The 133,774-nt window shown below is 46.3% G+C and overlaps 1 protein-coding gene across 1 annotated transcript; it reads right to left on the reverse strand.

Annotated features, from left to right (window-relative positions):
• Positions 1–37,630: 37,630 nt before the first annotated feature.
• Positions 37,631–120,081, reverse strand: LOC144951023 (polycystin-1-like protein 2). Its single transcript, XM_078881258.1, has 25 exons — positions 120,055–120,081; positions 113,720–114,300; positions 111,249–111,806; positions 110,280–110,437; positions 109,985–110,155; positions 107,900–108,177; positions 103,102–103,272; positions 101,757–101,888; positions 86,765–86,855; positions 85,020–85,120; positions 81,011–81,253; positions 79,538–80,006; positions 78,393–78,487; positions 76,752–77,012; positions 75,918–76,088; positions 74,933–75,096; positions 72,066–72,218; positions 70,065–70,536; positions 62,461–62,584; positions 61,382–61,632; positions 58,081–58,249; positions 51,432–51,629; positions 50,384–50,587; positions 47,830–48,114; positions 37,631–38,199 (listed from the first exon to the last, which is right to left on the reverse strand). Exons 1-25 carry the CDS (start codon positions 120,079–120,081, stop codon positions 37,631–37,633), a joined length of 6,096 nt encoding a protein of 2,031 aa, XP_078737384.1.
• Between the last annotated feature and the right edge of the window lie 13,693 nt (positions 120,082–133,774).

The raw sequence follows: 133,774 nt of genomic DNA on the forward strand, positions 1-133,774 counted from the left end.
TGCGGAGGGGTTACGCTCTGGGCTCTTATACTGTGACGTTCAGCCAAAGCCATGAATGAGTTCTATTTGAATATATGTAAAATAATTTTTTTTTGCCTAAAAAGTGTACAATTTTGGGAATTTTTTTTCGCGAACATTAATTGTCTAGCACAACGAGTCGGTGTGGAAAATGTCAGCTCGATTGGATCACGGGAAGTGGGTTAAAAAACGACCGAAAGATTTGCACGGTCGTAAGCAAGCAAGCAAGCAAGCACGCAAGCAAGCAAGCAAGCACGCACGCAAGCAAGCAAGCGAACTTAATATAAAGGATTTAAAAAGAGAATAAATGTGCAGCCACTGCAATTGCTTGTTCACGCCACTGCTGGTAAAAGGGCCTCCACTAGGACAGTGCTCTCGAGGATATTTTGGCCTATTCTTCTATGCTAGCCAAGGACATCTGCAGAAAGAGAAAGGTGATTAGAGCAAAATGCTCTGGATGACAAATTAAAAAGAGAGGAATGATACAATGCTGCACCTGAAGTATGGCGACATTTTCCTGCGAGACGTGGGCAATACGAAAGGAAGACAAATAAACTGGAAGGTTTTGAAATGTGGAGTTGAAAGCGAGTTATGAAGATAAGCTGGGTAGAAGAAAAGTTAATGGAGAGATTCTATGTCAGGTGTGAAAAGAAAGTGGACTCCTTGTATCAGGAAGAGAAAAACAACGTGGATTGGGCAGGTGGTGGTGAGAAGGAATGAGCAGGAGGAGGTGGTTGAGGGAAGACACTTATGGGAAATGACCAAGAGGAAGAAAGGAACGATAACATGAGGTGATGTTCAACAAGGACATATGGGCAGATGAAGAGCAGTTAGAGACAGAACAAAATGCAGGAAAGAATCTTGCCTTAGACCTGTCTATGGATGGAACACTTAATGAATCCACACTGGCCAAATGCCTTTTATAAGGAGGGAGTATCAATACTTTACCCCACCACACAACCTGATAATCAACTGTGGTGCACAAAGTATCAGTCAGTCAGCACCCTTTGTTTAAACAAGCAATAAGATAACAGTCGATCGGCAGGTCGTGTGTAGTGCAGTCATTTTGAATACTCCCACCTCTTTAGGGAAGAGTCGTTCAAAAATATTCACGAGAGGGCTCTTTAGAGGTCCTTCTTGTGGAGGCTCTTATGCTACCAGTGGCGGTGACCGAGCAATTGCAGGGCTGTACCCTTAATCTTAACAATTACAATGGCACCACACAAGAATACCGGCCGATGCGTAACCATTCGCACCCCCTCTTACGAATAATCCCAGGGTTGGAGAGGTATCACGCTTATTTTTAGCAAGGAAAGCCCCACTGAGTATGATTACTCTTGCTGAAGAATCCTGCCAATCTTTCGCTTTAGGGGGATACTAAAATTGCGATAATCCCAACTGAGTAAATATTTGCGGTATCATTATTAATTTTTTTTGTCTCATTTGGGATATGACGCAGGCACACAATGGCCTATTCTTGTAAAAGACGGATGGTCTTAACCTCCACTCTAAGTGAAGCAGACTGTCCGTCCTACTTTAGGACAATACATTATATCAAAGCATGTGTTTGCATGTTTTACCACAAGCAAATGTGGTGAATGCAAACTCGATGCCTCGCGATCGGTGCCTATTTGGGGCTTGAACATCTTATCCCTTCCTGTATTCTTGCTGTAAAGAGCAACACCTATTCATTTTTTACATCATCTGGTACGGGCATTTGAGTCCACGCATTTTTTTCTGAGGTCAACAAGGCAACTCAAATGCTGCCGACAGAGCCTTCAAAGTTTTAAACGCCACAGCCAGGCTCAGTGGTGCCGACTCGGTAGTAGCCAGGAGCAGAGGGAGCTTCAGTCATCATCGTCGAACTGTCGCGGGGTTGGAACACCTTATCCGCGATGGAGCAGCGGGCGCAACCACGTGGAACGCGACTGGAATCCGAGCGAGAATCACCACCCGGTAGCCTCCAATCGCAGGCCCCACCCCGACTTTTATGGTGTGTAACTTGGCATTTAATTTGTAAATTACGTGACAGTGATTTTATTTACCTGCTACACCAAACTCACGTTTATAAAGTTAAGGATTAAAAGTAATGTTAACACAGTACGTACATTCGATACTGATGAATTCAGCAACGTCAAGCCAGGGCGATAATGTTTTTGTGAATTGTGCGTTTTCATCTGGGGAAAAAAAACATATTGAATAATAAACACAACGCGTGTACAAAATCACATTTCACACAGCGGCAATCTAATAATTAATTTGCCTTCAGTGCCCCTGGACTCATTTACCCTCCTCTGAGTACTGTACTCAGGGCCGGATTAAGATTTTGTAGGTCCGTGGGCTACAGGTACTGTGAGGCCCCCAGTAATATTTTCAAAAGAAAAACAAAGTTAAAGAAACGTTTTATTTATTTATAAAAGACCAACAATAAATAAAATGCAGGATTCACAATTGAAATAACTTTTCACTTAATCTCTGGAGGCCCTCGAGCTGGCAAAGGCCACAGGGCTGCAGCCTCTGAAGCCCATGCCTTAATCCAGCCCTGACTTTACTGGCCAACTGTCATACACGATATATCTCTACTTTAGCACCTCCGATAAGAACAGTTGGCTACGTACGTTGCAAAACCAGGACCCTGCGGGGTGGGCTGGTAGGAACGAATAATCAAAGAATATAAACATAATGTATTATTACACTTGTTTAGCCAGGAAAGCCCCACTGAGTCTAAAGGTTTTTCTAGGGTCCTGCCAAGTGTTTGCAGTAGGGGGCGATGTTGCTACACCTAATCGGACGATAGGAAGGGAGAGTGTGAGGCCTAGTTCTAGGCTTTAGGCCTAGCTGTAGGCTTTAGGCCGCTGTGAGTTAATTTGTAATTTAAATGTTTAATTATTTATGTAAAAGCTTTAAATGTAAATGTTTCTATTTAAAAACATCAGAGAATGTAACATTGTTAAACATTAACTCCCTTTCACACACGCGGGGGGTACGATACAAAGGGAGAGTTTGAGGCCTAGTTCTAGGCTTTAGGCCTAGCTGTAGGCTTTAGGCCGCCGTGAGTTAATTTTTAATTTAAATGTTTTTATTATTTATGTAAAAGCTTTACATTTTAATGTTTCTATTTAAAAGCATCAGAGAATGTAACATTGTTAAACATTAACTCCCTTGCACACACGCGGGGGTACGATACGAAGGGAGAGTTTGATGCCTAGTTCTAGGCTTTAGGCCTAGCTGTAGGCTTTAGGACGCTGTGAGTTAAATTTTAATTTAAAAGTTATAATTAAAAGCTATCTCAGGGAATTATAAGGGAATGTTACACTTGTTTAGCCAGGAAAGCCTCATTAATTTAAATATTTTAATTAAAAGCTATCTGAGGGAATTATAAGAGAATGTTATACTTGTTTAGCCAGGAAAGCCTCACTGAGTCTAAAGGTTTTTGTAGGGTCATGCCAAGTATTTGCAGTAAGGGGCGATGTTGCTACGCAGACGGACGCACGGACGGACAAACGGACGGACGATATAATCTATTGTAGGCTGGTCCACGTCGTTCCTACCAGTATAAGTTTAACATACATACTGTTGAGCACCGTGGGGGCTCTGTCGCAAGGCTCACTGATGGTTTATGGGGTCTCCTTTTGTTGTTTTGTTGACTCATCTCTGTCCTGACCTTCTCACCCCACTGTTGTACACACCTCACTCTTTTCTGTCTCTGTTTATTTTGTCCCTCGCTCTTCTCTCTCTCTTTCACCTCGACCCTCTGATGTCCCCAACGTAACCATGTTGCTGTATGGATCACCGTGCACCATGATTGTGTGCTTTCCTTGTCTAGAATATTTTAATAAAATAATACAATGTAAATATTATATGGTTCTTTCGGTAAAGTCACGTACGTAGAAAAAATAATAACAATAAAATAATAAAGTGAATAAAAATATCACGACGTTTTAATCGCAACACAGCGGTCGTCATCAGGATCAGGCAGGTTCGCCTCTGAGGGCAACCTGCTTAGAAAGGTTTAGAGATGGGCGGGGCAGCTAATGTTAATGTGGGGGAGGGCTCCGACACCGGCAGTAGGTCTACACCAATCAGAGAGCTGCTTATAAATGTTTAGAGATGGGCGGGGCAGCTAATGTTAATGTAGGAGAGGGCCACGACACCGGCAGTAGGTCTACATCAATCAGAGAGCTGCTTATAAATGTTTAGAGATGGGCGGTGCAGCTAATGTTAATGTAGGAGAGGGCCACGACACCGGCAGTAGGTCTAGACCAGGGGTCCTCAAACTACAGCCCGCGGGCCACATGCGGCCCACTGAGGGCATTTATCCGGCCCATGGTCACTAATTGGGCTGCGCTTGTGAGCACTCATTTGGCTGCGCTGGTGAGCACTAATTGGGCTGCGCTGGTGAGCACTCATTGGGCTGCGGTGGTGGGCACTGATTGGGCTGCGGTGGCGAGCACTGATTTGGCTGCGCTGGTGAGCACTGATTGAGCTGCGGCGGTGGGCAATGATTGAGCTGCGGCGGTGGGCACTCATTGGGCTTCGCTGGTGAATGGTTCAATGGGCCAATTGACTGGACTTGCCCCCCAGGCCTAAGGCTGCCAGCCCTCCCCTGGCTGTGCTTGACTGGCTCTCCCTCCCTCAGCTTTCTCACTTGCCCCTCGGCTCCACTCCCAGTGATATTCCTGTGTGCTGAGTAAATGATAGAGGGGTAATAACAGAGTGATATCTGATCTCTGGAGGGGCTGCCTGCTGTTTTCCCGTGCTGGTCAGTGACAGACAGCCGAGGAGTAGGAAAACCAATTTAAATGACAGTAAGTGCATTTATATTCTGATTGCTATTCAATTATATGAGGTTATATGTTGTATGTTGTGTAAGCCCCGGTTCATACTGTTGCGATCTCTGAGCAGTGCGAGTTCAGCCATATGCTTGTATGGCTGAACTTGCATTAGATTCGGAAGAAAAAAGGCACATGTGCCTTCTTTTTTCCTGCAGTAGATCGCATGGGTCTTCTCCCCCATGCGATCAGATTCCTATGCGAGTTCGCAGATCGCACTGCGATCTGTGAACAAAACTGCAGGTGTAATTAACTTTTTAATGGCACCCGCACCAGTGTGAGCCTGGGGTAAAAGCGGAGTTCCCCCAATCAGACTGCATTGATGGGCAGTGCAGTCTGTATGTCTCTGTGTGGGCAAAGTCATTGCTGGTATATTGTTTTTGTAGCGCTGTATATATATATTGGTATTTTACTAATAGCAATTTTGACTCCCTAGGAAACAATGATGTCAAGAAAGAGAAAAATTGACTCGGAGTGTAGGATATTCAAAAAACAGTGGACTTATGATTACTTTTTCATGCAGTACAAGGAAAGAGCTGTGTGTCTGATATGCCAGAATATAGTGTCTGTGTTCAAAGAATACAATTTATGTCGACACTATGAAACTCAGCATAAAGATAAATATGATTGTTTGGTCGGAGAAGTGAGAAAAGATAAAATATTAAAACTGAAAAATACATTAACAACTCAGCAACATACTTTTGTGAAGCAGAAGCAGCTAAATATTTCATCACTGCGAGCAAGTTTTCAAGTTGCCAAGCTAATAGTGTGCACTGGCAGACCATTCGTTGAGGGAGAATTTGTTAAAGAATGCCTTCTTTCTGTTGCCAAAGAGATGTGTCCAGAGAAGGCCGATTTATTTATTACAGTGAGTCTTTCAGGACCAACAATTACACGGAGGATTGAAGAAATGGGAGACAATTTCCATCAGCATTTGCAAAACTCCACAAAAAAACTTTCCTATTTTTCCTTGGCACTCGACGAAAGCAATGATGTTCGTGATTCTGCACAACTTCTAATTTTTATTCGTGGGACGAATGACTATTTCGAAGTCACAGAAGAGCTTGCTGCACTGCAAAGCATCAAAGGAACAACTACAGGAGAGGATATCTATTAAAAGGTTTGCCAAACTGTGAATGGTTTGGAGCTGAACTGGGCTAAACTAGCCAGTGTGACAACTGATGGTGCTCCTAGCATGGTGGGGTCTAAGAAAGGAGTAATTGCTCGCATTAACCAAGAGATGGACAAACATAACCATTCTCATCCAATAGCCATACACTGCCTCATCCACCAACAAGCGCTGTGTAGTAAATCACTGAAGTGGGACTGTTAACTTCATTAGAGCTCATGCACTAAACCATAGACAATTTCAGGAATTTCTGTCTGAGCTAAATGTTGACTATGAAGATGTTCTGTACCACACAGAAGTCCGTTGGCTGAGTCGAGGGAGAGTTTTGAAACGTTTCTTTGACTTACTTCCACAGATTACAGCTTTTCTGTTTTCAAAAAACAAAGAAGTACCAGAGCTCAATGATGCAGAATGGAAATGGCACCTTGCCTTTCTGACAGATGTAACAGAGCTACTCAACAGTTTCAATGTGCAACTTCAAGGAAAGGGGAAGCTCATCTGTGATATGCAATCACACGTCAAAGCATTTGAAGTAAAATTAGGCCTCCTCATCAAACAAGTGAAGGAGGAAAACTTCTGCCATCTCCCCACAACTCAAAATCTGTTAGCGGAAAAACCATTGGTTGCATTCCCAAACAAAACATGTGTGGATTCACTGGAAAAATTGCAAAAGGAGTTCCAATTTAGATTTAAAGAGCTTCTTCTCCTTGAACAGGACATACAGCTTTTCCGTAACCCATTTTCTATTGACATTGAAAATGTGGATACAATTTACCAAATGGAACTGGCTGAACTGCAGAATTGTGACTCTCTGAAAGACGCATTCAAGTCAAGCAGCCTTCATAATTTCTATGCATTTCTCCCCTCTGAGACATATCCTCATCTCAGGAACCATGCACTTAAAATGGCAACCATCTTTGGCAGTGCTTATGTCTGTGAACAAACTTTTTCCAGAATGAAACATTTGAAATCTCCAACCAGATCTAGACTAACGGATGCACACTTGCTTCACTTGTTACGACTAGCAGTGACAAATATGGAACTGGACATTGACCATCTCATTAGCCCAAAGCAGGCCCATAGTTCCCATTGAAATACTGGCAAGTTTGTTGATTTAACTTTACTTGTTCTTCATTTTAATTATTATATTTGTTCCCGTTTTGTTTCTTCACTTCAAAATAAGATATATGCAGTGTGCATAGGAATTTGTTAATAGTTTTTTTTAACTATAGTCCGGCCCTCCAACGGTCTGAGGGACAGTGAACTGGCCCCCTGTTTAAAAAGTTTGAGGACCCCTGGTCTAGACTAATCAGAGAGCTGCTTATAAATGTTTAGAGATGGGTGGGGCAGCTAATGTTAATGTAGGAGAGGGCCCCGACACCGGCAGTAGGTCTACACCAATAAAAGCATTGCCCCTCGCTCCACACACCCACAATGCTGACGGTGGAGGTTGACAAGCAAACACAAATCAAGTCATGACCCAAAGTGTTTGATGACATCTTTCCAATGATTGCTCAGTCTATAACCTTCCTCTCGGTCGAAATTGTCTCTGTCTGTATATATGGATGGCTTCATGAACGAATCCTTGTAAAAATCCAGTAGGCTTGCAAAGTACCATCGACTTAAAGAAATCAATTTCGTGTGAGCCAGCTGCAGTAAAATTATGATCAGCCACAGCAGAAGTATTGGTCCTACCATGTTTCAGAATCTTCCTTTTGTTCACGGACACAGTCCGAGACATGTTGCTAAGTTTCCCCAATGTAACTGCTGCCACATATACAGCTTAGTTTGTAGATGCCAGGATATTGCATGTCAGGAATATTTTCTTTCATAGATGGCATCAGATCACGAATTGTATGTACTGTGTTAAATCTAACCTGGATCTTGTGTTTGTTCATGATTTTGGAAATCGTTTTGGTTACCCCTGCAATGTATGGTAAGGTGATGGATTTGATTGGATCCTCAGATGGCTCCTTCCTCACGGTTGGGGTGATGGCTTTGCGGATTGTGTAGTCAGAATATCCATTCGCCTTGAGAGCTTGGTGTAAGTGTTTGAGATCACTGGTTAGGTGTTCATGGTCGGAGATACATTGAGCTCTATGGTGTAGCGTTTTGATGAGGGAATTATTCTGGGATGTATGGTGGTGGGAATCAGGTTTAAGGTAGGCGTCAGTATGGGTTACTTTCCTGTAGACAGAATGGCTCATTGAGCCATCTAGTCTCTTTTTTATTAGGACATCCAAGAAGGTAGAATGCCATGCTTTTCTACCTCCATGGTGAATTTGATGGCTGGGTGTATTGAATTGATGTGGTTGAGGAATTGGTTCAGAGCCGGTCGGCCATGTGTCCAGATGACAAACGTGTCATCTACGTACCTCTTTCACGGGGACGGGCGTAGAGTGGATGCCTGAAAGGCGTCTATCTCAAAATTTTCCATGAAATTATTGGCTATAACCGGAGATAAGGGAGAACCCATTGGGGTGCCTTCAGTTTGTAGAATGTTCCATTCCAGGTGAAGTATGTGTTGGTGAGGCAGTGTCTCACCAGGGCCGGTACATCAGTATTCAATCCTCTTCCTCATTCTTTGTTCCAGCAGGATCTTTGTGTGCTTAGCGTCATCTCATTCCCTTATTTTTTTCACTCGTCAAATCTCTCACACATCCTTCATATTTAAATGAATTACAATTCAGGATGAGAGCCTCCCCACGGAGGTTACTTGACCATACTTCACCGCTGCCGGGCAGTGTGGGTTGCTGAAGGTAGGGAGCATAGGAGTGCTGGATATAACAAAAATGGATTTTGCTTCACTGCTTCACTGTTTCACTGCTGCCCACCATGTAGCCCCATAACCGCGTATGACAACCTGGGATGCACGGTGGACACCCATTCATTCAAGCACTATCCAGGCTCAAAGCTGCTTGGCTTATGGGATATGACGAGATCGGGTGCGTTAATGTGATTATGTCATGGGTTAAATCCCCCCCCCCCGAGGGGCGTGCATTGTAAGGATACTTACAGAATATTCCGATGCCCAAGGAAATATCCGAGGACTTAGCTGCATCCAGGGTATCCGCAAATACATTGCACGTTCGGCTGTCTGGGATTCAAATGAGAAACATATGTATAGTTATAACACATAAATATATGTTATACACGTCATATACAGTGCATTCATTGTATACGTGGTTACAATAGCATTACCTGACCAACACAACCACTACCCTAACTCTTTTGTTGTATTAACCGTTTCATTTTTCATTGGGAAAGCGTCTCAAGGGATACTGCCACAGTGGTCAGTGCTTTGCACGCTGGACTTGGAATGCAGAAGTCGCCGGTTCAATCTCCCGACACGGCAGCTGAAAGAATGGGTCAAGTTTCTGAAATCTCCCCCACCTGGCCACCCAGTTGTGTAAATGTGTAGGCCAGGTTGTACAATGGGCAGGTCGCGTGTGGAAGAGTAGGTCAGAGATGCTCCCTCGAGTACCCAGTAAACATGGAACGTTGGGCCAATGTTGGTCCAACGGTCGGCCCAAGGTTGGCATGTTTACTGGGTGGAGGTCCATCTGCCAGCAGTCGCGTGAGCAAGCAGTTGCAGAGCTGCGCTTTGACCGTTCAAGGCACACACAAGATGTAAACACGACCTTCGCATCATTCATCTGGAAATATGACAAATTTGGGGAATGTACGGTAAAACGCCGTATATCGGACCATCACAAATGCACCCTGATCAATTGACTGCCCACACCCAGTGCGAAATTTGTGCACGGCGATGTGACTGTCATTTGCTATCGTGTCCACACATCCAACTTGTCACACGCGGTCACGTACCCTGCATCTTGCATACAGTCTCTGTAGATATTTCACATATCCGACCTTTTCATGTGTCCTCTTTTCACTGACTCCCCAGTGAGTCGGATATGCGACGTTGTACTGGACTCAAATTATTTTCAGGTATCTCTTTGGTTAACGTGAGCGGGGAGTGATGCCTCAGCCGGTCCTGCACAACTCCATTCACCAACACGCATTGACTAGCGTGGTGAAGTATGGCCAATAAAACCCCACAACCTTGATGGCATGTTGATTGCCTCCATTAAGCTATTTATTGTCAAAAAACAGTAAACGGCTGTAAATAATTATTGCATAACGGACAAAAACTTGTTTTGCAGCACCATGAGAAGGGAAGTAGAGCCAGGGATGTAATGAACGGAGAAATAAAAAGGAACGAGAAGCGATACCGGGACGGAAGTCCCTAAGATGGGCAAAGAGGCCACAGCTCAATATGAGGAGCAGGATAAGAGAAGGAGCACCAGGCAGGAAGGGGAGGAGGCGGAGAATACATAACTGGACCAAGATGTCACGGATGATGAGAGGGTGATGATTAGAGTGAGGGAACAGAGGGAGTAGAGAGAAGCAGAATTGAGCTGCAATGAGCAGCGACTGTTTTCACAATGGGTGGTTGGGAGATTCACAGGTGGTGTGGACACACAGAAGTCACCTAGTTTACGGGGAGGCTTGAGCTGATTAAATAGAGAAATAGAAATGTATGTGAAGTACCGTTGATGACTCTTGGACACCGTTGGTGAGGCACACGTATTTATTCCGTACAAGTAGTCACAACTGTGGACATACAATACTAGAGGGGGTATCGGCCCCCTCACCCGGCTAGCTGGGAATACACTGCTAGCTATCTCTGACCTACCTCCTAGTCCTCCACTAACGGGCTAGGGGAGGCTGTCTGGCCCGACACTGGTAAGTCGGGCTACGGTACCCGGAGTCCCAGAGCACTAGCTCTGGTTCTCGGGACCACGCCGCTGGCTCGGTCCTGCGCGGCCCTGACAAGGGCGGCGTCCCAGGGGAGTCCAGGGCTCTAGCTAGACGATCTTCGGTCTTCACTGGTTTAGCTTTAACATTCTGCCCCGAGCCCTCTGACACATCCCCCTTTATACTCCACCCCCGCTGAGGGGTGGGGCCCCGGGCTGCCTGGTGCGGACGTCGTTGAGAGCACCCCCCCCCGTGCACTCACGTAGCCCCGCCCACTGTATTTGTTTCCCATAAGCTGCCATGCATAACTGCTCTCTCTCTAACACCCCTACATATGGATGAGAGGGGAAGGAATCGGACTTGGGGTGCGACGGTAGGATTGGGCTGGTTTAGATCTATGTAGACAAATCATTTTTATCATAAGAGTTCAGTACGAAAATTTTGTATAATGCACACTGTGAATGAATGACGAAGGGCTCTCACCGCACAGCAGGGTGTGGGACGTGGGCACAAAATAGGTGAAGCCTTTAACGACGTACATGGCACAGGCGTATACACACGTCTCGGCCGTCGACAGAAGGTAATACGCGTTGTATTTCCAATATCCATCTGCAAACGGGTTACAAAATAAAACAACAAATATAATTATGAGGAAGGCGGAAAACTCAAGAGTTTAGGGCGCCAATCCAGTAAATATGAAACGTTCGCCCAACATTTGTATGGTTACTGTGAAGCCAACACCGCTGGGAATCTGAGTTAGAATCGGTGTTTCAAACGTCCATGACTAATCCTAATTGTCAGGAGCCGTGAGTTGATGTTCTCCGCCACAGAATGTAGCACATCATGACAAGCGTGATGTAATAATTACTCAATTGGGATTGCACAGAGAAATCCTCGACCTCCTACTGGCAGACTCATGCCCATTTGCAGGCCAGGTTGAGATGAGATGTGAAGCGCTGTGAGACACCGCGGCGAATAGGAGGGCAGACTTGCTCAAACTGTAAATTCATGTCTTTAGAACTGCTATTTGTATTTAGTTTGTTGCCCTTCCCCTGCACCTCTGATAATCACGGTTGGCTATATATGGGGCCGTCCATAAATGACGTCACGCGATTTTGGACAATTTTTGAACCCCCCCCCCCTCGTCACACGGCGTCATAAAAAGTGAGACCCCTTGAGGGGGGTCTCACTTGTTATGTCACAAAGTTTTGCCCACCCCAAAACCATATTTCCGTTTTGAAAATAAAACATGGTTCAAATCTCTTTAAACTATTGTCATTGTAGTGCATATTTACTGTCGTGCTGCGCTCTGATGTTGCAGGAGAAAGCGTTTATTAAAAAGTCGAATTAAGTAAAACGTGTTGTCTATATTTATTTAAAGTTGCGCATTTTGATGTGACGTCACATTTCTCAAACCCCCCCCCCCCCCTCGTCACACATCGTCACAAATGTCTGACCCCCCCCCCCAGGTGCGTGACGTCATTTATGGATGGCCCCTATGGGGCGAAAGGAGTTAAACGTACATACAACACAAATCACTCTCACTGTACAGGACGTGCATGGAAAATATCACGTGCATTTCCACAGCGTGTATCACGGATATAGGCACGGTGAGTCCTGCGAGGCAGCTGCGTGAGGTGCATTCACTCTGCAGAACAAGGTGGCAAGCCGGGAGGCCGTTACAGCAGCAAGTCGATAGCCTCAACCCGGTCACCAATCACTGCACATTCAATTTGTTTCTACCAAGGCCGTAGCCATGGAGTCAAAATTGGGGGGGACCAAATCTTCCAGGGGGTCTGCGGGTCCTCCCCCCCCCCCAAAAAAAAAATATCTAAATTTTAAAACTAATTTACTGCCATTTCCTGCCTAAAATATACAAAATTCACTAACACATAGGATTGACTTTTTATTTATTTTTAACAATAATGTCTAATAGTGTATTGTATTACATTGCTCTGTTTTTTTCTTGTTTACCTTTTCTTGTTTCATTGTATGTAATGGCAGAGATTAGGGATTTATAAAGTACAACCATAACCACAATCATATAAACAGAAATCTATTTTATAGCAATATATTGGGGGGGGGGACATTTTGAGCATACTTGAATATTGGGGGGAGTGTGTCCCCCCCAATATATATTATAATTACGGCCTTGGTTTCTACACTCAATCTAAATTCTAGCTATGGAAAGTCAAGCTCAATTCTAGCTATGGAAAGTCAAATGTTGATTTGAAAATGATGCAGCCAACGCTAATGTGATGGCAGGGCGTGTTGTTGGGAAGTGTGCTCCCCGCCTTATAAATGTAAATTATTATTGAGTAAAGCGGAGACAGCCCGTTGTAGGGGTTTCCGAGCGGAGTTCTCTCGACGCTAGTGCCTCGTTGGTGCCGTCCTCAGGTCCAAGCGGTCTCGACGCTCTGTGAGCTCTCCGAACGGCGCCTCCTGTCTCAGAACGCGATGCCGATAGCGCGCCAGCAATCACAACGGAAAATACAGACATGACAATTTACGAATCCTTATTAACTTGGTATCATCCTTCATATAGGAGATGTAAAGGTGTGGCCGTGGAAGGACCCTACCAAGTGACATCTTAGACCGCTCAAAATTTGTGAAGGGTCGCTCATACTTGTGAAAATATTAAAAAAAACGGTGCTCTCATTTCGCCGAAGTGGACTTTTGGTCTGTGCTGATCAAATGAATTTTGATAAAATGGTATGCAAACCTATTATGACAAACGATGCAATCATTGGTGAGACAATAAAACCCATTAGCAAGGTGGCGGTGGCTATGCTGCACGTGGTTGCCTGTAATCCAGCAAAGTCTTATAAAACTCCTTTACCGTTTATCATCGTGCTGCGGGGTGCAGCAGAGGTCGGGCGCCATGGTGGCGAGATGTTAACTACCTCGCCTGGTATACACGAGGCTGTAGGTTCGATACAAATCCCGACCCTGGAACCTGCATATTTGGAGTTTGTATATTCTCCCCAGGGTCGTGTGGATTTTTATCCAGGCCCTCCGGTTTTTCCCTCCACATTTATAAACATGTGTTTTGATTATTTGGCTGCTATAAATTTGCACGTGATAAGACAATTCGTTGAGCTATATTTTATGACCAAATCGTGTCTGATAAAGAGCTACATAGCTCAGTGGGCCTTACCTGGTAAAAGCAAAAATAGTTTTATGGAATGGAGAGAAAAATAAATTATCAAGTCCCAGAGCAGGTTCAAGAAGAAAGAAGCCCTATTAGAACCATCCAGGAAAGGCAACATATGTGAAGTGTGCACACTCTCGGTGGTGAGTGCTCGGTGAAGGAAGCTCTGAGTGGCAAAAATATAAAAATGCTGCTTCATGACTTGAATTAAGAAAAGTGAATAAGACATCTCAAGATCGGACGAAATGGAGGGAGCTGAACCAATCAACTGCTACGGTGCTTTTTATGAATATGGTGCTTTTTCTGGAAGACTTTGCTGTTTTTACTGGATTTTTCTGTTTGCGCGTAGTCACTTTAAGATGTTTCTGGTTCATGTTTTTTGTTATTGTTGCGGTTACACCCGATTCAAGAGCCGAATGGCTCACAGGGCTATACCAGATAAATGAAACTGAAAAAGAAACTGAAACTGGTGGGCAAGACGCATCCCGTGGGCGCCATTTGAATGAATATGTGACAGAAGGGGCTCGTTCGGGATTCTCAAGCACCTGGAGCGGGTGTCCCGTAGCCCTTGTAGTCGGTGTCGGGGCTGCAACTGTCGAAGTTGCTGTTGATATTGAAGTAGAAAGTGACTGCACTGATGTCCTTTGGAACTGCAAACGTAAATCACATCGAACACAAGGCATAGCAATAGCAAACACAAGTCCCAGCAAACATGTCACAGCAAACAGAAGTCATAGCGATAGTAAACACATGTCATAGCGAACCCAAGTCATAGCAAACATGTCATAGCGAACACAAGTCATAGCGAACACAAGTCATAGCAAACACTTGTCATAGCAAATCCATGTCCATGCGAACACATGTTATAGCGAATACAAGTCATAGCAAACACAAATCACAGCAAACACATGCATGTTTGCAATGGGGTGGAGCGCTGGCGCAGTAGTTAATGAAGTGTGCGTTGTTAAACCGGCGCCTGAGATTAATTCCTGATCCAGGGTTTATATCTGTGGCGAGTGAAGTCAACCGCGCAATGACCTAGAAACTCTGAACTATGGTCAAAGAAACCTCCATGACCAACATTGCGAGGAGGGGCCTTCATACAGCGGCGAATATACAGAGGGATGCACAGTATTATTAATCTTCTTGGTTCTTTCGGTAAAGTCACGTAAAAGGGAAATAATAAAATAATAAAATAAAACATAATAAAATAATTCTCACGACGTTTTGGCCACAACGCAAGCAGCCGTCCTCAGGTGAAGACCAGGTCTGTCGGGGAGACAGCGTCTGAATGAAACACCACCACGCTTGGAGTATATATTTAAGCTGGGTTTGAAGGGGAAGAGCGCTTTGACAAAATAATTTGCATATCAAGATGAAATCCCATAAATATGCTAAATTCCTCTTGATATGCAAATTATTTTGTCAAGGCGCTCTTCCCCTTCCAACCCAGCTTAAAAGATATGCAAATTATTTTATCAAGGCGCTCTTCCCCATCCAACCCAGCTTAAATATACGCTCCAAGCGTGGTGGTGTTTCATTCAGACGCTGTCTCCCCGACAGACCTGGTCTTCAACTGAGGACGTCTGCTTGCGTTGTGGCCGAAACGTCGTGAGAATTATTTTATTATGTTTTATTTGTATTATTTTATTATTTCCCTTCTATGTGACTTTACCGAAAGAACAAAGAAGATGAATCCCTGGAGTCACGAAAGCTTTAAATCGAGTATTATTACTGTTTGTGTTGTAATTCCGTGGTTCTCTAAGTTGTTGGTGAAGTGGCCCCACCAATTAAAGAACCACTGGTCCCCATAAACCCCGCCACCAACCCAGCGGTGGATCCCAGGAGCGCCCATCGCCCCCCCTTAAGACCCCGAGAACCGGTATTTTACCGATATTCACCAGAGATAATCAATGGAATTATTATTAATCTAGCACTCTCCGTATTCCCCCTTGCGAAGGTGTTAGTTCTGCCTTTAACTATGCCGTCCCCATTTTAGGCACTTTTAAATCTATCTTGACTGGCAGGAATCCCTCAGGCATATCGACTGAACTGTGGTGAACATCCCTCGGGCGCGTTCTCTCCTCTGGCTTCCACTCCATCGCTCGTCCCAACCACCGGTTACCCTGCTAGCCATGACGTGGTGTCCTGCCACAGACCACACACTCTTATCGCTGATCTCGGCCCCCGCAGAGCTTACATTTACATTTACAAGAAAATATCCGGGCCCTGGCCGAGCTCGGCCCTCGCCGAGTTTACATTTACAAGCAAATTTCTTTCTCCAACTCGCACTCTCCTGCTCGCTCCTACATTAACATTAGCTGCCCCGCCCATCTATTAACCTTGATAAACAGCGTACCTCGGTAGATTCCCCCTCTTTTTCACCTGCTTGTGTTACGATCGAAACATTGTGATCTATAATTTTTTCTACCTACGTGACTTTACCGAAATAACCAAAGAGTATTTTTCTCATCGTTAAATCCTAAATATCCCTTAATGTCCACGATCATACACTTACAATTAAACACCAAACCATTCTTAGAAAGGACTTTCGGAAAGGATGCACCTCTCTTTGTGCCAGTTCTTCTCTGGAGTCAGTTTTGGCCAAAAGTCTAACTCTATCGTAGGTTGTAGCCTACAACGGTGGCATGTGCTCCTGAAAGTCTAATGATGTCACACACACACACAACACAGACGCTGGCTGCACACAGAGCCACACGTGTCGGGATGTTCGTTTGATGATCACAATACATGGCTCAACCTCGCTAGAGTGTAGGATGTAGTGACAAACCTTTAGCTTAACAAGAAATTACCGAATTCATTTGTAATTTCTCTTTCACGGTATCCATTCCATAGCCTGCTCTCCCATGAAAGGCCGGGCACAAGTTTGGGATGTGCCTTTCCAGAGTGTCTATTGGTCAGGAGAACACAGTACTCGAGTCGTGATCATAATTGGGGTGGTACTTCATTGATTACACTTCTACGTTTGGTCTTCCAAGCACGGAGTCGGATGCTCAGATTTCCCTTCTGCATGAGCTTCTACTCCGTGCCACTTCTCCAGCCACATCCACGGCCCTCACGTCTCGTTTTGCCGCACCCTCTCATTGCCCCCTCGGTCTCTCACTCCTCTTACTGCATTGCGTCGGTGGCATTTCCACAGCCCTCCTCGTCACAACCTTCTCGGCCTCATTGAACACGCGCCCAGACCATCAACGCCATTGGTTCCTCTTCATTCCGCCTCATTTCCTGAGAGATATTCCCTACATGCTCCTCACTATTCTCATCTGTGCCCATTCAAGTCTCTCTCGTCTATCTCTTTAAGTGCCCACATCTCTACAGTGCATCACTCTTATATCTACGTTCCCTTCGAGTTGTCTTGGCAATTTTTTTTGGTTGATCACTTTCAAAATGATAATTGGTTCTTTACCCTTCTATCTGGCAGTTTTGTTGCCAGATAGAAGGGTAAAGAACCAATTATCATATTTTTACTGGCAAATGAGGTTCCCATAGTGTATACACTTTCAAAATCTGAAGCCTCTCTTCATTGAAGGCATCCTGGCTCAACACTTTACCTTGTAACTCGCACCCTCTTTCCTCAGGTAAGGTTGGACCTAAGGTGTTCAAATGACTGGCCTGCTTGACGTCCACCTTTATCCTATCCACAGATTAAATTGTGCTCCCTCATTTTCTACTGACCAATGCATCTGTCTTCTAGGCATTGCCTTTTAATCAACTTGTTTCCAGGCTTTCCTGCCATTCGCCATCGGCAATAAACGCTCCCATAACAATACCATATTCTGGTTTCCTCAGTCAACACACACTCCACTGTTTTATAAACCGCAGTGGGCTTCACGCCAATTCGTCCCTGATCGTGCACACACGTCTAAGTAAATGTTTATCAATGTAGGCAAATCGGCATTCAAACATTGACCGATAAACACATCCTCTGATGAAACGGAAAAAAACAATCAGACGTCACGGCATATTTTAAAACATATTTCAAAATCCGAAACGTATTTTTAACTTGGATTAATCGCTTACCCTCGGACGTGTACGCGAACGTTATCCCACCGGCAGCGCTGTCGGTGAACTTAACAACATTCACGCACTCGCTGATGCCAAGCAACGCACACGACGTGGCGATGAGGAGGGTAAGTGCCATGGCTCCGAGAGCGGTCATATTCTTGGCTTTCGGAACATGCGACCTTTTTGTAAGAAGAACGTCACCTAAATAGCTCTTCGAGATAAATGTGTTTCACCAAAAGGTGCTGGAAAAACAAATGGGCTGCGTAAAATAATGCCTTGAAATACAACCTCTTTAAACTGCCTTGCAGGCAACATAGCCAATTTTGTTAAAATCAACAGTTGTTAAATACGTATTGTAAGCCAGCTGTGTAACCTGAGATACAATCAACAACAAAAACCTCAATTATTTTGTAGACATCCTGAATTTATTGAGGTTGTTTTACGTCAGTAGGCTTTGATGTCAGGAGACATGTCAAACGAGTCAACAGTGTATCTTAATTAACAAAGGGAGCCACGTGTTTGCAAAAGATATGGACAATGACAACTGGAGCAATCTTCATTGTGTGAAAGTGCAATCACCGTAAACACCAGAGTTAAACAATTGAGTTCGTGATGCTGCTGCTCAGCTGGCAGGAGTAAACAATAACATTTTACCAAAACACCCCAACACGTTCCGTCTCAAAAAAAACATGTGGCCTCAAAATAAACGTATATATAATAGGTGACATTTCGAGCAATGGCCCTTTTTCACAACACACACAGAGAGAGGCCAGAAAGAAAGAGTGAACAAGAGTTAAGGACTCCACACCGCTGGGCTTGATGATAATACATTTTTTTCATATCTCCCGATTAAAAGTGTTACATTTGCATATGAATAGTTACATATTAGTAGATATTGAGTAAAAGACAAACCCTTCAATAATCAACAATCTATTACTATGCTGCCACGTGGTATCGTATTGAAGAGATGCCCATTATCTACTCAATACAAAAAATAAACAGCGCAAGAGTGTTTGGCTTTGTTAACTGCGGCAATAGCCAGTAAAACACGCTTGCTTATTTTTTTCAAGTTAACACTTAAAACTAACTCATATTCTATTTAACGTTTAATATTGGGGCGGAGAGAAGTTAAAAGGATGGTTAAGCAAAATTGCATTAATTGACACTCATGTTTGTTTCATCAGCTCATTCGCTGCAGGCGCTGGGTGTATTTGGACATCGTAGATTCGTGAGCGATGGCGATGGCTCGGGAGGAGTCATTTGTCCAGCAGTGAATAGAACATGGGTTCATAATGATTATATTATTTGCAAAATCACAGTTAGAAAAAGCTAAAGGAGGAATTGTCTGTGCCGATGTATGTTGCGGATGAAGGTCCATTTTGATTGCAGAATATGGATTTTAAGTGTGTGGGGGGGGGTAGCACTGGTTCATGCACTGCGCTACAAACCCAACAAACTGAGTTTGATTACTGGCCATGGCTAACAACAGCGGTGAGTGATCTCTGAACTGTCCCTGGGGTCCCCACTTCCACTGACTTCAGTAACCAACGTGGGAAAGTATGGTCAAACAATCCCACTTGAATGACACGTACGTGTACGCATTCATCCAGCAGTGGAATTACAAAGTGCTAAAATTAGTTATATTCCTGGACGAGATATTTTGTGCACGTTGTTTTTTAGTTTTTATTCCAAATGTATTCATTAGACATTTTAGTGATACCCGTGATGCAAGCTGGTTTGATAGCCATCACCCTGTAAACAGCAGGGAAATGGGCACGGACGTGTTCTGGCCAAATGCTATTCCATCAATATGCTGATGAAACACAATTGTACACAACAGTGAAGTCAAAGTTAGATAATTAGAGCCTTGGTAACTTCGAAGATTGTACGCGAGTGGTGCTCATGTGGTTTCCACGAAACGAAATGCTGCTTAATCTAAGAAAATCAGAGGTTCTGTAACTGTCGTTAAACCTGCTACCTCCCGAAACAGCGAATTAGTAAGGTTTTTTCACGTAAACAAAACATGCAAATTCGTTATGAGTATAAACCCACAACATTTACAATTCGAGTACGACGTTTCGCCAGTTATTACAATTTGCATCATCAGGCGACAGCCATAGTTGTGGAGAAATCCTGTTTCGGGGGAGTAATGTGTTCATATAAATTACAATGGACCAATTACCAGTTGGGTTATTAATGTGCATGCGCAATGCAGATACATTATGCATGCACACCATGCATGCGCATCCTGAGGTTGATGTTGCTGGTTTAAAACCGAATGACTTGTGGCAATCACCCCCCCCCCACCTCTACCCTCTATGGCAAACGATCTCATCACCAGCACAACGCTGCTGTTGATTCGTGTGATCCAAGCTTTTCATAACTTTCCAAGACCAGAAAAAGCACATGGAAGCCGCTGGGCAAACCTCTGTTTATTCAAAGCGAGTGATAATAATGAACCGTTTAACTTTTGCCTGTACACAACTCTCTCCCTGTATGATGTATTGTTTTCCTTGACCTGCAATTTTTCTCCAATTAAAACATTACCTTGCTGACATTTCGAAGCCCTTGCCTTGCTGTGTGTGTGGGTGTCAAGTTGTTATTCATTGGTTTAATGTATATAGACATACGTGTTAGAGTGTTATTTGTAATGCGAGCATAAATGGGGTTTGCTGCTCGGCTCTGGCCCAATCACACGGCCCGGGGTATTGGGGGGCGGAGCCCAGTATGGGGGGCGTGTGGGAGGGGCCGCCGTTCACCTCGGCTCCAATTGGAAGCGAGGTGAATGGGGGTGGAGCCAGCAGGGCAGTATGGGAAGGCCGGATCTGACGATCCGGAAGGGGAGGAGTCAGGGTCACGAGGGAGAGAGGATATAGGTGGGAGCCCGGAAGGGATCGGGGTAATTTGCGGGAGTAAAGAGGCTGAGCCAGGTTGGGTGGTGAGAGGGGATCCGCGCCATCGGCCACGTGGCTGAAGGACCTTCAGCACGCCGTCGGCCAGCGGTGTGCAGAGTGCGGGAGTGGAGGAGCTAACGGAGAAGCATGCGTGGGCGCGCGCAAGGAGACGCTGGTCCACTGTCAGGACCAGCGGGGTGTGAGGAAGAGCGGAGGAGCTGACGAGGGAGCACGTGCGGGACGCGCGCGAGACGACGCTGGTCCGCGGACAGGACCAGTGGGGTGCGGAGAAAGAAACTAAATAAAAGACCAACAGAGACCAGCAGTGCCTGACGAAGTCTTTTATTACACTGGGGTCAGAAGTGCTTCGAAATGTCAAAACATCTCAATAAAAATAATCTACCTACGCCATCTTCAGAAGACGAAGAGGACCTTCCTCCGGCGGACAATTTACTGACAGACCAGTCTTTGATGAAGTCACAAGTTTAGATGATACAGTATTAGACTACTCTCTGAAGTCTACAGCCGAATCTGAGGACAACCGACTGGTCTTGGAGCCTTTGGACTATAAACTGTCAGGTATGACCTTTGTGTATTTGCCATCGATGGGAAAATGTCTTTGAATTCCCCAGTCTCTATCCACCCAGCAGTATATGGGTATACCACAGGTGCATGTGGTGGTGTGAAGTGTGGGTATTCCCATATTTTCTAAGACATCTAGACAGTGTGGACGAGTAGGCCAGAATTTCCCTCTAAAGTGGCTCTAGAGCTCCCTCTACTGGATGCCCTTCCTCCAGCAGTGGTATATGTGGAGTGGATTAACACGCGCCAAAAGGGGGAATTGGAAACACGCGCATGTTACGGACAGTGGGGTCACGTCAGGGCAAACAGGTGTTGCTGGGAGGATAACAGTTGGGGGGAGACGGTTCGTTAAGTGGTAATAAGATGCAGGGCAGTGATTGGCCGGTTGTTGTTGTCAGGGGCAAGGTGGCGCCAGCAGGTCTGGAGATGGGACCGATAACGGCGGAAGCCACGGACACGAGGCGTCTGGGGACGCCGTTTAATTAATTGGTAATTAATGAGGAGGGGGATATATACGGGAGCGTGAGAGAGGGACTGAGAGTTGTTGCTGGGAGCTGGACGGAGACAGTCAGGGAGAAGCAGTGGAGCAGGAACAGAAGAAGATATGAGAAATAGAATAGGCTAACAGTGGAACAGGAACAAGAGATGACGAGAGAGACAGAGTGATGGAAGAAACAGTCGGAGTGAGACGGAGACGCCGAGAGAGAGACAGTCGGAGTGAGATGGAGATGCCGAGAGAGAGACAGTCGAAGCAGAGACAGTTGAAGCAGAGAGGAGAGTCGGGGAGAGAGAGACGGAGAAAGAGACGCAGGGAGCGGAGCGAGTGAGGCAAGCGGAGCGCGGCGAGTGAGCGGAGAACGCACTGAAGTCACGGCTGTGGAATGTAAAGAGTTTTGTAATAAAAAGTAGCGACGGAAAAAGAAGAAGTGTTTGCATAAAGTTCAGCACTACATTTGGTGTCAGAAGTGATTGCTGAACCGCGCTGACATGTTGAAAAAATTGGCTAAAAGAAGAAACGTGCCGGTGGACTCGTCGGACGACAGCAGTGATGGGGACGTGGTGCCCGCATCGGGGCAAGAGTTTGCCGCTCCTCTGCTGGACCTTGATGACTTGGTGCCTCCGGGGTAAGAGGGCGAACCAGGCGGCGCAGAGGCCCCGAGCCCGGCTAAAGAATGGAGGGCCATCATGGCCCAGTGGGAGGCCAGGCTGGCGACGCTCACGGCGGCGTTCGACCACTTCACAGTGACGGAACGGGCATCGCCATCGCCGACAGTGTCGGGCCAGCCCCCGCCTGCTCCTGCACCACCGGTGGAGCCTAACGACGCGGCCGCGACTCCCACCATGCCGCGAATGGAGCCGGACGCTGCTGGGGCGCCGGGGTCGCCACCCCCGGGTTCACGGCGCCGGCTACATGTGGAGTGCTTCGAGGCCAGGCTCGGCGACTAGACGGCATTCACACGGCGCTTCCGAGCGGCGTATCAATCGCTCGACTGGGCGGAGAGCGACGCGCTATGGACCCTGCCGACGGCCTTGGATGACGACGCGCTGGCAGCGTTCTACAGCATCCCTGCTAATGACCGCTCATCGCTGGCAGGGGCATTTGCGGAAATGCAAGACATATACGAGCCACGGTCAGTTGCCAAGTGAAAATTTCAGTTAAGGAAGTGGGAGGACATGGAATCTCCCCTCGCTTACCGCAGCGCACTGTTGGCCCTCGGCCAGGCGGCTTACCCGGCGATGGACCAAGGCACTCTTGACTCTCTGGCCCAGGAGAAGCTGTTGCTGATGGCAAAGGAGCTGCGGGTCGTCCTTTAGCTTCCCAGCAACAGCGACGACAACATGTCGTCTTTGCAGATAGCCAGGAACATTCAAACTAACCTGGATCTCTGCGATGAACCGATGGCGGTGGTGGCACAGGCTCTGGCCGTGTGCACCGGCGCGGCTAGGTGCCCAGTGGAGCTGGAGGAGCTGCGGCCGGTTGCAGCAGTGGCTGGAATGCCGCTTGCGAGCCTGCACTGTCGCCCCGAGATGTATGGAGGTGGCGCGCAGCGTGCGAGCTACGAGTGCGGGTGGAGAGGACACCTCGCCCGCGACTGCTGGCGATGCAAGGGTGCTTTTTCAAGGGCGCTGGGCAACTACAACCATGGATTTCCCCCGTTCCGAGGTTCACAGGCAAGTCGCGACACATTCAATACAAGGCCGTTTCCTCCACATCACCCATCCACGCTGCCTCACCCTGTAACCACTCATTTGTACGGGTCGCACAGCAATGTTGTATGGGGCACGTTAGTACATCGTATTTTGGGTGCCGCGCCAGGTTCGTCAGATGTGATGGCACTTGTTCAAGGGATGGAGGTCAGAGTCATTGTCGATACAGGGGCTTCATCGACTCTCATCTTTTTGCAAACTTTTCGCTCGTTGCCAACCTCGCCCCAGGCCCTGGAACCGGTTAATGGGCCATGTATAGCGGCAAATGGGGTAGTCTGGGAATTTTAGGCCGCATGCTCGCAACAATTCAGATCGGGGAGGTGTGTGTGACAGGGTACATTTTGGTTTCCACTGCCCTGGCTGTACCGTGTTTGTTAGGCACGGATTTTTTGCAAGGAATGCCGCTCAAAATCTCCATAGAGAAAGGTGGTTTGGAATTGCCATCTGAAAAATGTCTTACATTTTTGGGGACTCCATCTAAATTCACGGCAGCAAACGCCATGGTGCAGGCTGTGGTTAGTCGCACGGTGCGCGTTCTACCTGCAACGCAGATGCTCGTGCCGCTGCACTTGAAAAAGGGCCTGCCTTTGTTAATCCTGCTGGAGGGAATATTGCTAACACCTTCGAACGCTGTGTCACGGACACCCTCCTTGGATGGGGCTTTGACAATGGTGCCAGCAAATTGCGACCCGTTCATGCAGATTGCCAATAAGGGGCACGAGCCCGTTGTCATTCAAGAGGGGACTATATTAGCGCATGCGACGGCGGCGCCGAATTTGTACATGGAGGTGTGCTTGTCAGCAAGTGAGGGGGATGCATTGCCGTGGTATGACGAGGAACCGGATTGGTTGCGGGATTTGTATGAGAAAAACCACGATCTGACACCCGAGCAGCGGTAGCGTCTCCACAAACTGTTTTTGGAATTAAGGGATGTTTTCAGTTAGGGGAAATATTATGTTGGTCATACATCCCTGTTGTGGCATCACATACAGACTAGGGATGCACCCCCGATTCGTCTAAATTCCCATCATATGAGTCCGCTTGAGAAGGATTGTATTTGGCAAACTGTGGATAAAATGTTAGAACAGGAGATCGTTTCTCCTTTCTCCAACCCGTGGGGGGCTCCCATCGTACTCGTTAAAAAACGTGACGGGTCCCTACGATTTTGCGTCGATTATCGCAAACTCAATAAGATTTCAGTTGTCGATGCGTACCCGCTTCCATGCATTGATGACTCATTGGACGCCCTGTCCAGCACAACATTTTTCTCGACCCTCGACCTCTTGTTGGGCTTTTGGCAATTGCCCATGGATGAAGAGTCTAATCTGAAAACTGCCTTCCGAACACCACAGGTATTGTTCCATTTCAACTTGTTCCCAATGGGGCTACACACCGTGCAGGCCAACTTCCAATGGTTAATGGAACTCGTATTGTCTGGATTGCAGTGGGAGTCACGTTTGTTATATCTTGACGATGTCATTGTGTTCAGCAAAGATTTTGACGGGCATTTGCAGCGATTGCGTGCTGTGTTTGGCTGGATGTGGGACGCAAACTTGAAATTTAAACCCCAAAAGTGCCATTTGCTAAGGACGTTTGTTAAATATTTGGGTCACGTTGTTAGCGCATCAGGAGTCGCCACTGATCTGGACAAAACGAGCTGTGTACGCACGTGGCCAGTGCCGAAAATGGTGTCGGAAGTGCGTAGCTTCGTGGGTTTTGCGTCGTATTACCGCCGTTTTGTCAAAGATTTTGCCACAATTGCGAGGCCACTGCATACATTGACCGCTAAGGGTAAGAAGTTCCTCTGGGGTGATGAGGAACAGCGTTTGTTTGAGATGCTTCGGGACGCATTAGCAGACGCCCTGCCGCTCAGATATCCAGATTTCACCAAGATGTTTATTGTCGACACAGATGCCAGTGACACTGGCATAGGCGCCATCTTGTCGCAAAATATCGACGGGGTTGAAAGGGTTGTGGCGTACGGCAGCCGCGTGTTGTCCCCGGCAGAGCAAATATATTGTGTGACTCGCAGGGAGCCGCTGGCCATTGTGCACTTCGTTCAGCTGTACCGACAGTTCTTGTACGGCAGGGATTTCTTGGTCCGCACTGACCACGCGGTGATGAAATACTCCTTGCGGGCTGAACAGCCCTCGGGCCAGATGGCCCGTTAGCTCGAAATCCTGCAGGGATATTCTTTTATGGTCCAACACAGAAAGGGGACGTGTCATGTCAACGCGGATGCTTTATCGCGATTGCTTCAGCCGTCAGGCTCATGCAGGTGTACTGATGGTTCACTGCATTGTGGTTCACCGCTGCAGGGCGTTCCGGCTATGGCCGCCGCAGCCGATTCGGACCCAGTTGATGGGGTCCTCGCCGAGGGGTCCGGCATATTGGGGTTGTCACTGGCTCGTTGGAAGCACCTACAGGTGGACGATTCCTCCTTGTCCAGAATGAGGCTTCGGGCCTCCTGCTCTAGAGGGTCGGAGGATCACCCCTTCCTTCAGCTTGTCGATGATCTCCCCGTGCGGTGGGACGTCGTACTGCAAAAATTCTGTATTGTTGTTCCGTTGTGTTTGAGGAGCAAGCTCATTCATGGCACGCACGAGAAGCTGATGCATTTGGGTGAGAAGAAAACCGCGCTGACCTTGTGCAAATATTTTTATTGGCCGGGTATGCAAAACGACGTTCATCAATTAATTAAGTCCTGCCACGAGTGCGCGCGGCGGAAGGCGCCTGCGCAACCATATCGGGTGCAGTTAAAATCGATACAAGTCTCCCGTGTTAATTAAATTGCTGCCCTAGATATATTGGGTCCGTTCCCCATCACCCCGAGGGGTCACAAATATTTGCTCATAGGGGTCGAGTACCTCACTCGGTGGCCTATGGCATGGCCACTGGTGGACTCATCTGCGGGGTCAATCGCCGAGGCTTTCCTGCAGGGATCCGTCCTTGATAAAGGCGCCCCAGAGCACCTGCTCACTGATCAGGGCAAAAATATAATCTCTGCTGCTCTGGGAATTACCTTGTCTTGCCACGTCCTTCTCTCCTTACTATGTCTCCATGATAGAGGGCCGTCCATTAATGACGTCACGCACCTAGGAGGGGGGGGGGCGTCAGACATTTGTGAAGTCGTGTGGCGAAGGGGGGGGGGTTTGAGAAATGTGACGTCACCTCTATGGACGGCCCCCAAGCATAACGCCATCTGGATCGAGTAGTTAAAGGTAATTAGAGGTAAAGGAGCAGTCCTGCAATTTCTGGTGGAAGGGCCTCCATTAGAGGGAGCTCCACAGGGAGTATATTTGGGGTGAGTCTTGTGCGCTGGCCACCTCGATAACCTCCTGTGTGCATGAAGCGATGCACGTGCAGTAAGTTGCATGAAATATAATTAACTACGAAATGTATGGCGTCATAATTGTCCTTTTTCGAAGCACTGATTTAACAGTGGCAATTTATTTTACAGTATTATTTTTGGTTGGAATATATTCATCATGCCAGATTGACCCAGCACCAACCTGGGTGAGGTGGTCTGGCAGGCCTCCGTCCACTGATAGGGGTTCTTAGGGGAAGTGAGTTGGGTGAGGGGGCGTGCAATTTCGCTGAATCCCTTTACAAATCGACGATAATAGGTGGCAAGCCCCAAGAATGATCTGATCTCCATCAGGTTCCTTGGCCGTGGCCAATCCACTATGGTGCGTACCTTCTCCGGATCGGTGCGCACCCCTGCCTCGCTGACGTGGTGTCCGAGGTACCCCACCTCGCGCTGTGCAAGGTGACACTTACGCATCTTGAGCTTGAGATGGGCCGCTCGTAGTTGCTGGAACACCTCCCATAACCTGGACCAGTGCTCAGACAGAGATCTACTGAACACTATCACATCATCCAGGTAAATCAGGCACTGTTCCCACTGCAAGCCTCGCATCACCAGCTCCATCAGCCGCTGGAACGTCGCGGGCGCGTTGGTGAGCCCGAACGGGAGTACTCGAAACTCGAATAGTCCCATCGGGGTGGTGAATGCGGTTTTTGGCCGATCTTCTTCCGCCATCTCCACCTGCCAGATCGAGGGTGGAAAAATACCGCGCTCCGACGAGGCTGTCAAAGGTGCCGTCGATGCGGGGTATGGAAAAGGCATCGCCGAGGGTGACCGCGTTCAATTTGCGGTAATCGACGCAAAACCGGGTTGACCCATCTTTTTTCGTTACTAGTACCACCGGGGCTGACCAGGGGCTCGCCGAGGGCTGGATTATGTTATCGCGGAGCATGTCCCCGGCCGCTTCTTTGATCTGGGCTCGTTCGGGTGCGCCCACTCGGTACGCGGGGAGTTTGATGGGTCGGGCTGCACCGGTGTCAATTTGGTGCTTAACAAGGTCTGTCTGAACCACGTCCGAGTCGTGTTCACTGAACACGTCAGCATACTCCCGCAGTAACCCGCGCAGCTAATTGGCCTCCCCCTTAGATAAATCTGCCCAAGGTACGTGTAACGCGTCGAGCATGGGAACGACCTCAGCTCGGGGAGTCGGGCCGACTCGCCAGGCCAGGTCCTGGTCGCCCTCGGGGCGACCGGGGTCCTCAGCCCAGAGTGCAAACATTGAGTCGTCAGAGTGGCACGCGTGCAGGGGGTGCACGGTGGCTATTGTAGTGCGCTGTGGCAGTATTGCTGGGGTACTGTGAGGGTTAAACACCCGCATAAACAATCGGCCCCCATCTGCGTTCACCAACGTGGCTGAACCCACCACCCCGTACCGTTTTGCCAACTCCCAGGTGGGGGGTTAGCATTACCTCACCCGATGGTCGGTGCGTGGGGTCAGCGGAGGGTGTTGTCACTGGCACCAGAATCTCGGCGAGTGGCCCGATGGTGACGGCCGTCACCAGGGTAGCGGCCACGGGTGCGAAGAGGGGGCGATTCGGCTCTCGTCCCAGGAACGGAATCCACTCCCCGCTGCTCTCCAGCTTTTCCAGGAGGTCGGTACTTGCGATACACTCGTGGCACAACACACTCGAGACGTAGAACTCCTGGGTGCACACCTGGCGTCCTATGCGGACCTCCAGGGTGGCCCTCCCCAGTAGCCCCATTCCGGCTCCACTCGCCATGTGCAGCCCCCGGTCCGGGGCCTGCAGGCGGCTCACATCGACCCCGATCATGCTGCAGTGCGCCGCGCTCACGAGTGAGGCCACCGTCCCCGTGTCCAGCAGGATTTGGGTACACCGCCCGTTGACCCGTCCTTCCACCAGCGACATAGCCCCCGTGATTCCCGCCACCAGCTCCCGTAGCTAGTCACCAGCAGTCGCCGCGTTCCTTGGTGTCGTTGCCGGAATCTGCGTGGGGGTCACTCGCTCGCCATTATGATTACAGCTTATTTGTGTTGGGACCACGTCGATTGCACCCTTCGGTGGTCCCCTCTCTAGGGAGGCCTTATTGTTTGACCTTAGCTCTTGTCTCGCTCGGGCGATCTGGGGACAGTCCCTCATGCGGTGGCCCCGATGGTCGCATATATGACATGGCCGGAGGAGGGTGGCGGCTCCATGGGAGGCCCCTCGCTCACCCCCCCTTCCCCTCCCAGTGCGCGTTTGTTCGAGCGCTGCCTCTAATTGAGACACCCGTCTGGTTAGCCCCCCTACCGTGGAGTGTAGCTCACCCATCTCGGACTGGATGGTCTTCATATTTCGGTTTGCTTCCTCGTGTACGTGGGACACTTTGCCAGCTATGTCCCCTATGCAGGTCTGTAACCCGGCCACCCATCCCGGTGCTGTCTCATGGGCTCCCGGGGGTTCCCTTTTCCACCCCTTATCGCGCTGGCGAGCTCTTCCTCCTCCTCTTCCTCGTCTGGGAGCAGGCTCGCGATGGCACACTCTCGTCCCGACCCTCGGAACTGCGTGCGCTCACTGGAGAGTCTCTCGCATGCACTCGCGCGCTCGACAAGGATGTCAAACGGAAGGCGTGCACAGTCTACATTGGGCTGCCACCACGAGGTGCGAGCCAAATACTGCTGGACCTTCTGGGCGGCGAGATCCTCAATTATCTCTGTCGCGTACCCCGGGTGTGCGATCTGTGTTAGCGAGCGCACGTCCTCGGCATAATTGCGAAAGTCTTCGCCGGGTTGGGGCCGGCGCGCCTCTAAAGCCGCCTGCGCCTCCTCCTCATTACGCACGCCGAAGCACAGGTCGAGCTGGCGTATTCCTTCCCCCCCACTGTGTTTGTGTGCTTGCGGGTAAAGCTTCCACAAAGTCGGCTGCCCGCCCATCCAAATGCATATTAAGCTGCTGTAACGCCTGCATGTCCGTCCAGCCATTAATATCTTTAGCACACGTCATGCTGCGGGCGAACGATTTCTATGAAGGAAGCCCTCGCCCGGTGAATACATGTCTTACCTTAGCGTGGGGTGAAGCGCCTCTTTCCCTTGGAGGTGCGGGGGATCGTTTCGCTTCTGACACCAATTTGTAGGGGCTACTGCCCCCCGATTCCTCTCTGTGAGACATAACTCTCGGCTGGCCCCTTGGCCACCTTGGTCATTCAAACACCCTCCGCGTGCCTTCCCTCAAACATTGGTAATAACTACCCGCACGCTACTGCTCAACCCCGTGCACACTATAAAAATAGCACGGCAGCTGGGGGTCGGAGGTCGGAGGGCAGTGGCGTTGCTCGCATACGCGCGGCCGCCGTGAGCGGGTGATAGCGCTCGTTTAAAGGGCCGTGGGACAGGTGTTTATGGTGGGTGTGAGCCCTCACGCAGCACGAGTATCCCCAGCCACAGAACGGAGCGTGTACCCACGGAAACACCGACCACCCACGTTACGAGCGCACACACACAGCACCACGCGCTTTTAGCACCCCCCCCCCCCCGTGGGCACACACTAAACCAAAGCCGTATGAATTCTCCCACGTGTGCCCTTGCGAGTCTGCCCTTGCTCACCGTGGGTACACGCTAAGCAGTTAATGCAGCGCAACGTAAGGATAACCTAAAAGAGGGTCACATCCGCGCGTTAACCCGTCGTTCACGCTTATGCGCAGCGTGGAGGGTAGGGGCCACAGGACGAGACGTGCCCTCGAGGAGTCCTGCGGGCGCGTTTCTTCCACCGGGACGCGGTGCACCCAGCCACACACGTTAAAGCGAGCGCACACACACCAAAATTCACTTTCAACACACTCGTAGAATCCACACGAGACTGTGGTAAGTTATTAACTATTTATTACCGGCCGACTGTGAGCCACTCTCCTGAATTAATCGGAATTGGCAAAGCAGGATTAAAATTATCTCCCATTGGTCTGTTGTGACTAAAACTTCTTTGGCTCTTACGCTCAATACCAGCTCTCTTTCTCTCTTACTCATGGTTCCACGCTCCGGTGCGCCTGTCCTCGCAGCACTTCGACTCGTCACACGGACGTTCAAGTGGCCGAACTGGAGAGACGACTGCCCCGGTGGCTGACTCGAGAAGCAAGAGACCTTTCCCCTTTCTGCGTCCCCCTTTTATTGTTTACCCACATCAAAGAAAAGCCGTCGCTAATCCGAGGGCCTACTCGACCATCAGATTGCTCGTCTTGCGCCGCAGCATTCGGCGCTCTCATCGCCGCCTACATCCCGGTTTCCATATCAAAGGGACCGCCGCTGGCTGCTGCGCCGGCGGCCATGTACAAGCACATTCGTCCTGCCAATCAGACGCCCACCCTGGTTTCCCGCCGTTCGTGGCTCCACCCCCCTACCTGCCTGCTGATTCGTGTGTGGGGGTGTGTGTGTTAACCGCGGTGGCTGGGCAGCCCCGCCGTGACCATGTGATCTCAACCCAAGTCACAGCGCTGCGGTGCGAGTTAGCATCGGGGGAAATCGCCCAATTCCCTGGCCACAGGAAACCGTGAAGATTATCCCTATGAGAGGGCTTCTGGGTAAAAACCTGTCGGCCAGGTGACCTCCCCTCGGAGCTCTATGGGGGGGAAATGTGTGAGTGAGGGGGAAGCAGTGTCGGCCCCGTCGCTTGGTGGTGGCGAGGTCTTAGATGGGGCGCCCGCAGAGTGGCTTCGCGGCAGCGGCATCACACTTGCTGCACAAGAGGCCCTGATTCAGATCAAAATATTCCCCGCCGCTCTAGGAATTATCTTGGCTTACCACGTCGTTCTCTTCTCACTGTGTTATTATGATAGGAACAACACAAGACAACAATTATCCAAAAAGCAACAATGTCGATTATGATTATTTGGTAATTTTATTGTTGTTAAATATATTTTCAAAAGTAGTATGTGGAAAACACAACCATTTCAATAGATGAAACGATACATATCCTAAATATGTGACATATATATTATTATCAGCTAAAAATAGCAATGGCACCAGGTACATCCAGCAGCATGACTTTACTGATGAGGTCCAGTGTTGAAATCAGTCAACAATTTTCTAACTTAAATACATGCTGCTTGATGATATGTTCTGGAAATTCGATAGGGCAATGGACTAAAATCTACTTGTATTTATATGTGGAGTGTTGTATATATAGGCCTTTTTCCATGATTAATGTTAAGAATAATTCTTCCAATATTTTGTTTTTATAATTGATCGGGGCCAGCATGGGACATGAAAGGGTGAGGCACAACCCCCCCCCCCCACAGCAGCTGCCCTTCACACCGACCACGCAACGGAGATAAGCCAATAAAGGTAATAAAAAAACCAAAAACAAAAGAAAAGGGAGAGGGGGTTTTGCTAATGAGATTCTGGAAAATCTCATCAGGACTTCAAAAGCCCCCATCAAAACAATACAGACAGTAGGCACCACGATATATATTTTTTTAATTTTTCGTTTCCCTTAATACAACGGTGAAAATTTCAGAACTTAGCGACAAAGATTAAGTCGATGTCATAGTCTGCCAAGACACTCACCCAGATTAAAAACCAGACTGCAGTCACATTGGTGGCCTTGATTTATTAATTACCTTATTTTACTCACATTCACCTCACATATTGTTTCTTGTTGTATCTTCCTATCTACGTGACCTTACCAAAAACCAAGGAATATGAATTCCATCAGTCAAGAAAGCTTAAGTGAAAACTTAGTTACATCTAACCTCAGGACATCAAAATAAAACTCAAGTAAAATAGCACAAATCCCTGGATACAGACAGACAACAAAAGTTCATAAAACCCTCGGAATATACGTGGTAATAATAATGATAAATCACAAATCTTGAATAAACATAAACCAAATAATAATTATGAAGTATCAGACCAAGGGTCATCTAGGAGGAATGAGGCGAAATAGGCCAACCACACAGGACCAAGATTAAATGCATCTCATAAAGGGAGAGCCTCCCAACCGCCTTTGTATCCCAGCAGCACGTGATAGGAAATTAGCATACGCATGCAGAGGGCATCTCCCATTAAAAAGAAATCAAACACCATGAAAGATTCCAAAGAACGATGGAAGTACTGTAAACACCGCTACAAACATATATTGAGTCACTTACAGAATCAGAACTACAAAAGTGGTACGACATCAAGCTATAAAAGATAAAATCATATTTTTAACTTCCAAACAGTACAACAGGACACGACTTCAAAGCCACAACACCCCCTATGTGAAAGGCAAAAGAGAATGTCACACCCACCGGGAGCTGTTTCCATTGATGGCGGGATGGCTCGAGGAAGGCGACAGGAACCAGGCTTTGATGAAACTTATATTACTTCAATAAAATAAGAACGCCCACACACACACATGGGCACACGTACAACTCCCCCCCCCCCCCCCACAGCAAAGAGCGAAATCATAGGAAGTTCTGGTCCTTTGTGAGAAGGCGAGCCGAGGAGAGATAATTTTCACATATAACCAAAGACACGACCCATACATTGCTACTACGACAAGCGACACAGAGTCTTGCAAAGGGGCAGGCTCTGGGGCATGGCCTCGAGATCAACCATGGGTGTCGTGTCTCGCAGAGAGAAGGGATAATGTGTTGTTAAGAGCTGAGTTCGGCATGAACCGACAGAGTATCGCTGAAAGTTTTATTCTACATTTATCCTGATGTTTTGAGTCGCTTCAAGAATCGAGGATTGCGATAAGTTGTTTTGTACTAAGCTATCAGAGTTGTTTAAGAGGTGTGCGAATAGAATTTACAAGTTTTGAGAGTGAGTGCCAGCTCCCACAAGCCAGCAGGGCTGCGATCAGCAGGCTCCGAGAAGCTGCCCCCGTGACTGGCACATCGTCAACGAGCTGCATCAGCAGAAGCCACGAAACTCCAGCCAGCGACAGAAGACCTCCAGCCAGCGACAGAAGACCACCACCAGCTACAGAAGACTACACAACACAGAAGGGCTCTGCAATCAACCAAGGATGGCGAGGCTTGTTGAGTAGCGACGGGTCACCCAGTACGAGTTCAGCGCTGACAGAAGAAGTATCGCTCAAAGTCACTCTACACTGAGTGCCAGCTCCCACCCGGCAGCTGCACGCGCAATCGTGCACCGCCAGAGAGAGCACGGAGCAGGAGAGAGAGTACGCAGCAGCGCCACCGAGCGCCACCGAGCAAGGGTATCAGCTGCCAGCGGACAAGCGGCGAGTGCTACGAGCGCCTTCAGCAGCTCCAGCTTCTGCCTCAAAGAGAACGAGCGAGGAAGCTGTTCGTATGACACGCCCACACTCACACACTACCAACGCATCGCCCGGCGTCTGCCTGACGCGAAGAATTGATCAAGGAGACCAAACCACACACACATAAACCTACCCGGACTAATAATAAGGATCAAGGAAACAAACCACCACAAACACATGAAACACATACCCGGACTAATAACAAGAAGACTAATGATAAGAATGCGTCAACTATTAGCTGATAACGAAGAACATTGCTGCCCATTGAGTTACGTGGATACGGTCGTTTATAAGTATTTAGTGGTTATTTTTCTCTATGGATCCGAGTGCTGGCCAGCCACAACTGTACACGAACAAGCTCTCCACACCATGGAGATGAGGATGCTCAGATGGAGCCTCGGGCTCACTTGATGGGATCGTGTCAGGAACGAAGACATTCGGAAGCGACTTGGTGTGGCCCCCATTGCGGACAAGATGCTTGAGGCAAGGCTTCGGTGGTACGGCCATGTGATGCGAAGTGAAGAGTCATCAGTGGCAAAGACTGCTGTGCGTATTGAGCCAGAGGGCCGCCGTCCACGCGGACGTCCGAAGAAGCGATGGATGGACCGAATAAAGGAAGACATGAAGACGGTCAACGCATCCCCTGAAGATGCCCTGGACCGAGCCAAATAGAGAAGACAATGCCGAAAAGCGGACCCTGCGCCACAGCGGGAACAACGCTAGGAAGAAGAAGTGGTTATTTTTCTTTTTAATTGCATAAATATTACCAATGAATTAATTGATGCAAACTAAACATTTGAAACCTACGTTACGAATCTACATGCTCACAGGGAGAATATTGTGTTAAAATCTTTCTTTTGATCACCGAATCTTGCCAGCGAATTTATTGAAGCCTTAGCCAATTGATAAGCATCTGCTGAAGCAGGCACACTTCCGCACACCATTGTTCCAAGAAATTTCGTTTAATGTATAATATCACCGATGGATTCATTGACATATACTTTTGCCTTCGGGATATGGTTCTTTATTGCCGTTCGTATGAATATCGTAGCATGCATTTTTAAGGACGTTACTCTGAGGAATTATTCGACTGTTCTGCTACCCAGTTTAACAACGTAATCATTGAGGGTTAAATGTAGGGATCAATGAGCAGAACATCTCCAGGAGTACTGTGTTGACAATTCCAAGCATAAGAGTTCGCATATTAGAGTGTTGTGTTTTTGTTTTGAAATTAAAGTTGCTTAACACAGAAGTATCTGAGTGGTGCCTTCCTAAGTTGATGCATAATAATCTTAATTATAAGAACTGTATCCTGTAGATTTGAATTTGGAGACCTGACATAAACACACTAAGACATAATCAGTAAATGTTAAAGCGAGAATAATTGTATTATCCCGATTGATAATACGGCCATAGACAACGAAGCTAAGCCAAGTGATCATAACTGCATACATTAGCATAATCGCATACATTTGAATAACTAATACGATTACACCACCCTAATAAGCATATATTTTGCGCACAATTACATAACCTAGCATAATTTCGGATAATTACACATGTTTCCAATTTTCATTTTATTTGAATTCTTTTTATAAATTTTTCAAGACCCGACATATACAACAGGAGGCAGAAAACGATAGTGAGGCATACATTTGAGTTCAATACCCAAAGCAGGGTCCTTGTAAAGTACTGTTGAATTTCAGAGAAGCTCTTGTGGCTGATTAAATAAATCGGCGTGAATCTCTCAATATCCTCATGAGGCAACACTACATTTGTCGCAGCCACATAAATTATATGAATATTTGATGTTGTTTTCAAGTGAAGGGGAATTCTTTTGCTTTTAATAAACATGCCATGCTTATCTGGTGGTCGTGCCTCAGATTCAGGAGCAACAATGTGAATGTTGTCATGGTCGTGGAACAATGGACCAGCTATTTTCCCTCTCACAGATATTTGAGGGGTCATGGGAGTGTGCTTCTCCAGCCTACCTCTGTTTTGGAGACTTGGAGAAAGCATATGTCTTGTGGGAGAATATGATGTACCGGTGCTGCTTTTGTGCACTATCCGGTTCCTCTATTCTCGGAGTGAGAGCTGTATCTGTATTACTGGTGTTAAATAAAATTAATTCACTGTGGGTGTTGGAGTCCGCCAAGGGTGCGTCTTGTCTCCACTCATGTTTGTGATTTTCATGGACAGGATATCAAGGCGCAGCCGAGGTATGGAGATTATCCAGTATGGGGGCATAGAGGTGGCATCGCTGCTTTTGCAAATTACGTTGTCCTCTTTGCCTCAACAATCTCGAGCATGCACTTGAACAGCTTGATGCCGAGTGTGAAACGGCTGGGATGAGGATCAGCACCTCCATATCTGAGGTCATAGTTTACCCCAGGGCGATGGTGGATTGCTCTCTCCAGGCGAGGCGGGAACAGCTGCCTTTAGTGGAAGAGTTTAAGTACCTCAGGGTCTCTTTCGCAAGTGATGGTGAGTGGGAGCGGGATATCGGCCGACGGATCGGTACGGCATCCGCAGTGTTCCAGGCACTATCGTTCCGTGGTATTGAAGCGGTAGCTGTATTCTCGAACAAAGCGCTTGGTTTACAGGTCTATCTAGATTTCCACCCTCATCTACGGTTATGAGCTTTGGGTAATGAGCAAAAAGATGAGATCACGGGTACAAGGGGCCGAAATGAGCTTTCTTCACAGGGTTGCCGGGCTCACTCTCCGTGGTCGGGCGAGGAGCTCGGTAATCCGGGAGAGCCTCAGAGTCGAGCTGCTCCTCCTCTGGATCAAGAGGAGCCAGTTGATGTAGTTCAGGCACCTTGTAAAGATGCCCCCCGATAGACTCCCCATGGAACTCTACCGGGCACGTCCCACTGGGCGAAGGCCCCGGGGCCGGCCCAGGATATGCCAGTGGGACTATGTCGCTCGGCTGGCCTGGGAACGCCTGTGAATTCCCCAGGAAGAGCTAGAGTCTGTCACCAGAGAAAGGGAGATGTGGACCGCCCTACCAATATTCTGCTGCCGCGACCCTCACCAGGACAAGTGGCTTGACAAACAAACGAAGTATTCATTAAATATGCTTGGTGGTAATTACATTAAATGATCGGATTGTTTTAGTAATTATGTATTATGGAATTATTTGTAGTTTGTTGCACACTCCCCACAAATGCTAGGAGTCTCCCCCCTAGTAATTCGGTATCCACAGTGCGGCTGCGCTGCTGCCGCACTGTGTCCACTTGCTCTCGAAGAGAGGACGACTCAGAGGCGCCTTGGGGAACAACGGACGAGCGGCAAGGACGCAGCCAAGCGGTGAGCTGGAATTACCAACAACTACCGAAGCTCTGTTGCCTTTAATATATTAAGATGGTTCAGCCAATTATGAGTGTGTTTCTATAGGAGGAAACCAGAGTACCCAGATAAATATTGTGTGGAACTTCTCAATTACACTCACTCCCCCCCCCCCACTATTTTTTGCTCTGTCCAAACACATGCCTGAGCTTGGAGCCGGCTTGATTGTAAGTCACGGTAATGGGCCGCAGGGCCTTCCTCAAGAAGACCGAGAACGATTTGCAGCGTGATACCTCCGCCCCCCCACACCTGAAGCGCGTGTACACCTCATCGATGACAACCACCAGCATGTTGAGCAGCAGCACGGCGAACAAGAACATGAAGCTGAAGTAGAGGAGGGCGGCCATGTACCCGCCGGCCGCGTAGAGGTCAGCGAAAACCGGGGCGCCGAGCAGAGCAGCGAATAGCGAGCCCACGCTCCTCCCGAACGACCTGTAGGCGCCCACCCGTGTGCCCAGCACATTCCAGAAGATGAGGCTGTAGCTGACAAGTAGCACGAAGAAAACAAGGGAGAAGCTGCAGAGCTTGTGGGCACAGTGGACCACTGACGTGACTGCCTCGCTCATGGTAGTGTTGTAGTGGAACAACGGGAGGATCCGCAGCGTCGCCAGGAAAACGAGCAGGCCCAGGAACTGCGTGGACAGCCTGTCAAGCGATGCGGGCCATGACAGGTCGGTGAAGACGGCTGTGGAATGAGATGGTGAGGTTAGAAAGGGAATGCACCAATGCCACCAGTGCGTAATATTAGCTGGAAAAGTTTGGAACGCTGTTCTGAGAATTATTTCAGCATGCCACATACATCTGTTCCTAATTTATCCTCACGATACTGCAGAATTAGAGGTTTATGGGAATATAGGGTAATACTATAGGTTAAATACTATAGCGTTATTACAGATTGGAATACCTCTAGTGGTAGTGCCTCCTTACTCAAAGCCAGCGTAGCAGTGTTCCGGAACACACCGAGTGAGGAATTAAGCCCTAAGTGTTTTTGTCTTCTTTACTAATGGATGCTGAGCAGGCTCACAAAACGCCCAGTAGCCAGCAACAAACAGTGGCAGTGATGACTGACAACAGCACCAACAATGGAATTGGTGCTAAAGGTGTTGGCAGTGGCAGTGATGATGATAAAAGTGATGAAGACACTAACATTGATAATAACAATAATGTCGGTGATCATTCTGACATTACGATGGCCCTGATGAAGACACTGATGATAATGGTAATGATGACAGTGAATACAACACCAACACCACCGACAATGTTTTTTTTAGATATATTTAAATAGCCAAAATTCCACGTGGCCAGCAACAAATATCACCATTGAAGGTGTAATTGAGGCAAACACACTACGCTTGAGAACCCAGTTAATTCTTTGGTTCTTTCGGTTAAGTCACGTCTAAAGATAATATAATAAATTAAATAATAGCATATTATGACGTTTCGATTGCAACACAAGCAATCATCATCAGGCATAAAAGAAATAGCAACAAAAATCTAACTAGAAAAACTATAGACATAGATACAAGCAGACAGACATCACAAGGACACACAGAGAGAGAATACATATCGGCACAAAGAGATAGGTCGTTTCTGTGACGGGGCCTTAAATATAGAGAGGGGGGCGGGGGCAGAGAGAGGGAGGGGGCAGAGAAAAACATAGCATATCAATGAGTGTACGACAACGTGATGCTGCAAGTAAGATGACGACGCGGCACGGCACGCAAGCTTGAAAATCAGGAGAAAGACACACAAAAATTAACTAACCTAGTAAAATATCGAAATGTAATGTAATGCAACACAGAGAGTCGGTCAACACACAATTAACGCATAGCCCGGTTGATTACGTATTTCAAAGATTGCTAAGTTAGAATTTAAGTGTGAAAATTCCAAAGAGAGGACGCAGGCAAAGATTGCTAAGTTAGAATTTAAGTGTGAAAATTCCAAAGAGAGGACGCAGGCAAATGGAACAAATAGCCAGAGAGAGAGAAAAAAGGTAAGCTTAAAACTTCCCCGTAGAAGTGGTTCAATCTTATTTTGGAGCTTTCGTGACTGCAGGAATTATTCTTTGGTTCTTTCGGTTATGTCACGTCTAAAGATAAAATAATAAATTAAATAATAGCATAATACGACGTTTCGATTGCAACACAAGCAATCATCATCAGTCATAAAAGAAATAGCAACAAAAATCTAACTAGAAAAACTATAGACAGACATACAAGCAGACAGACATCACAAGGACACACAGAGAGAGAACACATATCGGCACAAAGAGAGAGGTCGTTCCTGTGACGGGGCCTTAAATATAAAGAGGGGGCGGGGGCGGAGAGAGGGAGGGGGCAGAGAAAAAATTAGCATATCAATGAGTGTACGACAACGTGATGCTGCAAGTAAGATGACGACGCGGCACGGCACGCAAGCTTGAAAATCAGGAGAAAGACACACAAAAATTAAATAACCTAGTAAAATATCGAAATGTAATGTAATGCAACACAGAGAGTCGGTCAACACACAATTAACGCATAGCCCGGTTGATTACGTATTTCAAAGATTGCTAAGTTAGAATTTAAGTGTGAAAATTCCAAAGAGAGGACACAGGCAAATCGAACAAATAGCCAGAGATAGAGAAAAAATGCAAGCTTAAAACTTCCCCGTAGAAGTGGTTCAATCTTATTTTGGAGCTTTCGTGACTGCAGGAATTATTATTTGGTTCTTTCGGTTAAGTCACGTCTAAAGATAAAATAAAAAAATAAATAATAGCATATTACGACGTTTCGATTGCAACACAAGCAATCATCATCAGGCATAAACGAAATAGCAACAAAAATCCAACTAGAAAAACTATAGACAGACATACAAGCAGACAGACATCACAAGGTCACACAGAGAGAGAACACATATCGGTACAAAGAGAGAGGTCGTTTCTGTGATGGGGCCTTAAATATAGAGAGGGGGGCGGGGGCGGAGAGAGGGAGGGTCAGAGAAAAAAGTTAGCATATCAATGAGTGGACGACAACGTGATGCTGCAAGTAAGATGACGACGCGGCACGGCACGCAAGCTTGAAAATCAGGAGAAAGACACACTAAAATTAAATAACCTAGTAAAATATCGAAATGTAATGTAATGCAACACAGAGAGTCGGTCAACACACAATTAACGCATAGCTCGGTTGATTACGTATTTCAAAGATTGCTAAGTTAGAATTTAAGTGTGAAAATTCCAAAGAGAGGACACAGGCAGAGAGAACAAATAGCCAGAGAGAGAGAAAAAAGGTAAGCTTAAAACGTCCCCGTAGAAGTGGTTCAATCTTAATTTTGGAGCTTTCGTGACTGCAGGAATTATTCTTTGGTTCTTTCGGTTAAGTCACGTCTAAAGATAAAATAATAAATTAAATAATAGCATATTACGACGTTTCGATTGCAACACAAGCAATCATCATCAGGCATAAAAGAAATAGCAACAAAAATCTAACTAGAAAAACTATAGACAGACATACAAGCAGACAGACTTCACAAGGACACACAGAGAGAGAACACATATCGGCACAAAGAGAGAGGTCGTTTCTGTGACGGGGCCTTATATATAGAGAGGGGGGCGGGGGCGGAGAGAGGGAGGGGGCAGAGAAAAAATTAGCATATCAATGAGGGTACGACAACTTGATGCTGCAAGTAACATGACGACGCGGCACGGCACGCAAGCTTGAAAATCAGGAGAAAGACACACTAAAATTAAATAACCTAGTAAAATATCGAAATGTAATGTAATGCTGACCAACTCTGCGTTGCATTACATCACATTTCGATATATATACACTAATACAGCCACCATTGCTCACGTCCTCGATGTGGCAGCGGCTCTGCGATCTTACATTAACATGCTAATCTCTCACATTGCAATAGCCACCTCCGCGCCCTCGGCGTGGAAGTCGCCCTCCAATCTTACATTAACATGCAAATTTATCACTTTAACATCACTAGCCCACCCACTTCGTTTACGACCCTTGGGCTACACCCATTTCAAACATATAAAACAGCCTGCCTCAGCAGCTTTCCCCCTCCTTTTTTCCTCCTGATGACGATTGCTTGTGTTGTGATCGAAGCTTCGTAGTGTTTTGTTAATTTTTTTGTTCTATGTGACTTTACCGAAAGACCCAAAGAATATCAATTCCTGCAGTCACGAAAGCTTTAAGTCAAGATTTACACCAGCATTGTCCGGGTTTGCCAGTGCACGGTGGAGGCTGGTGTGGCGTCCTGGCCATAGTCTGGGGTGGGTGGTGGGGTGGCAGGGGGTTGCGCTCTCCCCCTGCCTCTCAACCCTCCCACCACCCTCAACTTTACCTTTTACCCACTTCCGTGCCTTCTCTCACTTTTGGTTCTCCCCCCCTCTCCCCTCTACATGACAGCACCTGCTCCAGAGAGGGCCTGGTCCTCCTATTGGCGCACCCATCCTGGGACGTGGTCTCCCCTTATCCGACAGTCATCGACTACCCGTCCCCTTCTTTCGCGCCACCCTCCTTTTTTTACATCTATCCGGCATCTCCAGAGCTTCCAGACCAGTCGCCGGACTTCCCCTGGTGAATACTCCTCCATAGCGCGGTTCCGGAACATGCAGCTGTTCGACCATGCCCCAGATAGTGATCCAACTCATCTTAGACCCTGACGAGGCAGCAATAAATGTCTGGTCCCTAGACAGGCAGCTTCTGGATGAGGAACACACAATTGAGGAAATGAAGAAAGAGATTGAAGAATGTATCCATATCTACTCTGCCTTGGACCCCTCCCCCCAGATAATGTGGGACACCCTCAAAGCATGTCAGGGGCTCGCTGATGAAGGGTGCTCACAGAATTAACAAGTAAACCCGTAACAACAAAGTTTTTCACTCTAAATCCTTTATATGCGTGGCGGCTAGAGTCCTCTCGTCCTCTGGCTTGAGATGGCTGCCACCTATGGGTCAGATGATTGTCTGCCAGTATTAAGCAATTGGTAATTAAATATTTAATTTGTTTTCCCTAAACAGTGTAAAATTTTGGAAATTATTTTTCACGAAAATTAATTGTCACACACAACGAGTCTGTGTGGAAAATGTCAGCTCGATTGGATCACGGGAAGTGGGTTAAAAAACGAGCGAAAGATTTGCACGGTCCTAAGCAAGCAAGCGAACTTAATATAAAGGATTTAAAAATATATTCGCCTGTGGAGGACGCGGGGATCGATCCCGCGACCTTTGGCATGGGAAGCAAGGGTGCTACCAACTGCGCTACTCCGCCACGGCCTGTGGAGGGGTTACGCTCTGGGCTCTTATACTGTGACGTTCAGCCAAAGCCATGAATGAGTTCTATTTGAATATATGTAAAATCATTTTTTTGGCCTAAAAAGTGTAAAAAAAATTTAAAAAATTTCATGAACATTAATTCCACAGACTCGTTGTGTCTCGCACAACGAGTCTGTGGAAAATGTCAGCTCGATTGGATCACGGGAAGTGGGTTAAAAAACGACCGAAAGATTTGCACGGTCGTAAGCAAGCAAGCACGCAAGCAAGCAAGCGAACTTAATATAAAGGATTTTAAAAGATCCAGGAAAGGCAGCAGAAGCTGGCCTTCATGAGCAGTTTCAATCCTTGCAATCCCCAGGGACTTTAAAATAAATAGATCGTACGAAAATGGAACTTGAAAGGCTATTAAATGATGAAGCTCGCCTGTTATTCAGGAGAGCCAGGCTGCCCTTCCACGATCCTTTCACTGCCACTGTTAGATTGCTGCCGGCATTGTTCCTTCATTGCATCTATCCAAAGCAGTAAGGACCCCCCAGCAACGACAACCAGGGACGTCAATGCACATTTTAAATATTATTATGAATCCTTAAACACCTCTAAATCTCCGTCCTCCCTAATTTGGGTACAGACCAAAGCACAGAGCTGGGCAGGCCCATTGCCCCTCAGAAATTTCTGGATAACCTTGGCCTCATCCCCATTAGGGAAGGCAGCTGCCCCTTAAGGGATACCGATGGAGCTCTATAGGAATGCGGGGGTCCACCTTACCTCCCAGTTAAGGACAACGTTGAATGCAGCCTTGAAGTCAGGCTGTCTCACCCAATACATGAACAAGGCTAGGATGTCGGTCCTTCACAAGCCAAGTACCCTGGAGGATGCACTAGGTAGCTATAAGCCCATTTGTGAATGCGGACTACAAAATGCTTGCGAAGATCCTTGCAATCAGATTGGACAAAGTCCTCCCAATGATCAATGGCAAAGCCCAGACAGGGTTTGTTAAAAACAAAAAATTCCACAGACAATTTCAGGACTTTAGTTCATGTGGTGGAGATAGCCATGAGGGACAACCTCGCTGCGTACGCCCTTACCCTGAATAGGGAGGTGTTGGATAAATTTGGTTTTTCCTCCAAATTCGTCGACATGTGCAGACTCCTATATGCGGACCCTACAGCCTCGGCGGTCATGAATTGCCTAACCTCCCACATATTTGCACTGGGTAGAGGCACAAGGCAGGGGTGCCCTCTTTAACCATTGCTTTTTACCCTGACCATGGCACCATTTGCTGAAAGTATTAAAAGCTAGTGTATCTCGTGAGGAAGTATTGGCATGGCAGAAAAAAAATCAATCTTTATGAAATGTTCTTATTACGTTCAATCCCAGTTATTCTGACCCTGATGAGGGAGTATGGGGAAACTTCGTGATATAAATAAAATGTAATGAAGTCAGAACGAATGCCACTATCACTGGTATCCTCCAAACCCCCAGAGGGCTTGTTGCCCTTTCAGTGTTCTCCATCCCACATCAAATATCTCAGCGTTACGATCTCCTCATCACTGGCATTGCTTTTCCGGAAAATGTCCCCCTCCCCCCCTGCCCATGCGCTGGTGGCATGGAGAGTATATTGAGTACAATGATTATATTGATGTAATTTAAATGTATTTTTTTCACATCGGTTTATTGTATGGTAGTAGGGTATTTGCAGTTCTTTAAAATAAAAAAAAAATGTCCCTTCCTTTATTACTGCTAATCCTACATAATACACTAGCATAATATGACTTCGAGACCCCCCACCGCCTACAAATTCCGCAAGGAGTGACTAACCCCATATCTGCATGTCATCAACATCCTAAATTCCTCTATTGATATGTAAACTCCTTTTTCAAGGCTCTCTGCTCCTCCCACCCAGCTTAAAATACGCTGCCAGGCTTAGCAGTGTTCATTAGGACGCTGTCTTTCTGACAGCTCTGTTCTTCACCTGAGGACGGCTGCTTGCGTTGTGGCCAAAACGTCGTGAGAATTTTATTATGTTTTACTTTTATTATTTTATCATTTCCCTTCTACATGACTTCACCAAAAGAACCAAGAATATAAATCCCTGCAGTCACGAAAGCTTTAAATCGAAATTCAATGCTCCCTTGTTGGGTTTGCCCTTGCCTCGGCAAGGGTTTCTCGACGCTGGAGATTTGCAAGGACAGGAGTATTCCCTTCCTGGTCCTCTACACAGAAGATTGACGCTATGGAGTAACTCGACTTTGAAAGTAGGGGGGAAAGAAATAATGTGGATTAGCTGAAAGGAGTCTGGCTTGGAAATGGTTGGGGATCTTTTGAACAAAGATGGTGGGGTGCTGTATTTTAATCAGGTGCAGGCTAAATATAATCATGTAGATCACTGATTATCTGGCGTGCAATTATCCGGCTTCCAACATTATCTGGCGGTCCTGGGCAGATCCGGCGAAAACAGCATATATTCCAGCTATTGCCAAAAAACTTCTCCAAAGGATGTGTACCAGTCCGGCAATTAGCACCATGTGCGTGCTAATTTTATTTAGCTATGCTTGATTTGAGTGTCAAATATTATATACCGTACATTGTGTACTACATAAAACTAGAACAATTTAAATAATGCACGTATATACATTTGTCATGACTAATAATTATTAATAAAAAATAAATTAAAAGTGTGTGTATAATTTGGTATTCGCCGGAGCACCGGTCAAAGGCTACATCAGTCCGGCAATCGTCAAACACATGGCTAAAACAAGATGTTAGATACACCTTAAAAGCAATCTGTTCAATTGCGTTCACGAGCAATGTAGAATTTTACACCCTCTATCAAGTAAGTAGAGAACAATAAATACGGTAACTTTTTTTACAGTAGGATAATTATATTTGTTGATATGTATGTTTATTTATGCCAATTTCTGATAGTAAACTAATTTTTAACACAAAAAACATATATACAAACACATAAAAACATGTTATACAAGAATGTGCAAAAAATAAGCTATTTTTTAAAAGTTAGGTGATTATCCAGCGTTTTTGAAAATCTGGCACCCATTTCCCCCCTAAGCTTCCAGAAAATCGATGGTTTATTGTATCTCTCGCCCTCGTTTTTTCATCTACCTGCAAAATAGAGATGTCATTATGAAAGCCCCGGGTAAGAACCTAAGCGAAGCACTTTAGCCAATCATAGACTGGCTAGGAGTGCCGAGGCCTACCACCTGTTAGGCAGTGACAAATAATCTCTGGAACCGGTGTCTGTCCTATGAGGTCCCCTCACAGAACTGGACACAAATCTGGCGAGCCACAATATGGCCCAAGATCACTGCCACTGAGGCTCATTCAGTTCAAATTTATACACGGCACTTATGACAAATGAAAAAAATCATGGAAGTCTCCCCAGATTGTCCCAGGTGTTCCCTGGGTACGGTTCAGTCTTACCTTCACGCCTTGTGGTTATGCTCAGACGTTGCAATACTCGACCAGGAGATCATAGACTTTTTGTATGGCATCTGTGGCACTAATCTTACCCCTTCAGTTGAAACGACTTTGTGGGGCGTGAAACCGGAAGCCCTTCCGAAACACCAACATACTCTACTTCAAACCTTTAATATTACAGCCAGGAAGACCATACTGGTTAACTAGAAATATCACGCATCCCCCTTGTGGTAACAGTCGCAGAACACTCTTTTAGTTCAAGCGGGTGTTGAGGACTAAACCACAAACCTAAAGGTATGAAATGAGAGTTTGAGACCAGTTGGTCGCCCATCCTACGCAGTCTAAAATGAGGGGAGCGGGCAAAGAGGTCAGGAGATAGGGACGGGCGGAAAGAGAGGCAGTGCCCCTCAGATGTAAATAAGCGGGAGCGGATCTATGAGCCGTGAGAGGTTAATGCATTATCCCATATGCTGCGTGTATATTATTTCATTTATAGAGTTTTCCTGTACTTCCCTCTTCCCCTCCCCCTCTGCCATTGATCTTCCCTCAGTATTTTAGTTACCGTTCCCCTCCCTCCTTCTCCCCTCAATATAAATATTCACCCCCCTTCTCGTGGTCCCCACTTGGTTGGGGCAGCGAGTCCAACTTCCCCACCTACGTATGGTCTCGTCACGTAGAATTCGAATTCTCGCCGTGTTCTGTTCCCGTCCAATTTGTTGCAATAAAAACATCACCACTACGGCGGTCATGGTGCAGTTACATCACAAGAAGGCAACATTCTTTTATCACAGTTGCCAAGTACAGGCCCCAAGGACCAAAACATCAAATAGCCTGCAACAAACAGCACGGTTGAAGGTGTAATAGATTGGAGTTAATAAGCTTCTTGAATTACTATTTGGTTCTTTCGGTAAAGTCACGTAAAAAGAAAATAAATTAAATAACAGAATACGACGTTTCGATTGCAACACAAGCAACCGTCATCAGGTAGAACTAAATTTGAGAGAGAGACAAAACACAGACACGGAGATACACAGACAGACACACAAGCAGACACACATAGAGAGACATACAACATAGACACAACAGAGACCCAATTCCTCTTTGTCAAGGCCTGAAATAGAGAGAGTGGGGTGTGGTTGGGCAGAGAAAGAGGTGGGTCTGCTGGAGCAGCTGCTGGAGCAGAGAAATTAGCATGTCAATGAATCCACCGCGACGTGACCGAGGGAAAGAAGATCGAATGGCCCTATGAGAGCCTGGTAAATGTTAGAGAGAGAAATAGTTTGAGAAAACAAAATTTTGAAAATATTTTGGAAATGTAATGTAATGCGACATAGAGAGTCGGCTAACACACAGTTAACGCATAGCCTGGTTGATTATCATCTCCAATGATTGCAAAATTATCAATCGAAAAGTCGTACTCTATTATTTAATTTATTTTCTTTCTACGTGACTTTACCGAAAGAACCAAATAGCAATTCCTGCAGTCACGAAAGCTTCAAATCAAGTTTCTTCTTTAATTTAGCAAGTTTACAATAATTAGTCATGGGGTGAGTAAGTAACTGCAGGGCTGTGCCTTTATCTACACTCCGTGCCACGGTAATCCCGCTGACCTGTGTTATTGGTGAGGGTTGCCAGGCTTTCAGTTGAGATGGTGCTCTGGTGGTAGAAGAGGGAAACCGCTCCAATCATCAGGGTGATGTTCATGATCTCAGCCACGTTCATGGGGTTTTTTAAGTATTTGAACTTCTCCTTCGTGATGCTGAAGATGACGCTCGTGAGGAAGTACATGCTTATGATGAGGCAGAAGATATAGGCCACGTTGTGTAAGATGATGTACGAGGTTCTGTTATTAAACAAACGGAAAACTTTCAGGTGTGACGATGGCTGAAACACATCTGCAGAGGAAAGAAACACCAGAAATAAATATTTACTTTTAAAAGAGAGTTCATGGTCTCAACTCGGTTACAAATGACTGCTCCCAAAGAAAACCAATAACATTCAATTCGGTTCTGCAAATTTGAAAATAACTTAACCCAAGTATGTTGTACACAACCCATTGGCCGCACGGCCTTCTGGGAGTGCGTAATTTAAATAGCATTGATTCAAGACAAACTCTGAACTGGTTTTCAACAGTGTCTCATCAGCAGTCAGGCTTGCTTGAATCAATGTTGGTGAACCGCTGGTCTTACAGGCTTCTCTTTAGAACACGATGGTTAATTTAGCGGATAGGGGGCGCTCTCACCTGCCCTCTAGGGTTTCCTCTGGGTAATGAGGGGATACACAACCATGGAGTCTCTTTTGATGTACGCTGCGACGTGAACTTTGTCTATTACTCTTCTTCATATCTATGGGACTTTTTACCAGTATCAAAATTATGTAAAAAAATAAGAGGCTATACCCATGACAATAAAACAGGTGTTATGATGTTCAAAGACCAAATGGACACTTATTGCAAGGAATCAAGTCTGCATTAACCACACATACTTGTGGCAAAACATACAAACATGCTTTGATAATATATGCATTTTATTTTAAACTTATTGGCATACACCAGAGACAGCCTTCTTTATGGCATTGTCTCACCAGTGTTAGCCCAGAGAATTCCAAAAGAAAAAGTACAAAGGCAATGCAAGTTGCAAAGTATTAATAGCTCGGGTTGAGCAGTTATATCTATGGGACCTTTTTGCAAGTATCAAAAGTATGAAAAAAATATGAATAAACTTTACCCTTTCTAGCAATAAAACAGGTGTTAAGATGTTCAAACACCAAATAGATACCTTGTACAAGGCATCAAGTCTACATTAACCACACATACTTGTAGCAAAGCATGCCGAACAAACATGCTCTTATACTATATGCATTGTATTTGAAAATGATTGGCCAAAATTAGGGATGGTCTTCTGTATCGCTTTGCCTCACCAGTATTAGACCAGAGAACACCAAAAGGCAAACAGTAAAAAGGCAATGCAAGTATCAAATATTAATAGCCCGGGTTGAGCATTTTGATACTATAAAAAAGGTCTCATAGATAACAGAGCATGTTTGGTTGCATGTTTTGCCACAAGAATGTGTGGTCAATGCAGACTAGATGCCTTGAAATAGGCATCTATTTGGTGTTAAAACATCTTCAACCCTGTTTTATTGCCAGAAAGGGTGAAGCCTATTCTTATTTTTACTCTTTTTCAATGTGGCACAATAGAAAGGGGAACCTCCACGTCTCTGCTATTGTAGCAATCGTGTGAGTTGGGTTTGTTTTTAAGGTACACCCTATTCGACATAGGTTTAAACAACACGTGTATCTACACGGGCAGTCAACATTGACTCTGGCCAGCAGGTGACTTGTGTCGTAACCTGATATATGTGTAACGGCGTAAGTAGCGTAGGAGACGTTGACGGAGGCAACACGTATTTATTACAATTACATCCAATACAGCAGAGTAACGACTAACACTCGAAGAGGTATCGGCCCCTTCACCCAGTTCTATCCGAGGCAGTGTCCCTCGGCTAACGTTTCCCCGTTAGCTCCTACACCCCTCTAACCCAGACCATCCTAGTAGAGGCTAACTGACTTGGCCCAGCTTCGGCTCAGGTCCGACCCTCAGCCACACGAGCCTGGCCCTCACAAGGACACAGACCTCGCTGCTCTGAGGTCGCCCCTGGCTTGCCCTGCTCGGCTCTTATAAGAGCAGCGAGTCAGGGTAGTCCCAGGGCTGGCTAGCTAGCTGGTCTTCAGTTTTCACTGGCTCTTCTGCTCCAACGACTTCTCGAGCTCTCTCGCGCACTGCCTTATATACCCAACTGCCCCCCCGAAGGCGAGGCTGTATGCGGACGTTGATGTAGACACCCCACCTACGGACAGTGATGTAGACACCCCAACGTAACGGCTTGCTACACCCCTCTACGTAATACCTCTACATATGCACCATCCAAGTGGATGATTCAGGCCTGGACAGTGTGCTACACATGTTGTGTTTTACAGAATTTAAAAATAAACAAGTTGTCGCCATCATAAATCTGCAGCCCCTCATCTCTTCATTTGGAAGGCGCAACACACATTTCTTAACATGGCATGAGCTCGCTACTCCCTCCCTCACTTCCCACCTGCACGGAACCCCCGTGAACCCCATCGATGTACGTCTTTCCGCCAGCCATCATGCCCCTCACCTGCCGACAGGGATTCAACCAGCACCTCGACAAGGCAGAAGAGGTTGGCGTTTGCGTTGTAGATGATGAACTGTGCATAGAGGCCCATGGTGCGGGCGTCCATCCACGAGTTCTGCTCGAGGTAGCTCATGTTGCCACTCGCCTCCATGAATGTCAGTCCCAGATCGGCGATGTAGCCGCTGCCGATGAACGTGTTCAATTCGCCTGTGGGTTGGACGCCGGGGAGCAGGGCGAGATACGGAGAGGAGGCACAAACAAGCGACGAGGTGAGGCCAGCATTTATGTGGTGGGCATTGATTGTGTCAGTCAGTCTTAGTCTGTCAATCAATCAATCTTTAAAAACATGCCAATGTCACCCTTAATAAAGTATATATCAGTGCACATAATAATAGAACGGGAATGGTACAGGGGCATATGAAACCCGGCACACCCTCAGCGGAAAACATAAACTGAGCAAAGCAAATTGCAACCACTTTGCATAAACCACGGAATTAAGAGACACTGGGTGCCTTTAAGACGTCTGGTGGCAGGGTATTCCAGATTTAGTCTGGTCGATGACTTGTAAAGTTCTAGTCAAGCTTCAGTCTTTGTAAATCATCGAGTCATTCTCTCAACAGCTCCATGATAAGGTAAGAGGCAAATGTGCAGCTATGTAATTAAATGCTCACGTTTTTACTAGAGAGCTCGCAAAGAAACCTCTAGACAGCCTTATTTAGAGAGTTTCTGGCCTCATCTTCCTCGATGGCTAGACATCTTGGAAGATGTGGGAGTACCCACACTTTATTCCACCTCACGACCTGTCTATCGACTGTGGTTGTATTCATTCATAATGATGCATGGAGAGCATTTGCGCTGGGAGATTAAAACCAGTGACTTCTGGGTTACAAGTCCTTTATGCTGACCATTTCACCACTGACAGCGTCCCATACAAATGGACTTATTGGAAATAATCGATGCTCACAAGCACTGCTAGATACGTGCATCGCGAGGGAAATCAATGAATCATTGCATCATTATATCCCCAGCAAGTGTTTTGTCTTTGCTGTACCTAGTTTGACAGACACGCTGTTCCAGTGCATATCCTGGATCTTCCAGAAGTTGTCTTGTGGTTGAGGGATATAAGATGAATTGGTGTCAATATCTTGCCATCCTTTGCTGTAGTTGTTGCTGTCCTGGTTCAGCAGATAGTCCATCCCGAAGCATTTGCTGGCGCTATCCTTGAACTGACAGGGATTTCCCTTAACAGCTGATGAGAAAAGAGGGGAGAGGTGTGGAAGATTAGGCAACACTGTACTTTATACAATTCAAAAGGTCTCAGGGGCATGGATGCTTTGTGTTAACAGCCCCACACTTCGACAGCAATACAGCAAATAAATACTGTACATTGACATGGAGGTAACATGGCCCCAGTGGCAGCACATGCGTCACTGTTGCAGAGGTTCACAGTTTGAAAACAGCGGCTATCCTGGTTATTCCTGCTGTGTGTATTAACTGTGAAAGTACCATGTGTGGCCAGCTTTACAGATCCCCTGACTTCATTCGCAAGAGGAGGCCATCGTATGCTGGCACCATGACCTAAATTTGAAAAATAACACAAATGACTAAATTGCTTTATATACATGGTGATCATTGCCACATGCTGCAAAAAATTTGCCAGGACCCTCCTGAAAAAGTCACGAGCCTCTGGGGCTTCCTGGGTAAACAAGAGTAATCCATTAATACCTCGGTTAACAACGCCTCTGGGAACAAAGCTCCATCATGACGAAGTCGCCCGTGGAAAGCTCGTTTTCCCCCATATTTTTGCTAAAATTTGGATGAAAAATATTTAAAGAAATTATGCAAAGTGTTTCAAAAGAGTAACCTGTTCAATGATGTGCTTGCCCTGTAAACACAACCGAGTGGGATTTGTTTACATTATCAGCAGCCAATCACTAAAGAGCTATTCTGCGAGTCTCCATCACTTGGCCCAATCAGCAGTGCACTTCGCAAGTCTTCCCTCTCCTGCCAGCCATTGCTCGAGCTCCTTGTGTTCGTAAAATGTTATTGTGTTTTTTGTATTACCCCCATTATGTAAGCCAAACGGCCATGTAGTGCTCGTGGCCTTTCTGGATCAGAACCTGCAACATAAATCCATCTCTTTGGAAATGACAATGCAGATTCAATAGAAGTAAATTGTGAGTGTTATTTTATTGTATTCTTGTTTACTGAATTTTTTATTTGGATTTCTTTTTTTTAAGCAGATTTAATGTTTTCAGTCACATTTAACCCTATTTTTGATCGAATTTAATTATGTTCTCCGATCCCTTCTCTGAAGTACTGGAACGCATCCCTATGCCTCCCATGTAATATGTACCTCTGGTAATGAAGTTTCTCACAGAGAAGTGATGTAATGGAATGCATGTACTTCGTTAATAGTGGTATTACTGTAATATACTTTTTTTCTCAGCTGTATTCAAGAAGTCAAGGCAAGGGGAGTGAGGTGGTCACGAGAACGAGTCCACACAGGAACCCGCGCTGTGCGATGCTACACAACAACGAAAGTGAATAAAACATGAGGAGTGGACGGCGGAGAATTGAAGTAGGGGGATTGATGCAGTGGGAGGAGAGCTCGAAGAGAAACCATTGAGACTGTGTGAGGCAGCAATCCTGGCTGGAGAAAGAGAACCACAGACGATAACGTCATCGCGTTACATGCAGAGTCACGAGATGGATCGATCGATATCCATGTGTGCGTTTGAGATCACCCGACGCAGGCCTCATTATCTAGAGATGAGGCGTGGCTTCTAACGCCCTGCATTAGAAGGTGGCATTCCTAGACGTTGGCACCGAGCCGATCTTGACATGCACAAGGATGCAGCGCAACACCCTGCAGAGTGAGCATGGCATGTGCCAGTGAGACTCTCCAGAGGTTCATTCCATCTGGCCGTTCACATCATGTGAACAATAAACACAATTTGTTATTTCCGGCTGTCTGAATTTTTTTTGCAGTTATTGTTGATTGGTCTGAGACCGTCAAACTGCTAGACTGTGGAACCTGGTTTAATCACGGATGTCTGCAAAAGCACCAACAACAGGAGCAAAAACAACAGTAGAAACAAGAACAGAAACAGCATCAGAAACAACAATAACAGAAGTAACAACTACAACAAGAATAGCAGCAACAGCATCAACAACATCAGCAACAACACCTTGCAATGGCAATGCTGCGACTTCTACTGCTGCCCAGCTGCTTGTGGCCGGGCCCTGCTCTTGTAGGCATCTGGTCAAGCAATGACTTCCCTCTTCCATGGAGAATGGAGGGCCATACCGGGAATTTATCTTGGCATGGATCTGTAATAAACCTTCTTGAGACGGCTTCCGGAATCAGTCCTCTTTATTCTCAACTTCCACAGTTACATTACACTTCACACACACTCTCCGTTGCTGACAGACAACGGAGAGAGGGCAGACTTCCCGCCAAGTCCCCACCGCGCACGTGGCACCCAGAGCCCCGTACGCGCGTGACTCCTGCTCTTCTCGTTCCCAAGTCTGCTCACGACTACTCTCTCTCTCTCTTAATCCATTCGTCACGTGGTACCCCCCAGCCAATCCTCCATAGACAGCGTTGACCATTCCCGATGGTTCCCTGCCAATCCCGGGACCATGCCTCTGATCCGGCTCCCCATTAGCTGAGGCCCCGATTGGCCAGGCCAATCACCCCTGCTAACATGCCGTGATCACGCCGAGGCCATGCTCCCTGGCTCATCCCTTATTGGCTACAAAGCAGGACCGGCAAGACAATCCCCACGTGCACCCTCTATGGCTGTTATTACAGATCGATAAACCAATTCTATCTCACCCAAACGTCGCCAATACTGGGGTGGGACTCACCAGCAGACTCGACCCAGTATCCAACCTGCAGATGGGGGGAGAGTTGATTGAACGACTTTCCAGCTCAATCTATTTTAGTGACGCACCTGTTGTACTATGACCTGCCGTGGAGATGCTGACCTCTACCCGACCGTGCTCGTCACTAGTTGCAATGCCTTGCACATGATTGTGCTGCAGATATGATCAGTTCTTCTTCCGCCCTACATCCACACAATCACAGAAGAGCATCTTCATCGTAATACTACTGCTGATGTTGGGTATGAGGCCCAACCTTGGACCAAGGCTTGTCAACTTTGGGTTGGTCAATGCACACTCCATTGTCAACAAGACGGCACTGATCCACGATCTGATCAAAGATTGTGGACTCGACATATTGGCTGTTACCAAAACATGGGTTTTTATCAACTCACCGGATGTCATTAAGTGTGATGCTGCACTTAACGGATATGCTATTGTACATCAGCACCGTCATAGGAGGCCTAGCAACGGTAGCCCCACATGTTGGTGGGATTGCACTGATTTACCATTAAGACATCTGCGTCAAATTCCTGAGCGACTCATTAACAATCACATAATTCAGCTGCTGCTTTTGAAAATAACGAACAGCATGCAGAGGCTTACGATTGCTGTCATACATTGACCGCCGTCTTCACCGCTGTCGGAATTATTTCCGAACTTTCTGATCCGCTAGACTGTGGGTCATGTGGGTCTCAATACATCATCTGTGGTGCTCTGAACTGTCCCGGACCGACTGGTTCTTGTGGCAAAATCAACGATGCTCTCGCCGAGATTATCAACAGTTACAGTTTAACCCAGCACGCTGCTCGGGAAACATACTGAATCACATCTTCACATCTGCCGATGCCGTAATTGTGACCGACATTGTTATAAAGATATGGGTATTTTAGATGACAGTGTCATAACATGCAAAGTGGCATGATCGATTATTCGCCGACCTCATCACAACGATATCATACAGAGATTGGAAATTACTAGACCACGATGCTTTCCATCAGAATATCTGGTCATTATCGGCATATCTAAATCCTGCAACGACAGTCGATTCATTTGCAGCTCAATTAGAAAATGAGATCACTGCTGTTCTTGATGAACTCGTATCCATCTGAACAAGCACAAAGGGAACAGGGAAAGCGCTCAATAACTGGCTATCACTTGAGGCAACTGCTGCATAGCAGACCCAGAGGCAGCTGGATCATCTTTGGAAGAAAACTAGTTTTAAAAATGTCTGACTCTCTTACAGAGCCACCTGCAGATTTGTCAATCGGCTCATTATTAAGTCTCGCAGAATGGTCTATGCTCTGTGCGTCAATGAGTCGATTCGTGACTTGTGGAGCGTCGTGAGGGTCTGCTGCAATCCAACCACCCATCCATCAACTAGTCAACCTGGTCTATGCATAGTCTTGCAACGTTCTTATCAAGATGGCAGTTTCTAACTTGAAGGCAAAGCATTACTCCGGTATGCCATGAGTTTGATTGGTGGCAGAGGTGTTGATGTTAATCGCACGGCTGCCAAATAAGACAATTGCCACTCAACTACATTCATACTCCGATTGGCATGGTTGGCTACATATAGTGTAACATAAATTTAACATACACACATACATACATCAATTCTCCAATCCTGCTCAGATGTGCTTGCGCCGCTGATTGTCCACCTGGCAAATTGTTCATTCAGCGAGGGCTGTTCCCCAGACCTGTCCAAAATGGCGCAGCTGATACCGCTCTTGAAAAAAGTTGGCTTGAGCCATGGTGACCCCGCAAACTATCACCTGATCTCAAACCTACGTATGATTTTAAAGGTCATAGAGCACCATTTTCTGAAACAGTTACTTCCCCATGCCGCTGCGATGGGCAGACTCAACCTGTTGCAGTCGGCGTACCGGAAGTTCCATAGCACTTAGACGGCTCTACTAAAGATCACTGATGACCTCTATAAGATCATGGATGACCGATGTGCCATCAGCGATGGTTAGCCTTGATCCCTCAGCTGCCTTAGACACCATGGACTATGAGATACTCATTGGGAGGCTAAGGTAAAGGCTTCGTGTATCAGGTACGGTTCTGGGGTGTTTGATCACAGTTCGTTAAGCTGGGTGATGAACAGTCATTGCCTATACAGTGCTTAGTTGGCGTACCACAGGTGTCCGTCCCCGGGCCCTTCCTATTTTCAACATACGTCTCTCCGATCGCCGATGTCATCTCGGCGTATGACATCAAGTTCTACAAATATGCTGATGATACACAATTGTACAACACAGTGAAGTCAAAGTTAGATATGGAGAGCCTCGGTGATCTAGAAGATTGCACACAAGTGGTGCACCTGTGGTTTGCACGAAACTAAATCCTGCTTAATCCAGGCAAATTGGAGGTTCTGCTCGTTGGCACTTGGACTCAGACAAAACATATGTGCGAGGATAAGGTGTGGCAGTGGCCGACTCCAGGATTCAGTTTTCTACTCATCTAAACAGCCTCGGCACCATACTCGACCAGGACATGTCGGTTAATCACCACGTGCAAAATATGGTCAGATCCTGCAATTTTCATATCAGGGATTTACGACACATTCAGCCACTATTGAGTTGTGACCTAGCCAACACGATGGCATATAACATAATATTGACAAGGCTCGATTATTGCAAATGACTACTCTGTGGGATACCTGACAAGAACATTGGCACGTGTCATAGGTACTACAAGATATGCAGCTATCGTGCTGTGACGGTTCCACCTGAAGACGGAAGCTTGTGTTGACTCCGAAACGTCGTGATTTTTATTTAATTTTTATTTTACTTTTATTAATTTTAATTTTTTACCTACGTGACTTTACCGAAAAAACCTAAGAATATGAATCCTTGCAGTCACGAAAGCTTCAAATCTAGAATTAGGTACTACAAGATCCAACCATGTCCGTCCGGTGCTTGCTGAGCTGAATTGGCTTCCGGTTACTGAACGAAAACAAAAGGTCGCACACGTTACACACAGAGTGCTTGCCGCAACTTGAACCACAATATCTTGCTGATCTCGTTAAGTAGCATAAACTATCACGCACACTCCGTTCATCCTCACAGTGGCTTATGGCGAACCATCGAACAAAGACGGTCACTGCATTACGCGTTTTCAGATGGGCTTCTGCGACCGTTTGGATCGCTCTTCCTTCCAATATTATTAGGAAGCTACTGAAGATATTACTTTAAATCTAAATTGAAAACTCATTTCTATAGAACAGCTTCTTGTGTTTGGTTTGTTGTCCTTCCTCCGCACCTACGATGAGCACAGTTGGCTACGTACAGCGCAAAAGAAGTTCAATATACGTACATATATAAGTCTGGGTTCAAGCGCAATATCTAATGAGATAATAACGGATCAGTCAATACAGGCAATCCTGCAGACAATCTTAGCTTGGAAATCTGCACTGTGAAAACGACAAATGCATATCAAAAAATCTAATCGTGAGTATATTTGATGTGTGCACCTTTTTTAAAGAGTGCAGGCTGTCACAACGATGCTATGTCTCAAAGACGAGTATAGTGTGTGGGTTTTATCGACACAGGTATTTTGCGAGAAATGTTTGAAGTTGATAAATTTAGGCCAGGGTGTTGGCATATGCGGACCACTCATTTTATAATAATAAGGAATAATTCAAGTCAAATCTGAAGTAAATGGTGGGTAGTTGTTGGTTAATACACCCAAATTATTAACCAGGGCAGCCGCTGGGCTAACACAACAAACCTCTGCAACAAATGGCAAACATAACACCGCTCGGCCATGCGACATCATGCTTGTGGCCTATCTGCCAACCGCTGCACCTTTGGCTTTCCTGAACTGTTGGAGGCGCAGAGGCCCCACTCGGTAGCCTTCCAGAGCTGCCAGGAAAGCGATCCCAGAAGCCTTTGCTGGCGCCTGTCCTACTTCCGGGTACAGGTTAGGCAGCACTTTTGAATTCAGCCACTTCCACAAGTCTTTCTGGTCCGTCACCTGCACCAACAGAAGATAGACAAGGTTAAACCTACGGTTTTTCACCTCTGAGACACACAAAAAATAGGACATATGAGGAGAAGAAAATCTCACAAGACTGGGAAGAGGAAAAAACATGTAAAAATGCATCGTCTTGAGTGGTGTATGATTAGGCAACTGACAAAATCCGGGATTTTTTACGTCCTGGGAAGACTCACAAATTCCGTAAGATGATGCCACATGAATTGACATCATCGGATGTGTGCATGGCATGTGAAGTCCTTGCCATAGTAAAAAGGCTTCACCCTTAAAATATATTGCCAAGTTCTGGTCAACTCTATGATAAATTTGCCCAGTTGTCTAGGGGTGAAGTCGCTAATTGTCAAGACCGCTTTATAATAAAATTTCATTTACATTGTTCCATCGCTACTGCAGTAATTGTGACCCTCTACACCCCCTGTTACAGATAGATGGATGAGCAAAACTAATGATTCATGCTGTCAAGCTGAAATAGAAAACCGCTGAAAAAGATCAGCGATAGTTTTCAATGTCGTGGGTTTTCCCTGGGCGCTGTGGTTTCCTTCTACGTGTATAAACATGAATTGGCCAATATGACCTTAATATATAGTGGACTGCAGAGCCTGGGGCGGGGGGGGGAGATTTGGCACCGCATCATCGTGTGATTGCCTTCCCATTCGTCGAGGGTTCCTCGCACCGCAACATTGTTCTCTTTCTACGACAGCAAACAAGTACTGTGCAGTGGCGTTTTAGAAGTTGTAATTTCAGTAAACCCTCGTTATTCGCGAGTTTTGGATTTGCGTGTTTCGCATATTCTCGAGTTACTAAATGTATACCAATTTCCCATTCGCGACCTGCTGGACTCCAGTATTCGCGAGTGTATTTGCCAGACCGCCGACACCAGGGAGGTGCGCGCCGAAAATTTACATTTCAAACTATCTGCGAAGATTAGGCTCACTCCCCTCGGCTGATCACGCAGTGCTTAGTTTTGCAGTAATCCCACTCTGCACTCGCTATTGTGCATTTTTAGTTTATACGTACTCACAGTAGACTCATTTATACAGTACTAGCTTCACTACCCGGCTTCGCCCGGGACTTGGATTCACCACGACCGGCCACCTTTGTCTCCCCAGTGGCGATGTTCACACACCACACCAGTTACTTGTTTGAGGCTTAGTCGACCTAGGGGAGGCCCAGGACCGGTTCAAATAATCGTCACCTGTGGTGGCCGTGAGCAGGAATCAAACTCGGGTCGCCGGGTTCGTAGCGCTGCGCGCTAACTACTACACTACCACTCCCCCCCCACACACACGCGCGCATCCATAGGTACACATACACTCGCTTGCTGCAGACACACAACTTTCAGGGTGCGTACGGCAGTAAACGACTGAAATAATAAAGCAATACTGCGCGAAGAACGCCTTAGACCTGCAACACATTTGTCAGTCCCTCCAGAAAAACGCGATTATGCGATCGCATGATTCCATGCAAAATCAGCCAAAGTCCGCATATTTATGCGGGGGGCGCGTTTTTTCAAATACGCCGCACTTTTGCCGCATAAATTGCAGATTTCCGCGCGCAAAATATGCGGGCTTGCATGATTTCATAATCCCCGCATTTTCGTTGCAAAAAGTCACATATATCTTAGCAGAAAGTTGAAAAATGTTGCGTTTACTTCACACAAGCGCAGCCATTTCCCCTGTTGCCATGGGAACGTTATGAAGTGACGTCACTCATTACGCGACATCATTGAAAAGCTGCAAACCCCGCGATGCCAATGAAACCATGATGAAGAGTTTATGCAACTTTACAGTTGTAAGATTGCACTTTTTTGTTAGTAGTATGTAAATTTACATTACTGTAAGACTGTACTGTTACTGTATTGCTTACGTTACTGTGCACTGAAAACACTTATTTTAACAGAAGATGTCTGTTTTGTATAGCTACCTCTGTAAAACAGGAAGCACACATTTAATTTTTTAATATTTTATTTATTCATTTTTACAGAAGTTGTAGCATATTCATTTTGTAAAGCTACAGAACTTGTTCGACTCAATGTTTTGTAAGTTTGAGCCATCTGTTTGTTAAGGTCTGAAATAAAACAAGATGAGAACTTAAATATTCCCAGCACTTTCTGTGATGTAGTATGCTTGCTTATCATAGGAAGTAATAAGAAATGACTCTTTACATTAAAGTAGTAGCCTAGTGAATAGGGTGTTGGGGGAATCACTTTTTTTTCTCTTTTTCATCAAACCGCAGTTTTTGCAAGTTCCCGCAATTTTTGCAAGTTCCCGCAATTTAATCGCGTAAAATTGCATAAATATCCCGCATATTCCATCGCATTTTTAAAGAAAACGTGCCGCATAATCAACGATTTTTGCCCGCAACAATCACCAAAAAACTCCGCGTTTTTCTGGAGGGACTGATTTGTATTTCACTTTACCCGCGGAGGGTTGGGGGGTGACATGAGCAGGCACACTGCGTTACGCTTCCGCATACGGGTCACGTGACAGATGTGACGTCACGGCTTACTTGCCGTGCAAAATATATGCATTATTGCGCCCCCCCCCCAAAAAATACAAAAGTCTATTTTTAGAATTGTTGCATGGTGTACAGTCTGGAAAGTACCCACATGGCAAATTTCAAGTTTGTTGCATGTCGGGAAGTACCCTAAACATTTTTAACAGGCACACATATTCACACATTTCCTTTATATATATAGATAAATAAAGAAGTCGACTGTGAGGTCCATTAAACAGAAGGTGATTGCAATCAGGGAGGGTGTTGCGGCTAGTGCTAAAATGATTACTGTGCATTGTTATTAAACACCTGCATCTCCTGATTTATTCAATACCACCTCCACCATCGTCAAACCATCATCATCATCAAAGGTAATGGAAAAACCCAGGTCTTTCAAATGTATGTTCTCATTGCAGTCCTTGTTATTAAACATTGACTATTTCCCTCATGTTCACTCGTACCAGGAATGTAACCCAATTTTTCACATTGGAACAAGGTTTCTGCATTCATAAAGTCTGCATTCGTGAATGTTTTTCACGAATGTAACCCTCGTGGATAGAGAGGGTTGACTGTTATTATTACTGTCGCTGCTGTCATGGGGAAAATGCTGCTTGCCTTATCGAAGGAGCTATCGGTGAAGGTTCTCCTCAGCATGCGGTGCATCAGGAAGGTGTGGTCGCCGACACGCGTGTACACGATGATCAGCAGCACCGATATGAGCGCGAGGTAAACGGCGAATTCCTTGAGGTAAGAGGAGGCTGCCTTCTCCTGGCTGACCGCCTCGCGGATCTCGACCAGAGTCTCTGCCGGAGGAGGGCCCGTTATGTGGTCCAGCTCCGGAAGCTCGACAGCATCATCCTCCAGGTCTGCAGACAAAGGTAAAACGGTAAAGGTGCAGCCCTGCAATTGCTCGTGCGCATGTCTGCTGGCAGAAGGCCTCCACGAGAAGGAACTCTGTCGAGCCTATAGAAACAAATACACTCATACTCTCTGAAAACACACGTTATAAGTTACACCCCGTGGTCAATCCACTGCTGGATGGAGGAATTCTGATGCCGACGCTGTTGTTCTACGGGCTGTTCTCCAAGATGAAGTAATGAAGCTCTATGGTATCCACTTCTCTGGGCCATTCTTCAACAAGAACGGTTGCTCTGCTCTGCAAGATATCCGTGAGGGTACTTCCGTGGTCTGAGATGATGCCGAGAACACATTTGGAACAAATGGAATACACTGGAAAAATGACCCATAGACATTTGAGGGTTAATAATTGTCATAATATTATAATATACAATACTTATTTATATGTATTATTAATTGTGTTGCAAAAAAATAAAGTTGCAGTCCTTGCAGATGCTTGCCTGCACCACCGCTGACAGAAGGGTCACCAATAGAGGGCACTCTGGAGAGCTCTTTAGATCCTGAACAAGCTCATGGCACATGGAGCGAAATGTCGGATATCATGCCAAACAGCACGCAGTACGATCAAAAAACACGACTAAGAGCTGCACAGCACCACCATGACAATCTATGCAGTGCTTTGTTGCTCTAGTAATTGCAGTGATGTAATCATGTTATCAGGGTAGTGCGCCAAACCCCAGTCTCATGATTAGCACAGCGCTGTCAGGTGTGTCCTTGTGTGTGGTGGGAAACCCGGAGGTGTTTGTGTGTGCGTGTGTGTGGTGGGAAACCCATACTGCTCTCGTGCTTTGTGACCGGGCGAGGTAAATTTCTGTCCTTCAGGTAGACCAGGGTGTCCTGGTCCTCGTATTGCTGCTTTTTTTTTGCCACAATGGCACCCAACATCGACAGCCCGATCACCTGCATTCAAACAAGTGTTTTATAGTATGTACACACAAGCATTCAAGCAACCAGAAAATACATACACTTTGAGATATAAAACCAATGGGGGCCTAGTACTGTATTCACCAATCCGTGTGCATTATTGATTTGTTGGTCATTCTGATGGCAGCACAAAGAAAAGCTGTATCCATAATTTCTCAACCCCCATAAGTCCCATGCTAAGGTCCATCCATGGAATGTATTAATACAAATATAGGTACAAACACACACAATGACTTAACATAAGCCATTGACATCATTATTATCGTCATCAGAAATGTGTTAGGGTTTGCATGAATATCGCACTTAAATGCCTCAGTAACTCATAGCACCTTGCCTCACATCTCAAACATTCTAGTTCCCTGCTGCCGTCTAGCATTGGGGATCCCCGTGGGCAGCTATCTCTCTGTGGTACAAGGCATATGCAGCACTGGCCTGCTACTGTGCATTAGTATGACAGTGTGGGGGGGGGAGAAGTTGGGCTTTGTGGCTCTTCCCAAAGAGGTATTGTCATCTCTATGGGTTATTCCTCATTGTCACCATCATCGTCATCAACTAAAACATGTCTCTCGTGAAAAGTTTTGAACAATAAATGAGCAGACAATTGATCTTCAATTAAATGGTCCATCTTCCATGTAAAAAACATAAAAGTATGTATCTTCTTGGTTCTTTCGGTAAAGTCACGTAGAAGGGAAATAATAAAATAATAAAAATAAAACATAATAAAATAATTCTCACGACGTTTCGGCTACAACGCAAGCAGCCGTCCTCAGGTGAAGAATGAAACACCACCAAGCTTGGAGCGTATATATAAGCTGGGTTGGAGGGGGAAGAAGAGCGCCTTGACAAAGGAATTTGCATATCAAGAGGAATTTAGCATATTTATGGGAAATGTGTAGGAGGTGGGCGGGGGGTTTCTAAGTCATATTATGCCCGTGCATAATGCAGGATTAGCAGCATCAAAGGGAGGGATAGGGGGTAGCATTAACAAAGGGAAGGAATGTTAATAGTATGTAGCCACAGTTACTAAACCACCACGTAAAAAAGATAAAGTATAAACTACATAGTATCATCAGTATACTAAATATACTCTCCAATAAGCTGAGCTACTAACAGTAAGTAATATATTACAATTCTATGTCGCAAAAAATATAATATGCTTCCAGCTAAACTTTTTTCTCTTACATCACACGGGTCTACCCCGTACTATATACTTCCATAGACAAACCCAACATTAAATTATATACTGTATTACTATACACACTCTATACCTTCGACTATAATATTACCCTAAGTATTATTCTACCCACCCTACTGTATACCACACTGCTGTATACTCACTATACAATTACGATACTGTATTTTACCTTATACATTGTATTAAACATTACAATTTTATACTATTTATACAATCTGCTATACACTATACCATTGACAGTCGCGTGAAAGATACTAAGAGGAAGCAACGAAATATGTCAATGGTAGGAGACTTGCAGCGAAGCAAAGAATCCATTCCCTGTGGAGAATACAAGATATATAGTCAATGCCAGTGAGTGGACTGCGGTCTGAAAGTCACCGTAAACGTGAACACAATAAGTTAAGATCCGAAATGGTTTATTACGTTCTTCCAATGATTGCTGAGCCAGAATCCATCTTCTCGGTTGAAATTGTCTCTGTCTTTGTATATGTGGATCGCCTCATGAACGAATCTCTCATTGTAGCCAGATGGCTTGCAGAGAACCTCTGTCTTGGAGAAGTCAATGTCATGTGAGCCCACTGAATTGTAACAGTGATCTGCCACGGCTGAGGTGTTTGTCCTACCGTGTTTCAGGTCTGCTTTATGTTCACGGATGTGGTCCGAGACATGTCGTTTGGTTTCTCCAATGTAACTGCTACCACAGAGGCAACTTAGTTTGTAGACGCCAGGGTACTGTATGTCTGGAACCACATATTTTACAGACGGGACCAGATCACGGATTTTATGTACTGTGTTGAATCGGACCTGGATCTTGTGTTTAATCAGGATTTTGGAGATCTTTTTTGTGACCCCAGCAATGTAGGGTAAGGTGATGGTTTTGAAAGGCTCCTCAACAGGATCCTTCTTGATGGTTGGAGTGATGGCTTTGCGGATTGTGTAGTCGGAGTAACCATTAGCCTTAAGAGCTTGGCGTCCGTGTTTGAGTTCACTGGCAATGTGTTCCTGGTCGGAGATGCAATGGGCTCTATGGTATAGAGTCTTGATGAGGGAGTTCTTCTGGGATGGATGGTGGTGGGAATCTGGTTTTAGGTAAGCATCCGTATGGGTGGTTTTCCTGTAGACAGAATGGCTCATTGAACCATCAGGTCTCCTTTTAATTAGGACATCCAAAAAGGGTAGATTGCCATCTTTTTCGACTTACATGGTGAATCTGATAGCTGGGTGTATGGAATTGATGTGGTCGAGGAATTGGTCTAGAGCAGGTCGGCCATGTGGCCAGATGACAAAAGTGTCATCTACGGGTACCTCTTCCATAAGGTCGGGCGTAGAGTGGCTGTCTGGATGGCGTCAGTCTCAAATTTCTCCATGAAAACGTTGGCTACAACCGGAGATAGGGGGGAACCCATTGGGGTGCCCTCAGTTTGTTTGTAGAAAGTTCCATTCCAGGTGAAGTATGTATTGGTTAAGCAGTGTCTCACCAGGGGGGGTACCCCAGTATCTGAATACTTGATGAAACCACATCAAAACTGACAAGCAGGTCGTCTGGGGACAGGGAAATTCCCTTGATTGCAGAAGGTTTCAACGAGAACTGTTTGGTTTGATCAAACCAAACCGTTCTCGTTGAAACCTTTTGCAGCCAGGCCACCAAGGTTATATGGCCTGCCAAAGATACATAAAGAAGATACACCTCTTCGTCCCATTATCTCTACTATCAACTCCCACACCTACAAACTGGCTCGTTTTTTGTCTGAAATCCTGCGGCCTTTCACTGGAAAAACCACCTCTGCGGTACTAAACTCTACTGACCTTGTATCGACAATCAAGGGAATTTCCCTGTCCCCAGACGACCTGCTTGTCAGTTTTGATGTGGTTTCCTTATTCACCAAAGTTCCTGTACCTGACACCATCGCAATCATTGAAGACTTGGTTCATCAAGTACTGAATACTGGGGTACCCCCCCTGGTGAGACACTGCTTAACCAATACATACTTCACCTGGAATGGAACTTTCTACAAACAAACTGAGGGCACCCCAATGGGCTCCCCCCTATCTCCAGTGGAAGCCAACATTTTCATGGAGAAATTTGAGACTGACGCCATCCAGACTGCCGCTCTACGTCCGACCTCATGGAAGAGGTACGTAGATAACACTTTTGTCATCTGGCCACATGGCCGGCCTGCTCTAGACCAATTCCTCGACCACATCAATTCCATACACCCAGCTATCAGATTCACCATGGAAGTCGAAAAAGATGGCAATCTACCCTTTTTGGATGTCCTAATTAACAGGAACCTGCGGGGTGGGCTGGTAGGAATAATACTTAGTACCGGTATAGGGATATCGACCGGGTATAGAGGAGTTAAAGAAAAAAATACTGTATTCTAGTGTAACGTTAATTAAAAGTGTTTGTTTTGACAAGAAACGCTGTGAGATTTAAAGACCCCCCAACACCACCCTCAACACCACCCCCCACCACCACCCCCCACCACAACCCCCCACCACCACCCCCCACCACCACCCCCCACCACCACCACCCCCCACCACCACCACCCCCCCCCACCACTACCACCCCACCACCCCCCACCACCACCTTCTGCACTAGGCCTCGCGAAGCCTGCCGCACTAGGCCTCGCGAAGCCTGCCGCACTAGGCCTCGCGCCGTGCTTTTCGTGCACAAATAAGGCGATTAAATGTATCTCGTCTCTGTGTTAATAAATGTTTCTTGTCTCTGTGTTAAAAAACGTGCTGCGTTTCAGTAAAGTAATTTTTTTTTTAATAAACGTGCTGCGTTTCATCTCTGTGTTAATAAGCCTGCCGCACTAGGCCTCGCGAAGCCTGCCGCACTAGGCCTCGCGCCGTGCTTTTCGTGCACAAATAAGGCGATTAAATGTATCTCGTCTCTGTGTTAATAAATGTTTCTTGTCTCTGTGTTAAAAAAACGTGCTGCGTTTCAGTAAAGTAATTTTTTTTTTTTTTAATAAACGTGCTGCGTTTCATCTCTGTGTTAATAAGCCTGCCGCACCAGGCCTCGCGAAGCCTGCCGCACTAGGCCTCGCGCCGTGCTTTTCGTGCACAAATAAGGCGATTAAATGTATCTCGTCTCTGTGTTAATAAATGTTTCTTGTCTCTGTGTTAAAAAAAACGTGCTGCGTTTTAGTGAAGTATTTTTTTTTTTGTTAATAAACGTGCTGCGTTTCATCTCTGTGTTAATAAGCCTGCCGCACTAGGCCTCGCGAAGCCTGCCGCACTAAGCCTCGCGCCGTGCTTTTCGTGCACAAATAAGGCGATAAAATGTATCTCGTCTCTGTGTTAATAAATGTTTTTTGTCTCTGTGATAAAAAAGCGTGCTGCGTTTCAGTAAAGTAATTTTTTTTAAAAACGTGCTGCGTTTCAGTAAAGTAATTTTTAAGCGAAGTTTAAAGTTTTGCCGTGATGCGCCGGAAGCGACGGCCATCTTGTTTAATTTACAGATCGCAGGGGGAGCGGGCGGCCATCTTGTCGGACAGGGTCATGCCAAGTGTTTGCAGTAGGGGGCGATGTTGATACACGGACGGACGGACGGACGGATAGTCGAACGGACGGACGGACGGACACATTAATCTATTGGTGGTCTGGTCCACTTCGTTCCTACCAGTAAAAGGAGACCTGATGGTTCAATGAGCCATTCTGTCTACAGGAAAGCCACCCATACGGATGCTTACCTAAAACCGGATTCCCACCACCATCCATCCCAGAAGAACTCCCTCATTAAGACTCTATTCCATAGAGCCCAATGCATCTCCGACCAGGAACACATTGCCAGTGAACTCAAACACGTACACCAAGCTCTTAAGGCTAATGGTTACTCCGACTACACAATCCGCAAAGCCATCACTCCAACCATCAAGAAGGATCTTGATGAGGAGCCTTTCAAAACCATCACCTTACCCTACATTGCTGGGGTCACAAAAAGATCTCCAAAATCCTGATTGATTAAACACAAGATCTAGGTCCGATTCAACACAGTACATAAAACCCGTGATCTGGTCCCGTCTGTAAAAGATGTGGTTCCAGACATACAGTACCCTGGCGTCTACAAACTAAGTTGCCTCTGTGGTAGCAGTTACATTGGAGAAACCAAACGACATGTCTCGGACCGCATCCGTGAACATAAAGCAGACCTGAAACACGGTAGGACAAACACCTCAGCCGTGGCAGATCACTGTTACAATTCAGTGGGCTCACATGACATTGACTTCTCCAAGACAGAGGTTCTCTGCAAGCCATCTGGCTACAATGAGAGATTCGTTCATGAGGCGATCCACATATACAAACACAGAGACAATTTCAACCGAGAAGATGGATTCTGGCTCAGCAATCATTGGAAGGACGTAATAAACCATTTCGGATCTTAACTGATTGTGTTCACGTTTACGGTGACTTTCAGACCGCAGTCCACTCACTGGCATTGACTATATATCTTGTATTCTCCCCAGGGAATGGATTTTTTGCTCCGCTGCAAGTCTCCTACCATTGCCATATTTCGTTGCTTCCTCCTAGTATCTTTCACGTGACGGTCAATGGTATAGTGTATAGCAGATTGTATAAATAGTATAAAATTGTAATGTTTAATACAATGTATAAGGTAAAATACAGTATCGTAATTGTATAGTAAATATACAGCAGTGTGGTATACAGTAGGGTGGGTAGAATAATACTTAGGGTAATATTGTAGTCGAATGTATAGAGTGTGTATAGTAATACAGTATATAATTTAATGTTGGGTTTGTCTATGATAGTATATAGTACGGGGTAGACCTGTGTGATGTGAGAGAAAAAAGTTTAGCTGGAAGCATATTATATTTTTTGCGACATAGAATTGTAATGTATTACTTACTGTTAGTAGCTCAGCTTATTGGAAAGTATATTTAGTATACTGATGATACTATGTAGTTTATATTTCGATTTAAAGCTTTCGTGACTGCAGGGATTCATCTTCTTGGTTCCAAGAACCAAGAAGATGTAGTTTATTCTTTATTTTTTTACGTGGTGGTTTAATAACTGCAGCTACAAACTATTAACATTCCTTTCCTTTGTTAATGCTACCCCCTATCCCCTCCCTTTGATGCTGCTAATCCTGCATAATGCACGGGCATAATATGACTTTGAAACCTCCCGCCCACCTCCTACACATTTCCCATAAATATACTAAATTCCTCTTGATATGCAAATTCCTTTGTCAAGGCGCTCTTCTTCCCCCTCCAACCCAGCTTATATATACGCTCCAAGCTTGGTGGTGTTTCATTCTTCACCTGAGGACGGCTGCTTGCGTTGTAGCCGAAACGTCGTGGGAATTATTTTATTATTTTTCTTCTACGTGACTTTATCGAAAGAACCAAAAAGATTAATCCCTGCAGTCACGAAAGCTTTAAATCGAAAAATAAAAGTATTTCTTATAGAACCCATCCTCCACACGGGCTTTGCGGAGTGCATACTTTCAGTAGCAGTTTTTCAAGATAAGTAAACTATGGACTGGTTTCTCATCTGAGTGGCCTGTTATGATCTGCGCCACCCAGTCGACTCTGTTTACATGCAAACTTAATTGATGCAAACTGTTTTATTCGTGTTTTCGTTTACACTACATTTTGGTAAAAAAAGAAAAATTCGTACTTATGTAGTAACGTTAAGGGTGTAACTATGGTGTTAGCGCCAGGCACTGTCACAAGAGTGCTACTGTGCGTCTGGAACCTCCCCTGGGACCAGAGTGAGTCTGGCATGTGAACGGGCCCAAGGGGGCATAGTCCTAGTGACGGCCTGAGAGAGGGCTTTGGGAAAGGTCTCGAAGGGGGCGTGGCCAGAGGCGGTGCAAGGCCACGCTCAGGAGCATAAAGGGGTAGTCCCAAGAGCGTTCTTGGCTGTTCTCTGGAATCAACCCTCAGCTCCAAGTCTCTCCAATCTTCGGTCTCCGCTCGGCATCGTGGGTCAGTCAGGCCGTTACTGACTGAACCGGTTATGTAGTTACCTGGTTAAAGTAGTGTCGTTACCCTGTTGGGGTCGAGAGTGTACGTCTAAGTAGTTAGCCCCGTTCGGCTGTGTAATAAACGTGTTGCCTCCAAGTCAAGTGTGTGCCTCCATATTCAACACTACACTTATTTAAACTGGGGTGTCTCTTGCAATCGAGACTTTCCAAAGGGTTTATTAATCATTCGAGAAGTTATATATTTAAAATTTTTTTTTTTAAAAATCTAACCAACATTTTATAAATAATTTTACTTTCCCAACCTTAACGGGCTGAATGAGGATGACGGATATGCAGAAGGAGGTGAGGAAGCGCACGAGCCAGCGGTTGGCCTTCTCGGGGCCCCACTCCATGCTGTAGAGGATGGTGAAGAAACCGCTCGTCCCGATTACCAGAACCACCAGCGTCCAGGCAATGTACAAGGTCCAATGCGGGAACTGCTGCGACGTGCAGCCCCCTCCTCCTCCGCCCGCCTTCTTCCAGGGCTTGTTGCCCGTGCGGCGGAAGATCTGGACAATAAGGATGCTGATCGGGACCTCCATGAGAGCGCTCGCGATCATGACGAAGAGCTCGCCGTACGTGAAGGGCCCGATGTGCGGGGTGCTGGCCTGGCCCTTGTCCGTCTCGAACCACATGGCATTGACAAGCATCATGAGGAAAAGCAGCGATACGCAGCTTGACAGCCGCTCCACTCGCGAGAAGTTGTTCTTGGACGGACGGAAGAAAATGGAGCTCCTGCGGGTGAAGAGTTGTGCCGAATATACACACATCGTATTAAACAGCAAGGTCGAGTCAGTAGCGAAATTCTCCTTGTCATTGTTACGGTTGGGGTTAATAATGTTGTAGTTTTGAATATAGTGTTGTTCGTGCAATTGCATCTCAGACGAGCTGGAAGCAAACACGGTGGTGAGCCAGCAGTTTCAACAATTGCCCAAGGTCTACAGTCCTCTTTATAATAATATGTTTTGGAGCCAGTTAATAATAATGGGTGTTTATAGATGTGTAAGGAAACCAGAACACCTGAGTAAAACCCACGCGTGCGAGGGGGCAACACAATCGCAGTCAGTGGAGACAAACTATTATTTTCCGAACTTTGCTGCACCGCCTTCTCCTGCTGAGCCAGGGTATGCACCCCGGATGGGTGAGTACAGTACCTGACTGGTATTTAAAACTACTAACAATATTTTTCATATATTTGATTTATTTTACCAGGTAAGGCACACTGAGCTATATAGCTCTTTTTCAGAAGCAACCTGGCCACAAATGATAGCTCAACGAAATGGCTTGTCACGTGTAAATGTAAAGCAGCAGCCAAATACTCTAAACGCATATTTTTTTAAATGGAGGAAAAAACCGGAGGACCTGAATAAAAATCCACGCCACCACAGGGAGAACATGCAAACTCCAAATATACAGGCGTCAGGGTTGAGATCGAATCCACGACCTCCTATATACCAAGCGAGGTAGTTAACATATCGCAACCACGGTGCCCACCGTGGCATGTGGTATGGGTGCTCCTATCCCATACAGTTCCTCACCTCTGCAAGGCCCTCAGGCTTTTTCCCCACGTCAAGGCAGCTGGTCGTATTTGGATCACATTTGCAACCAATTTAACCCGATCTCAGCTAAGGGGGGTTGAGCTTGCAAGTATTTTGGTGGGAGTTGGAAGTGGCGAGTGTCACCTCCTCATATGCACTTGGCTTTCTGTGGACTCTCCGCGTTACTCCCACATTTTGCTCATGCATGGTGTTGGCCATACTTCCTAAAGCAAGACCCTTAAAAACGTTTTACTAGAGTCTTGTATTTAGACTGCTGTGGGGTGATGCGATATCATGGGCAGCAGAGGGCAGTGCAGAAAAATCCACTTTTTCTCTCACATCTACGCTCTCCCCACCTTCAACCCACAAAGGCCAGCGTGGTGAAGTATGGTCAAATAACCCCACACAACTCCCATGGCACTGGGAGGCCCTCAACTGGCAGTGAATTTACAGAGAAGCTGTGCACGTGAACTTGTACACGTTGTTGTTACAGTAGACGCTTGATGTAACCACACTTTAAATGAGCATAGTTCTGGTATAAGCAACGCCAGTGCCTTGCTAATATCAGAAGAGCGTTCCAGACGGCCGCAGAAGCGCATCTGTAAGCGCGCGATGCAGTGAATGTCTTTGTTTATGGCCATGAACTAGTTTGATTGGAGTTGGGCACCGGTGTCTGGAAGCTTCGCGATGTGGCGCGGTACACGACGTGGCGCACGTCTCGCTCACCACAAGTGGCCTTCAGCGTAGTTGCTCTTCATAGTGGAGGAGAACAGCCTGTTGGAGTCGAACACGGTCTGGTGGTCGCTCATCGTGATATCCCTGCACACGCGTCCATCCCCCTGGTCCACCGCCAGCCAATTGTTGCACACGAAGTAGAACCTGGTGGAGGTGGAAAGCACCGAATGTCACCGAGATTCGGAGCAGCAGTGGCCACCGAGCCCTGTTCTTACCTCGCCATGCTCGGTCGAGTTCAACATAAAGTGGCCGGGTTGATTGATACAACTATGAACTATGTAACACAATTTTGATTTGAAGCTTTCGTGACTGCAGGAATCCATACTCTTTGGTTATTTCGGTAAGTCACGTAGGTAGAAATAAAACAAATAAATCACGACGTTTCGATAGCAACATAAGCCATCGTCTTCAGGTGAAAATCGCGACAGCCGCGATGTCTGCTGCGAGCAGCAAGATGTCTGCTGCCTAACTTCGCTCATTGACTTTGACATGCTTTTCTCATCAACTTTAACATGCTATTCTTGGCTATTTTTTTTCACTAACTTTTACATGCTTCTCATCAAAATACATATGCTAATCGTACATGCTAATCTGAGCTCTTATGCGCTACTTGAAGCTCATTAACTTTGCACTATAATCCAACATGCTAATCTAAATTTCATTTCCTTTAATATGCCACGCTATTTATTACCTTTCGGCTACCTTTGTTCTAAAAAAACAAAAAAAAACTCTCGCTGGTAACAGCTTCTCTTCACAAGGCAGCAGACATCTTGCTGCTCGCAGCAGACATCACGGCTGTCGCGATTTTCACCTGAAGACAATGGCTTGTGTTGCTATCGAAACGTGATTTATTTTGTTTTATTTCTACCTACGTGACTTACCGAAAGAACCAAAGAGTATGTAACACAATTTTTGTTCCTTGGTAATACGTGTTATTTTTAATTGATTATACCTAAAAGTATAGAAAATGGCTATTATTACCCACAAACTTTGCTTGTCAATGGTCCCATTTTTTCCAGTAAAAAGATGATGAAAAAAAAAGTGTCCATAGATATGACTACTCGAGCAGAGATATTAATGCTTTGATATTTGCATGGTCTTTGTACTGTTCATTTAGTGTTCAGTTACATTTTTACTTAAACTTACGTGACTGCAGGATTTCATATTCTTTGGTTATTTCGGTAAAGTCACGTAGATAGAACAAATAATAATTAAAATAAAGTGAATAAAAATACCACGACGTTTCGATCGCAACACAAGCGGTCGTCATCAGGAAAAAGAGTTAGCCTCTAAAGGCACACTGTTTATAAAGGTTTTGAGATGGGCGTAGCCAAAGTGTATCAGCAGCACCAGCAATGCCAATGCAGCAGCAATATCAATGCAGCCAGGAAATCACTGCACCCCGCTCTACACACCAAACTGCTGATGGTGGAGGTTGATTGACAAGAAAAGACAAGTCAAGTCATGACCCAAAGGTGTTGATAACATCTTTCCAATGATTGCTTTATTTTAATTATTTTATTGTTATTATTTTTTCTATCTACGTGACTTCACCGAAAGAACCATAGAATATCAATTCCTGCAGTCACGAAAGTTTTAAGTCAACATTATGTCGGCCTTGCTGTGCGCTGCGTTGCACCGCTAGCTGAGTAGATAACCTCGCGTCCAATAAACCCTCAGAGCCAGGGTGAACATCAGACTCCAAACGTCATTTATTGATTTTAACGAGGTAATAAATTAACCCGTAAAAACAAAGTTTTTCACTCTAAATCCTTTATATGCGTGGCGGCTAGAGTCCTCTCGTCCTCTGGCTTGAGATGGCTGCCACCTATGGGTCAGATGATAGTCTGCCAGCATTAAGCAATTGGTAATTAAATATTTAATTTGTTTTCCCTAAACAGTGTAAAATTTTGGAAATTATTTTTCACGAAAATTAATTGTGACACACAACGAGTCTGTGTGGAAAATGTCAGCTCGATTGGATCACGGGAAGTGGGTTAAAAAACGAGCGAAAGATTTGCACGGTCCTAAGCAAGCAAGCGAACTTAATATAAAGGATTTAAAAATATATTCGCCTGTGGAGGACGCGGGGATTGATCCCGCAACCTTTGGCATGGGAAGTGAGGGCGCTACCAACTGCGCTACTCCGCCACGGCCTGTGGAGGGGTTACGCTCTGGGCTCCTACACTGTGACGTTCAGCCAAAGCCATGAATGAGTTGTATTTGAATAAATGTAAAATTATTTTTTGTTTGCCTAAAAAGTGTAAAATTTTTGAATCTTTTTTTTTACGAACATTAATTGTCTCGCACAACGAGTCTGTGTGCAAAATGTCAGCTCGATTGGATCACGGGAAGTGGGTTAAAAAACGACCGAAAGATTTGCACGGTCGTAAGCAAGCAAGCAAGCACGCAAGCACGCAAGCAAGCAAGCGAACTTAATATAAAGGATTTAAAAAAACAATGCTTCTTAAGGTCCCACAATGTACAATTGCGGCTGGCTTCACTGGGACGCGATGCGTGCCGAATTATGTGTGTCATGGCCGACGCCCGCGTGGTTGAGCGAGAATCTTAAATCGCAACTTCCTGGTCACGTGCCCAAAATTAGCATCAAAAACAGGAAATTCCTGTGTACATACGCCCCCCCCATCTGTCGTGAGGCAAAACATTGTAGCGACCGATTCGGAAGATGCTGCACTGATGCATTGGGCATATTTACTTTGTCATTGGCAGAGAAGGAAAAAAATAATTAGCTCGGATTTGAACAGGGAGTCAACAGCACGAGTAACTGAGGGAAAAGAGCCTCAGACAATGGGAAGCAAGCAGAGGAAAATGATCAGAAAGGTGGATTCCTTCCTTACTGTTCGTTGGTTTGGATATCAAACAAGACAACTTCGTTGAGAAACCAGCTCCTGTCCCTGTCGTCATCTGGACTCGTGTCCAACCAGATCCTGAGCTGAAGGGGCATCCCGTAGCAGTGTGGAGTGGACAGCACAAAGCAGCGCACACTGCCCTTGGCGAACTCCTGCGCACGTGTGGCAAAGAGAGCACGTGAACGCTCGCGTTTTCAGCAGGTGCATAAATACATACTATTTTAGTCTATCTGTATTTATTTTAATTACAGATGCTGAGCACCTAATTAAAATAATAATTAGTTAAATCTGTACCACGCCGCACAGTATTCACTCACGGAGAGAGAGAACAACTCAGAGGCGTGAGTAAAAACCACAGATGAGCGGGAAACGCAGCCCGGCACTGGCATTTAGCCAGTGCCAAATTCCATCCCCAACACCCCTCAAACCCAACCAAGCCCTGCCATCCTCTTAATATGGAAGTGTTATCAGTCAATTCATGAATGCTTACATGTCGAAGGAAACTGGAGCGCCCAGAGAAAACCCACGCGTGCGAAGGGGCAGCAGTCTATACCATGCAGAGGGAGCAGGTGGTGTCCAAATTTTTGCTGTATTTCCCCTCTTGAAACGTCAGGGTATGGCTTCTAGATGCCCACGGGAAGGGTTTCACAACCTTTATGGGATCCACCAACCTTCGCTACCATTGGATCAAAGATCACGTGCATAGCCAACATCTTTGTGCACGTTTCAACATAGGCCCCAGCATCTCGGTGTCCCATGAGTAGGTCATATGACACACACCCACCAATCAGCCACCCGACTGCAGAACAAGACATTGCCAACAATCTACCATCGTCCTAGACAAACGCCTGCATTGCCGATGCCTAAAACTGGCACTGCCAAAGCCCACAGCCAAGTGCCAGTGCACGCCGACGCCTTACCAACCAGTATAGTTGCACAGCTTGTACACTCGATAGCTACGTCACTAGCTAACCTTGCAGTAGCCATTCTCAAGTTCCCGGATTCCTGTGTCACTGGTCTCAAATTGGATGACAAAGAAGATGTTGTCTTTGGTACCACCATCGGAAACCATCCCGGTCTTCACGGTCATCAGGTACTGGTACATGCTGTCCTTTGGGTTGTCCTTTAAAGGCAGGAGCTTCCACTGTGAGTGAGATTGAGTACAGCGCAGACCGGAAGTTATGACTAAATTCCCACTTGATACAGAACTTTGCAGTTAGACCTTATTCATGAACATCAGACATGTTCTATCTACTGCTGAAGGTAGGCCTCCCCTAGCTGTCAGAGCGACGTGGACACATGATGACTACCAAGCATATGGGGGGCTCTTCTTTGTATCACTTTTGATTATCCAGTTTAAAAAACAGAAGGACGGTCAGACGTTGCGTAATAAATCAATATTAAATGAGAATAGCGAGATGCATCTTAGTGATTACAAGACTGGATAAGTTTACAAATGGAGAGACGAGGAAGAAGCTAAGTGGGGTACCAATCTCAGACAAGCTGCCAGAAAGTTGATTCAGATGGCTAAGAGGGTCGTGTCATAACAAGATAAGAAACCCACAAGGTGATGCATATTGAGGCATCAGAGCAGACATCAACAGGATGGGGAGTAGATGTGAAGGTGGATATAGCACGGGACAGGAGAGAGTGATGAAATACCCCTTTTCCACTGACGAACCTGAGCCGAGCCTCCTTAACCTCTTTAACTTGCACCAGGTTGGCTCAGCATGGTCTCAGCACGGCTCAATCAGTGGGAAAATTACAGGAACAATAAGAGTTTGATAGCAATACACAAAAAACCAACCGCGCGCTTGTCTTGGCGATCACATCGGCAGAGGATGACCACCAGAATAAGGTAGACGATCGTCACAGTGACGATGGTTGCAAACACGGCACCGTTGGACTTTAGGTCGAACTTGGTGAACACGGTGTTGAACTCGATGGAGTTTGGAGGAACGAAGAAAGAAGCCCCGATGAAGAGAGGCTCCAGTATCGTGGGCGGGAAGCGATAGATGTTCTGTTCCGCCATGCAAATGATGTTCTCTGGAGTTGAGTCACGATGCGGCTGCACACAAAGCCAGCAGAACTAAAGCTTTCAGATTTCTGGGAGGCTCAACTTGGACTTGTGTTGAGCTGGTAGCTCCATCCCACCATTTAATAGCCACTCCCACTCAACTACTAGCCCCACCCATATTTTGAGTGGCCTCCTCCATACTCTTTTTGACACAGACCTCAACTATACCATCAAACATGTCCACGACTCGAGTAGCCCCACACACTTATGAAGTGGCCCCGCCCACCACTTTTGCAGCTCCACCCACGATGTGGTAAGCCCCACCCACCACTCAGGTAGCTCCTATAATCACTCAGGTAGCCCCACCCTTCGCCTGCATCATGTGAGGAAGCATGTTCATTTTTAGACTTTGAAGGAGAGGGCGTTTAGAGCAAGGAAGCATAATGATCCAGATAAGCAGACCAGAGATGTGGGAAGAGATACCATTCAATCCACATGGTGACACTGAACAGAGTCAGCCATAGGCAGAAAAGATATGAAAATTCTTCAGACTGGATTTGAACAAGGGAAAGGTCTCAGCAGTATGGACATCCAGAGGAAGAACATTCCTAACAATATGAGCTGTAGTATAAAAAGAAAGGTAAATCAGTGTCACTAAAATGTTAGCCTTCCGGAGAATTATTAATATGTCCTATATAGAGAATCAATAAACATGGAAGTCCTGGAAAGAACAGACATAAAAACTGAAGGTTACGGAGTCAGGTCAATAACAAGGAATTGCAATATTTTGGACATATGACCAGGACGAATTGTGACCAACAGCAATGGATGGTGATGGAGGGAACACTGAAAGGTGCTAGGAAAGAGGAACACCGCGATCTGAGTGTATATCAAACATCAAACAATGGACGGAATAGAAGCAGTCTCAGTTGAAAGACGCAGAGATGGACAGACAGAAGAAGAGAGAGAGAGCACAGCGAGGAGAGACCGGTGAAGGTAATGGGCAAGCCCCAAGGGCCAACAACGCCAAGGCACCAGAAAAATAATTAGAGAAGGTTTGACCTCGCACAGAGAGAAGGTTGATTTATTATTTCACAAAAGGGTTTGGTTGCCAGAGAGCAGAATAGAGCAAGTTGAACAGAGAGAGGTAGAAAGGGGCACGTCCAAGGAATACCTTTGAAAATAACGGGGACAATTCTAAGTAGATTTGAGATTGGATTGGAAGCCAGTTGAGGAATCTAAGTTCTAGGGTGATGTGGCCACGTGCACGGATGTAGGCGAAGGAGGTGAGGGATGTGGGGATGCCACAGAAGAGAGGTGCAGTCATCAAAATGCAATGGATGTGGGTCTCAGCAGCAGAAGGGGTGAGGAGGCACTGTTTGCAGGAGATATTGCGTAGGTGGATGTATGAGGTCCTGCAAAGCATCTCACCTGCATCAGTCCGTACACCCACTTGTCGGACGCTTTGCTCCAAGTCTTGCACATCAAGTTGTGGATGCTCATCCGTGTGTTCGGTGGGGCGTTTTCTGATTTGAAACACAAAGAAAACATCTTCAACAACCGATTGCCCTGGAAATAGTAATAGGGTTTTACCCTTTTATCTGGCAACAAAACTGACACCTTTATACAAGGGATCATGTGTGCAATAAACACAACACTTGCAGTCAAAATGCAAACAAAAAGAGACAACTCTGATAATGACATGCACTATCCTTAAAATTCATTGGTCCACACCCGAGACGGCTTTTACATCTCGGGTGTGGACCAATCAATTTCAAGGACAGTGCATATCAGATGAGTGGTGGGTGATGTCTGCTCAGTTTCAGAAGAGTGGTGTAGATCAGGTGGATGACTGGGGAGTGAGTGGCGGTGTCCTGGGAGTGGTGAGTTGTCTGGTGAGTGGATCTGATGACAGTGCCAGGTGGTGAGTAGTGTCAGGTGTCTGGTAAGTTTTTGAGAGTGGCCAACAGAGGAGAGGCAGAGCCAATGGTGGAGAAATCAGTGAGGGGAGATTAGTTGATTGTAAATTGAGCCCTCTAGAGTAATCAGTTAATATTGATTTTTATGCAGGCCTCAAATCTGTAAATAACGAGAAAACTAATCACAACAGATTCAACAAAAACAGAGGTGTGCAGCACTGCATGCACAAAAGCTCTCAGCCTTTTCCAAACCACCAGCTTAAAATAACTGAATGTGTGGTCAGTTTGTTGTTTTAGACCACTAACCGGTTGGCTACATTCTCTTAACAATGGCCATACTTCACCATGCTGGTCTTATGAGGTTGTCAAGGTGGGGAGCGGAGATGTTAAAGCAACAATAGAAATTTCGCTGCACTGCCCTGCGCTGCCCATTATATTGGGTCGCCCCACAGCCTTTACTGTCGTAGTAATTATAATAATGCCAATGATGTTAACCATGGCCAGGAGTCGAACTCAGATTTTTGAGCCTATCGTGCAGTATGCTAACCACCTTAATACGCAGCTCCTTTTGGTTTAGGCAAAGGGTGTTTTGGGGAACACGGTTCATGGGAATTGTCTAAGTTGGGATCTGAGACGTTGCTAAGTGAATGGTCTCACCTTGGTATTTGAAGGTCAAGTAGTAGTCACCTATCTTCGTGACGTTGCCTAGCATGCTGAAGCTGTGCGCAGAGCCATTGATCTTTTCCATACTGCTGTTTGCAGAGAGTGACGGATCGATCCAGAAGTAGAAGTCATCGCTTACAGGATCCTTGTGTGGGATAGCGCCATATCGGATGTACACCTCTACGGGGGTGGTGACGTTTTCATTCAGGAAGACCTTGAGGAACACCATCGCCCCCAAGGACGTCACCTGAAACTTGACAAAGCTCACCTTCGAAGAGTCTGTGGGATCGTGAATGAAGTTGAGGACCTGCTCATTGGTAGGAGCTGCGTAATTTATCAGGGAGACCCTCATGGAGTTCAAGCTGATCGTGTTGTTATCGAGGTGTGTTTGGAAGCCGATCACAGAGCTGCTGACAGAAGTCGTTTGGTTCCAGATGAATGGGCTCTTGCGGAACGCCATGATCTGTAATGACGAAGCACACATCACCAATTGCCACATACATTTTATTGAATCATTTCAAGGCCTGTTTGTGCAGCAAGCCTTACACATGTAGGGCTTACGCGACAACCCAAATTGTAGCCATGGTGCAAGACAGACGATGATGCGTATTGTTGAAGACTGTGTCCGCTAACCAAGGAGAGCGGTGTCTGAGGACAACACCACCTTCATGCTGCAAATAATAAAGCTGCAGTCTGGCTCAGCACAAACACATGCACTAAATTATAACAATTAATATTCAATGCATTGCAAAAGCTGATTATCGGTTGCAGCTTTCCATGTCCACCAGGCATTACTATTATATAGCACTTATGGCATTATCCTTCTGTATTTATGGACTGCAACATAGCGGGCCGTACTTTCCCAGCCACTCTGCCAAATCACAGGGGTGTCGAAGTGGCATCTGCTTCTGTGGGCTATTCTCTCGCTAGGAGGGCACACCGTGCCACGAGGTTTGAATGGACACTTCGTCTTAGGGGCAGTCCATAAACGACGTCACGTGATTTTGACCGATTCTTGACCCCCCCCCTCGTCACACGGCGTCACAAAAAGTCAGACCCCCCTTAAATATAACGTCACAAAGCTCTGCCCCCCCCCCACAAATATATAAAACATGCTTAAAATCGCTTTAAACTATTGTCATTGTAGTGCGTATTTAATGTACCGCTGCACTCTGATGTTGTAGGGGAAAACATTTATCAAAAAGTATATTTAATTAAGTAGAACGTGTTGTCTCTATTTATTTAAAGTTGCGCATTTTGATGTGACGTCACATTTCTCAACCGCCCCCCCCCTCGTCACACATCGTCACAAATGTCTGACCCCCCCCCCCCTAGGTGCGTGACGTCATTTATGGACGGCCCCTTATGAGATGGACGCCGACAGCACAACCGGCATAAACTTGTGACAAAACAACAAGGTAAAAGCACAAAAAGAATTGCGTATTGACGACAAAAAAAATTACATACCTGGAGAGCGAGGGCTTTCATAGATTTGGCAGTGATATTCGGCTTTGTAGTGCCCAGGCTGAGCTGGCCATAGTCTGTATTTAGCCGCACGCTGCTGTTGGTTTTAGCAGGCAACGTGTTTGTGAGCACCGTGAGCGTGGGCGTGTGAGCCATGATGGGTTTGCCAGCCGGAACTTCCTTGCTGTTCACGACGCTGCTGTACGTCATCATGTTGCTGTAGATGCCGTAAAACCCGTATCTGGCCTGGGAATGGGAGTCACAGTCATAGGGATATCTTGTCAGGCCACGTGTGAGTGCGGTCATGGGGATGTGAGTTATCTATCAGAATCTGAAATACGTGTAGAGAGGTGTGCGTTATATGAACCCTGGCTACCTCAGTTTGATTCCGGGCCAGGGATAACGTCAGCGACGGGTGATATCTGAAACATATCCTGGTGGCCCACTTCCGACAATAACCTATACTGATCAACTATTTGTCAATTCACTGCTGGCTGAAGGCCTCCCCATGCCTTGTAGGTTATGGGGGTGAAATGATAAAAAATGTCACCACACTGATCATTTTGGGTTGGTAAAGGGGACACCTAGGACCAGTTCAGATATTGCTTGGCACTGATGTTAGCCATCGGTAAAAATATAAACTCAGGTCGCCATTTTCATTCGCCCAGTCCGCTCACTACTGTGTCATCGATGCACTGACATGCCCAATGATGAATAGGAATATGCTTTACCATTTCCGTAAAGGGTAAAGGAGGTGTTAGGGTGTTCATACACTAAATGGACACCTATCACAAGGCATAAAGTATGCAGTAACCACACATGCTTATGGAAAAACACGAAAACAAACATGCTTTCATTAGGTATACATTGTTGTTGAAACTGGCCTACACCAGAGACAGTCTCCTTTATGGCCTTGTTAAAAAAACAGAACACTAATTATAAATAACCATCCTCTCGGTTGAAATTCTGTCTGTGTTTGTATATATGGATGGTTTCATGAACGAATCTTTGTTGATAGCCAGTAGGCTTGCAAAGTACCATCGTCTTAGAGAAATCAATTTCGTGTGAGCCTTACAGTCATTCACTGGTAAGACTACCTCTTCGGTACTTAATTCAGCTCACCTGGTATCGTCAATTAAATACATCTCATTGTCCCCCGGTGATTTACTCGTCAGTTTCGATGTCGTTTCTTTGTTTACCAAAGGGCATGTGCCCGATACCATTGCAATCATTGAAGATTTGGTCCAACAAGAATTGAATGCGGATGTACCGGCCCTGGTGAGACACTGCCTCACCAATACATACTTCACCTGGAATGGAACATTCTACAAACAAACTGAAGGCACCCCAATGGGTTCTCCCTTATCTGTGATTGGAGCCAATATTTTCATGGAAAAATTTGAAACAGACGCCATCCAGGCACCACTCTACGACCGTCCTTGTGGAAGAGGTACGTGGATAATACCTTTGTCATCTGGTCACATGGCCGACTAGCTTTAAACCAATTCCTCAACCACATCAATTCCATACACCCAGCCATCAAATTCTCCATGGAGGTAAAAAAGAAAGGCATGCTACCTTTCTTGGATGTCCTAATCAAAAAGAGACCAGATGGCTGAATGAGCTATTCTGTCTACAGGAAAGTAACCCATACTGACGCCTACCTAAAACCAGATTCCCACCACCATCCATACCAGAAGAATTCCCTCATCAAAACGCTACACCATAGAGCTCAATGTATCTCCGACCATGAACACTTAACCAGTGAACTCAAACACGTACACCAAGCTCTCAAGGCGAATTGATATTCTGACTACACAATCCGCAAAGCCATCACCCCAACCGTGAGGAAGGAGCCATCTGAGGATCCAATCAAAACCATCACCCTGCCATACATAGCAGGGGAAACTAAAAAGATTTTCAAAATCATGAACAAACACAAGATCCAGGTCCGATTTAACACAGTACATAAATTTCGTTATCTGATCCCATCTGTGAAAGACAAGATACCTGACATGCAATATCCCGACGTCGACAAACTAAGCTGTATCTGCGGCAGCAGTTACATTGGGGAAACTAAGCGACATGTCTCGAACCGTGAACATAAGGCAGATTTGAAACACCGTCGGACCAATATTTCTGCCGTGGCTGATCATTATTTAAATTATTTAAACGAGATTGATTTCTTTAAAACGATGTTACTTTGCAAGCGTACTGGCTATCAACAAAGATTCGTTCATGAAGCCATCCACATATACAGACACAATTTCAACCGAGAGGATGGTTATAAACTCAGCAATCATTGGAAAGATGTCATCAACCACTTTGGGTCATGACTTGACTTGTCTTTTGTTGTCAATCAACCTCCACCGTCAGCAGTTTGGTGTGTAGAGTGGGGTGCAGTGATTTCCTGGCTGCATTGGCATTGCTGCTGCATTGGCAATGCTGATGCTGCTGCATTGGCATTGCTGGTGCTGCTGATACACTTTGGCTACGCCCATCTAAAAACCTTTATAAACAGTGTGCCTTTAGAGGGTAACCCCTTTTCCTGATGACGACCGCTTGTGTTGCGATCGGAACGTCATGATATTTTTATTCACTTTATTTAATTATTATTTATTCTATCTATGTGACTTTACGGAAAGACCCAAAGAATATGAATCCCTGCAGTCACGAAAACTTCAAATCTAGATTGAAAGCTAAGATTGTTCTTGACCCACAACCTGCACAAGGTACAGTTAAAAAAGCAGAACACTAAATGGTGAACAGTACAAAAACCATGCAAATATCAAAGCATTAATATCTCTGGTCGAGCAGATATATCTACGGGACACTTTTTTTACATCATCTTGATACTGGAAAAAAGGGGCCCATTGACATGCCCACTATTATACTAGTGAGAACATTGCCTTCATGTGCCACTTGTGCGCCACCTATCTCCATTAGCCAGTGTTGAGCCAATAGTTCAAATCCCATATTGCTATGTTCTGATTCATATCTGTACAACAGAAATGCACACCTGCAGCTCGTTTGTCAATCCACTACTGGACTAGGGCCTACTCAAACCACGATATTGTGGACGGATATAGGACCTCACCCCACTATGCTGGCCAGTGTTGGTTTAGGGTGGAGAACATATCACGTTAATGCAGATGTGGGAGCATACAGTATACGTACAATACAACAATGGATGTTGCTGCAATGCCCTCTGTTGCTCACCACACAGCCCCACAGCAGCACCAGCAGACTGTAGGAACCTGCTTATGCATGGTGGTCACCTATCCAAGCACAACTCAGGCTCAACCCTGTTTATCTTGCTTGATTTGACAAGATTTGGTGCACTGCGTGCGATTTGTTCATAGGCAGTGCTGACTTGCTGATCTTGCAAAGTTTCCGATCTTGACAAATGAGGGCCGAGTTGAGCCCGGTCAGTACGTGCAATTTCTCTCTAGGGAACGAGAGCTCTGCTGCTTGGCCAAATTAGGGCAGTACTGCTAGACCAACAATTAGGGCTGCTGCAATTTCAGTTTTCCCCAATGTGATAAGTTACGATTTTAAATGTTAAGTTCGACGGTTATCACAATACGAATTTCCCACAACTGTGTTTGAAATATCTCTCTTCTCGTTAATTGTACTTTGATAAGCTTAAAATACGAAAAGGATTGCTCAGTATTTATTCAGTAGTTTTCTCATTCTAAATAGCATAAACATTGCAGTGTTACAATCTACAACGCTGATACAGCACACGCTGTCAGAAAACTATGGCGACACATGACCACCATGCTGTCAATTTACCTGGACAAACACTTTACAAACCATTTAATGGGTAATATATTTTGTATTTTAATTACCACTGTGAACTTTGTTATGAGTTCTAAGTATATAGGAAAAAATAAAACGAGAAAGGATATCCACGATATGACAATATTTTATCAAGTATGACAAAGAGGTTATCGATCGTACGATGTACCGAGGCATCACCACGTTGTACAAACCATAGTGGCTACCGCACCTGGGCAACGCGGGCTTCGTTGGCCTTTGTATCATTCGTAGAGGCAGTGGCGAAGGTGAGGGCCATCGATTCCAAGATGTTTGAAGCAACTGACGTCAGAGCTTAGAACACAAAATAGCATCGGTTAATCCATGAGCCTTACACCAAGACACTTTACATTCCATGAGATTTTGTGTTGATGTTTACACACTGCACCAGATACTTGTTTTAAGGCGAAGGCGACTTAGGGAAATCCCAGGACCAGTTCAGATAATCGCCACTGATGTTAGCTGTGACCGGGAATCAAACTCGTGTCGCTCAGTTTCGAGCGCAGTGCTCTAGCAGCAATGCCCATGCCACTGCTGCATGAAGTCCTCCACAAGCTGCTACCCACCTCTCATGACCTTGGACTTAATGCAACAATCCATTCAGCTGCTCCACATGACTTGATTTCATGGCTCCATCTCCTCGATGCAAGTCCTCTTGACGCATCAAATCCCCTGGCTGTCACTCTGTTATTATCCTTGACCATCCATCATCCCTTCTGGCCATGGCGCATCCTGCCAAGACCACTTACACCAAAGGGTGTCTCCGTGTCTATGTGTATCTTTCTCTCTCTCTCCGCATCTCTTTCCCCGTGTGTTTGTGAGTCTCTCCCATGCGTCTGTCTGGTGGCCTCCTGCTAGCGAGTCTTCAACACTTCACGTGACCTCAAAATGCACATGTGCTGTGGTAACATCACCACCAGTTCGTGGCGAATGGCGGTTGTTGTTGCCTGTGAGTGTATATTGCTGTGTGTATGGGGAGCAGTAGTGTTGTTGTTGTGCTGCGCTATGAACCCGACGATCTGAGCTTGATTTCCACTCATGGCAGAGGGCCTCCTCTAGGTCGACTCAGCGTAAAAAATAGTACCTGGTGCAGTGTGTAAACATCGTTACACGGGAGATAAAGGCGGCCGGGTGTGGTGGCGGCCGGGTGTGGTGCTGGCCACCCACCCCCTCGTTTGTCGTGCCGGCCTTTATAGGTGCTCACTAACAGCGCTTGCTCCTACAGTCTGTTGAGGCTATACGGGGGATATTTGTCTTTGTATGTCCATTTGTGTTTCTCTCAGATTGACACAAGGAGATGGATACATACATATCCTTATTTAGCCAGGAGAATCGAGTGATATGAAGCAAGCAAGGCACAATATATTTTGCAGAAGTGAACTGCAGAACATCGATTTCTTCAAAGACCCCTGCCGTATTTGAATAATCCTAATACCCACCATTTTACCACAAATACGAGGATCCGTGTAGAAAAACATTTCATTTTCATACTGGTATCGGGTGCCCCTTTAGCTTACAGCACCAAAAAAAATACATTACGTATTTTTTTTGGTGCAGATCAGTGGAGCCCCAAGGCAAATGTATCCTACTTTTACGTTTTTTCGGTAAAGTCACGTAGGTAAAAAATAAAATAAAATTTTATAAAAGTAATAATAGAAATAAAATAATAATTCATGTCGTGATTTATTATTTTATTTTATTTCTATTATTACTTTTATTAATTTTTATTTAATTTTTTTACCTACGTGACTTTACCGAAAAAAACCTAAGTGTATGAATCATTGCAGTCACCAAAGTTTCAAATCTAGAACAAATGTATCCTATTATCGGAGAAGTGGAACATTTTTGGGGGTAACCCCGTATGGGATTATAGGATCCATAATACGAGTACCCTCCAATATCAAAACGGATAAGAGGAGTTTTGTAATACGTAAATACCTTGCGCAGCTTTCATGACCTGGGGTGACTTCTCTTGTCCGCAGGCTGCCAGGGCTTTTGAAGCGGCCCCCATGCTCTGAATGGCTGCAGCCTGAAGCAAAACATTCAAGAAACACTCTGCAGTTACGAAAGCGCCAAATCAAGTTTCTTCAAGAAACACATTTCAATGGAACCACAAAGGCGTTTTTTGGACTCTTAACTCGTAATTGCCTCCAATATGAATTGGAGATATTGCTGTTATTCACAATCTTCAGCTATGATCTATGGTTCAATTAATTACTGTAAATCAAGGGCACGATTCAAGTAAATAATCTGTTCCTTTATTTGACGTTGAAGCTGCAGTAGCTGCACAGGTTATGGGAAAATCATCATCTTTACGTGTGTATCGTGAACTCAAGAATAATCAGTGATCGATTAATTGATGCATTGTTCCACCCCACTACGATCTACCTTACGCCTGCACACCAAGTGAAGTTGTCTCTCGATTCTTCTCTTCTTTCCCTCTTCATATAATCAGATGAATTCTGATCTGCATGCACTAAGTGCCCTGTGTATGTGTGTTTAAGCTGTGTCCCTCCAGTAGTTATTTCATTGGCCCACTGACGTGTTTTATGGTTGTGGCACATGTTTTGCACAATGTACAACGTTTCAATTCACGTGCTGGGAGCTTCTGAGCATATTCAGTTAAATAACGCGAGAACAGATTGGAGTGCTTCCTAGCAAATATGCTGACGCTGGGCCAATTTGATAATAGAATTATGGAAGCTCGTGTTGAATTCTTGAATATCGGCCCAACGTCAGGATGTTTGCTGGGTATACAGAATAACCATGAAAAACCATGGAATTGGTTATTTACATGGTTTCTTAAAAAATATTTTAGATATTTTTTACCTAACATGTATCTTAAGTCCAACAGTGATGCTGTTATTGTCACGGACAACATTCACACGTAAAATTACACACCTCGAGGGGTGCCACATGATAACTTTGTTTTTCTGTGTAAGCAATAAACTATCAGTGGAATAATACATAGCAACCACAAACAAATGATCACACTCATATAGCACCACTTTTAAGACACGATTTGCTTCCAGGAGTAAATATGGATCTAAAACGTTTAACTTCACTAATAAAACTAATTATGGTAATTTAAATTATGGATTTTGTGTTGTACCATAGTATGAGTCTCGTCAAGGTCAAGCTTGGTTTAGGGAGGTCCAAGCTTAGTTTTACAGGTCCGAGTGTATTATTGTATCGTTCAAATTTAGTCAAAACAGGTTCTGGTTTATTATTGTCTAGTTCAGGTTTAGTTTAGACAGGCTCCAGTTTATTATTGTTTAGTTAAAGTTTAGTCTAGTCAGGTTCCGGCTTTTTGCTATCACTCTTATCCGTACATAATTTCCATGAGGTCTGGGATAAGCATGTGAAATTTGATAGTAGAATTATGGAAGCTCGGGTTGAAGCCTTGAACCTAAGGCTCATTCAGGACAATAGATAATTTTTTATATATTCGAATTAGTCAATTCTACAAGACAAACACAATGAATTCAATTGGTACAACCAAAGCCGTGCCCGACCGCCTTTGTCTCTCCAGTGCCTATCATTGCATGCTGCAGCAGGTGTTCATTTTAAGGCTGAAGGGGGGGGGGGTAACCAAGGCCGTTTCATACTTCAACACATGTACTACACACACACCACACCAAGGGGCAATTAAGTGGGTCTGTCCACATAAGTCTGGGGATGACCTCCGAAAGAAGGGAGGATGGCGTTGATGACATCAGGTGCCAGGATGTCTGCGGAGCCACAACAAAAGGTCAACTAAGACTGAACGGATGAATGCTCGACGGGCGTGAAAGTGGGAGGGCCTTTGGGCGTTTGATTTGTCTTTGAGAATTAATTAAATAAGCTAGAAATGTCTATATAACAGTATACAAAAAAACATCATATTCGTTAGTCTTGCAGGGGCAAACCCCGGGGTTTGGCCCTCGTAATACGTTGGAGCGTTGCAGAGGCAAATGCTCTGAGTCGCTAAGAGTATCCAAGTGTTTTATATTTTCTTTATATTTTGAGTCACAGAGTCAAGGACTTCAACACATTGTACTGTACTAAGCTAAGAGTTGTTATAAGCTCAGGCGCGTGTTCAAAGGAATGGTCATATTATACTTTGATAAGATAAGAGGTGTGAGAAGTTAAGCGGAGACGAGTTATACAGCATATCGAGTGTTCATGAAAGATTGTCGAAGTTATAGGCTGGAAAAGGTTCTGTTGCTCGAGCCCAGTGACTGACATTGCATGAAAGTTGTGGAGAGGCCGGGAATGTGTGGACACGTGCAGGCTGGTGCACAGCGGGGGATCTTTAAGGGTGAGCGACCAAGGGTGCTCGCAAACCAAGCCACCCCAAAGCTTAATTTTGGAGCTTTCGTGACTGCAGGAATTATTCTTTGGTTCTTTCGGTAAAGGCACGTATAAAGATAAAATAATACATTAAATAATAGCATACGACGTTTCGATTGCAACACAAGCAATCATCATCAGGTATAATGAAATAGCGACATAAAATCTAACCAGAAAACTTTAGACAGACATATAAGCAGACAGATATCACCAAGATACATAGAGAGAGCAACACAGGTACAGAGAGGGGTGATCGTCTTTGTGGGGTGGCCTTAAATAGACAGAGGGGGGCGGAGGCAGAGAGAGGGAGGGGTTAGAGAAAAAATGTACATGTCAATGAGTACGAAGAGACGCGTAGTAAAGTACGCAGGCTTAGAGGGAGAAGAACACACTAAATTAAATAACCTAGCAAAGTATCGAAATGTTATGTAAAACGACACAGAGAGTCGGTCAACACACAATTAACGCATAGCCTGGTCGATTACGTATTTCAAAGATTGCTAAGTTAGAATTTAAGTGTGAAAATTCCAAAGAAAGACAAAACATAAAAACAAGAGGAACGGAGACACACAGACAGAGCAGAACATAAGAACGACAAAAAACGAGTGTAGACAGAAAAAATTACACTAAATATACAGGCAGAGAGAAAGAACAAAAAACCCAGAGAGAGAGAAAAAGGTAAACTTAGAACTTCCCCGTAGAAGTGGTTCAATCTTAATTTTGGAGCTTTCGTGACTGCAGGAATTATTCTTTGGTTCTTTCGGTGGTTAGATTTTATGTCGCTATTTCATTATACCTGATGATGATTGCTTGTGTTGCAATCGAAACGTCGTATGCTATTATTTAATTTATAATTTTATCTTTATACGTGACTTTACCGAAAGAACCAAAGAATAATTCCTGCAGTCACGAAAGCTCCAAAATTAAGATTGAACCACTTCTACGGGGAAGTTCTAAGTTTACCTTTTTCTCTCTCTCTGGGTTTTTTGTTCTCTCTCTCTGCCTGTATATTTAGTGTAATTTGTTCTGTCTACACTCGTTTTTTGTCGTTCTTATATTTTGCTCTGTCTGTGTGTCTCCGTTCTTCTTGTTTTTATGTTTTGTCTTTCTTTGGAATTTTCACACTTAAATTCTAACTTAGCAATCTTTGAAATACGTAATCGACCAGGCTATGCGTTAATTGTGTGTTGACCGACTCTCTGTGTCGTTTTACATAACATTTCGATACTTTGCTAGGTTATTTAATTTAGCGTGTTCTTTCTCACTCTAAGCCTGCGTACTTTACTACGCGTCTCTTCGTACTCATTGACATGTAAATTTTTTCTCTAACCCCTCCCTCTCTCTGCCTCCGCCCCCCTCTGTCTATTTAAGGCCACCCCACAGAGCCGATCACCCCTCTCTGTACCTGTGTTGCTCTCTCTATGTATCTTGGTGATATCTGTCTGCTTATATGTCTGTCTATAGTTTTCTGGTTAGATTTTATGTCGCTATTTCATTATACCTGATGATGATTGCTTGTGTTGCAATCGAAACGTCGTATGGTATTATTTAATTTATTATTTTATCTTTATACGTGACTTTACCGAAAGAACCAAAGAATCACCCCGAAGCTGTTGACAGGCAGAGCGCTGGGCTCGCATGGCCACAGCATGCTCCAGCTGCAGATCGAGCCTGGCGTGCAAACAACCTGCAAGCGTGTGGTGCGGCAGCTAACGGCTGACTGGCAGCGTGCTGACTCGAGAGCCGTGACACACTCTAGCTGTTGATCGAGCATGATGCACAGACAACACTGCGAACGAACAGCGAGCAGTGTGGCCACGAGCGCACTCCACCTGTAGACCAAGCCTGCCATTCTACACATCGTTGTGGGACTTGAGGTATCTTTCGGGAAGATAGAAGATGAGACATTAGCTTTACCAAGGCTGTAGCCATGGAGTCAACATTGAGGGGGGGGACCAAATATTCCAGAGTGTCTGGGGGTCCCATCCCAGTTAAAGATCTAATTTTGATAACTCATTTCCTGCCTAAAATATTTAAAAATTCACGAACACATGGGATGGACTTTTTATTTATGTTTTACAATGTCTAATAGTGTATTGTATTACATTGCTGTGTTTTTACTTTTTTACCATTTCTTGTTTCATTGTATGTAATGGCAGAGGTTAGGGATTAATAAAGTACTACCATAACCACAATCATATGAACAAATCTATACATTGATTTATATGAAGATAAGTCCAGATATTGTGGCCAAGGTTTAGCAAATAGTTGTTGTTATTTACATAGCATAGCAATTTTTTTTTATAGCAATATATTGGGCGGGACATTTTGAGCATATTTGAATATTGGGGATGTCCCCCCCCCCCCCATATATATTATAATTACGGCCTTGAGCTTTACACAATTTTAAACTGTACCTTGTGCAGGTTGTGGGCCAATCTAGATTTGAAGTTTTTGTGACTGCAGGGTATCCATACTCTTTGGTTCGGCCTGGACACGCTGGCACACACCGGTTTTCCTGGCACCATCTCGCGCATCTCTCGTGCGTGCTTTTTGGAGTGTTTTTTTGGTCATGGTGCTTGTGAACTGCTGCCAGCAGGATCGCCAAGTGACTCACATCGGCGTCTTACGTGAAACAGACGTGTAATTCAATCTAGATTTGAAGTTTTCCTGACTGCAGGGTATCCACACTCTTTGGTTATTTCGGTAAAGTCAAGTAGGTAGAAAATTAAATCACGACGTTCTGGGAGCAGCACAAGCGTCCGTCATCAGGTGGGACAACCACAGCAAGAAACAATTGCTGAAGTGGGCAAAATGGCTGCTGTAACAAGAGGCTATATAGGTAAGAGAGGAGGGAGGAGCCAGGGAGGAGAGATAGAGAGGGCTTTCATGCATCACACAAAAACAAACGAGTTGAGTATTGTCATGTTACCATGAAACATTAGCCTATTGTTTTATTTTAATCACGTGATCGTGAGATCTTATCGTTAATGCTTTATAACCATTTGATATCACAATTTTTAACACGAGTTCTGTACGAATATTGTCATTGTGAGGTGTTTGCCTGTTGTTCTCTTTTAATCACGTGATCGTGAGATTTGACCATTTTTGCTTTTATGATCATTCAATACAGATGGATGAGTACGTGTATTTGCATGGGTACTGTTGTTGCTATAAATTTCTGGTGATAACTGTTTTGAATGTTAGAGTAAGTTGATATTAAAGTTGTTTAGATGAAAAAGGGTGTGAGTAGTTTTTTGCTAATGCGTGCATCATTGTCTGAATTACAAGAACTATATCCTGCGGTGAGATCTGAATCCTGAGACCTGACATAATTACATGTAATTGTTAAAGTGAGAATCATTATTTGTTAAAGCGAGAATCATTGATATTATCACAATTGATAATACATACCCCTAGACAACGACAGAGCCAATAATAATAATAATTTGTGATAACTTTTACGCATTATCGCTTCCGAATTACATACACATTAATATGATTTTTTAATCACAATTATTAATCATTACACTTAACACACACATTTTTCAAAATCTATTCTTAATTACAATTTATTACATTCATTACACGATCTTGATTTGAAGCTTTTGTGACTGCAGGAATCTATACTCTTTGGTTCTTTCGGTATTATTTTCTACCTACGTGACTTTACCGAAAGAACCAAAGAGTAACATTACACAATTAACACATTTATATATTTTTCATAATTGAAACAGTTAATATTTTTTTTATTATTTCATAAAAAAAATTATCCCAATATATACAACATGTTTCGATTTAAAGCTTTCGTGACTGCAGGGATTCATCTACTTGGTTCTTTCGGTAGAGTCACGTAGAAGGGAAGTAATGAAATAATAAAAATAAAACATAATAAAATAATTCTCACGACGTTTCGGCCACAACGCAAGCAGCCGTCTTCAGGTGGAGAACAGGTCTGTCAAGTAGACAGAGTCTGAATGGCACGCTCCAGGCTTGGGGCAACTATTTATGCTGGGATGGAGGGGCGAAGAGCGTCTTGACAAAATAATTTGCATATCAGGAGGAATTTAGCATATTTATGGGAAATGCAGATATGCGATTAGTACTACTTGTGAAATGCGTAGGAGGTTTGGCGAGGGGTTTAAAGTCATTATGCCCATGCATTATGCAGGATTAGCAGTATCAAAAGGAGGGAGTAAGGTTAGAATTAATAAAGGGAAGGAATGTTAATAATATGGCGCCGCAGCAACTAATATGCTTATTGACTATACCTTGTCATATTACACTATGTTTTATTCTACCCACTCAACTGTATAGCACACTGCTATATATTCACTATAAAATTACGATACTATATATTACCTTATACATTGTATTAAACATTACACTTTAATACTATTTATTATTATTATTATATAATATGCTATACACTATACCATAAGCCGTGGCGTGAAAGGTACTAAGAGGAAGCAACGAAATATGTCAATGGGAGAGTGGTGCTAGGAAGCTTGCAGCGGAGCAAAGAATCCATTCCCTGCGGAGTGCATATCAAGAGAAATTTAGCATATTTATGGCAAATGCAGATATGCAAATTATTTTGTCAAGACGCTCTTCGCTCCTCCATCCCAGCATAAATAGTTGCTCCAAGCCTGGAGCGTGCCATTCAGACTCTGTCTACTTGACAGACCTGTTCTCCACCTGAAGACGGCTGCTTGCGTTGTGGCCGAAACGTCGTGAGAATTATTTTATTATGTTTTATTTTTATTATTTCATTACTTCCCTTCTACATGACTCTACCGAAAGAACCAAGACGATGAATCCTGCAGTCACGAAAGCTTTAAATCGAAATTTAACTGCCTCTACAGGGAGGGATTCCACGTAACTTTGAGATCCTTCAACAAGCTCCGTGATAAGAAGGCTCAGCTAATCGAGTCTCTCACCTTTCTGAAGAGATGCCGCTACTCTAAGGTAATACCAAACGCATTTACACTAACATCTGCTGCTGTAACTTCTTCTAATGCTAAACGAATTCTGTCTAGAACTAGCTTAGCTCTTATCTTAGAGAAAATCAAACTTACGCGCACTGATCTAGATCAGTTAGACAAGGCACTCTACAAATCACACTTATCTTTGAGTGCAACAATGTCCACATCGGATTGGGAACATGTAGACAAAATGACTGCCTCTTCAGCTGCCGCTATGTCGACCAAATGTAAGAACAAGTTGATTTCCAAATTCAACCGCCTCTCAAACAAGAGACCGGACCCACACATTGAAAAGCTAGACGTTAACAAAGTCGTAATTAATCGCAGTAACAGTTCTGTTTCTGAAGGTCTGAAATCCGTATTAGCTAAAGGACTAAACTTTGCTGTCACACCTAGACACATACCAGTTAATGATATAATTGCTAGAGTAGATGTAGCTCTCAAGGGCCTGAGTCACATCTCTGCAGATGTAGCAAGATCTGAAATCTCTGCAACCCTCAAAAACGCTAATATGCCAGCTAGCAGCATCAGCAAAGAGGGATGACATTGTCATCCTCTCAGCCGACAAAGGCAATGCCACTGTCATCATGGACAAAATAGAATACAACAACAAAATTCAAGAACTACTCAACGATGGCAGCTATACAAAAATAAAGAGATCCCACCAACAGCCTCGTCTCTAAAACCAACCAAATCATTTCTGATTCAACCGCATTAATTGATCAGACCAAACAGTTCTCGTTGAAACCTTCTGCAGCCAGGCCACCAAGATTATACGGCTTGCCAAAGATACATAAAGAAGATACACCTCTTCGTCCCATTGTCTCTACGATCAACTCCCCCACATACAAACTGGCTCGTTTTTTGTCTGAAATCCGACGGCCTTTCACTGGAAAAACCACCTCTGTGGTACTAAACTCTACTGACCTGGTATCGACAATCAAAAGGATTTCCGTGTCCCCAGACGACCTGCTTGTCAGTTTTGATGTGGTTTCCTTATTCACCAAAGTTCCTGTACCTGACACCATCGCAATCATTGAAGAATTGGTTCATCAAGGACTGAATGCTGGGGTACCCCCCTGGTGAGACACTGCTTAACCAATACATACTTCACCTGGAATGGAACTTTCTACAAGCAAACTGAGGGCACACTAATGGGCTCCCCTCTATCTCCAGTTGTAGCCAACGTCTTCATGGAGAAATTTGAGACTGACGCCATCCAGACTGCCACTCTACGCCCGACCTTATGGAAGAGGTACGTAGATGACACTTTTGTCATCTGGCCACATGGCCGGCCTGCTCTAGACCAATTTCTCGACCACATCAATTCCATACACCCAGCCATCAGATTCACCAAGGAAGTCGAAAAAGATGCCAAGCTACCCTTTTTGGATGTCCTAATTAAAAGGAGACCTGATGGTTCAATGAGCCATTCTGTCTACAGGAAAGCCACCCATACGGATGCTTACCTAAAACCGGATTCCCACCACCGTCCATCCCAGAAGAATTCCCTCATCGAGACTCTATACCATAGAGCCCAATGCATTTCCGACCAGGAACACATTGCCAGTGAACTCAAACACGTACGCCAAGCTCTTAAGGCTAATGGTTACTCCGACTACACAATCCGCAAAGCCATCACTCCAACCATCAAGAAGGATCCTGTTGAGGAGCCTCTCAAGACCATCACCTTACCCTACATTGCTGGGGTCACAAAAAAGATCTCCAAAATCCTGATTAAACACAAGATCCAGGTCCGATTCAACACAGTACATAAAATCCGTGATCTGGTCCCGTCTGTAAAAGATGTGGTTCCAGACATACAGTACCCTGGCGTTTACAAACTAAGTTGCCTCTGTGGTAGCAGTTACATTGGAGAAACCAAACGACATGTCTCGGACTGCATCCGTGAACATAAAGCAGACTTGAAACACGGTAGGACAAACACCTCAGCCGTGGCAGATCACTGTTACAATTCAGTGGGCTCACATGATATTGACTTCTCCAAAACAGAGGTTTCCTGCAAGCCATCTGGCTACCATGAGAGATTCGTTCATGAGGCGATCCACATATACAAACAAAGAGACAATTTCAACCGAGAAGATGGATTCTGTCTTAGCAATCATTGGAAGGACGTAATAAACCATTTCGGATCTTAACTGATTGTGTCCACGTTTACGGTGACTTTCAGACCGCGTTCCACTCACTGACATTGACTATATATCTTGTATTCTCTGCAGGGAATGGATTCTTTGCTCCGCTGCACGCTTCCTATCACCACTCTCCCATTGACATATTTCGTTGCTTCCACTTAGTACCTTTCACGCGACGGTCAATGGTATAGTGTATAGCATATTGTATAATAATAAATAGTATTAAAGTGTAATGTTTAATACAATGTATAAGGTAATATATAGTATCGTAATTGTATAGTGAATATACAGCAGTGTGGTATACAGTTGGGTGGGTAGAATAATACATAGTGTAATATTACAATGTATAGTCTAAAAACATATTAGTTGCTGCGGCGCCATATTATTAACATTCTTTCCCTTTATTAATTCTAACCTTACTCCCTCCCTTTGATACTGCTAATCCTGCATAATGCATGGGCATAATGACTGTAAACCCCTCGCCAATCCGCCTACGTATCTCACAAGTAGTACTAATCGCATATCTGCATTTGCCATAAATATGCTAAATTCCTCTTGATATGCACTCCGCAGGGAATGGATTCTTTGCTCCGCTGCAAGCTTCCTAGCACCACTCTCCCATTGACATATTTTGTTGCTTCCTCTTAGTACCTTTCACGCCACGGTTTATGGTATAGTGTATAGCATATTATATAATAATAATAAATAGTATTAAAGTGTAATGTTTAATACAATGTATAAGGTAATATATAGTATCGTAATTTTATAGTGAATATATAGCAGTGTGCTATACAGTTGAGTGGGTAGAATAAAACATAGTGTAATATGACAAGGTATAGTCAATAAGCATATTAGTTGCTGCGGCGCCATATTATTAACATTCCTTCCCTTTTTAATTCTAACCTTACTCCCTCCCTTTGATACTGCTAATCCTGCATAATGCATGGGCATAATGACTTTACACCCCTCGCCAAACCTCCTACGCATTTCACAAGTAGTACTAATCGCATATCTGCATTTCCCATAAATATGCTAAATTCCTCCTGATATGCAAATTATTTTGTAAAGATGCTCTTCGCCCCTCCATCCCAGCATAAATAGTCGCTCCAATCCTGGAGCGTGCCATTCAGACTCTGTCTACTTGACAGACCTGTTCTTCACCGAAGAGCGGCTCTACACCATTAGATCTGTGGGCCATGGAAGTGAGGCGGTTGAGCTTTTCCATCAGAGCAACATATGACGTCCTTCCAACACCAGTTAATCTTTACCAATGGTATGGTGAAGATCCGGACTGTGCCCTCTGTTCCATGCCAGCCAACCTCAGGCACATTCTCACAGGGTGTAAAACAAGCCTCACCCAAGGACGCTACACTTGGCGTCACAACCAAGTCCTTAAAAACCTTGCGTCCGCCCTGGGGGACAAGCGAGCTGCCACCAACTCCCTACAATCCCCAGCAGCATCACACCCCTTACGGACGACCTTTGTCCACGAAGAGCGGCTCTACACCATTAGAGCGAGACCAGCTGCGCTTGGCCCGCGACTGGAAAATGCTAGCTGACATTGGCCGGCAACTTGTGTTTCCTCCGGAGATCGCAACCACCACCCTAAGACCTGACATGGTGCTCTGGTCCCGTTCGCTCAAGAAGGTCTTCATCATTGAGCTCACAGTACCCTGGGAGGACTCAGTAGATGATGCTTATGAGCGAAAACATCTGCGCTATGCCGATCTAGCTGCCGAAGCACGGCATCATGGCTGGAACACAAAAGTCCGACCAGTGGAGGTGGGCTGCAGAGGTTTTGTGGCAACATCTACAACCAGACTGCTTTGAGACCTGGGAATTAAGGGCCAGAACCAGCGTTCGGCAATCAGAGCTGTATCGGAGGCACCAGAAGGCAGCTGTCAGTGGCTCTGGATGAAGAGGAAAGACCCCAGCTGGGCCCCGAAGTGAGAGGGCCAGGAGGTATTCGGTCAACAATGCTTGACTCAGGGAGGAGGACGCCCCTGCCATGCATAGTCCCATGGGATGTTGGTTATCTACAACAAGGCAACTCCTATGACTAATTGGGAATGGGACGCAACCGTAGGATTGATCACCCTGTCGCTGGCCGCCTTTGGGGAGGGTGTATAGTGTGAAAGGCCGAAACACCCTAGGAACCAAAGGGTCACTACTGACGATGCGCTCCCCAAATTTCACCAGGCTCACTGTTCATGAACTCTTGAAAGTGCTTGCACAAAGGATAGTAACATCTCATCCTGTGTTCTTGGAATCTGTCTACTTGACAGACCTGTTCTCCACCTGAAGACGGCTGCTTGCGTTGTGGCCGAAACGTCGTGAGAATTATTTTATTATGTTTTATTTATATTATTTTATTACTTCCCTTCTACGTGACTTTACCGAAAGAACCAAGAAGATATACAACATGGTTCAAGACTAGTTTAGACATGTTCCAGTTATTTTGGTCTAGTTCAAATTCAGTCTGGACATGTTTCAGTGTAGAGGCCGACCGACATTCGGTTTCGGCGCCGAAAGTTGGCAAATGACCTCTTTCGGCATACTTTCAGTTTCGGCCGAAAGTCAATTTTTAACTTTCGGTTTCGGCCGAAAGTCAATTTTTAATTTTCGGTTTACTTTCGGTTTCGGCTGAAAGTCAATTTTTAACTTTCGGTCTGGTTTCGGTTTCGGCCGAAACTGATATTGACTTTCGGTCTTAATTCGTCAACCGAAGATCTATTTTTAGAATATAACGCTAGTGCTACGTCTATCACTCTGCCTATCGGCCGGTCAGTCGGCGCTAGGACATCCTATGCGATAGGCTGCAAACACACACACACGTCAGCAGCAGCAGCTTGGGAGCGAGGTTACAGCCGCAACCATGGTCTGCCTGTCTGGCTGAATGCGGAAAACTGTTGTTTCTTAACTACAACATTCGTTTGTTTGGATATACCGTATTTTCCCGCATATAGCCCGCATACGCATATAACCCACAGACACATATACCCTGCAAAAATTGCGTTTTGTGTAAAACAAATTTCAGATAGCCCGCACCTCCATATACCCCGCATGCATTCATATATTTAACGTCGTTACCGCAGCTTAATTCCATCATATTAATACGAAGTTTACATTTGTAATACATTCCACTCTGAATTGTTAACATTCAAATCATAACGTGTACAAAAAAAAAACTAACCGGAAACGAGTAAACTTATAACAGTAAATAAATAACAAAAGTAAATATCCAATAAATAAGTAACACATAACTGGTAGATAAGTAAGTACAGTTTTAGCACTGGTAGATTGCGCACTGCGCAGACAATAGCGGCACTACGGTAACGCCGTTGCCTCGCCCCCCACCTCTCTCTCTCCCCAGCTCTCCCGTCGCCGGTAAACAAAGTGCACTCACTTCAAACATTGTCGTTTCATTGTACAAACGATTCGAATAATTTAAAACGTGATAACATGTGCAATTTTTGTGTGAGTGGTTTATTCAGCAGTGCTTTAGTCAAAGGTAAGTGTTGCATAGTGGATAGTCCTACCATGAAAAAATTAAACGAGTTATGACATGTCACACGTGTAAAATATTTTTGGGATTGCCCGCACCTCCATATACCCCACAGGGTCTTGTTTTGTTTGTAAAAAGTGGTATACCCTGCGGGTTATATGCGGGAAAATACGATAATTACTTAGTAAGTAACACCTAAATATTTTTATATTTAGCGACTCTTACTGCAGGCTCTGAATGATTAGTTCTAGATTTCATTTTAATTAAAGCAGCATTGCATCATGACATATTTCATAAATCTTGTGTTTGGTTACTTCGGTTATATACCTTTCTGTTTCAGTCTCGGTCGAAAGTGTACTTAAACTTTCGGTTTCGGCTTCGGTTTCGGCCGAAAGTGTAGTTAATCTTTCTGTTTCGGCCGAAAGTGTAGTTAAACTTTTGGTTTCGGCTTCGGTCGGCCTCTATTTCAGTGTATTATTGTTGAATTCAAAGGATCGTTTTCCCATTCACACCACATTCACACGTAAGTTGCATCGTTCTATTGGACGATTTTTCAATATTACACGGATATTTTCATGACTAATTTTGTTAACAACATGTGCCACTGCTCCACAGACAAGTATTTAATATTGAATTTTAAAGCGCTTACAGGATTTCCCAAAAGACTTGAAAGTATTTTTTTATTTCATCAAATATATTTTCAAACATTCTTAAATGAAATTGTAATATCACATATTTTATACAATGTATAATTACATACAAATCAACCATATTTGCTGTCAATTTTTGTTCCGACCTATTACGTTTTTTTTATTATCAAACTTTGTTCCCGGGGCTCACCATGGTGAGAGAAGTACAGTCAGTTGTGCAATTGCGCGGCATACAGGAGGGCAAGATGAGTGGGAAGGGACGCCGGGACAGAAGCCCCCAAGACAAAGAGGACACCGCTCACATTTTGCAGCAGGAATAGAGGAGCGTCGGGCTGAAAGGGCAGAAGGGGGGGAAGGAATGACGAGGCCAAGATGTCAGGGATGAGATTGAGATGGTGAGAGGGGTAGAGCGAAGAGGGGGAAGGAAGAAACCAGCATAAGTGAGCTGCACGGAGGAGCAGAATCTGTTTTCAAAGGAGCCGGTGGCAGGGAGAGAGGAGGGATTCATAGTGGGGGTGGCCACACAAAAATCACTTGATTTATGGGAGGATTGAGCTGATTTAGATATATAGTTATTTTCACGATTTATTTCCTTGCGAGATCGTAATCCAATTGTGCTCAGCAGTTCTCCCATTATATCCTTTTCTTTGGGCAGTTCTCAAAAATTATTTGTTGACCTTCCCCGCACGGCTGGCTACGTACGGTGCAAAATAAGTTTAACATGCATACAACATGGGGCGATGTACTGCTATTTACAAGAATTCCATATTTCTTAATCTTGTGACATGATTTAAAAAAATACATTGATATACTTTTTGTATAATCTCAACATTAAAGGCGACTTCTTGCTACAACATGGGACGATGTACTGCTATTTACAAGAAATCCACATTCTTAATCTTGTGACATGATTTTATAAAATACATTGATATACTTTTTGTATAATCTCAACATTAAAGGCGACTTCCTGCTCAAATGAGCATTAAGGCAGTGCTCATCTCTAGTTTACAGCCCTCAGCCTTGGGTGGAAATTCCACATTCCTATGGCAGAGCTGGTTTATTAACAGGGCAAACCACTTTTGACTTCACCGAAAAGTGTCTACTCATTTGATCGAAACTGGAGGGATGATGGGCTGAGTGAACCTCAACCACGATTTTAACTCGTGACTTATTGACTGCAAGGCTCTCGCTATACCGGTGAGCCGCCAGACTGGCTATGATGGACGCAAAACATCGTTGCAAATCATTGAAACACTGCAACATCACTTGCTTGACAGGCTTAGGCAGCCTGCAGGCACTGCTCACCTGCAGGTCTTCTGTTATTATTGAGTGATCTGACACCACCGTATCCAGGGTTTCAATGTACTGCTGAACGTCACCCGGTTTGTACAGCTGCGTGCTGCTATTAGTCAGGCCCATCAGTAAAGATGACGTGACCTGAGGAGGAAACAGGGAGCGGCATTACGGTAAACTACTGGAAACACACGCAACCACTTTAAAAATCGATACATTGAGGAGCAGTCATGCAATCGATTGTTCTCTATAGAGCCCCTCTGGAGGGTATTTGACCTACTCTTCCAGAGCTGGCCAAATGTCTTGGAAGAGGTGAAAATGGCCACACTTTACCCCGCCATACGCTATCGCCAATAGTGATCAACATTAAATGTTGTATATTCTTGCATAATCTTAATTGTCACGGCAACTACTTCTTACACAAGCGAGAAATTGCAATTTGAATACAAAGCAAGGCCATAGCCATGGAGTCAACATTGGGGGGGACCAAATCTTCCAGGGGGTCTGGGGGTCCCCCCCCCCAGAAAAAATAAATCTAAATTTGAAAACTAATTTCCTGCCATTTCCTGCCTAAAATATACAAAAATTCACTAACACATAGGATGGACTTTTTATTTATTTTTTACAATGTCTAATAGTGTATTACATTTCTGTTTTTTTATTTTTTTACCTTTTCTTGTTTCATTGTATGTAATGGCAGAAATTAAGGGTTAATAAAGTACAACCATAACCACAATCATATGAACAGAAATTATTTTATAGCAATATATTGGGGGGGGGGGGCATTTTGAGCATATTTTAATATTGGGGGGGATGTGTCCCAATATATATTATAATTTCGGCCTTGATACAAAGTACGGGCGTTTGTTTACCTATGGCCACATCATCCGGGAAGGACTCCGACATCTCATCAGATCCCAGAAGCTAAGCGGTTTTGAGCCTGGATAGTCCGTGGATGGGCGCCCACCTTGCACATCATCGTAGGACCGGCTGCCGTGCTGCATTTGTAAATATACTGCCATTTTTAATTATCTCACAGCTCTCATCATTCTTTTTATATAAAACAAGATCGGCGATAATCGGCTTATTAATTGACTAATCGTAATCAGCTAATGTTTTGGTGGTCGGTCACATGCGTCCCTTTAAAATTGGTGGCCGCCCTTACAGCCTTCCCTTTCGAAGGTTGGAAACCCCCACCAAGCCATTCTCAGTGTGACGCGTCCCATGATGTCAGTAATTATAAAATTAGTAATGTCACCGAACCAGTATTTTTCCGCCAACTATTTGTCTGACTTGGGATTCGGACATTAAGTGACAGCAAAACGGATTTGCGAAGCGTCGCGTCGGGGGAACTCACCGCAGCAGTGGTGTTGCGATCGGTAATGCCGCTGAGGAGGCTGGAATATACCTGGATCATCAAAACGGCTTGGTTCGTATCAGAAGATTGTATCAAGTATGACATCATTCCATTTGGGGATATAAAGCTGCTCAATGAATTCTGCAATTCACTAGCTGCAGGTTTCCGCACCTAGAAAACATAAGAAACACAAATTAATTATCTGTATTGCAAATGCAACGTTTAACAAGACGAATGATATATTGTAAATATATTCGCACATTTTAGCCAACAGAGCTCCTTGGCCACTCATCAAATATATAAATGTCCTCACTCTTGAGCACTGGATTGGGCTAAGTGAACCAAGACCACAATTTGTAATTAATTTTGGGGCTAATGACCATGATGAGATGAACAGAATCTATCCACTTGAATGCCTGGTTATGATTAACAGCGACTGCTTGGGATCTAACTCAGGACTCAGCATCTGTTGTGATATTTGAGATGTGTAACAACTGCATCTGCGCAAGTGAGCCAACTACTGTACGTCAAAGCCCTGCTGCATGAACCCGACACAAAACATCGTGCCAGCGTTGGTGAGTTCGTGGCGCCAAATTCAGTGGCGGCTCCTGCAACATCTCTCAGGGGGGGCAAATGTTTGGATGATTGATAAGGATAAGGTCCACCCATGCAATGGATAAATTAACAGCTTAAGCATGTAAAGGCAACTTCACTACTTTAATATTAATGAAAAATAAAGTGACTCTTACAATACATCTCCTTGTTTGTTTCTATACTCACTATTATTACACTGCGTACATCACATTACTCGCTTAATACACTGCTTAATTATACTGAAATTTTGCTCTTCTCTTTTTCAAAGTAGCAAAGTGATCAATTACTCTCTCATTGAAAGCAGGCATGTTCCTGACTAGTTCCCTCTCCATGGAAAGCATAGCCATTGCATTCAGACGTTCCTGTCCCATTACATTTCTCAGGAATGTCTTGATTCTCTTTAAGGTTGAGAAACACCTCTCAGCTTCAGCAGTTGTCATGGGAGTGGTTATGAGGATGTTCAACAGAGCACCAGTCTCTGAAAAAGTATCCTGGAGGTTGTACTTCAGCAAAACCTGGTACAGCGCTCATGCACCACAGCAGCCCTTGAATTCTGGACTCTCATAAATGACAGACAGTTCAGTCTTCAGCTTCGCCTTATTTAACATAGGGTATGCCCTGACAGTGATGTTCAGAGCCTCAACAGGGAATGTATGGCCATGTGGTTGAAATATTTTTCCTTGTAGCAGCGTGGTACTTAAAAGGTGGTCGGTAAAGGAGAACCTTTCTTTGGTGTGGACCAAGATTGTGTCGCAGACCTGACAAAATAAATACATTTATTTTAGTTATAAAATAAATTATTTATTATAATAAAAATATTGAGATACAAGGTTTCCATCCCGATAGCAACAATGTATCAGGCAGAATCCATATTTTATATCTCCATATTTTTTCAAAAATTAATGCTATTGGTCACCCTTTACATCTATCAATGTGTTTTACAAATATTTAACCAATGAAAAGCATTAAAAGAGCTTGGAAATTATTTTGGGGAAAAAACTGGTTTTCTTTCGTTTCCTGAAAAGTAACAGTTTTGGACATACAAGGCTTCCGTCCAACAGCAATGATTTATGTGTGTGTTATTACGTTAATTAACATTTTACCAAAATTCAAGCTCAAATAGAGTTTGACAAGGGTTTTTAACCAGTAAATTAAAGATTCCACTAGGTGGCGACAAATAATATTGTTGACTGAAACGTTAGTGCGAGCCCTCCCGGAAGCCATAGAGAATGCATTGCAGCGCCTGCCGTTAGAAAAAAAACATCTTTGAATGTAAGTCTATGGGAACACTCTGGGCGATTCTCAGCCAGAGTGAAATCGCCCAAAAAGAGGCGGTACTCCACAGAACGTGACATGACGCTGATTGGACTATATCCAGAGGCACAGTAACGCCGAGCGTAACTCTGTGATTGAATGAGATTGTTAATGTGATTGAAAAAGTCCCTTTCACACTTTGGTGGTGCGTCGCCCAATCGCCCTAATGAAGAAGCCGCCCCTGGCCAAATTACACGTAAATTATCAGTAGTTTATAGAACCCCCCACCCAGTTAATCGTTATTCGATCAATAGTAATACCAAAATAAAATAATTAGTCCTGTGTGCTGCCACTATGCTCACTGTCCAGGTATGTTGATGCTCTCCGATAAAAAACACAATAACGTACACCAACAAGGAGTGAAGCAAAATCAAGATACAAACAGAGATGGAAGAAAACACGGGAGACAAAACAGAGTAAGTGAGAGAGACAAACACGGAATGAAATACAGACACATGTAATTCAATGGATACACAGACGGAATGAAATAGAAATGCACACGGAATGAAATAGACACAAACGGAATTAAAGAGACAAGCACGGAATGAAAGAGACACAAAATCAGATGAAGATGACCGAGGGAGGCAGGCGTCTCAAGAAGTCACGCTACGCGACGCGTAGCTCCAGGTGGGTAGCGCTGGAGGTTGTGTATTTCAAGAACGTTGTACGCTTTCCAACGCTCAATGGTTTAAGCTCTGAACGATTAACAATCATATTTGTTATACCATCACATATGGAATGATGTAATATCAACGATAATCTTTTTGTCCATTTTGAATAATATATCGTGATTATCGTTGCTCATTTAAACTCAAATATTTACGTTATAACGACATCTATATTGAGAGTCGTACATTAATAGCAATGTACCAATTTAGTGCCGCACAGAATGATGTTCAGAGTAATTTATAGCATGATGCGAATGTGACTTAATTATTTTAATAGCCTATTTAATTATTTGTAATAAAGGACTCCGTCACACGATGTTGATCTCCGTCGGTCCTTCATTTGTGTTCGTCTTCCGCTCACCCCGCTGGCCTCCTCCTCGGCCCAGCGTCGTCTCTCCTTGCGCCCCGCACACTCTGCAGCTACCCTGCTGCTCCCTACGCAGCCCCACTGCTGCTCCTCTATGCAGCTACTCTGCTGCTCCACTAGCCCTGCAGCTACTCTGCTGCCTGTGCAACCTCGCACCCTCTGTTAGCCTCTGCCAGTTCTGCAGCTACTTGGCTGCTCCGTGCAACCTTACACGCCCTGTGCTAGCCTCCGCTAGCTCTGCAGCTACTCTGCTGCTCCGTGCAACCTCGCACGCCCTGTGCGCCTCGCGCACTCTGCTCTCTCCTCACCCCGCTGGCTGGCGCCGTCCGATGAGCCCCTCAGCCACCAGGCTGAGGCACGGCGGCCACCCAACGTGGTCTCCCCTCTTCACTCCCTCGACTCCCCCAGATGTCTTCCGGTCTCCTTCCTATAACCCCTCGCCCACGTGACCCTGACTCCTCCCTCTCCCACGTGACCCTGACTCCTCCCTCTCGGATCGTCACATCCGACCTGCCCATTTACGCTCGCATTACATATTGATTGCGTATCTCACAGTAAGTGCATAATAAAATATCTCAATTGGGACTATACATAACAATAATCACCTCCAACCGGCAGACCAATGCTCCAGGTCACTCCTGCAAATGAAACTCATCCTGGTCTCTTGAGTTCTCACCTGGTTAGACAAACTCAACTTGAAACTGAGTGTTGGAGATTTTAAAGTCGCAATCATTAAAGACTTATGGAAGCCTTATGTTATCTGCATATGCAATGACAGGGTGCCACCTGTCGGCCTGGAAGGGTAATCACGAGTATGGGCAAGGTTATGTTACAACTAATTTGCAGGGGGGCATATCTGGGTTAAAGGTAAAAGGTGGGGCTAGCAGCTGGGAAGCTCCGGGAACCTGCTCGAAGGTTCTGGAAGGGGGCGTGGCCAGAGGCGGGGCCTGGCCACGACGATAGGTATATAAGGGGGAAGGAACCGCAGGTTCAGGGTTGTTGCGGGGTCCCGGGTCCTGGCTGTGTCGCTGTTCGCCGTCATCTCTCTCCGTCGTCCGGCCGCATGGAAGATCCTCTTCACGGCTCCCATCGCCGTCATCATCACACTAGTCAATCAGCTGTGTGGTTGGATGTAGGCGATGGGACTATGTAGAGAGGTCGGCTGTGCGTAGCTAAAGTAGACACGTATATATATATTACCCAGTGTTGTACCCAGTGAGCGGAGATGTAGATATGTATCGGCCTGTGTTGTGCCCTGTGTGAGAATAAATAAGAATCCCTCTCTACACGACGTGTCTTGGAAGTCGCTCATTACACCTGTTTCAAAGTCACAATTATTAAAATACTTATGGCAGGCTTATGCTGCTTCCATGTTTCAAAGTAATATTTGTGTGGTACGGCAAAGTACAAAACGATACAATAAAAATTGTCCATGGATTGCCACAATACAGTACAATTTGGATGTAATATATACAAATAGCAAGTTTCTGGAAGATTCAACGAGGACACTTTTATAGTCCCGTCCACTCACTCAATCACGAGCACCGTCCAAACAGAGATTGACCTCCTCGCTGACATCGGCCCCGCCTACTTCGCATTGGCACTGCCCACTGCTCAGGCAACCCCGCCCACTGTTCAGGCAGCCCCGCCCACTATTCAATATCAAGAGTTGAGCATGAGCGGAGAAAATGGGTCATTGGGAACCAAAACCCGATTTTCGCTGATGTGTTGTCAGGACATATGAATAGCCTCTCTGAACCTGGGACTGTCCCTGACAAAACCATGAAGTTTGATAGCTTTAAAGCGAGACCAAAAGTTTGTAAAATTGAGTGGCGTCGAGAGTTCTCATCCTTACGTGCAAATCGAAGGAGAACGGCGTGCACTCCCAGTCGTTGCAGATGGACACGGTCATCTTCAGAAGGTCTCCGTTGGTGGGGTCCCCGGCTGGCAAGAGGAATGGTGGTGGGACCGCCAGCTTGGTGGTCTTTAGCGTGTAAATGAGGTCTCCCACGAGAGCTGAGTAGATGTACGTGAAGACAATTCCTTTGTCCACAGACTCGTTCCTAATCCCCCTCCCTTCATCGTCCAGCCAGTAATTGCACTCAAACTGGAACCACGTCACGCCAGAAATGCCTGCCGCAAGAGAATGTTAATTATTCCTATATACTATATATGTATAAAGCAAAGCATTCAATATATTTTGTACATCTCTATTTTAACGCTTTCTAACGAAGGGTGAAAATATAAATGCAAAAGCTATTACCGTCTATCCGTCCATCCATCTGTCTGTTACAAGAGGTCATTGGATCAAAGATGATATATAACATTGCAGTTAACATTGTGTTGCCACGAGGGGCCAAAAAGGAAACCGACCACTTGGATTAATGGGTTACCCAAAATATGTGACACAAAACCAGAATTAAAAGCTTAGGAAGGGAAGGCGATGAATGGTGTCAACCCTGTCGGCTTAGCTACCTAGTTCTGATGACATTTGGGAAGAGTTCGACTTGAGCAAATAATATCAAAGGTAGCACTACCATATTACCGGTCAGGGAGATGTCTAACTCTCCAGCATGAGGCGGGGGGGCGGACAGGAACATTGTCCGCATTTTGTGTGGAGGCGAGCTGTAGCCGGGGGGATGGTGGCTTCATTGAACGCATCACGACCACAAGATTACATCCCCGCGACAGGGATGTTTGCTATCCCCCCTTTACCCTCACAAGTATATTTCCACCTCTGTCCCCTCCGTGGTGGTACCGTCCATCTTCTTCTAAGTCAGAAGATGCCATTATTACCTCAGGTCAAGTCAAATTCATTTCGTGTAACCAAGTCAGAAGCCACGAGACCAGGATGAGTCTCATTTGCAAGAGTGACCGGGGCCACCAAAATGCAAACAAATAAAATCAAGTACAGCAATAAAGCAAATATATAATAATGCAAAAAAACTATTTGCTGGAGAAATCGCGAATACTCGACCAACATAAACAAGCAAGTGTATGTCAAATAATTTTCACTTCTCGGATTTTCTCTCTCCATGAGCTTCTATGTTGTGCCTCTCTTCCACTCACATCCAATGTCGCCTTTTGCTTCCACCGCATCCTCTCACCCTCAGGCTCCCTCTGCTCTGCACCGATGGTATAATATCTTCTCAAGAATGTAAATAAATCCCACTTAGGCTAACCTATGCATTACTCCTCCTTTTCCTTAGCAATATTTACAAAACCCACCTGAGGATTGTCATATTTGTCTTTTCAAAACACTCGTATTTCTTCTGTAGTGGCCACGTCTGTGCACCATATAATATGACTGACTGTATCTTGTATCACTGCTCTACATGTGCAGCTGAAGTTGGAATATGCTTGTCACCCTGACTGCACTCGACATAATTCAACGTAATGCGGTCGGCTTCATTGATGATCCAAACACTTACTGATTCACTCCAGTCACTCGCTCATCTCCTTATCGCTCTTCTATCATTACTACCATGGTTACTGTTCCTATGAACTTCGCTCATTGATTAGTCCACCCATGTAGAGGACTCAGTTTACCTGACTTTAATGTTTTGTCTTTTCCACCTTGTGTTCAACCACCACACTTCAGGTCACAGCATTGCTATTCCTGCTCCTCCCTTCACACTGGTAACCTTTGGAAATCCCTGTTATTGTCGTCTCTTTTCCCAAGTTCTCCTTGATTCAAGGATCGCGTTAACTTTGATCTATGATACATTCAATCGTGCTGTTTGTCGTTGGCCACATGCCATACTGAACATATAGGCTCTGTGCTTAGAAACAATACATACCAGATTCCCTTTCAGTTTCACTGGCACCTTTCTATCACGTACAATTCCATAAGTCTATCTGCAGAACTGTCTTCTCTAAGATGAATTGGTATTTCACCGGGTTGTCGATATGGTAGCCACAAAGCGTTGTAACATCTCACCCGTGTTGTTATTAGATGCACACGTGCCATTATACGGAGGTAATTTGGCTCTGCCTGTCAAACGTGCCTCACTCGGGGAATTATTTGGATCTGAGGCTTTAACCACCACAATGTAGGCCGAACCGGGCTGCAGAACCCCATTCATCACCACCAGCCCATCCGATGTGATGCCTGCAGAACAACAGTGGGACATATAGAGCAGGAAAGTTAAGAAGAGCACTGGGCATATATTATAAGTGAGTTATCAGCCAAACTGTGGATGCCGGAGAAGTAAATGTGGTGTCCCGCTTGCTACCGGACTTGGTGAGGCTACTGAATGATGGCACCAACACTCCATCTTTAAACATGGACCAAGCGAGAGACACGCCATCCAGACTGGCACAGTCGAGACACTCGACCTTTAGTGCCCAATCGTCCTGGCTGCTGAGAAACTCATCGCAGTTGCTGATACACCTATCAAACACACACACAGAGATAAGAAGGTAGGTTGGAACGATTCCCCCCCTGACGCTTCAATAACATTCTTTATTTTGGCTATTGGTAATTCTACTGAATTGTAACAATCATAAACATGGTCTGATTTCCACAACTTGCAGCTTCTTCTTCTGTTGTATGGCAGGGAGCTGAAGTCACACACAACGAGTTGAGTTGCCACCTCAGATGAAATTGATTTAACCCTGCTCCTGGCTCTGCTTGGCCCTAAGTAAAATCCAGATGTCTTGTGAGGTCAGATTTTCACAGATTGGATTTGGCTTGGCTCGGGGACACTCCCATTACGACGAGGGCTCCACATTGACTCAGCTTGGATGTGCGAATGGAAAAAATTAACCCGTAAAAACAAAGTTTTTCACTATAAATCCTTTATATACGTGGCATCGGTTTTATTTTATTATTCATTTCTGTTTTTCTTGAGAAAGAGTTTCATTTTTATCACATTGGTATTTTAAATTAAATATGAAAAAATGTTTTTCCTAAAAAGTGGAAAATTTTGTTTCACGAAAATAAATTGTCACGCACAACGAGTCTGTGTGCAAAATGTCAGCTCGATTGGATCACGGGAAGTGGGTTAAAAAACGATTGAAAGTTTTGCACGGTCGTAAGCGTGCAAGCAAACAAGCAAGTGAACTTAATATAAAGGATTTAAAAAGGAGTACAAGTGCATCGTTAAGAAACCTGATGGTAACCGCCATTACTATGAGGGCCCCGCACTGACTCAACTCAGATGTGCGAATGGAAAAGAAGTAGGAGTGCATCAATAACAAACCTGATGGTAATGAGTAATACAGTGCCGCTGGCCACGGTGCCGATCTGCGTGTAATTCGCTGTGCGGTCTCCCTTCTTTGCCGTCGCTGTCACCGTGACGTTGCTGCCCACCGTCAGCAGCTGCCGGGCCACGGTGAAAACCCCACCGGCAGCAGTTGCTGCGCTGCCCGCAACACCTCCATCACAAGCGGCAGCAACAGCAGGAGCAGCTGCGGTCACCTGGCAAGTCCAGTTGAAGGAGATCCCCGCGCTTCCAGCCGAGGGGTCGTCTGGGTCGGAGCTCTCGGTGGCCGCGTCAAACACGGCATTGCTCTGGTAGCCGAGCGTGCGTGTCGTGCCGCCCACGATGGTCAATTTGAGTGGAGTTGGGATGGAGCGGACATAGATGGTGGCCGTCTGGTTGACGATGAATTCTAGGTCCAAAGTCCCAGTTACTGAGATGGAGTAGAGGCCTGGCTTAAAGTAGCCCGGTGCAAATTGGTAGTATCCACCGATGTTTACTGGGGAGCTGTACGACTGATTGGTCACAGCGTTCTTGATGTTCCAAAAAAAAATGTTCCTAAAACAAAAGCAGAATGCTAATTTGATTTTGTAATCAATGCAAACCAGAAAAATAATCAACCTCTTAAAGATGTTGAATCTGAAAAACAAGCTAAGGTAAATACAACTTCAACAGGGTAACACTTTGCGTTTCCTTTTACTGCATTCCATCTCAGGTTTAGAACATGCCTTAGCTGTGTCCATCCGTATTTCTGCTGTGGAAAGTATTATAACTCCCGTGAAGATGATACAATATGAACAAAACTTTAGCATAAAGTTACCCTAGAAAAAAGTGAATAGGCCTAAGGGTTTCCGAAAATCTGGAGGCATAAAGACCGCCATAGCATTCTGAACCCTGCAAACTGTGGCGCTCCCTCCTGAGCAGGGCTATCATCCATGCCCCATGGTCTTATCGTGGCCTGCATATGGCCGCTTCCTGTGTGCCTGGTACAAACAATATTAAAATTAAATTAAACTTTCCGAGGCCAATCAGTTGTTGAAAACTATGACATAATCACGTGTCCCTCTGCACAGTGTTTCCGAAAGTGTTTATCGATATTGCAGCTGGATCCTTCCACAATGCAATAAATGCACAACAGACATTGACCCAATTATGTATTTTTCTTTTGAATTAGCCACGTTGACATATTTCCAGGCCTTGCCGTTTCATTTAACTTGGCTCTTGTAGACATTTAGAGACTGAATCCATTATTCATAAAGAGGCCGTTTGTGGACACGTCACCATGGCCAAATCCGCTGATGCCACACCTTGCTGCCAACACTCTCTACCCTCCACCAGCTGCTGAACATGAAACATTCGGTGACTCCCAAGATCTGCGCCCTGAAAGTTTCCCACCATCTGCTCTTATCGCCTCCCTTTGGTCACCAGACTCGTGTAGACAACTCCCACGCCCGTCCCACCCAGTGCAACCGTTTTTTTCTCATCTGAACATTCACGTACGTTCTCTTTCAGGCTTTTGGACTGCTTCTCCTGTCTTGCCATGCAATTCCTAGCATCCGTCACAGACACCTGGCCTCAAAATTCCAGCAAATTATATTCGAGCTGCTTTGTTAGCATTCGCTCTGTGGTCTACAAAGTAACAGACCACACTCTGGACTCAACATTTCTTTACACTCAGACTAAACTAACTTATCTTCTAAATTGGTTTACCTAGCTCATAAAGTACCTGCCCTGCTAAAGCAATGAGTCTCTTGGTCTTGATCACACAGCTGCCTGCATTAAGGACATTACTTCCTAAGTACACCAAGTACTCTAGCCCCTTTATAGCTTCTCTCGTCCGACCGTGACTTGTAGTCCTACTACAAGAAATCCAAATCACAGTAATGAGTTAGACCGTTGGGCTAAGTCAGCTCGGGACTACAGGTACAAACTCCCAGACCCCCAGGAAGAGGGCTGGGGCATAACGTCACTCTTCAGGCCCTTACAGACGGTTTCAGAAGGGAGGAGTGGCCAGGGGTGGAGTGAGTCAGAATACAGTATAAAAGGCGGTCCCCTGAACGGGTCCGGCAATCGTCGTTCACCTGAAGATTCAAGAGCCACCCTGGAGCTGCCACCTTGAAGGCCCGAAGCGAAGAGCCCAAAGGGCGGAACCCGACCCCTGGCTAGGGTCGGGCCAAAAGCTTAACAAGTGAAGAGGCTAGAGCATAGCCAGTGTTAGGCAGGCTAGCTGGAGGAATATCTCCCTAAGTATCGGGTGGAAGGGGACGTACCCCTTTGTGTTATTGATTCGTTATAAGCGTGCTGCTTTCAGAAGAGAGACGTCTCTGCAAGTTTTATACCCACTACACATGTAACCGAATTGCACCACTGTTCAATCAGGTGTTGACTCGGCTCGATCCCTTTTTCAAACGTGATATTTTATCTTACAATATTTGAAATTAGTGCTTTTCTCAGATGTAGGTGCCACTTACTTTAAGCTGGTTATTACACACTCCGTGATGATGACGGCAGTCAGCGTGAACACCTCACTCTGTCCAAGCACTCGAGCCATCTCGGGAGTAGTCGAGTTGTCATCAAGCACCACCGACACCACCTTACAGCCCAACGGATTCACGCTCACTTCCAGGCTGTAGTTGTCATGTGACCAGTTCGTGATCTCCTCAATAGTGACCTTCATGATCCCAAATGTCGAATAGGTGTACGGGAACTCGAAGGTGGCTTGTTTCAAGCGTGGTATCAACGGGCACTTACACAGACTGCTACACAGCGAGGAACCAACGATCGTCTGGTTTCCATCTCCCAAGGTCCAGCGATAGCAGACCAGCTCGTTTAAAATGTTGTTTCCCACAAATAATAAGTTCGCGTTGACAGATGTGACATGGTAGTCAGGTTGCGTGGGGTTAGCCTTGTAGAACCATCCCATGATCTCAAAACGAACAGATATGTTGTTTTTCCACTTTATAAAATCCAGGCGGACTCTTTGGCACAGGAAGCTAATCCAGAACAGCACTCGCGTTTTCAAAACTGGGTCATTGTTCAGCAGAGACAAATCCTATTTTAAAGAGGGAAAACAATCGTGCATTTGCATGGGGTTGTAATGCTTTGCAACACGCGTTTTATCATTTATTATTTGTTTCTTTCGGTTAAGTCACGTCTAAAGATAAAATAATAAATTAAATTAAATAATAGAATACGACGTTTCGATTGCAACACAAGCAATCATCATCAGGTATAATGAAATAGCGACATAAAATCTAACCAGAAAACTATAGACAGACATATTAGCAGACAGATATCACCAAGATACATAGCGAGAGCAACACAGGTAACAGAGAGGGGTGATCGCCTCTGTGTGGTGGCCTTAAATAGACAGAGGGGGGGGCAGAGGCAGAGAGAGGGAGGAGGGTTAGAGAAAAAATTAGCATATCAATGAGTGGTCAACAGACGTGGTGCTGCGAATGCGATGGCACGGCAAGCAAGCCTGAAAATCAGGAGAAGGACACACTAAAATTAAATAACCTAGTAAAATATCGAAATGTAATGTAATACAACACAGAGGGTCGGTCAACACACAATTAACGCATAGCCTGGTTGATTACGTATTTCAAAGATTGCTAAGTTAGAATTGCTTGTGTTGCAATCGAAACGTCGTATTCTATTATTTAATTTAATTTATTATTTTATCTTTAGACGTGACTTAACCGAAAGAAACAAATAATAATTCCTGCAGTCACGAAAGTTCTAAAATACGCGTTTTATCCTCAAAAGCATTGAATTAGTGTGAGCTGGCAGAAATGTCTGCATTTATTCATTCTACATGCTTTGCAAAATCCAGAAACATTGTGCAGTTTCCAGAGTGTTTGACACACACACAACAATGGCTGCAATTCGCCACGAAGTGGCAGTGATGTCACCAAAAGCCTTTGTGTAAGGCTAGGTGTAATTTTAGGCCATGTGAAGTGTCAAATGTTGACCAACAGTAGTTAATGGGGCTGACCCAGGCATCATGGGTTAAATGAGATGGCACAGACAGATGCAACATCTGTGCTCTCCACTGTGCCAACCTCCTGTGTTTGTTGTTGTGAGCAATTATTCTCTTCCTTCAGTTGTTGTTGGAGGGTGACAACCTCTAACTTTACAGTATCATCCTTCACGAGTCTCCCCCACACAGTGGATACCGGTCGTCAAGTTAGCTCAGCTCCAAGTCCTCCTGTATCACATAAGCCCATATCATCTATAGTCAGTGCCATACTCGTTTATCACCAAAACAGAAGATATATTCAAGATAAACGAGCTTCTCCATGCAGGGACAGGTGTTAATAAAAGGCGTGTACGTTTTGCAAACATAGAGAGAACATAACTGTGGAGTGACAGGCCAGGCAACTTCCACACATTGTAATGCAGCCAATGAAAATGCATCCTTTGCATTTTCCAAAAATATCAAAAAAATCTCAAAAATTCTAAACAAACATAAGATCCAAGTCCGATTCAGTACAGTACATAAAATCCGGGATCCAATCCCATCTGTAAAAGATGTCATTCCTGACTTGCAATACCCTGGAGTCTATAAACTGAGTTGCATCTGTGGTGATTGTTACATTGGGGAAACGAAACGTCATGTCTCTGATCGTGTCCGCGAGCACAAGTCAGATCTGAAACACGGAAAAATTGAGTCTTCCGCCGTTGCCGATCATTGCTACAACGCTGTGGGCTCTCATGATATTGTCTTTTCCGAGACCAAGATGCTCTGCAAACCTTCTGGCTACCATCAAAGGTTTGTACACGAAGCCATCCAGATATACAAACACAGACATAACTTCAACCGTGATGATGGGTACAAACTGAGTAATCATTGGAAAGATGTTATTAACCATGTAAAATAGATTTAACTACCCATATTTGTACCGTCTTATTTGACAGGTACTATTCTACTTTGCCGAGTGTTGACATCCCCAGCGTTAAACAGTACTGCTGTTTTGTATTTTGGATTTGTCAGCTAACACCGGCCGTAACCCCGGGCTGAGGTGCACTAATTGTTCCCTTCTAGCCCCCCCCCCCCACCGTCCCAGTGGGATTTGGCAGCCAACATCGGCCGCAACCTCAGATTGAGGTGCACCAATTGTTTCCCTTTTAGCCCCCCCCCCCACCGTTCCATTCCCTGGCAACCACATTCAGATAAGCCCCCCTTCCTAACTTGGATTTAAGAGCTTGTCTCTTGGATTTTTACTCACTTGATACAGTAAATTTAGCTGTGACGGTCCCACCTGATGACGGAGACTTGTGTTGCCTCCGAAACGTCGTGATTTATTATTTTATTTATATTATTAATTTTTATTATTAATTGTAATTTTTACCTACGTGACTTTACCGAAAAAACCTAAGAGTTAAATGGACAATTGTTGCTCGGAATTTTAAGCGAAATTTTTTTTTTAACGATTTAAAAATTAGTCATGGGTGATATAAATGTATTCTTAGGTTTTTTCGGTAAAGTCACGTAGGTAAAACATCAAAATTAATAAAAAATAAAATAAAACAAAAATCACGACGTTTCGGAGGCAACACAAGTCTCTGTCATCAGGTGGGACCGTCACAGCCGGATTAGCTGCATCAAGTGAGGCGATGATTCAAGATGTAATCCCTTAAAAAGCAAGTTGAGGGGGAGGAGAGGGGGGGGGCTCATCAGAATGTGGTAGCCAATGAATGGAACGCATCGGGAGGGGGAGGGGGGGGCGGGGCCAAAAGAATGCACGTCGGCGTGAACCGCGTCCACGCCGACGTGCATTCTTTTGGCCCCGCCCCCCCCCTCCCCCTCCCGATGCGTTCCATTCATTGGCTACCACATTCTGATGAGCCCCCCCCCTCTCCTCCCCCTCAACTTGCTTTTTAAGGGATTACATCTTGAATCATCGCCTCACTTGATGCAGCTAATCCGGCTGTGACGGTCCCACCTGATGACAGAGACTTGTGTTGCCTCCGAAACGTCGTGATTTTTGTTTTATTTTATTTTTTTATTAATTTTGATGTTTTACCTCCGTGACTTTACCGAAAAAACCTAAGAATATGAATCCTTGCAGTCACGAAAGCTTCAAATCTAGATATAAATGTATTTTTGTAGGATGGTATAGAGGGGAAAAGCGAGCGATGAAGTTCGCTATCCCAATAATTTGGTGGGAACCCACTGACCACTCAAGCAACTGCTACTTCTGCATGCTGTACCATTCCAAACGTCGGACTGGCAAGAATGCACCTGCTATCACGTATTCGGACCTTCCTTCATCCATCGCCCCTGTGGCACACTGCCTTGAGCTCCCCGTACTCACTCCTCCGGAGAGAGAGCAGCTGTTTTTAGAAGAGAGCAGAAAGTCAGAGAGCGAGAAAGACGTTGTAAATCTAGATTACAATTTTAGAGGGGGTGCTGAGGAGAGAAACCCATACTACCCCAACCAAAAAGACCTCAACGACTTGATCAGAGATCTTGGTCTCACCAAGTCCAATGCTGAGCTTTTGACGTCCAGGCTCAAGCAGTGGAACTTGTTGGATGAAAGTGTGCAAGTCGCAGATCAGAGGAACTGTCAGCAACCTTTTTGCAGCTTCTTTACCCGTCAAGATGGGCTCTGCTTCTCCCACAATGTGACCAGTCTGGTCGAGGCAATCGGAATCGCCTGTAACCAGAATGAGTGGTGCCTCTTCATTGACAGCTCATCCAGGAGCCTCAAAGTCGTGCTCCTCTATAATGGTAAGAAGTACCCGTCTTTCCCTTGGCTCACTTGGTGCACCTCAAAGAGGATTGCAACAGCATCAAGACCTTGCTGGACGCCTTGAAGTATGATGAGTACGGCTGGGGGTCATCGGATACTTCAAAATGGTGTCATTCCTGATGGGTTTCCAAAGCGGTTTTACCAAGTTTCCTGCTATCTTTGCCTTTGGGACAGCAGGGACACCAAGGCGCACTACCACAAGTGGGACTCTGCCACAGCGGACCGAGTTTCTCTTTGGGGAGGAACAACGTCAAGTGGAAGCCACTGGTGGACCCACGGAAAGTGCTGATGCCACTACTGCACATCAAATTGGGCCTCATGTAACAATTTTTCAGAGCTGTAGATAAGGAGTCAGCAGCCTTCAAGTACCTTCAAGACTTCTTCCCTAAGCTGTCTGAGGCAAAGGTCAAAGCCGATGCCTTCTTCGGACCACAGATAAAGAAGATCCTGGAGTGCAATTAATTCCCAAAGAAGCTCACTAGTAAGGAGAAAGTAGCTTGGAACAGTTTTGTCGCAGTGGTTCGTGGCTTTGTGGGTAACCACAAGGTCGACAACTATGTGGAGCTGGTTGAGACTTGGGTGAAGAACTACGTCACAATGGGCTGGAGGATGTCCCTCAAAGTCCATATGCTTGATGCTCATCTTGATAAATTCAAAGAGAACATGGGAGCACTCGGAGGAGCAAGGCGAGCACTTCCACCAGGATATACTGGACTTTGAACGCAGCTACCAAGGACAGTATAACGAGAACATGAGGGGAGACTACATTTGGGGGCTTTTCGTGAAAGTGATTTACAGTATAATCGTAAATCACGAAAAACTACTCACTTCTAAATCTTTTGTAGTCATTTTTGTATTATTTTAGTATAAATAGATGATACATTGGATTCATATGTTGTTTTTTCTGACTTTATGTGAACAAAACGTCACAAATTCGCCCGTTTCCTCATTGAAAATTAGTTAATTTCGAAATATCAATGTCCTAGTCACAAAAACAAAGTTTGTGGGGAATAAAAGCCATTTTCTATACGTTTTAGTCATAAGCAATTATGAAATAACACTTACTACCTAGGAACAAAAATTGTGCTACAAATGTAACAGGTTCCGGAGACACTTGTAGAGGTAACTTCTTTATTACAATACAACACTCCAACAGTCCAACAGTCCTGATACTCTGTTACAGCCTAGGTACACAGCCTAGCTACACAGCCTAGATACTCTACTCTGGCTACGCTCCGGAACTCGCCCTCGATAGGTCGTAGAGTCGGGAGTTCCAGAGTCCCAGCGCTGGCTCTCACAGCATCCCAGGGTCTTCAGATGGCTGGTCGTGAGTCTTGGGTCTTGAGTTACAACTGGGCCCCGATCGTCCAGGGAGCTCTCCTTTTATGCCTGGTACAACGAGGGGTGGGGCCGTGTGCGCCCCCAGATATCCCACAGAGCACACACAGCCCCCCCCTTTGGCGGCGCCAAGGGGATTAAGCGTCTGGACCCCCTGGGAACTCAACGCCTGGCGCCCAGAGGCTTAAGCGTCTGGACCCACCTGGGAACCCAGAGCCCCCAGCAGCCCCTCCCTTCTTATGTCACTACATTACCCCCCTCTACGTAGCCTCCAGCCGACCCGGCTGTCAAAAAAAAATACAATTGTACAAGAAATTATTTGTTAACCATCAGAATGAGTGTGTGACAAATCAAGAAAAAAAAATGAGAAGAAAGCGCCTCTCCCCCTCCTGTGGTCACCGATGCAGAACAACACTGTATAAACACATATATGCAGGATGAACGCACGCCCCAATCGCCCACTATACATGATGGAAAGGTGAGTGGCGTCGCGTTGGGACGAGAGTTCGTGGGCGGGGGTCATGAAAATCGTTTGAGTTTTGAGCGAGTCCGAGTGGCAGGTCCATCGGTCGCGACGGAGGCGGGAGGGGACCGACGACCCGCTGTTGCGCTTGTGTCCTGGGTCGCTGATCCCGCGGGCAAGCTTGTTCCCGCTGGGTCGGCCGTGGCAGATTTCATTCCCAAGGCATCTGAGGGCGGGGCAGCGGGACCTGCCCGAGAGTTAGAAGCAGCATCATCGCGGCGCGACTCGTCAGACATGTCGCGCTCTCGGCCCCGGAGATGTGAAGGAGGTGTGTAGGGTTGAATGTAAGGTTTTAGACGTGACGGGTGCACGAACCAACGTCGCTTGCCATGCTGGATCCTGACACACTGCGGGCGGAGAACGCGAATAATAACAACCGGCCCTCTCCAAGGCTTAAGCAGTTTTGAGGAAGTAGCCAATGGTACCTGCGGGCAGTGGAGCCAGGCGCGGTCCCCTTCTACCCAAACGTGGCGGGATGTGCGGAGATTCCGCAACCGCTCGTTGGCAAGCTGACGGGCTTCTGAGTTATTTTGAGCAGCCTCCCGGGCATCTACGAGACGACGCACATTAGCACGGATGTGGTCGACAATCTTAGCCTTAGGTGCGGGCTGTTTAATGTGCAATTGTACGTCGATTGGGGGGCAAACCTCCCTACCATACATAAGATAGAATGGCGAGTACCCCGTGGCAGCATGGGGCGCCATTCTATAGGCGGCCAAGACACCAGGTATGTGGAGATCCCAATCAGTCTGTGACTCAGACACCTGGTGGCTTAGCATGGAGGTAAGTGTCCTATGTAATCGCTCGACCATACCGTCAGTCTGGGGGTGATATGGCGAGGTGCGAATTTTGTGTGTCCCTAGCAGGTTGCACACATCCCGCAACAGGGTGGAAGAGAAATTTTTCCCTTGGTCGGTCAGCAGGCGTTCGGGAGCACCCTTGTCCAGGACGTAGCCCTGGAAAAAGGCCTCCGTAATGGCTGCTGCAGACTGGTTGGGGAGTGGCCAGGCCATGGCCCATCGGGTAAAATATTCGACCCCAACCAAAAGGTACTTATTACCCCGAGGAGTAGCGGGAAACGGACCCAAAATATCCAATGCGACGATCTCATTGACCCGGGAAACTTTAATGGATTGGAGCGGCGGGCAGGACGGCCTAGCAGGTGGTTTCCGCCGTGCACATTCTGTGCAACCTTGCACAAGGTCAGCCACATCGTTTGCCATGCCCGGCCAGAAAAATTCCAATTGGATTTTAGCTAGTGTTTTCTGAACACCCAAGTGCAAGAGGCGACTGTGGGTTTCCCACACAAGTCGCCCCCGCAGGGAGGTGGGCACCACCAATGTGTGGGATTGGGACCCCCCATCCCAATGCATGAGGACGCCTTCCCGGATGACATATGATACGGGTCCCCCCTGCCCCCTGTGACCCTCGGCATCCCTAGCGCGGCGTCTCAATTTGAGGAGGGAGACGTCTTCCATCTGAAGACGTCCCCAGTCGTCCAACCCGAGGCCCAGCAATGCGTCCTGCGGAACTTGCGTGGAGGGAGCCCCGTGGTCCCCGACCCCATCCCCGGCCGCGGCCGCAAGGGATGAGGGCGGTACCCCGTCAGGCTGCCTACAACGCCCCACACCCAAAAAACAAGCACAGCGCCCATTGTTCGGCAGTCGCGACAACCCGTCGGCGTTCCCGTGTTGAATCCCCTTGCGGTAAATGACAGTGAACGCAAGGCGTATTGTAGCGCCGCGTGGTCGGAGCGTACTGTGAAATGCCTGCCATACACGTATGGCCTGTACTGTTTTATGAAAAAAACGATAGCAAGCAATTCGCGGCGCGTCACGCAGTAACGTTGCTCCGCGGGCGACAGCACCCTGCTGCCATAGGCGACGACGCGCTCCACTCCATTGACAATTTGCGACAGCACCCCTCCAATTCCGGTGTTGCTGGCGTCTGTATCCAGAATGAACGGAGTGGTAAAATCTGGATAAGACAGGGTAGGAGCATCGACCAGTGCTTTTCGGACGGCATTGAACGATGCCTGTTCTAACTCTCCCCAGCGGAATTTGACCCCTTTGGCCGTTAATGCGTGGAGGGGCTTCGCAATAGATGCGAATCCCGCAACAAATCGTCGATAATATGAGGCGAAGCCGATAAAACTCCGCACCTCCCCAACAGAGGTAGGAGTTGGCCATGAGCGCACGCAATTTGTCTTTTCGGGGTCCGTGGCAATTCCCGAGCGGCTGACAATATGGCCCAAATAACGAACCGAATCCCTCATGAGGTGGCACTTTTGCGGTTTGAATTTGAGGTTAGCCGCTCGCATTTTAAGGAAAACTGCCTTCAATCGCGTGAGGTGTTCATCAAAAGTTTTGCTGAACACGATTACATCGTCGAGGTAGATTAGGCAAGAATCCCACTGGAGCCCAGCGAGGACCAGCTCCATCAGGCGCTGGAACGTCGCCGGGGCCGAGTGAAGACCCATGGGAAGTCTGTTGAATTGGAACAGTCCCTGCGGCGTGCGAAAGGCCGTCTTTGGTTTGGATGCGTCATCAAGGGGTAGCTGCCAAAACCCCGAGAGGAGATCCAAGGTGGAGAAGTAATGCGCACCTGCTAAGGCATCGAGCGACTCGTCCATCCTGGGAAGCGGGTAGGCGTCGGCCACAAAAATCTTATTAAGTTTCCTGAAGTCAACACAAAAGCGGAGGCTCCCGTCGTGCTTCTTAACAAGAACGATCGGCGCCCCCCATGGGCTATTTGATGGCGCAATGACATCGGCCGCCAACATATCGTTGACGGCCACCCGTACATGTTCCTTTTCGGCCGGGCTCAACCGGAATGGGTTTTGACGAATTGGAGCGGCATCACCCGTGTCGATGTGGTGGCTTAGCAATTTAGTGCAGCCAATGTCGAATTTGCTTTGACTGAAAACGTCGGCGAAATTGCTCAGCAGCGTGCGTAATTTAGCATGCTGTAATGGTGACAAATCGGCAGAAGTGGAGCAAAGCGCGTCGAGCCATCCTGTGTCAGGACCTGGCTTGGCAACGGAAGAGAACTCGCCCCCTACGTGACCCACGATCACATCTTCTGGCGGGGCTGGCGTCGCGTGAGCAAGCACCATTCCCTGACAGATAACGGCCGTTTCCAATCCCGCGTTAAGGACCTGGATAAAGGGGTCGTGGTCGCTTCGCACGAGCGTTTGTGCACACACGAGGTCCGACACCCGCTCAGCTGAACGCGAAGGCCCGATCACAGCACCCCCCATGAACGCGTCGTAATCAAGGGGTTTACGAAACCGGAGGGGAACTAACATCTGAGAGCCAGGAGGAATGCGAATTGTGCACGCCGCCAACGCCTGCACCGTCGTAGATGCGGAGTGCAACCGAGTGGGTGTGGGTAGGAAGGCCATGCGTCGGCCGGAGGGGAGCTCAATACACCCTTTGTTAATGAGAATTTTAATGGGCATCTTCCCCAAGAAATCTGTTCCAAGGAGGCACGGAACGGCGAGGGTTGATGAGACCAAAATGGGCCCAACTAATTGGACGTCAGCAATGCGGATCTGAGCATTGATCCGTCCGGTGATGCCCAATGAACCCCCATTTGCGGCATAGCATGGCACATCAACTGGCTGCAAGGGACGGCATATATCGGGCAAAATGTTATAAATTATGTCTGAAATGACGGTCGCCGACGCACCCATATCGATCAACATACGAACATCAACGCCCTCGATGGAACACACTACGGCAGAGGACCCTGCCGCAGCGGCAACGACCCTATGGGCCAACTCGGACCATTGACCCGGTCCGAGCGCCTGGTTGTTCAATGATGGGCCCGAATCCCCCTTTTCCGAAGCATGACCCCCCTGTGTGGTGTGAGGGTGCGTGCTTGTTATAAGTGGGGGCCGAGAGTGCGAGGTGTCGTGACTCGCCTGGGTATGCCGAGGATACGGTGGTGGCCGAGGCGCCGGAGGTCCTGAAGTCCGGCGTCGGGGGACCCGGCAGCCGGACGCCACATGGCCCCGAAGGCCACAGTTGTGGCAGACGATGGACGCTCCGTCCTGGCGCGAGGTTGGCCGGTCCCGCTGGTGGTGATCCCGCTGGGATCGCCAGTTGGACGATCCGCGATTTTCTGTTGCTGCGAAGGCCTGATGAGGCCCCGAATGCACGTCATAGGCTTGTGCATCAGGTGGGCCTGCGCAGGCGGCGATGGTCGTGTCCTCATCGCAATGTAGGTGTGCTTGGATGCACCTGGCAGCACGTAGCGACGTGAAGTCGTCGTCGTCGTCGGCTGTCGGCATGGCAACTCGAAGCTGGCGGGCCAAGCTCATGAGCTTCTGCAGCACGAGTGACTCCACAGCGTCTTCATCCATGCGAGGGTAGGCAACCTTCGCCATGGCCAGCAGCGCGCTGCGGTACCCCATCGCCGACTCGGAGGCCTTCTTCCTCCTCGCATCGAAGCGGTGACGTGCTTCGGCTGGGGGTCCATAAATCAGCCGCATCTGATGAAGGGCATCCGTGAGCGTGGCACGTTTCGCGCGTGGCACAGCAAGGAGTGCTGCGAGGGAGTCGTCGTCGAGCATGGCCGGGAGGCCCTGGAGCGCTTCATACTCCGACCAGCCGGACGTCTCTATAAGAGAGACGAACCGGCGTTCGAACGCTGCCCACTCACCCCCCTCTGAAGAAAATGCCTTGAGTGCCGGCAGGCCTTGGTGGACGTGAGCCAAGCTTTCGTTGCCTGGCAACCCGGCTGAAGCTGGCTTCGCGTTCGCAGCGCTGTCACTCGGCGGTGAGGGACGCAGCGCTGATGACGCGGCGTCATCGGGTTGGCCCACGCTGGGCCCGGAAGTGACGTCGCTCCCAGCGGCCACTGCTCCCCCCGCAGAAGTGACGACACACCCGGATGTATTTGCGGCGGGAACGGCCGCCATCTTTGTGTGGGAGCCGGCGGGATGGTGCGGCCGCTGCGCCTCCTCTCTCCCTGCTGTCTCCGCCTGTGAGCGACTCATGTCGTCCAGGATGGAGACGGTGGCGTGGAGCAGCTCGGTGAGGCAAAGCAGCGTTTTCTCCATTGCTGCTCCCGACGCTGGAGGAGGATCGGCAGGTATGGTGGACGACTGCTGAGCCGGCGGTGCAGCGTCGCTGTCGGCCCGAGTTGGCTGCCCCGTCGCCGCTTGCTCCTCAACATCGCCGTCAGGACTGAAGGTACGTGGCTTACTTCTTGTCTCCATTGCCACTTCTGACGCCAAATGTAACAGGTTCCGGAGACACTTGTAGAGGTAACTTCTTTATTACAATACAACACTCCAACAGTCCAACAGTCCTGATACTCTGTTACAGCCTAGGTACACAGCCTAGCTACACAGCCTATATACTCTACTCTGGCTACGCTCCGGAACTCGCCCTCGATAGGTCGTAGAGTCGGGAGTTCCAGAGTCCCAGCGCTGGCTCTCACAGCATCCCAGGGTCTTCAGATGGCTGGTCGTGGGTCTTGGGTCTTGAGTTACAACTGGGCCCCGATCGTCCAGGGAGCTCTCCTTTTATGCCTGGTACAACGAGGGGTGGGGCCGTGTGCGCCCCCAGATATCCCACAGAGCACACACAGCCCCCCCCTTTGGCGGCGCCAAGGGGATTAAGCGTCTGGACCCCCTGGGAACTCAACGCCTGGCGCCCAGAGGCTTAAGCGTCTGGACCCACCTGGGAACCCAGAGCCCCCAGCAGCCCCTCTCTTCTTATGTCACTACACATAGTGTAATAATTGACAAGAACTTCACCATCATGCCGAGTGAAGACATGCCAGGTGGTTATTACAAATGTGTGCATCTTCCTTCTCTAATCGAGGGACCCCCATGGTAGCCTTCAAACTCTGCAGAGCTGATGCTATGGTTTTCGCAGTTATAATGATGGCAGTTATAAAGCATTTACTTTAAGTTTATTATTTAGAAACATGCATTTTGATTATTTTGATGTTTATCTGCTTAAAATTTCCACATGATGAGTCACTTTGTAGAGCTATCATTTGTGGCCAGGTCACTTCTGAAAATAAGCTAATCGCTCAGTGGGCTTTACCTGTGTAATGCGAGCAAGGATTGAGGGGGGGGCGGAGTCTGGGTCACGTGGGGAGTGGGTGGAGTTAGGGTCACGTGGGGGAGAGGATTCAGGGAGAGACCCGGAAGGGGAAGGGGGAGTTGAGACGGAGTGAAACAGGAGGAGGCCACGCTGGGCAGGACGGAGAGAGTGGCGCGGTCGCCACGCGGTGGGAGACGTCGACATCGTTAGCCATCGGTGTCAGACGCAGAGAGCTAGCGGCTGTGGGAGGCTAGCTGTATATGGGTTAGCAGTGAAGCTAGAGAGCGGAGCAGCGGTGTGGCTGCAAGGCGGAGCAGCAGGGAGACTGCCTAACAGAGCAGCAAGGAGACTGCATATCGGAGCAGCAGGGAGACTGCATATCGGAGCAGAGGAGGGGCTGTGGAGAGGTCGTCGTGAGGGATGGGGGCCTGAGCGAGACGCCGTGGTATCGAGATTCTATGAACCCAATAAAGGACAACGGAGATCGACATCTGAGAGAGAGTCCTTTATTACATTGGTGTCAGAAGTGAAACGGCATGTCAAAACAGCTCAGGAGGAAGACCGTCCCTGCACCATCTTCTGCAACATCTTCTGTCGACGACCTCCCTCCAGCGGCGGCGCTACCGACGATGGAGGAGGAAAGCGGCGCGGGGACGAGCGGGGTTCCGGGCGTGCAGGACGTGGCCGCCTCGGTGGGCCCGTCCGCGCGACTGGACGCTGACGACGGATGGCGACAGGTGGCAGCGCAACTGGAGGCGCTGAAGACGGTGTTGGCGCAATTGTGCGTCCTTGTGACGCCGGCGATGACTTCGGGGAGGCCCTCTCGACCATGCGGCACGAAGACGCCATCTTGGGCGTGGCTGAGGATGAGCGGCGGGAAGCCGCCATCTTGTGCCCTCCGCCGCGGGACGCCGCCATCTTGCACACGTTGCGGAGTAACGCCATCTTGTCGCTGCCGCGCGTGTCACCATCGGAGGAAAACGGAGGAGCAAGAACCCGCAGCCGTCATTTAACAATGGTCAAATAATTCTCCATCGGCGGCGATTGGAGCGCATTCGCCTGCCGTTTACAAGCGGCCGTACGCTCCGCCAAATGGACGGACGCGGAGACCCTGGAAGTCCTACCAACACTTCTCGACGACGAGTCCGTCCGGTTCTTCCGCTCCATCAAGGAACACAAGAAGAAGACGCTACAGGGTGTCTTCGAGGAGATGGCGGATGCGTACGAGCCTCCAGACGATGCCCATCGGAGATTTGTTCAGCGCCAACGGGCGCCTGATGAATCGCCGGTGGCTTTCAGAGGCGCAGTTCTGGAACTGGCGATGGCGGCATACCCCGAGACGGAGCCCGAATTGTTGGAGCCCCTCGTGTTGGGCAAGATGCTGGAATTATCTAGAGACCTGGGGATCCCCATGCCGGTGTGCAGCCATGATAAATTGATGTCCCGTGCTGTGGTTAAGTGCTTGGACGCTCAATTTAATCTCCGACGCTGGAAGCAGGTGTCAGCTTGGACGGGGGGACCCATCGTTGAAGGCGGTGCTACGGGGTGGGATCCTACGAAGGCGGTCTATGTTCCTGACGACAAGGGTCCGCAGGAGTTGACGGCCGCCTCCGCCCAGTGGCCTGCTCGTGGAGGGATGGGGCCGAGGTCCGGCCCGCCGGCGCGGGAGCGTCGGGACAGAGGGGGTGCCACGCGCCGGAACGATGTGGAGTGTTTCCGCTGCGGCCGTAAGGGCCACTTTGCCAGGGACTGTTGGGCTCGCATCCCGGGGCCGCCCCAGCAGGAGGCCTCGACCACGGACGATGCGCGAAAAGACCCACTAGGACAGGCAAGTCGGTGCGCATCAGACACCCGGCAAGGCCTGTCACCTCATGCATCACCATCGCCGCACGGTCCGTGTGTCATTAACAACGAGGTGCCTCCGATTGACCCGTGTCGCTCGCTGACGCAATGGCGCCGATTGGCACGGAGGGTAGTTGCGGCCGCTACGGGGTCGTCCACGGTACCGGGTTCTATTCAGGGGGTCGAGGTGCGTATTTTGGTGGACTCCGGTGCGTCCGCGACCATTATTTCGGATGTCATTTTCCATCTTTTGGGCATTCCGCCAGGGAGAGTGCGAGCGGTTTATGATTCATGCATAGCGGCGAACGGGGGAAGTATGGGCATTGTGGGCCAGGTGGACGCCAACATATCCATTGGGGGGGTGTCGGCTTCAGGGACCGTTTTGATCTCTAGGTCCCTCGCGGTACCCTGTTTGTTGGGGACTGATTTCCTGGCAAAAATGCCCATTCAAATAAGGGTTGATCAAAACTGCATTGAATTACCAGGGGGGCGGAAAATTTCGTTCCTACCGTCGCCATGGGGCCGGCCTGCTCCTGTTTGCCAGGTGCAGGCGCTGTCCGAAGTATCTGTTGACATTCCACCTGGTTCGCAGATGCTTATCCCGTTGAGATATCGGAAGCCAGTACCTGACGTTGAGGGAGCGGCGGGGGTTCTGTTATCGCCGTCCACGGCTATAATGGGCGGCTCGGCGCTGGTTGGGGCACAAACGATTGTCCGGCCGGGCCAGCCCCCGTTCTTACAGGTGCTAAATGGGAGTGCAGAGAATGTCAGTGACCCGGCCGGAACGGTTGTGGCTCACGCCACGACCGTGTTCACGACCCATGACAACCGGGTCCGCCGGGACATGGTAGGGGGGGTTTCGGAGCCTACGGGGCAGGATGACCGTTGGGTTGCCGAGTTATGCGGGGAGAATTCATCCCTGACCGGAGAACAACGGTCCGTGCTTCGCGCGCTGTTGCTAAGTTATTCCGACGTGTTCAGCTCGAATGATTTTGACTTGGGACGCACCTTCCTGCTTTCCCACCACATTGATACGGGGGATGCCGCTCCGATTCGGTTGAACTCGCATCGGTTGAGCCCGATGGAGCGGGATCAGGTTCGGGGTGCAGTGGAGGACATGCTAGCCGCTGACATTATATCCCCGTCTAACAGTCCATGGGGCGCGCCGGTAGTCCTTGTGAAGAAGAAGGATGGGAAACTGCGATTTTGCGTCGATTTTCGGAAATTGAATAAGGTGTCCGTCGCAGACGCGTACCCCCTGCCACGTATGGATGATTCCCTCGATGCCTTGTCTGGGGCGAAGTTTTTTTCAACGTTGGATCTCTCTTCGGGATTCTGGCAGCTTCCCCTCGACGAGTCCTCGAGGGAAAAGACGGCTTTCCGTACGCCGCAGGGACTGTTTCAGTTTAATTGCCTTCCGATGGGCTTTAATGCGGCCCCCGCCACTTTTCAGCGGTTGATGGAGCTGGTGTTAATGGGTCTGCAGTGGGAGACATGTTTGATTTATTTAGATGATGCCATCGTCTTTAGCCGCACATTTGACGAACATTTGCAGAGATTGGAGACGGTTTTTGCTAGGATGTGCTCCCCCAATTTAAAATTTAAACCAAAAAAGTGTCACCTACTGCAGCAATCCGTGCGTTATTTGGGACACATAGTCAGTGCGGACGGGGTGGCCACGGACCCGGAGAAGACGGCGTGCGTCCGCAACTGGCCAATCCTGGCCTTGGTTGGGGACGTACGTCGCTTCCTGGGGTTCGCCTCATACTATCGCAGGTTCGTTCTGAACTTTGCTATGATTGCTAGGCCCTTGCACCTCCTTACGGGTAAGGGTCGGAGGTTCAGTTGGGGTCCACCGGAGGAAGCGGCGTTTCAGGGCCTACGCGATCGGTTGGCGACGGCGCCGACATTGGACTATCCGGATTTTGATCGACCTTTTATTCTGGATACGGACGCTAGTGACACTGGGATTGGGGCCGTTCTGTCACAGTCCAAGGGCGGCGTAGAACGCGTGGTAGCCTATGGTAGCCGTGTACTGTCCCCGGCAGAAACCCGCTATTGCGTTACTCGCCGCGAACTATTGGCTATTGTCTATTTTCTCCGCCAATATCGGCCGTATCTTTACGGCCGGTCATTTATTGTGCGCACGGACCAATATGCCCTGAGGGTTGACCAACCATCTGGCCAACTGGCACAATGGTTGGAGACCCTGCAGGAATTTTCCTTCGACATACAATATCGGAAGGGGTCGCGTCACGCGAATGCGGACGCACTCTCCAGATTACCGCAGGGGTCCCCTTGCGCTTGCGCGTCGGGTACGAATAGGTGTACGCCGGTTCAGCTACCCCCTCGGCCTGTCGTGTCAGCTGTCGAGGTGTCTGGGGCTCCGGTGTGCCCAGGACCGGCCGATGGGGTTCTGAACCTGCCGCGCTCGGTATGGATTCGCGAACAACTGCTTGATGACTCATTGGGGGCTTTTCGGAGTCAGGCTGCGGAGGAAGCGGGGAGATTGCTGTCCAGTGGGACGCCGGGGGCCGCTCTCCGGGATGGGTTGCTCATGTGGAGGGAGGGATTGCATGACCGCTGGCGTCTGGTAGTATCGTCGTCGTTACGGTACGAATTGATTCGGACTCTGCACAGCGACACTTTATTACATCTCGGGGTGTAGAAGACTTTGTTAACATTGCAGCAGGATTACTTCTGGCACGGCATGACGACGGACGTCGTCGGACACATTCGGGCGTGTCCCGAGTGTGCCCGGCGGAAGCCGCCTAAAAACCCTTACGTGCTGCCAATGCAGTCTATACAAGTGTCTCGAATCAACGAGTTGGTGGCGCTGGATATTTTGGGACCTTTCCCGCCATCCGCTAGGTGTAATAAATATTTTCTGGTCGGGGTGGAATATCTTTCCCGCTGGCCGATGGCTTGGCCCTTACCCGACCAGTCGGCGGCGTCTATCACGGACGCCTTCCTATTTGGATATGTGATGGACAAAGGGGTGCCGGAGAGGCTACTCACGGATAAGGGGCAACATTTTTCTTCCAAATTGTTGGCGGAAGTGTGCGCTGCTCTGGGAACCAAGAAGGTTCGTACGTCTCCTTACCACCCGCAGACGGATGGCATGGTGGAACGCCTTAATCGGACGCTGTCGGCCATGTTACGTCACACGGTTGACGAGAAACAAGCTGATTGGGACTTGCATATACCTGGAGTACTCTCCGCGTATCGGCCTCATGCGTCCACTGGGTATTCTTCATTTTTTCTAATGTACGGCCGCGAGAATGTGCCGCCGGTGGAAGTACAGCTGGGTATGGGGGCGAAGGGTCCTGTTAAACCTCTCCCCGAATACATTCAGGACACTGTTTGACGCGACGCCGAGGCACGGGAGGGGGCCCGATTGGCTACTGCCAAGACTCAGGCGCGAAACGAGAGTTGCGCCCGGCGCTCGACCGGTACATGCCCCTGGCGAGTGGGGGACATGGCATAGCTGCACTGCGCCCAGGTGCGGCCGGGGACCTCCCCTAAGCTTCACAAACCATGGCAGGGGCCGGTTAAGCTTATTGAAGTCCCTAACCCGCAATCCGCACGGGTTCGGTTCGGATCGCGGCGCTGGTACGTTCATACGTCTAGGTTGAAGCCCTACGTGGCCCCGCGGACGGATGCGTCATCCCCTCATGTTGCCTAGCTGGTGTCTGTTGCACCCGATGCACCTCTGCCCTTGCCTGTTGACTCTGCAAGCGCACCTGTCGTGCCTTCTACAGACGAACCAGCCGTGACGCAGGCGGATGTGGCGAATCCTGCTCTGGGTGGGCCTACCACGGCGACGGGGCCACTTGACCCCGCTGCCCCTCCAACCCCACCACAGACACGGTTGCCAGAGACCCCGGACTTGGGTCTCTCTGGGGAACGGGACCTTGGCGTTGACGGGCCTCCAACAGCGGCGGGCGGTTTTACTCCTGTCGATCTTAAAACCCCGTCGCGTTCTCGGTCTGTGGGGGGACCGCCGCCCGTTCGTGACGGGCCGGCGACCCGCACGCGTTCCAAATCCCTTTCCTTTCGTTGATTGTTCTTGTTGTTCTTGTTATCGTTGTTATATTCTCCGTTGTCCAGTGATGCCAGATGGTTACAATCAGGGGCGGTTTCTTCATTAGGGCGATTGGGCGACGCACCACCAATGTGTGAAAGGGACTTTTTCAATCACATTAACAATCTCATTCAACCACAGAGCTATGCTAGCCGTTACTGTGCCTCTGGATATAGTCCAATCAGCGTCATGTCACGTTCTGTGGAGTACCGCCTCTTTTTGGGCGATTTCACTCTGGCTGAGAATCGCCCAGAGTGGTCCCATAGACTTACATTCGAAGATGATTTTTTTCGAAAGGCGGGCGCTGCAATGCATTCTCTATGGCTTCCGGGAGGGCTCGCACTAACGTGCTTACGTCATCATACGTCAGTACGTTTCAGTCAACAATTTTATTTGTCGCCACCTAGTGGAATTTCGATTTAAAGCTTTCGTGACTGCAGGAATTCATCTTCTTGGTTCTTTCGGTAAAGTCACGTAGAAGGGAAGTAATAAAATAATAAAAATAAAACATGATAAAATAATTCTCACGACGTTTCGGCCACAACGCAAGCAGCCGTCCTCAGGTGAAAACCAGGTCTGTCGAGGCGACAGCGTCTGAATGAAACAGCACCATGCTTGGAGCATATATTTAAGCTGGGTTGGAAGGGGGGGGGAAGGGCGCCTTGACAAAATAATTTGCACATCACGAGGAATTCAGCATATTTATGGGAAATGCAGGTATGTGATTAATACTACTTATGCCCATGCATTATGCAGGATTAGCAGCATCAAAGGGAGGGGATATGGGAAATGCAGGTATGTGATTAGTACTACTTATGCCCGTGCATTATGCAAGATTAGCAGCATCAAAGAGAGGGGATATGGGAAATGCAGGTATGTGATTAGTACTACTTATGCCAGTGCATTATGTAGGATTAGCAGCATCAAAGGGAGGGGGTAGGGGTAGCATTAATAAAGGGAAGGAGTGTTAATAGTATGTAGCTGTAGTAACTAAAACCACCACGTAAACAACTAAAGTATAAACTACATAGTACCAACCCAGCTTAAATATATGCTCCAAGCATGATGCTGTTTCATTTAGACGCTGTTGCCTCGACAGACCTGGTTTTCACCTGAGGACGGCTGCTTGCGTTGTGGCCGAAGCGTCGTGAGAATGATTTTATTATGTTTTATTTTAATTATTTTATTACTTCCCTTCTACGTGACTTTACCGAAAGAACCAAGAAGATGAATGTCGAAGATGATTCTGTCGGGAAATACCTTAGTAACCAAGGCTGCACATGGATCTTCAATCCTCCTCACTCTTCGCATATGGGTGGAGCCTGGGAACGCATGATCGGGATTGCTCGACGCATTCTCGACTCCATGTTGTGTGATGTCGGGTCCACACGGCTCTCTCAAGAGGTCTTAACCACTCTCATGGCCGAGGTCTCAGCCATAAATAATTAATTCAAGACCCCTGATCCCCATCTCAACTGACCAAGAGTCAAAATTAATCTTGACTCCTGCTACACTTCTTACCCAGAAGACAGACGTGCTCACAACACCCACTGAGGAGGTCAGTGTTGTATTTATGCCCCTTCTTCCAAATTCATATTAAGAATAATTCGGCCAATAATTTTTAATAATTATAAAAAAATTAAGTATTAAATAAAACCGATAACCCCAAAACTCTCAACTCTACCCCTCACAAGCCACACCAAGCATCTGGAGGTCGTAAAATACCATTAAACAGCAAACCTCAAAACCTCCCCGGCCACCTTTGTCTTCCAGCAGTATGGAGGGGTCTGGCCTCGGGATGAACCACCCAGGGAGTGGGGGGTCAGGGCGGTCGCGAGGAGGGGTCGGGAAGGTGTCTGTTTTTTCTGTTTGTCTTTCTCTCGCAAGAGATGCGCAGAGAAGGGATGAGGGGGTTTTCA

This window comes from Lampetra fluviatilis, chromosome 60 (assembly GCF_964198595.1).
Source record: "Lampetra fluviatilis chromosome 60, kcLamFluv1.1, whole genome shotgun sequence".
NCBI classification, from domain to species: Eukaryota; Metazoa; Chordata; class Hyperoartia; order Petromyzontiformes; family Petromyzontidae; genus Lampetra; species Lampetra fluviatilis.

Bases quoted from the DNA above. Each gene is read 5' to 3' on its own strand.
- LOC144951023 (XM_078881258.1), bottom strand. From the start codon at position 120,081: ATGATGCTGCTTCTAACTCTCGGGCAG. The intron at 110,438-111,248 runs GTTTGTTATTGA...TGTGTTTGATAG, and splicing joins GTATTACTCATTACCATCAG to GTGTATCAGCAACTGCGATG. The intron at 80,007-81,010 runs GTATGTAATTTT...TCGTCATTACAG, and splicing joins TGAAAGCCCTCGCTCTCCAG to ATCATGGCGTTCCGCAAGAG.